We start from the raw sequence: 111,770 nt of genomic DNA on the forward strand, positions 1-111,770 counted from the left end.
CCGCCCGGAGACCCCGCGGCGCGGGACCCCCGGCCGCACCCGCCGCCGCCAGGGGGCGCCCCGGCCGGCCCGCCCGCCGCCGCCGCTGCGCGCCCCGGGCGGGGCCGCGGCCCCAGGCCCGGCCCCGGTCTGCAGCGCCGCGGCCGGGCTGCCGGCGAGGCTGGCGCCCAGGGGGGCGACAAACGCGGGGCGGCGGCCCACCCCTCCGACCGGGCCTCCTCCCTGCCGCCCGGACGCGCCGCGTGGCCCCTGGGTGGACGGACCTGGGTCCCCGTCCCGCGCCAACACCGAGCCACCCGCTCGTGGCGCGGGCGGGCGTGAAGCGGCGAGGAGGGGCACGAAAACGGGCAGAGAAGGCCGGCCCTTGCTCGGGGAAGGCGGGAGCCGCACGTGGGAGCTCCCGCCATCAGGCAGGCGCTGCGGCGGTGCCCCGGTTGTTGGAAACCGGCTGGTGTAGGAGCGGCTCCGGCCTCCTCTGTGCTCACCACACAACGCCTGGTTCCCAAAAGTGGTTTTCTTCCAGATCCCACGGTTAGCGCCAAACTCTGTCCAAATCCCGCTGACAGGCCAGCCTGCGGAGCTGGTGCCCGCCGGGGTGGCAGTGTCGGCCTAACGCTAAGATACAAATTGACGGCGGAGAATAAAACTTATCTGGCAGCATTTACTCATTCATACAGTCAGACCGAGCTGTGCCAGCTGGAAGAGCGCCGCTTCTATTTGCTTCTGCAAAGCCGTTTGGGAAGTCCTAACTTTTTGTAACCAGGTTTTATGTGGACGGACATTAAGAAGGTTTGGTAGTTGTTGGCCTCAGAGATGGGCTGTAGCCACAGGCTGTTGTGGAACTCACTGAGAATCCGACCATCAGCATAGACCCAAGCTGGGTTTCCTGGCGTACCTTTCCCTTTCCTCCTCCCAGTTTTTACGACAAATTGTCCTCCTGCCAGAAGATTCCTTCAGACTGTGTGAATGAAGTATTATTGGGGGGGGGGGGGGAAGTGTTTTATTTCAACTTATGTCAGCTGTTAAACATTTTTATCCAAGCATGTGCGCATGCAATATGCACAAGTATTAGATAATGCTGAGGTTGTAACTCCTTTGGCTGCTAAACTCTCAGTTGCACAACAGGCAAGAAATGGAGAATTGAGGTCATGCATATGCCTTGCATGGTTAAAAACCTGTCTACAAAGCAGGAAATTCTCTCGCTGAACTTTAGTTTTGTCACAGAGGCACAACACACCCACTCACAGACATAAGAAAATAAGAATCAAGGTAGTTCAGGGCAGTGATGGGAAGGCATGGGCATTTTTAAACCTGATCTGACCTTTCAAACCTTTCTCCTTGGTACTGACTTTAGTGGGGGTACTTGCCAAGATAAGGTATAAAAGAACCGTCTTGCACTTTCTCCTTTTTGCTGTTATAAGCCGCATTTCTGTCCCTGGACCTCAGATGAGTCAGTGGTACTGAGTGTAACTGAAAGCTTTTTTTAAAGGAGGGGTCTGACCCGCTGCATCCATTAGGGACTAGGCAGAGCTATAGGTGACCTTTTGTTTTGCCCTAAAGAAGGCTTGCAGTTACAAGTAACTTTCTGATTTCTGGGGGACAACAGGATGGTCGTTACGCTGTTTTAAGTGTTACTGTGTCTGTAAACCTGGATTTACGTACAATTTTTTATGACCTTCCGTAATTATGATAACTAGGGTGCAAACTTCTAAAAAGCATTTTAGCCTGAGATATTTATACCAATTCAGCCTTAAACATGGGTACATTTAGAGATGGATAATGATAAATTGCATCACTATAGTGAAAGTGTTCCTATAGAACAATAAACTACGTGGATATAAGCATTTTTACATTATAACTATGTCCACACTGTGGGGTTGTATTGAATGAGGTCTCAGGTACTATAACTTCCATGTGTGAAGGTGGTCTTAGGATTTTAAAGTTTTGCCTTTGCTTTTTGTTTAGGAACTTCTTGGATGACTGGAAATTGCAACTGAAATAATTTTCAGTTCTTAATTCACAGGTTACTGAATCTTTTACGATTTCATTCTATCAATTGTTGCACTAAATTGGTACCGGTAACAAAAAGGTTTACATTTTCTTCCTTGCTATGAATGCTTAGCAACTGTATGGTAACAATCCTACTAACTTTCCAGCTGTCCTAAGTCTTCCAAAGCCAGCAAGACCAAAGCATGCACTGGGTTTACCATGTTTTAAGTTATTTTTCCTTTAGTTCTGCTCTTCATGCATGATTTATATAAACCAAACACATTTACGAGTGCCCGACTTAAGAAATGTAGAAATTCCGTCAGTATATCACTTGCTCTTGGGTGTAAGGCCACAGCATGGGCATCATGGGACAGTGGTGTCCACCTAATACATGCCTGTCCCTGGATCTGTAGGAGGAGGGAGAATGATCACATAGGTTGTGCCTCAGGAGCTCTCCTTTCAGAGGATCTCCCTTGAGTATAGCGTTCCCCTAAGGACTATATTCTGTGGCTGTGATGTAGCGCGGTGGGCTCCCCTCCAGCTTTAGGACTCAGCACACCAGGCTTGCATCACTCTGCCAGCACCCTGTTAATACAAGCAATTATGGAAAAGCAGTCCCTGCAAAAGCATGAAATCAAAACTGCAGCTTATTCTGTACCCAGGGCAAGCTACCACTCTACTCCAGCCCTCGCCGACCTGGGCTGAAGTGGCGGCCAGGGTCTAAGCACGTGTAAAGAGCATTGTGGTGGGACTGTTCCACCGGCACACACCACGACTCGCCTGTGTGTTGTCAACTGGGGAGACATCCAGAGTCCCTGTCGAGCCAAGCTGGGGCTCCAGCAGCTACTGGCTTCTTCAGCTCTGCTCTTATTTGGCATCTACTATCGGAATAGTGCCTAGATAGTTAATCTCTTTGCCTCATCCTTCCTAAAGCCTTCTATGAGAGATGAGTAGCAAGACAGAAGAAAATAAGGTGGGGGCCAAAGGAGTCTCATATTAAATGGATAAGTAAGTCACAATACTAGTCACAGTCGTGAGTAATCACATTTGTTGAATGAACGACTCTATGAAAATCCAACATGGTCTGTATTTGAGCAGAATTATATGTTTCAGATTGGTTCATCACTGTAATCTTTGACTAAGTAAGCCAGATCACGTACTGGGTGAACTTCTCTTCATGTGCTCCTCAAGAGAAACGGCACTGCATGGGATCTCTTTCAATATGCAGGCAGGTTTGTCTAATCTTAGTATTGCTGAAAAAAAGTTGGGACTGTATAGTCATATAACAAAATCATAAAGTAACATCCTTGAAATTATTGGTTCTACTCATCAACTGGACAGAGAGGTGTTCAATATAAGTACTTCAAATAAGATGAATGCAAACTTAGTAAATGGTAGGTTAGTATTATGCAGTTCCAGATTTCTCAATCTTAAATTTGACTGCATAAAGAATATCGTATCGATTCAGATCCAGGTTTCAAGCAGGCAGATGCAGGATATTTAAATCTATTGTAAAATGCCATACATCACTCCAGTAGTGACAATATGCATATGTAGCAAAAGATAGCAAATTCACCCATCGTTCATTCAAAAACATTCTTCAGTCATCATTCATTCTAAATGTTGGTTAGCAATGAGATATTCAGCATATTTTAGTGTCAGAAAATTACAGTAATGTCAATACTTTGTATCCTGTGCACTGCAACTGTAAGAAAGAAAATGCAGTACCAATCTTCTCAGAATTTAAGCTGGTTTCAGAGGCACTATTAGGAAATGAACAGTGGTTTCACAACATCATTTTATCATTTTGTAATCAGGTTAGAGGCCAATCATACATGGTCATTGCTGCAAAGTAGATGAGGTCAGAGTTCCTCCCCACTAGTATAAGGTTATCAGCTTAAATACCTTTAATAGCCTTTTCTGAGAGGGAAAAAATAGGATATGATTAAAGTAAACTTTAAAGGAACACATCTCTTAATTTCTGGAGTTGCGTGGAAATTAAACACGCAATATCCGTTAAAAGCAGCAAGAACTGTATGTCTAAATCCTATTAAACTGTGAAAAAAAATGAAGAAGATGGAATGCCTTTCTGTGGAATAACTCTGATGATATAAGAAACATCTCAGTGCTCCCCGAGGGCTTTGCTGAAGGATGGGCCCTGCTGTATTGGGCGGTATTTAACCTTAGCAATAGGCAAAGCAGACTCTGGCCATGACTTACTGCCCTCTGTGATAGCAACAGACCCAAAGATTGTGCCTGTGTTTGCAACTGTGGAATGCCTGGGTTAAGACTATAAAGAAACTACAAAAAAATGTGACTGTATCAAAAATTCACTGACCACAGGGACTGATTCTTTACCTTTATTTGTGACTCGTGTGGAAGCAAACAAGTGTTGAACATGTCTAGCAGCTGCAGAATAAGGAACCTCCTATCCTTGTGATTACAGAACTTCTTTAAAAGCATGTTGAAATACAACTGAGCTAGAATGAAAGAAAAATGAAATGTGTTGTGAAAAATCATCAGCATATCTCTTCCCCCCCTTTTTTTTTTGACTGAGGTATGTTATTTATAAGTGAGCACGTTATTAAAAACTGAGCATAGCACTACAGCCAGTAAAAGACAATAGACCAAATGTTACTGTTACACACAGCTGGAGTGGATTGATAAAACCAGCACATTGTCTTTGCTCACATAGTTTAAAGTCTAAATAAAGATATATGATCAAAAGAGTAAATTGGCTCAGCAAGGTGGTGGAGAAAGGGCAAAAGGTGAAAAAAAGCTGTACTGGCAAGTTATAAAATGCATAATCGGATAAATAAGGTGTTTTTGCTGGGTGCCATAAGCTTTAAAGAAGTCATCTACAGTTTGTTTGCGTTACAGAAATGAAGGATTTTCAAAACAGCATTTGGAAAGAAAAAGAATGATACTATTCCCTAAAAATCTACTCAGTGCATTAAAATGAGTCAATGCTCACATATATGTTATAATTCTCCTTTTTTGCATGCTCCAGTCAACTGAGAAAAAGGTAGAGGTTATTGATATTATGTCATTTGACTGAACAGCTCACTAGCAATTTATCATTTACACAAATAAGTGCATTTTTCACATTTATCTTTTCAACCATGTGTTTTTTACAAAAAATTAGAGTTGAGAACCTAGCATACCATTAAAACTCCAAGGAAGTTCTCTATGAAGAAATCCAATGATTTTTTTTTTTCTCTCACTTCAGCCAAACCCTGAGGGAACAAGTGGCAACTTTGGAGGAAAAATAAAAAGAACAAACAAGCAAGCAAGCAAGTGGCTAAACATACTCTACAGAAAAAACTTGCCCAATTACCTGAAAATATAGGTAAAACTGGGTAAAATTTTTGCTTTTGCAAGGTTCCAAGTATATTATTTGGCTAAACATTAGTTATTCCAATATAAAGTTAGGCATGAATTTAAAGTGGCAATGCTCTAGTAAAATAATTCCGTGTGCTCTACTTGTTCCAGAATAACAATAGTCACATGTGGAATTATTTGGTAATGGATAGAGCTGAATAGATATTTTGGAATATCTGAATAGATATTTTGGAGTGTCTTTGTGTAAAGCAGTTCTTGGTGGTTTAAAGACAGGAAGAAATAGGACAGGATAAGGAAAGAAATCTGTGATAAAGCAGGGAGCAAGTGAAAAGAAATAAAAAATTTGCAAATTGTGGGGAACTTTAAAGGAGCAGCTGGGGGAGCTACCCTGAGCCTGGGCCGACACTGTCCCTAGGAAATTGTTCTACCCTTGTAAAGCATAGAGACCAAGTGTTTGATAAGATTTTATGTTCCCAATACAGCTATTTTTAAAGTTCTATGAATAAGAACTGCAACCTGCCTGGCTAGGGAACTCTGTTTAGTATGGCTGTTAGTGTATAAATCATCTTTTAAAAAGAAAGCAGCTTCCTTTTTGCTGCTCTGTGGCAAAATCCACATCAACAACCCCACTGAATATCATCAATAATCCCTTGTATCTTGTATCTTGAATCAAAACTATACTTTCAGTGATGTGTTAAGAAAACCAAATTATTGCAAAAATCAAACACAGTGTAAAAATACAATAAACATTCCCATGGAAGGAAAGTAACCTTTTTCTGATTTATCAGAATTCATTTCCATTGAATTCTCAATGCCCACTTAGTAGACATTAGCTGGTGTCATGAAAAATTGTTCTAGTTCCTGCTGACCTGATTGGGAGCAGAATCAGAGCCTGGATTCGTGGATTTTGATGAACAGAGCGCGATTCAGAGGTGAAAACTAAATGAACTGCTCCTCTGTATCCTAAGAACATGAAAACACAGTGCAACCCTATTACTCAGTGAGGATCTGTTCACTGGAAAATCACCGAGGGAATAATGAGGGGGGAAGAACAAGAGGAGGAGGAAAAGGTGAGAAGAAAAGAGAAAGAGGGCAAGAGAGAGTAAAAAGGAAAAGGGAATTTGCTTTTGATGTCACAGTTCTATCAACTCATGCATTTTTCATAGGTACCAACTAGTGCTAAAATAATGCTGTGCTGACAATCTGAGCATGAAAAAAATCAGCCAAGTTCCCAAACATCATGATACTGGCTTAAAAATAATGAGATTTACAAAAATTCAAAACTCAGAGCTTTTCTTTCCCTTGGAACTTGTAAGCCTTTCGGGTTCTCATATTCAAGCTTTTCGCTCAAAGTTGAGATTTAGAAATGTAATTATTTTTAAGGAGACCTGGGGTTCCCATTTAATCACATCTGCTGAAGAGCTAGAGCTTAAAACAAAGCTAAGTGTTGCAAAATCTCACTATAATCATAAGAGCTGGCAACACTAAATGTCATAACCATGGCATACTGTACAGTTTTGATGCAAAACGAACTAAAAATTACCAGATGTTAGGTACAAGTGCATTAACTCAAGTTGCATTTGTGCCCTTTGCTAGAAAGTAATTAAAAACTGAAAGTGAAGCCAGCTGGCAAATGAAAATAAACTGGTAGGACTCAGGAGTTAACCTGTTTTGTAGCTCAAGCTTTGTATTTTGTAAACTTAACTAGAAGAAGCCAGCATTAACATTTCTCAGTGCTTTTGATTAAAACCTGATCACTTTTTAAACAAAGTAATTCATGGATTGGATGTAAACATTCTTTTAGGTTTTAGTCACACAGGCTACAGCAGTGCCGATCCTTGCCTTTACTTGCAGAGGTAAAGAAAACAACCTATGCACAGGTGCAGGGAACAGCACGGGACCTTTATTTGCAGGAACAGCATTTTAAGTTGTAAACTTAAACTACTTAGATATCAGCCTTCAGCTGTTATTCACCTCAATAGTTCCGCGGAGTTTCTACAATTATTCTGTAGATTTTTCATGTAAGTGCTAGAGCTTGTGATGATGAACTACAACGGCTGTGGACTTTCTGTGTTTTTACGTCTTCAAGCTGGCTAGCACCCTTAAGAACACAATTAAATTAACACCCCAGTTTTAATTACCAATGGCACTGTAAATGAATTAGTGTTAAAAAAAAAAAGTGGTGAAAAATTAATAAACTCGTAAAACCACGTAGTGACGTCTTCCGCGAACTGGAAAAAAACGAGGCAGTTAAGGGGCCCACGTACAACTCTTACGCTCATCTCGATTCTATACAATCTCACTTTCGGCAAAATACACCCGTATGCCCCTGTACGCTCTGATAGCGGTACACTCCTGCGCTTTGGGGCTGTGAGAGAGACACACGTCTCGGGCACCGCTCTGTCAAACGCCGAAACCGCTGCGGGTCAGCCGAAGGGAACAGCCCTGCAGCAGACGCGCCTGCCCTCGCTCGCAGGGCAGGTACTGAGGACAGTGGATCCCTCCGGGACCCTGCGGCTGGCCGTCTCCCGGGGGCCGGTGGTCTCCCGGGGGCTCGGCGGCTGCTCGGCGCCGGTTTCGGAAGCGCTGGTAATGCCGGTGGCAGGAGGCGCGGGCGGGCAGCGCCGCCCGCCGCAGGCTCGGCCGCCCCGCCGTGCCGTGCCGTGCCCCGCCGAGCCGCCCGCAGCCCAGCCCGGCCCGGCCCGGCCCGGCCGGCAGCGCCGCTCGGCAAGAGCCGCCTTCCCCTCCGTGGTCGGCCTGGGCCCACCCCCCCCCGCACCGGAGATCTCCGGCTGATAATTCAAAAATGGAGGATGCGCCCTCTCAGCCATTAATTAATAATGTAGCTCGCTGTCTTCCTGTGTGACACACGCTGGAAGGCACCGAGCGGCCAATAAAGATGTAGGGGAGAGCAGGGGAAGGCTCCTCCCCGCAGCTCTTCCTGATTGAGGGCTTGAAGAAGTAGATCAAAAACTTCCCAGGAGCCGGGGGGGGGGCAGAGGAAAGGGGAGAAACGCGGCGAGGGGGACCGCGCTTCGCACCGGCCGAGCAGCAAGGGCAGCCTGCGGCCGCACCAGGTGGGCAGGAGGGGAGGGAACCCCCCGGAGCGGCAGGCCGGAGGGCGGGCAGCCCCCCGCGCCGCGGCCGCGCTGTCCCGCGGCCGCGGAGCCCGGCGGCGGCCGGGCCGGGGCGCGGCGCGGGGCGGGAAGGGCGAGGACCCCCACTCGGCAGCGTCCCGGCAGGCGGGGGAGGAGGGAGATGAGTGGTCGGCGCTGCCCCTCCTGGGTGTTTGCTTCGCGGGGAGGAGGAGGAGGCGGGGGCGGCGGGGGAGTGGAAGTCGGTGTCCGGCCCGGCGTGTGCGGGTCAGAGGCGGGGGAAGGGGGTGACCCGGGGGCAGGGGAGCCGGCGGAGACAAAGCGCGGCGGCGGCGGCGGCCGGGGTATCCCCGAGCCGAGCACGTTGCGCGGCTGGGGCGGGGGGCGCCGCCTCCGCCCGCCGCTCGGCGTCATGGCCCCATTGTGAGGCAGAGAGGCGGAGGCGGGAGGAAGAATCCGCCGCTCGTTCCGCGCGCAGTCCCAGGCAGGCAGCGGCGCGTCAGGAACACAAAAGGCCGCCGCGCCGCCGCCGGCGCTTTCTCCCGCTCCTTCTCCGGCTCCCCCGGGGGGAGGGACACGCCGGGCCCGCTCCCTCCTCCCCGGGCCGGGGGGGCGCCGATGCCTGCACTCCCTCCCTCCATATTTTTAATTTTTTAAAATTTTTTTTCCCTCCCCCTCGAAGCGGGTCCCGGGGCAGGAAGAGCGCGGGGAGCGGGGCGATGCCGCTGCTGCACCGAAAGCCCTTCGTGAGGGAGAAGCCCCCCGCCGACCTTCGGCCGGACGAGCGCGTTTTCTACTGCAGGGTCACTAACGAGATCTTCAGGGACTACGAGTAAGAGACAACCCCCGTGCCCGGGTCCGTGTCCGTCCGTCCTGCCCCCCCCCCCCCCCCCCCCGCACTCCGGCGGCGGCGGGCAGGGAGCGGTTTAACCCCCGAACGGCTGACACCTGGGCGGGCGGGGAGGGAGGGGATTCCCCGGCAGCGCCGCGGGGAGCCCTGCCGGGGGGGCTGGGGGGGGGGGGCGCGGCTGGCGGCGAGCCCGTGCCCTCCCGGATGGGGGTGGGGGGAGAGGGCGGATCTCTCGCCCGGGGCAGGGGAATCCCTGCCCCTCCTCGGCGGGGGTATCCCGCGGCCCCCTCCCCTCGCGGGGAAGGAGGGGAGACGGCTCTTTCCTCGCCCCCCCCCCCCCCCGCCCCGCTCATTCCGCGGTGTCGCGGTCGCCCCTGCCCCTACCCCTGCCCCCGCCGGGGAAGTGAAAGTTGCGCGTGTGGGAGGCGGCGGGTGGTAACGAGCGTCTGCCGGGCCCGGGCTCTCCCCCTCCCCTCCGCCCCCGCCGGCAGCCGCGTGTCGGCGGCGGACGGCGCTAGGCCGCCCCGCGGAAGGGGCCGCGCCGGGCCCGGGTTCAGCCGGCGCCGCGGGGCAGCGGGGCCGCCCGCCCGGCATGTGCCGGCCGCCCTATTGTTGTGGTGGCGGGCGGGCGGGGGGCGCCGCCCGCGGAGCCCGTTGGGCTCGGCTCCCCGGCCGGCTCCCGCCGCGGTTAACCCCTCGTTGCCGGCCCTCCGCCGGGCCGCGGTGCCGGAGCCGCCGCGCCGCCCAGGGCCGCGCTCGCCCCGCCTCCGCGGGGAGCCGCCGGCTGACCCGGTTGGAAATGGCCGGCGGGCCCTGCCGCCCGGCCGGGCCGGGGCGGGGAGCGCGGCCCGGCCGCGGGGGTCGCTGCACCTGTCCGGCGGGGCGGGGGTCCCGCTGCCGGAGCCCTGCCTTCCCGGCCGCCGGCCGGCACCGCCGGGGGTTAAACCCGGCCTGGAGCCGAGCGGGCACACCTGTCCCCTCAGGATCTGTCTTTCTCGTGAGGTCTTCCTCCCTCTTCCCGTCCCTTCTTTTTTTTTTTTTTTTTTGTTTGTTTTTCCTTTTTTTCCTTCTCCGTGTGTAAAAAGACCAATGGACGTTGTGAAATTGTCGTTAACCGTTGAAAGCCTATTGCACGGGTAGTCCCGAACTTGCTGCCGCTTACTTTATCGCTTGTAAGAACAATGGACAGAAAGTATTTAGCGAGACGTTTTTCAAAAGCTGATAGCGTATGTGTTTTCACCCCCCAGTCCGATCCAGCACCATCCCCGCCTACAAAAAGGGCCCCCGCATCCAAACTCTCTTTTTATTTTTTTTTTAAAGACGTGCAGACTGATGAGATTAAATCTGAAATAGTTTTCATTTGTAGCCTATGAAATTAGAGCACACCTAAATCTTTTTCATGTTTAGACTTGTTTTTCTTACTCAAATACGCTTCACCTAATAAAATTTTAAAGAAGTTGCATTGGGTAACTTTTGAGGGTAATGCCTTAGTGCTTCCTGGATGATATACTCTGTGGGGGGACAGGGGGTGTTGAATTTTTTGTTGGAAGTTTTGTAAGGAGTGTTTTCTTTATAGGGCGTTATAAGAACCTAATGAGCAAGAGCTGACAGCCTCATGTTCCTGTACGAATTAAGTCCCCCTCCCCCAGCTTCCAATATTTTGAAAGCTGCTTTTCTGGTTACAATTATTATTATCACCTAATTAGATGACTGTCATATATTTGTTGACACTGCACTGAAATATGTTTCACGTACGTGTAGTTTTGCTAAAATTTCAGCATGAAAAGTATCCTTTTAAAACGTCTTTCTGCTCTCAAAAGGGTTTGGTGAATATTTTAAGTACTCTGACAGGCTTATTTACACTGCAAGGATGTTGTCACTAAGAAAAAGTATGAAAGACCAAATTCCACATTTAACCAAAGTTCACAAATTAAGGGATAAATTTAGACTTGTGTTCACACAGGCAATCCCTAGAAATGTCAGCGGGTGGTTAGCTCAGAGGTCAGGGCTTAGCATATGATATTTGGGACAACTTTGCAGAAAACTCTGCTATGCCTGGTTTTTGTGTATGTGGGGTGGGATTTTGTTTCTCTTCTGGCTTTTTTGTTAGGTTGGGTAAAATTGGTGCTTTGGATTGAAAAGTTTAGTATTTTTTACTTAGCAAGGTGTCCTAGCACAGATGAGTAAGTTTGGATTAATGTTAGCTGTTTGTGGCATAATCTACCAGAGAACACAGGCTCATCTTTCAGCAAGTTTTAAAGATGCTGATCCTTGTCTCTGCTGGTTGCAAAGTGGTGCTTCAAATAGCTGATGTCTTCCGAAAACATCTCCCATTTCTTTGCCTAAGCAAGGGCAATTAGATTAATGGGGATAGGGAGGGCCCACTTTTTAAAAATAGTGTTAGCTTTTTGTTGCATGAAAGAAAACCATTGTCTAAATCATTCTCTGAATCTACTTTTGCAGTAGCAACATGAATTTTTCAGGGGAGAATTCAAAAATTATGGAGTCTGACTAGATCAAGCGGGCTGTATAGATACATAATGGTAACCTGAATTCACCCCCTTCCTCAACTATAGGAATGCTTTTAATTACTACAAATGGTTAAGACTTAAGTTCTTTTCTTGTTTGTTTACTTGTTGTTGGGTTTTTTTTGTTGTTGTGTTTTGGGTTTTTGGTTTTTTTTGTTTTTTTTTTTTAACAGAGCACAAACTTAGTGTTGAAAAGCTTCTTTCATGCCCATGGCAGCTTTAGTAGAGATGAATACAAATCATACATTAGTATTACTCTTCTCTATGTAAGAAAGCATTATGCTAATGTGAGGAGAATTTGGCAAGACTAGTATTTTGTAAAGTGACTTTCCCGTTAAGAATGTATTTCCTTTTTAATCTGAAATACCATTGCATAATTTTGTAACCCTTTAAAAGGGGGTGCAGTGAGGTGGCACTGTTTGATTGTATTTATCAGGAGTAACAGGAACTGGCGGAACTGATGTTCTTCATGCTTGGTTGTACTCCTGGTTAGGGGGACAGACTCTGGGACAGACCAACAAAAGAGTCCCTGGAGCCACAGTAGTAGCTGGAAAAGCAAGTATGGGTGGGCACAAGATGCATGGGATGGATGAGAAACACATTAAACCGGTGGGATGTTACCACCAGTCTTTGATACCTTATCTGTGAAAGTTAACAGTGGATATAGATGTGTGGTGAAAGCTACTGTTAAAGTATGGGAAGTTTTGCTTGTGAAGACAGCCTGAAAAAGAAAATGATGAGTAGTATAGATACAGTGGCGGGAATGTTCCTCATTCTAAAACACTGGGGGGAAAGAGTAGTTTTGCATCTTCAGAACTTACTGAAACTTCTTTATAGATTGAGCTGTGGAATTCTTGGTTACAGTCAAAAAGAGATCTGTTCAAAAGGCTTTTTAAAGTGTCCTTAGTTAAATTAGGTTGATCTTTCTGTTCTGTTAAAGAGAAACTTGTAACCTGAAATATATTCCTTAATGCATAATTAAACTATAAATATTAAGGAATAGATGTCTCTTTCTCAGTTGTGGTTTTGTTTGTTTGTTTGTTTCTTTTGTGCATTACTTTGTAATATGTATTATTGACCACTTCTGGAGACAAGGCAGAGTACAAGAATGCTTTTGTGATCCAGAATGGCAGAGTTGGTCTTCGGCGATTGCCCTCCAACCGTAGACTTAACTAGATTATATACTAGAGGCTGACAGGGGCTTTGGGATTAAAAATAATGATTATTACAAATTAGCCATCCCAAAGATATTTTTTTTCCTGCCTTTTCCCTCTCTCTTAAATTTCACTTAACATGACTTTCTCATATTTTACATTCTCTGATATATAATTCTGTTAAAAAAACCAAAACCAAAACAAAACACCCCCCCCCAACTTGTTTTTAATATATGCTAAGAAAATGAATGAAAGTAAATGGTTAGAAACAAACATGTTCTTGAAACACACTAAAAATGCAGTAGATCTTGGACTCAATGGAAATACTTGGTTAGTTCAAGCAAAAGGCATCTGTTATTTCTAGGCTGGATTTTTATATCCATTGCAAGTGCAGTCAGCACAGAGATTGCAAGTAATTTATTTCTAGCTTCTGTTAATGAACTGCCTCCTATCAAATACCTACCAAGTAGTGGTATTAAACTGCTTCTTAATGATTTGTTGATAATTTTGCTGTTTACCTTGCCTTGCGTGGAAAACTAACTATATAATGTAAATGAAAAAAGGCATCCAGCTGAGAAGTCAGCATTAATTACTACTACAAAGACAACTTGAGTTTTTAGTCTCTGCTCCTCGAGTAGTTGAGCTGATGTGGACATCTTCACCAGGGTGCTGCAGTCCTGTTTGACTTGTCGCAGGCAGAAGTGACCATGCAAGTGAGCTTTGTGGATGTGTTTTGTATGAACTTCCTTCTCTGTGTTGTCAAGTTACAGAGATCTTGAACCGGTGAGGAAGCCCCGAAGACTGTAATACCCTAGATAAAGATGTACATAAGGCTTCAGATGCAACCTAGCAGCAGATGCACTTGCTATTGTGAATTTAAGTTGAATGTAGAATATGATCGTGTGCTATTACTCTTGCTTAAGGAGAAAGGGTATCGCTCCTTCCGCTGCTGTTCTCTTGGTTTGGTAGCTGTTGTGTCTGCTCTTTGTAAGTCTTTTTGTGATAACTGATGTGCACCAGAGAGAGACAGGGACAGAAAGAGTACTACAAATAAGACCTACTCCTATACTGTTGGGAATTTCTTTTCTCCTCTCCTTCAAACCAAGTTAAAGTGAGATCATTAAAACATTGCAATAAAACTGTGTTAACAGACTAAGCCACAGATGGTTTTGATGTGCTGTAGGTAATGACTAGCTAAAGACAAATAATGCTTTCAAAATCGAATGTAATTTTTTTCACACAATTTTTGTCTTCCCTGTAAGTTCACGGGGGAAAAAATCCACACAAAACAAAAGAGGAAATGAGGGAGAATGAAACTAGATACACAAACTACTCTCGTATGCAAATGGAAAAATGTTTTCCTCAAATATGTTTCAGTTAAAGTAATCTTAGAATTTTGCACTTGTAATAATCATGGATTAAAAATATTTAGAGGGGGGTTTGTTGGGGTTTTTTTTTCAGTTGTGGTTGTTTTTTCCCTGTAAGTTCAATGCTGTTGCTTTAAATAGCATGACTGCCCCGTATACCCTCACAAAGAATAACAGCAGCTCTTAAAGGGACACTGTCAGCTTCAACCTCGGTCTCTCCCTCCCTCTCTGCTCTCTCCCCCCCCCCCCCCCCCCCTTTCTTTTTCCCCTTTTACTTTCATACTTTTTGAAAATATGTTCTGGTACCTTTTTTAATAACTCTTAGGGTGGTTTTCTCTTTCATGGCTAAAGGTAATTATCAAGAACCTCTTTGGTGAGACATAAAAATATATGTAGAGACACACAGCTGCATGAAGATTTGAGTAAATGTTTCTTTATCCATTGAAGTCAGTAAGACTACTAAAAATTATTGTGAATCTAATACAGAAGTATTGAAATGTAGGGCAGGAAGAGACCTGAAGAGATCATGTTTTATCACCTTAAAAAAAAAAAAAAAAAAAAAGAAAAAAGAAAAAAGGCAGGCAGATTTTTGTCTAACCTGTTCTTTAAAATGTTTAAGTAACTAATCTATACCCTATAAAGATACTGATACACCGTGGTTGACAGCAAAAAAAGAATATTCTGTCCTATGCACAAAGAATGACTGACAGCCATCCATTCTTCATATATTGAAGAATAATTTCTCTCATTCTCTCTCCTTTGTTCTTCACCTTTTCTTGTTTAGAGTAAGCAAACCCAAATTATTGCTTATTACTTACAAGTGTTAGACCCATGTACTGTCAAATATATTAAGTAGATGCAGGTGATATAAAAAAATCTGAGATTTTGTAGCTATTAAATATTATTTGGATAATATATCTCTTCCTCTTCTGTCCTTTTCCCCTTCTTGCAGCTGATGTTCTTACTAAAGCATCTTTCTCTCACTCAGAGGAATCCTGTGCTCATACAGAAAGGATTATCTGAGCCAGCACCCTCCATTGTCCTCAATCTGGAATTTCCATTTTCATTTACAAAATGTTATGGTTCATCTGTCCATCTGCAGTGAACATCGTCTTCTGCATCAGTCCGTCTGATGCATGTTTGCCGGCTTGAGTTTGCAGGGAGCCTGCAAGAAAAACTCGGAAGTGTGAACTGTCCAATTCTCTAACCCCATTATTAGAAATGATTTGAACAGTTCTAGCCTTTTAAAAATAGGAACACTCCTCAGTGTAATTTTTTTTTTTTTTTTTCCCAGGAGTGAAACTCCAGTATAGGTATCTTGTGTAGCATGCAGTGTTCTGAAAGTACTGTCTGCCTTGAAATAGCTATGTTGAACTGATACAAGGGAAAACAATATTTGTTGTGTTGTGTGTTGCATACTTATCAATACTGGTCCGTTAAGATTTTTGAAGGAAAGCAAATAAAAACCATTGTCTGAACTGGGGCATATTGAAAGATTGCTCTTCTGTCCAATCACTGATCCATAGTGTATGATAAGTTTTAACATGGTTTTGTGAATAGCTCTATCATCTAATCTAGAAAGTGTTTTAACAAACTGCTGTTTTTCTGATACCTGTCAAAAATTGACAGATACTGACTAATGAAAACTCTTCATTCTTGATTCCAATATAATAACTAGTATATAAGCAATAACAACAATTAATTTTAGCATTAATTGGAAATACAGGGAAGGAGGAGAATTGATTTTTGCTAATGGAACAATGGAGGAGAAGAATCTGTAGGAAAAAATAGTTTAATGCTTTTTCTAAGAGCAATGCAAACAGTGGAGGAATAAAAACTATTTAGAGAACCACTTGACATTAATTTTTTACCTCTCCCATCTTTTAATTTGTGAGCTAGGGCACTCAAAATCTGAAACTTGTTCAAGTTTCAACATGGTTCTGTGATCTTAAGGTTATTTTATGTTTGTACAGTTTTAGACCCTCCTCTTGCAAATATTTGTGGAAATGTGGGAGATGTGAGGAGGATATGACACCTGTTAAAACTCAGTGTAATTATTCTTATGCATAAGGCTTCTTATACGTGAATATTTGTTTGCAGCACTTCTAGGTCTTGATGCTGTTACCATAGTCTGTAGCGAGAGGAGACTTTGGTTTTACAACAGCAATTTACCATGCCATGGCTAAAAAGTGGTAAATAACCCTTGATTATCCACAACCTATACAGGAGTGGAGCTGCCTTTGCATTTCAGGCTTGTAAAAGATATCTGCTGCTGTATTAAGTGTGAGCAAATTGAAAATGTTAGTCAGAACTCAACTGTTTTCTTTCTCTCTCTCTCTCTCTCTCCCCCCATTGCCCTGCCTTTCTTTTCAGTGATTTTTTTGAACGCACCATTCTGTGCAACAGCCTTGTGTGGAGCTGTGCTGTGACAGGTAAACCAGGACTCACATATCAGGAAGCACTGGAATCAGAGAAGAAAGCCAGACATAATCTTCAAAGTTTTCCAGAGGCCCTCATCATTCCAGTTCTCTACTTGGCCACCCTTACCCATCGCTCCCGACTTCATGAGATCTGTGATGAAATCTTTGCTTATGTCAAGGATCGGTATTTTGTTGGTGAAACAGTGGAAGTAGTTAGAAATAATGGTGCAAGGTAAGTATATTTAAAAATAAATATGTATTTCTTTTTGTTTGGTGTGGGTGGTTTTTGTGTGTGCTTTTTTTAAACCAGAAATCAGGATAATGAAACTCCATCAAACACCTGTGAAGTGAGATGTGATGCATAAGCTAGTGATACTGTTACTGCTCCTCCCTACTTTAATTAAGAGTAGGATTGTATTGCTGGACTTGGTATCTCTTTCCTTAGCTTAGAAGCAGCTGTGGAGGCAGGACAGCTCTCTCAGGTCTTGAGACTGCAGTTTTTTGGTCTGTGTGGTGGATTTGCAAAGGAATGTCAGTCCCCTGGTGTGAGAAAGGTGGGTTGTTTGTAGAATGAGATTTAATGAGAAACTAGGGGAAGCTGTGAATTAAAAATCATATGAAAGTTTTGATAAATCATGCAGAACATAGTTCATCATGTGGTGTTTTGTATACTCAGAATGGCTGAACTACTGAAAGCTTAAAGAATCGATGGAAGTTGGTTTTTTGCTCTTTAGGTAGTGGCGAAAATTGTGACTGCATTCTCAGAAGTTGGGAATTAATTGTAAAATGTTTGTAATGTGTGATTATCTGGAATTTAGTGTGATGGGTTTTTTCCCCCCACTTGGAGTTAGTGTTATGCTTGGTCTTATGCTGATGTATGTATTGCAAGCGTTTTTATTGTTATCTTAGACTGATTGAAAACTTGGAAGAATTTTGAGCATCAGATGCTTTCTTTCTCATATCATTGGTACATATGTTCTGTAGTATAAGTAAGTTGTTTTACAACACGTAGCTAGCTTGAGTCTTTCTTTAAAGCAGCTTCTGCGAGAGTGCTAGAAAAGGTCCATGTTTTGTCTAAATAAGTTTGTATTTTCACCTAACCGAGGTTTAAAATGGAAAGGACTTAGACATGCTCAACTTAGAAATACCTGCAGAATGTGTGTTAAAGCCTTTGTGGGTTCAGCTGTTGCTAGGTTTTTTTGTTCATTTGTGGGGTGGTTTTGTTTTGCTTTTTTCAGGAGGAAGGTGCCAGCTTACACTGCAGAGTAGATGGGGCTTCTGTGGGTAGCCTGAGGTCTTGGCACGTAATCTGGTGTGTACTGGGTGATAGGAGTGCCCTGGTTCAAAATGGTCATTGAAGGACATAGTTATTCTGTATGAGGTTTTTTTTTTTTTTTAGTAGCTGATCCAGATCTTATTAAAGGCAAATTTTGTACTACACCAGGAAGAAAAATCTGTTGATGCACTGCAGGAGATAAGTTGTAAGGAAATTTGTATGGGTACGTATGTAAGGTCAGTGCTTAATAGAAAATCTTTCCATGTCTTCCCTGCTCTGTTCCTTTCAACCAGTGAAGTCCCAGTCTGCAAAGCCAGGACAGGAACAACTTCAGTAGAGTTGCTCCTTTCTGTACAGAAAACCTATATCCAAAGTTTGTTTCTATCTTTCTCATCTTTATACTTGTCTAATGACTAGAGTCAAGTTACCACTAGTATTACAGTCATTTTGCTTAGATAATAAGTTTTTTCTTCTTTTTTTTTTTTTTTACTAGAAACCTAAACATTATGAACTGTCAGTGTAGTTCAGGTGTTGGTTTTCATTTGTTCAATGAAATGCCTTTGTTTTCAAACTTTGAAGATACTGTCAGTTTCCAAACTAATAGCACAAAGAATGCTTTAGAAGAACAACCTTTCTTCCCCAAGAACAACCCTCCTGTCTTTCTATTACTTTTCTAAGCTCTTTTCTAAAATATTTATGCGTGTGCATCTTAGCTTTTCGAAGCTTAAATGAGAAGTAGGCTTATATGTGATAAAATACAAGTCTGTCTTCTTTCTTTGTCTTTTGAAATTGAGTCCTTTTCACTTTTCTTTTTAGACCATCATAAATCACTTTTTAAGTTTGCCTTAACAAAATGGTTTCTACTTACCCTGTAAGCTAAATTCTGTTCAGATAAAGTTGTGATATGATTCTATCTCATGAAGATAGTGCTATCATTTTTTACCAGTCTTTAATTCAATTTTCTTGGTTATTCAAAGTTGTGTTGAGATACATATCTAACAATTTCATGTTTATGTTCCACTTTCACAGATCAACGTATTAATAGTATATAAGCTAAATTTCTTAAGCCTTTGGGGTGGGCTAGATACCATTCAAAATACCAAAGATTCAGATAAATTTTTTTTCCATCGAAAATTAATCTGCTAGAGACTATATGTTTTAAACTACATAAGTATAAATTTGTGTCTGGTAAAATGAAGCATGAAAAATTCGCCTTAGCTGATTCCCACTGATGTTCTGGACAAATGTATAGCAGAGAGCTAGTTCAGACCTTTAATACTAAATCCAGGAAATGGTGCAAATAACATGGTAATGCAGAGGGATTTTTATGCTTAGAGATACATAATTAAAGAATACAAAGTGGGAGGAGGTGAGACATAGTTATTCTTCTGCCCAATTAACAGTTGACTTTGACCTGTATTTTGAAGTACTACATTGGGGATTAAGTATACCAACTCATGTTACTTGTAAATAACATGGCTGTTTGGGAGTGATTTGCGTGTGTTTGTCATGTGCAGCTATGTTTTTGTGATCCTTTCTAGCAAAAATGATCACAGTCCATCTATAGTGTAATAGCATCCTATGAGACCAACAGAATTTGGCAGATCATGAAAACCCAGTTGTGTCATGGTGTTATAAACTCTTTCACTGCATTTATGTATGGAGTTTTTAGCATGTGTAATGTCAGCAGGATTGTTTGTTATCTGAGCTCTGTGCATCATTAAATGCGAAGCCTACAACATAATGCATGTGTAACCAGGGGTTGCTCAAGCAATATAAGTACTGATATTTTATAACTCCTAACTTTGCACATGTAATATTCTTGTAGGTTAGATTGTTTTGATGCAGCTTTCTAGATTTTGAACAAAATAAATGGGAGGGAACACAAACACTAGAAGGGTTAGCATTTTGGCTTAATGTAAATGTTTTTTTTCTTGAACATATGAAGTAGTCTACAGTACTATAAGCAAGGACAGGTGATCTAGAAAGAGTAAGAGGACAAGTGCTTTGTTTAGAGGTTAGGCAAAAGAAGATTTTTTTTTTTTTTTTTTTTTTTTTTTTTTTTTTTTTTTTAGACCGATGGTTCTTGTATCCAACCCGTGTGTTCTTGTTGTTGCAGAATCTGATGCCCCATTGCTTTTTCTGGTCTTACGTCCCTATCAGGCTCTTCTGGTTTCCAGCCTTTTGTAGTGCTGCTCAATTTTGAATTTGGCTGCTTCCGCCTTTTTGCTGAAGTCTGGTAGGAGGAACTCAGAGAGTTTGGGAGATATTCTGTCTTCCTGTTGTTTTGGTATGTCTGGTGTCTTAACAGCCCTTATCAACCAGAAAGACATTGTGAAGAAAGCCCCCCAATGCTATGATGTGGCTTGTTCAGGCAGTCTCTGAAAATGATGCGTGCAATTTGGTAATCTAGTAGAAGCCACAAGGAGATAATTCTGCTTGCTCTTTAACTTTAAGATGATGTATTGATTAAAAATTGCCAGCTTTTTTGGCTTGTATGTGTCCAGCTTTTCTGGCCAAACTGGGGCTGTCTTTTCTCCAAAGTGGCAGCTGTGCTATGCTTTAAAACATGAGGTGCTTGGATTCCCAGTTAAAGAACTGTAGGAGTTGTGTAACAATGTTTTCCTAGTACTGCCTTCATAAAAGACAAAATTATTATTTGAAATGTCGGTCAGAAACATCATATAATATAGACAGAAAACTTAATCTCAAATTAAGTGCTGAGTTGGCAAGGAATTGAAAACAGCTGACACTACTAGTACTGTTATTTAGAATGTAAAATTGCTCTTTATGGAAAGTAATTTATTGAAAAAGGCATGGAAATTATTTGAGATTTTGGGGGGGGGGGGGGGGGGCGGAAATTACAGCAGTATTTCATGTTAACCATCATCAGTTAAGATATAAAATAAGCAGCTAACGTTTTAGATCACACTTCATTGAAGCAGAGGAAAAATGTTGACCGCGTCACTGGAATTGCTTCCTATGTTTGTGCTTCAGAACTGAAAGTTTAAGACCCATAATGTACTAGTTGGCCTTTTGTTTTTCTGTAAGGACTGGCATCTCCTGCAGTAACCTGTCCATTTGTTGGTGTCTTAGTACTGTGTTGTATTATTGGTACTTGAAACTTGTGAAATTGATTTTCAACATCTTGGCATCTAAACTCAGTTAACTGAAAGTTGGGACTATGTGGTGTGGAAGGCCTACCTGAAGTAACCTCAGTGAACACCTCAGACACACCAAATAAAACCTGCAACAGCCTTACTCACTCAGCTGTAGGACCTGTTCTTTTCTGCTTGAGGTCAGCAGTGTGCTTATTTTTTTTGATTATTTTAATTTGTTGGAGGAAAAACTAGATTTAAAGCATGTGTAAACAACCAATTGTGGTTTAATCAGTGTTCTAAGTCTGGGTGCTATCACAAGAAATAATGGCTGTCTTTATTGGGGTATACAAATGAGCAGTGTGATAATTAGTTAATTAATCTATAAGCTTGCAGTCTGACTTGAGCAGTGAAGAGATCTGAGATTTTAGGTTGGACGACTCTACTAGCTCTTCAGCTCCCCCTCTTCCGCCCTTAAAAATAGCTTATGTGATGATACCTTCCCTTCCCCGTGGAGGCTGGGGGACAACCAATTACTGTCCATCAATTAGTATGGAACTTAAAAAGTCAACCACCCGCAGACTAAAATAGGTTGCTTAAAGATAGTGTATAAGAAAGAAGAAATCGCGGAACGTGGCAGATATAAAAAAGGAATATCTTTTTTCATTGAATTTGACCACTAGATGACACCACTGCAAAAGAATACTTGCCTAATGTCTGTGAGCAAAGAGCACCAGAATGCTTTAAGAAAATGTAGTGTTCTTAAAATAAATCTACTTACAGAAGTAGTAGACAAAGTTCTCTGTTAGGAAGATTGCTGCATCTGGTCATACATTACATACAGGTTAACATCCTTTCTCTGCTCTGAATGATCTGATGTTGACCATTGCCAAGCTGTAGGAAATTTAGATAATCACAGAGCAACCTTGTCTGTAAGTGAAACTTCTTTTTTTAACTCATCAATTGTTTGGCTGGTGTCCCAGTGCTTTAGGACTGTCCATAGTGGATTAACCACTGCATTAGGCCAATTAAAAGATTTGCATACTGTTTTCATCTCTAAGTCTTAACTGGGGCACAGGAAGCATGTTGCTGGTCATGACTATGCCTAGCTGATACGGAGTTAGGATGGTAGAAGATAATCCTTGTAAAAGATGAGGTTATAGCTAATTTTCCAACTTTTTCAGTCCAACTGGCAACAAGGTATTACTTGCTTATATATATATATATATTTGTGTTCTGAGCACGAGGATAAGTTAATATAAGACCGCTACGTAGTAAAAGGCAAAGTGTCTTCCATGTTTAGATTCTAACAAGTTACAGTGAATTTAAATTATTTTCTAGTCCACCAACAAATTTTCTCCTTTGACATGTAGACTTCAAAGCTGACTGGATGTAGAGGCACAGGAGCTAATGTCTACAGAATCAGAAAGTTACAATGTGTTTTTGTAGTGGTAGGGCTTAAGCATAAGTTCCTACATACAAAGTTTCCTACTTTATTTTGAAAGGTGAATTTGAATTCCAGTAGCAAAGTTAGTGTCGTGCTTATGAAACAGCATAGCTGACAGTGCTGGAGAGCAGCTTACCTGTTCATAGAGCAAGTACAGTTTGCATTATTCCAGCAGTACTGTTTAAAGATCAGTCAACTCCTAGCCCTGGAAAAATCATGTTTAAGGAATTCACTTTCCACTGCCCTTAAGTCCTTTGGGATATAAATATATTTGTATTTGTTGACTAATAAATATATTTGTATTTGACTAATGGAAGCTATGAGATGATGATATCTGGGAGAGAACCTGCAACTCCTTTCTTATAGATTGTTGAACAGCTGTTACAACTATTTTTGCGTGCTGCCAGTCTCTGTTAGCTCTCATTTCTGTGCACACTCTCTACTTTTATAGTTATAAATTTAAAGACATGGGGTTTGATTTGTTTGTTTTATGACTTCTGGGTTTTTGTTTTTTTTAATCAGTATGTCATGGTTTAACCCCAGCCAGCAACTAAGCACCATGCAGCGGCTCACTCATTCCCTGCCACCCAGTGGGATGGGGGAGAGAATCAGGGGAAAAAAAGTAAAACTCGTGGGTTGAGATAAGAGCAGTTTAACAGGACAGAAAAGAAGAAAATAATAATGATAATAATAACAATAATAAAATTACAATAATAACAATAAAAGAATTTGAATATACAAACCAAGTGACGCACAATGCAATTGCTCACCAGTTGTCGACTGATGTCCAGTTAGTTCCTGAGCGGTAATCTGCCCCACCCCAGTCAAGTCCCCCCAGTTTGTTATATACTGGGCATGACATCACATGGTATGGAATATCCCTTTGGCCAGTTTGGGTCAGCTGTCCTGGCTGTGTCCCCTCCCAACTCCTTGTGCCCCTCCAGCCTTCATGCTGGCTGGGCATGAGAAGCTGAAAAATCCTTGACTTAGTCTAAACACTACTTAGCAACAATTGAAAACATCAGTGTGTTATCAACATTATTCTCATACTGAACCCAAAACATAACACTATACCAGCTACTAGAAAGAAAGTTAACTCTATCCCAGCTGAAACCAGGACACAGTACAATACTATGAACTGAAGGCTGGGCAGTCAAAAGGATGCATATACTGGTGTTACTATTAGTGCTGTCCTAATTCCACAGGAGACAGCTGATGCAGCCACTGTGTATATAGGGTTCTCTTGTCCTAAGCAAAAACATGCTTCTTACTAGTTTCTTTGAAGCATACAATCTTACCTATAACTTGACAGACAAATGAAGATGCTAAAATTCAAAACCAGCACCTCTTACTGTACTTCAGGAAGCCATTATGTGCATAAAACTTGTCTCTTTGTTGTGTGCTTTTGTTTTGTGTGTGCGTTAAACTGTACCAGTTAGCTTAGTAAAAGATGTCACTTATTCCTTCAGATCTTGTCTTCCTTTTATCTCTCTAATTACTTTCAAGTGTATGAGAACTGTTAGGACAAGGATATGAGTTACTGCACGTATCTGACATTTACTACTTAAAAACTTACTAAAAGCTGACAAAACAGAATGAGGCTATAGCTTTTTGGTGGTGCTTGGTACTTGCTACTATAGCTTCTTGTATTACTCTTGGGCTTTTCTGTATTCAACTAACTTTACATACTGTTAGAAAAGGTGTGCTTTTTAAATTTTGGCATTTGAAAAACTTTTCTTTCATTTGGGTGTCTCTTTTAAAAAGTAAATTTCCTTTTGCTTCTGACTCACTGATGGTTGTTTTCTTTATGTTAAAAGTTGGCCTCAAAGTTTTGCAATATTCCCCCACTGCCCCATTTGAAACAGGCTTCTGCATCCAAGGGGTGGTTTTTGTCTGCTTATTGTAAAGCATACAGAGGCACGTTTGCAACTCACCTGGGCCTTCAAGGGATCTTGTTTTTTGGCTTGAAATGAGGACACAGCAGTGTGCCAGACTATTATTTCTATCACAGTAGTTAGTGCCAGCTAGATTAAAAGCTGTTGTGCAGAATGCTCAATTGACGGGCAGAGAGAAGTGGTCTCTCCTCTCACAGCTTGTAACTCTAGCCTTGGTTGGATGTAAAGGCCTACTTGGCATTTGGAAAGGACTCCTTTGAGTAAGTGAAAGTGCCAGTAATTGTAGGGTCAAGGTTTCTGCTTGACATCCTGTGACGGCTGGTTTTGGCCCATTACATAGTGGAGTGCAGCTTCTCTTTCTCTTCAAATTGTGGTGTTCTACTGCTTCAGCTGAGGTGGATGGAGATACCTACTTGTCCCACAGCTCGTAATAGCTTGTGTACGTGCCTTTGAGTTGTTGAGCTGAATGAAAGAGAAATTTGGCAAGTAAGTTATATTTACCCTTTGTTCTGGGTTTTCCTGAATCACTCTTATCTTGGACTACTGGTGAGTCTGAAGCCTGTACCATGTCTTACCCGACTACCTTGTTAAGTGTGTGGTTTCCCTGGAACAGACTTTCCTACTATCCCAGTGTTGACTTGCCTAGATGTCACTTTTAAGTTAGCAAGGATAAACTACAAAAATCACAGAGCTACTCAAGAAATTACAGTGTCTCAGGGCCTCTAAATGCGGGAGGTCTTACTCCTTCTTTCTCCTCTGCTTTTGTCTGTGGCCGATATTTGCCTCTTGTACATGCTCTAGTTCTCATCAGATCCTTCAAGCAGCTCATCTGACGCAAATGTACCCAGCTCTTCCTGTTGGGTTAGTTTTTTGGGGGGTGGGCTTGTCAGGTAGTTGAATTCAATTTAATGGCAATCAATAAATGATACTGACTGCCAGAGCTACAAAAAGCAAGCACCGCACCAGGTATGTGGCTGGAAGGAGGAATGGCAAGGGAAGATTTCCCACTTTGGTGGTCTTAAACTGTTAAGTCCTCTCTGCATCTTGAGGAGCAGCAGCCTGAGGCTGCAGGTGCAGTTTGCTTTGGTACACCTTTAGCCTGCCGCTTCCTTACCGTTCTTCTGGGAGTGACAAGGTTCAGTCCGACCTTACAGTTTTCTGCTAGTTGTGTTAGGCTGCTCTTCAAAGTACAACCCAGATTTGTTCTCCTTGACTGATGGAGTTGGGTTTCTGGAGAAACTGTGTCCTGTGCCACAGTCTCCACTCAGTGTCTCTTGTTCTTAGGCTGCTGGAGTCAGTTATGTTCTTTCACCTGTGCAGCTGACCAGCCCTACCGAAAATTCATGGAAATCAATGGAAGATCTGTTTTTTTTCATTTGAGAGAGAAGGGGATGTGCAGTGGTGTTTTGAAAAATTACATTGGTGATACCTCCTCTTGTCTTCGTGTTTAAAACTTTTGGGTTCCTGTGGTGGTGGTCTCTGTCTTCAAAAAAAACCCCCCATATTTAATCATATAGGCCAAGCACTTCTTGGAATCTTTCCTATAACATAAGAGACCTCAAAGAGCTTGGTTTCCGAGTGTAGCAAAAAACAAAGCTGTGAGCATAAAGGCGATCCTTGGGACAGGTCAGGGGACTGGTACCCTGTTGTTGATAGCAGTCTGTAGTGCAGAAAGAGGTATGCAAAACTGTTTGAGTATACGGTAATCCTTTTGCAGGTTTACTGTTCTAGCTTTTGGCTGTCAGTGTCTGAGCTAAAGTTGCTGGGACTATTGTGCAAATGTTCACTATGGCTCTATTCTCAAGTTATCCTTTTCTGAATACCTTTGGCATTCACTTAGTGTGGCTGTAAGCTTTTTTACAGTATTGTTATTTGATGAAAGTGCTTCCTGACTGAGGGGGATATTAGGGTACGTATTATTTATTTAATGCTGCTGTCTTTTTAGATTGAGGTGCCCCAGTTCTTATTTTATGGGAAATAGTGAGTGAGCACTTTGACATAAGCTCTTTAAAGATTTTTAAGGTATCCCTTTTAGAAAGCGTTTCAAGAGGTATGCTTTGAGTGTCTTGTTTCAGCTTTCTGCTGTGCTGTTTTATGTGCCTTATGATATAAAACAAGAGTTGTAATAAGTGATCTCATGGAATGATTAGGTTACTAAGAGCAGACCTTTGTTTGCACTAGAAGCAGAGAGTCTTTGCCTCTCTTAGCCCAGGGAATTGGCTTCTACTAGCTGTGACTTGACTGTAGTGAGGCTAAAAAAAGTCTTCATTCATAGATTATTATTTCTTTATGCCAGAAGGAACAGTTGCATCACTTTCTTTAATCTCTGTCTATCAGTAACCATTAAATTTCATTGGATTATGCTTTTATTGAGCCAGGTAATGTGTGTTTCACTTGATTCCTTCCCCAAAGATTTCTGGTAATGATTTGAATGAAGGCATAGAGGATGGAGAATCACTTGCTTTCTGTGATAGCTTATTCTATTAGTGATTCTCTCTGTTTAATAATAAAAAGATTAAAAAAAAAAGGTAGCTGTATTGGGGATTTTGCTACTTACTGAATCAAGTGTATAGAATATATAATCTCCATCCTTACAGAAGGAGATGTGATACCCTGTAAATTACAGGGCTGTCTGATAGATAAGTAGGTAAATTAAGTGTTGGTAAAATACACGGTGACTAAATATTCAAGTCTTTTTGTCCAGGAGGATTGATTCGTGTGTGTCTGTTGTAGCGTCTTTGTCCTTTCATGGCATTGGGTAGAGGAGGTTGCGATTTAGCTTTCATGTGGCTGTTTTACTGTGATTGCAAATTTAGTGTATATATGCTCCCTCTAGTGGTCTTCAAATAGTAAACAAATTAGAAAAAGTGTCAGTAGCCTTAAGCATTGGTGCTTTTGATTATTTTCCATTAGAGATTAGTTTAAAAGTGTTTTTAAATTGAATTTATAAAATGTATTTCCTAGAGAGTTAATCTGAAACAAAAATAATTCTACTAAGAAGTCTTTTTTAGCTGGTGATCTTTGTTGGATTTAAAAAAACAGCCTAATAATACACATTCTGCCATGCAGCCAGCTCCATATCATTTAGTATGAAGGGCAGGCTGTGATGTTCCGAATACTGGAAAACCAAGATACTGTAATGACAGGCTTTTCTCTTAGGACTCGGCTGGAGTTTGGTGCTGGGCCAGACCTTAATAAGGCTTGTTGTACTTGGACTTATTTTGTGAACAGCCACTGGGCTCTGTCTCCATTACATACTTGGGTGCTCTTGGTTCTTTACACAGAGTCTGTTTAGATTTGCACAGTTAATTAGCTTGGGCTCCACTCACCATGAAAACATGTCTTCCAGCCCCAGACCAGCCAGCTTTGGAAACGGGGCTGGCTGCATTGGAATGGCAGCGTGCCTGCGGTCAGGGAGTCAAGCAGACTTAGGCTGCCTCTGCATGCAGGCAGTTCTGGTGACCCTGTGGATAATTAATCATTGGTCATATTGTTGTCTTTAGGAATATATAAGGATGTTACTAGTTTTTTGGTTTCTCTCTCTCTCTCTCTCTCTCTCTCAACAACATACCTGTTGGAGCATCCTGGAGCTCTCTCCCTGTTGGATAGAGGCTTGGGGAGGACAGCTACGGGCACTAACTGCGTTACTGGTCCTAGCTAAATTCACAAGTGAATATAACATAGGATATTTTAATGTTTTCAACTTTTCTCCCTCTGCCCCCCTCTTCCCCCTCCCCAATGTGTGCAGATTTTGGATAGTACTGTCTGCTTGCAGAAAGAGGTGTTTAAGAAATGTTTTGACTTTTTTCTTTTTGCCAGTGTTCAGTTCAGATAGAAGAACACTTAGAATTTGTCTGTCATAGATTTGTTGGGTTTTTTGTTTGTTTGTTTTTAACTTAGGCATGATGCCACAGTAATTCAAGCCCTGTGCTTCATGTATTCTCTATTTTATTCATTTCAAGTGATAGTTTTTGTTGCTCAGAGAAGAGAATTATTATGTGTTCTTTCTCCTCCCACCCTTTGAGCTTTTAGTGGTAGTATGAGACAGCATCCATTGCCTGCAACAGTTAATTTTCATGAAGCAGACAAGGCTCTAGGAGGTTAAACTAAAAAATATGAACCATGGAACTCCAGAAAGGGGTGAAAGTTAGTGGTTAAGAACCAGCTATAATACAGTTACACAGCATGAAGTGTCGATTAATTATACTTTTTAATATGTAGTTAATTCTGCCTTTTATAACTAGCATTCAGGATGGCAAAGGGATAGACTTGTTTTGTCAATTGTGTGCATGCCAGATGGAGCCTTAATATGTGTCAGCAGATAAATGGGCCATTATTAAGATTAGATGCATAATGATCATTTCAGCCTTGTTTATTTAGGTCATCGACAGTGGTAGATGATGATCTCTTTTATAAGCAAAAATACTTTGGGATCTGAAAATCTTTTGCTTTTCTTAGACTGCTATCAAAATAAATGTAAAAGGTTTGGTGTCTGGTTTTAAAGTAACACATTAAGTTAACTATTTAGTTTACTTAAGTGAGAACTGAAACAAAAAAATTTACAACCACAAATAATTCTACCAGTGGCTTGATTTGTTGTCCTGAGTAGTGAAGCTGATAGCTGTGTAAGCAGATGAATTTGTTCATTTATTAGATGGAACTCATGAAATTAATAGCTTGCCTAGTATTTCAGTGCATGGCATTTAGGTATTTACTTATTTAGTAGACAATACAATGTTAAGTTATATATGTATTCTTAAAATAACATCTGCTACAACTTTAGACTCCTTGCACTACTAAAAAACTTTGATGGTAATAAATATCTGTGTTTTGTTTCAGGTTGCAGTGTAAGATTTTGGAAGTCATAGCTCCAGCCCATCACAATGGAATGGCGAATGGCCATGCCAGCAGCGCTGATGCAGACACAATTGTCATCAGCGACAGTGATGACTCAGAAACGCACAATAGCTCTGCACAAAATGGGTAAATGATACTTTTACAGTATAAAGCATTTGGGCTGGGTGGAAATGAGACTAAAGCAGACGTGGCAGGGTCTGACCGAAACACATTACTTGATCTGTATGGATTGTGAGCGTTCAGCCAGCTGAAGGTGACAAGCTGAATATTCACAGGTGCCAGTTATGTTACATGTAATCCACCAGAGAACTGTGCATTATGAGGAATGAAGTACCTACAGAAAAATCATTGTTAATCTGTTTGGAATAACAGTGTTTCTGTTGAGGGATGGTGGAAGAGCAATGTATGCCTGTCACCAGTCCTCTCTGTGTTGCAGAACGTGTGCTGCTATAGCTTGGAAAATGCAGTTATGTTCTGCATTTCTAGAGTCTGGTACTACTTAGGATGATGTATTACTTCACTTCCATCATGGGGCTCAGAGTTGAGATTGCCTTTATAATAAGAGGACATGCTCTTACTGGAACTTTCTGAAAAGTGTTTCCGGAGACTTAATGTGTTTGCGTCCAAAATATGAAAATGTACAAAGCTTTCTTCATTATGCATGTGTCCATATAAATATATACCATTGTATTTAATGGATTTGATTATGATTTTAGGTGCAGTGAAACAGTGTGTGTCTTGTCTTAAGGAACTGCCTCTAGGCTGGAGTAGCTTAGTAACATTGAACAAGAGAACTTCCTGGCTATAATTCTGGTGTTTAATTTGGAGTATCCCTTTACCGACCAGTAATTGAGCTTATATATGCAGCTTATCCTAGCAGTATAATGAGAAGACAGATTTCTGTGCTTCACAAGCACGATGTTGATGAAAGAAGAGGGTTTGAAGTGGGTCTCTATCTTGTATCTAGCAATATACAGGCTTTACGTGAACTGTCATTGACTTTGAGATGTCATGTGGATGTAGAAGTTATTAATTGCTGCATGAGGACTTCCATGTCCTGACATGCCTTGAATAACTAGGGTGGTGCTCCTCACTTGGCTAAGAAAATAACATGGGATAAATAATTTTTAAAATTCTCTGCTGTCTCTTGAAGGCAGTGACCAAGTTGTTCATGAAGAGGTCCTACATCTTTGAGAAAATACATGCATTTTCTGTGTTACACAAGGCATATGGCATTTGAAAGGAGGTTATTATTGGAATTACGCAAGCGTGCACAGAGCTGACTGTAGGATTGATCCCTTTATATTGCTGTCACTTCCACGCACGCAGAGCTGGTAGTAAGACTGAGTCTTACACTCCCAGTCAGTGGTTCTCCCCAGCAGATTACTTATTTTGACAATGCAGAGAAGGGAAGGAAAATAATTTATTTCTCTTAGAAAGAGAAATCTTATGAGAATATACAAATTTTTGAATCACTGTTCTGTGGCATACCTCACAAACATTTATGCTACAAGCTTAAATTGCAAACCTCTTACAGAGGAGGTAAATTGCAGTTTACTTCCAGTAAATGCTTACTGGAAGTTTTAAGTGAGCCTTTTTATAACAAATGCAAGAGTGTAATAATGCTTCAGTTAGTTTCTGGGTATATGGAAACTCAGAAAGTATTATTTCCTGTACCTGTAAAACCTATCTGAAAGTAGAGCATTGTTTGTCAGTTTTTGTATATTGGCATCTAAGATTCTTTATACCCTTACTCATAACAATAAGAAATCCCACTGACATAATTTTGCAGACCTAATCCTTCAGGGACTATGTTTTGCTGTTTATGGAGAAACTTGGATGTGGGAAGTATGGATGTTATTTGCCTTGGGACCAATGTCAAGTTGATATGCGCAGAACCACAGTTCTGCCTCCGTCTGCGCACAAATCTCCAGGTTTTGAGACCCAGCCTCCGTGCAGAGCTGCAGTACCGTTAAACAATGGTACAGCAGATGCTTGGTGTGTTTGTGAGAGAGGGGGAGGGGAGCACAGCACAGATTGATGGGCCATCTGCAAATATTTTTCCTAAAGAATCTGTAAGGCTAGAGAATCTTAACTGAAAATAGATGTCATTAGAGATCCCAACCTTTCTCTGACCCTGCTTCTGTCTGTGTGGGGCAGAAATAGCCACATGTTCTGTACGAGTGTTCCTGCTGACCTTTTTTATTGTGTTCTGCAGTAAAAGCTGAGGTTGTACAGGGAGAAAGAGGCCAGGACGCCCTCGCTCCTGCACTCCCTCAGAAAAACAGGCTGCCTTGTAAGGCCTGGGTTACAAAGGTAGCAATCTTCTGAGATCTTAAACTGTTGATACTATGCCCTGGGACCCTCTAGTACTGTAGGATAGTGATCATCACAGAATAGCAGCGTTCATACCTTAAACTGCTAGACTTAGGGGTAAGGTTGAACTCTTGCATTCACTTTAGCACTCAGCAGCAGTCCGGAGATTGAGGGGCTTGTGCTGCCAAATACTTACAATACTAGCTGCAGCTTAATTCATGGCATTCCTCCTGCCAGGGCTATGAATAATGTGAACCATCAACCGTATCAGAAATACTAGAAGAAAAATCCCTTCTTGGCTTGCGGGCTGGTTCGTGGCAGTAATTTGGGTATTTATTCAATTTGAAGTGAAGTATCATCTTTTTTTGGGGAAGCGTTATTTGTTTCTGCAAATTTTGGGATGCAACCAGACGTAACAAAGTTTTTTGAAAGAATGCCAGTGGAAGCTTACATCCAGATTTTTTGCCATCTTCAACCTAGTTTTCTGCCTCTACTTGGAGAAGCAATTATGAACAGGATATGTCAAAAGGTGCAGCCATAGCTTGTCATTACAGCTATACAATGTCTTCAGTAGAACAAATCTTTCCTCATTTTTCTTATCTTTCCTCTTTTCTTTCTTCCTCTCTCATCCTTCCATCCCTTGAATCTAATAATAATGATGGTAGGTCTTAGTCCTCTTTGTATTGTAAGGAAAGACCAAAGTACTGGGTCAAAGGCAGCTTAAGACCTTCATCAAAATGTTCAAAGTCAGGATTTTGTTGCAAAGTGCTGTTGTCTTGTCTCTAGAGCAGTATAACTCCTTGTTGAAGTTTTGGTCAGATTCCAGAAAATATTTGCAGTTCCAAATGGGCAATTGTAATTGCTCAGTATAGAGTATCTTGTCAGTGGCAACCTTCAAAGGTGTGCAGAGCCCAGCTTTTCTATCACGATGAATATACTGACGGGTTACCTCTGTGTAAGGCTTGCACTGGAGCATAAGGAGACCATAAATGATTGTGTTATTTGGCTAGCATTCTTCAAGGCGCGTTTTTCTGTTCCCACACTTAATCAAACAGAAGCAGAAAAGCCACTGTCTCTTTTTGGAAAAGCAGGACAGCATTCATTTTAGATACACTCCTGATGCTCTAACCCTCAGTATTTTCTGTGCAATTTTTCTAGCTCAACGGTACTGCAAGATACAGGTAGCTTCAGAAGGACTCAGACCCGATAGTATAGATAGTCATGTCCTGGACAAGGTAACTCAGAAGGACAAGATCTCAGAAGTTTCTTGGTAAAGCTACCTTAAGACCATGCTGTCTGAATATAGTCCAGCAGAACTGTAAGCAGAAATTTATATCCAGGTCATGTGGTCACTGTGCCAAAGTAACTGAAGGGCTGGTGAGATTATTATCTGTCAGTGGTTCAGAATAACCTCATTCAAAAAATGCAAGACTCTGCCAGGTGTTAGGCATGTTTACTTGAGTGCAGTAGAAACTAGTATAATATGGGTAAGTCAGTTCCAGATTTCTCCTAGTAAGTTACAAGATATTCTGTATTCTTTTCTCGGGATCTGGTGGTCTCTCAGAGCTGTCCTGTGAAGACTTGCTGTAGGGGATCTCTGCTACAAAATGGGTCTAACCTTTGCTAACTCTTACGTGTTTTATAGAATGGTTTATAAAGTAAAATATAACAAAAAAAATTATTATGACTTTTATGCCGAAGCCACTAGATAATCTGTATAATTTTTAAAGCTTTCTACATGTACTGAATGACCTTTTTCTTCCTCTTTTGCACTAAACAAAATTTTTACTTTAAATTTGGTTTTATGGAGGAATAAGTTAACTTCTTAGGATAATCACTGGAAACTGAGAGACTAAGCAGAAAAAACTTAGTGTGTTTGGAAATTAGGTTGGGGCTATTCTGTGTGATCCACTAAAGGTAAGAGAAGGACTTACTCAAACTAAAAAGTAAAGGTTAACAATACAAGAGTTAACCATTTGATTATTCTTTGGGCCCTGCTTTTGATTACAGACAGTATTGGAGCTTTGAATCTATTAAAAATGTATAAATAAGCTAATACACTTTTGGTATGACATTGGCACTCTGCCTTTTGTTTTGTATCTGAACACTAATGTGTTTGGGTCCTGTAGCTTGTTAGACTAAAGGGCTGGAAATGCAGGGGTGTATGGTGAGGGAACAAGTTTATGTTTGATACTATGCAGAAATTCCTAGCAACAGCCTTCATTACTTTAGCTTTCCTATCTGGAGACTGAAGATGGTGATGGAAGACCAAGTCACCGTATGACCAAAATACTAACCCTCTTTTAACAAACTTAAAATTATAGACAGAGATGTTAAAATCTTGCCAGTGGGTATACTGAATTGCTTTGTTTATACAGTTTATCTCTGTTTTGCTAATATGACTATCTGGGTGGGTTTTTTTGTTTTTTTTTTTTTTTTATTTTCGTAAATTGGGGATGGTCTGAGTGACTCAACTTGAGACTTTTAACTTGGATAGCATCATGCAAGGCAGACCATGTATATCATAATGCTTACCTGTAGGTCAAGCAGACACGTTGCTGTTTCCAAGTCTAAATCCTCTCTTCTGCCCTTTCATTTGTTTTTAACTGTGTTGATCATTTAATCATTGTAAACTATTTTTCTCCGAAAATTTGCAAATTATTCTCATCTAAAATGACACCAAGTGTGGATAAGTACTGTTTCTTTTACACTTCATTTGTATGAATTAATGTATTTATTATTAGGCATCTGAATGTTGCATTTCTTTGGACTTCTGTTTCAGAGTTGGGGGGGGGGGGAAGAATTGGAGCAAATTTCATACTCAAAAACCTTGCAAAGGACAGTTCACTACATATTGTGTGTGCTCTTCATAGGGGTAAAGAATAGCAAGTGGTATATTGATTTATTTTGTTTTGTCAAAGACTCCACCTTCAAGCATTTTGTAAATGCCAGAAGGACTGACAATGATGATGAAATGCGTAGCTGTAAATCTCCTAGTTCATCCATGTAACTTCTTCACCTTCCCTTACTGATGAAATAAGATGATGGTTGGATTTTTCCTGATAAAGCAGTATGACTTCTGATGACAAATTACCACCCTGGGAGAATTTAGTTCTGTTGTTCAATAGCAAAATGCAACATTATTTAAAGCAAATCTCAGTAGTTTAACTCTGTTCATGAAGTCTGTCTATAAATACACCACACTATTTAAAGTATGTTGTCTATGGCAAAACCCCTGCCTTTGTTTTTAAAGGAATTTTGTTTTGGTAGCACACCAGACCTGGGTGGTTATTCTCCTAGGAAGAGGTGTAAGAGAAGTTATGTTATGTTAAAAATGAAGAAATATTTTCCATGGGGGGAAAAAAAATCTAGTTCTCTGTAGCTGATAGCTGTAAAAGGGAAGTACACTTTGGGGGGAAAAAAAATGTAACTTGATAAGCATTTCTTTTAAAGCGTAGATGCATTGCCTTATGATTCCTGTTATTTTCAGAACATTGTTGGTGAGTGTGTTTTTTCTAAATTGATATTTCAGAAAAATATTCTACCTATTTTTTATTCATTTTGAGACGTGATCTGTAGCTCTTTGGGTACTACTTTTATTCATTTTATACAACCCTGTCTTTTGGGCTCCTTCCTCGTCGTCTTTTTTCTCCTTTTTCCTGCCTTTCTGTTGCCATCATGAGTACCGAGAGTATTAAGGAGATGATTTTCTGAGGGGTAGCGATGTATCATTACTTGTTTCCCTCTTTGTTCTTCCTGTCCTTCTCATCTTCCATCTCCCTGCTAAGAAAACCAACATTCCTGATCCCTTTTCCTGTTCCTTGCAGGAACTGGCTTTGATGCAGATCTAAATCTAGTGGCAGGAAAGTTGGCAGAAGTGAATAGGTCCTCTTTGGTACCAGTGGAAGTTACAGCCTGTATTAAATATGGCTGGGTATTTTCAAGAGGTCCATTGTGTATGCATATAAATATATTAAATGTGTACAATACAAGACTGATGTTTTGTGATTGTAGTTAACATCTTAATTTTTAAAATTTTTTTTTAGGGAGAAGAAAGCCATAATTGATCCTTCTTTGTTCAAATACAAAGTCCAACCTATTAAAAAAGACCTATATGAAACTGTTATTGTTAAAGCATCTCAACTAAGGTAAAAATTAGTATATGAAAGTTAAAATTGTACTTTATAACTGAGTTGTGTAAGTCACTGTAAGATGTTTTTGATAGAAAATGGCATTTTAAAATAGTGTGTTAGAACTACTAGTTAGAGGCACTGTAACAAAATACTGTTTCACAGGCTTTCTGTACCAAGGGTTCCAAGCTTCACTAGTATTAACACAGATACCCACTCCTTACAAGTCTCTGCTTTCGCTGGCACACAGATGAGACCTGCTGTTGCTTCTGATACCTGTGCCTACTGCTGTGACTGATGGAGTAGGTGAAACCTATTCTGTAATATTGATGAACTATTGGCATTGTGAGCTCTCTCTCTCTGTGGTAGCATTACTGGTTCGAAATGTTGGAGCAGACACTGGCAATCAGACTGCCTTACTGCTTTAAAATAGAAAGCCGCAAAGAGTTTTTGCTTCTTAAAGAACATAATTTTGTCTAGAATTTAGTTAAAACATTTTTCTTAGAGTAGATGGTGCATCAAAACTTTATAAACTGTATACTTTGAAAAAAAAACTTCTGTAATTTCAAGTCATTTAGTTCCAGCATGGATCGAGGTTAGTTTTTTCATTAAACTGTTCCTGTGTAGTTGGTTTTCTCCTTGCCATGAAGTAGTGCGGGTTCCCTGGGATGCAAGGAAGCTTTTAGAGTGCACACTGTCCTATAGCGAGGAGTGCCACAGCCTGATCAAGCAGTGTGTGAATTCACTCCTCTCGCTTGTTGGCTTGACACTCCTGTGCCTTACCTCCCTGTCTGAGAGATGGGAATGCTGCTTTCCTGCTGTCCATGTTTGTTTGTTTTCACCCTCATCTGAAACAATGGGACTTTAGCTTTATTTGGGGATTTTAAAAGCTACTGTGATAGAAAGGAATGTTGGGGGGATCTAGCAGGCATGAATAGGCTGTGGAGTTTGCCTGTATGTGTGTATAAAAGGGGACATGCCAGGATCTTCAGGACAAAAGTACAGATGCATAAAACAACTGTTTAAGTATTACTTGGGTTTTGTTTTGTTCATAAGGAAATTCTTAATTGAATTGGGGTTGCGAAGAATGGCTGTTAGTTACAATAGTAAGGGTGTAATTTATAATTAAGAAAATGAGAAAAAAGGTCAATCATATTATCTGTTACGTGTTCTTGCACATATTGTCAGCTGTACTTAAACAGTAATTATAGGTGTTAGTTGCTAATGCTACCTTTCTTTCCTAATACAGCCGGAGGAAACATCTCTTTTCTCGTGATAGACTTAAACTTTTTCTGAAACAACACTGTGAACCACATGATGGAGTCATTAAAACTAAGGTAAATAAGAAGGAATAATTTGTGGGATAAAATATTGACCTAGTCTTTTTCTTGCTCGTCTCTACTAGCTGCTCAGAGCTGCTTTTTTAAACTACATCAAGCTTAGCTTTTTGTAGGTGTAATATATTGAGTTGCTATTTGGCTTTTCCAAAATAAAATGATGAATACTGCAACTTTTTCTGTAAAAACAGGTTTTTGTTAACCTTTGCTTGTAAACAAGGTGGTATTTTTTCTGTAGATGAAGCAGAGTTTAATTCTCTAATTTATTCTTTAGCTACCAGTTTAGAAAAGTCCCCAAAATAAAAATGGGAGCTTTTACCCAGAAAAATGTTATTTATTAAAATGTAATATATTTTTGCTTAGTCAAACACATGAGTTGTTTTCATTCTTCAAGGTATGCAGCTGGTATTTCTGAGTCAAACAAAAATTAACTATTTCTGGTTTGGTACAGTAACCTAATACTTTTCTGTTGTAATGCTTTTAGCTGGAAACTATCTTATTGTAGGTTGGATTCAGTCTCTATAGTTCTTCAGTGAGACAGAAGTACCAAAGAGTTCAGGTGGCTGGAATAGGCTTTTGATGAGCCCTTACGCTGAAGATGCATACCTTTGTTCATCTTACATGCAGATATATGGTGGTATTTAGTACAAGTTCAGACTAAAGTTCACATCTTAGTCTGTGCAGGATGGCTGTGCAGAGAATTTCTGTTTCCTGGTGCTCAAGGAATTGAGCAGCTTTTCCCACACTTACCAAGTAGGCAGCAATTTCCCTTGCCTTGCATGTTGTACCACAGGAGATCCTGGACTCTTTCACTGTGTATTGCAGCCTTGATCCTGAAATCCTTCTTCTCTTCATCTTGTTTTTAGAAAGGAACATGTTAGTTTATTATGTTTTGTATTTTGTGTGTGTGTTTAAGAGAAATCCTCATACAGCTGTGTAACTGCTCTTTCTGCACAGGAAAGCTCTGAGAGATGAGAGCATCAATGAGAATCTTGCCTCTGAATGTTGTGGAAAATAACAAAGGCAACTAATTTCTATATAAGTTTGTAACTTTAAAGTCTGTCTCTCTTAAAGAAATGGAAAGAGAAGAAAATAGAGCTGAAAGGGATAAACCACCCCCTTCCTTGGGCTTGTTAGTGATCATGTTGTCTTTGATGTGATACAGTGCGCTGGGTCTAGTGATCTATTAGCAGTGCTTTCTGGTGCCTCAGGAAGGTTGTAATACTCTGTATATGTGTGCATTTGTCATCTTCTCTTTGGGCTTTTTGTGGAGTGGCTCCTTGTTCCCTTGCTGATTGCCTTGTGTTTCAGCAGTTACGTGAACATGTCCTGTTTGGAGTGTCTCCTTTGTATCCTCATCTGTATCAGTTGATAAGGGCAGAATTCCTGAAGTCACCAGGTTGAGAAAGCCGAATTGAAAAGAAACTTTGACAATTCAGATTGAGAAAAGTCATAAATTTTATTCTCATCCAGAAATATTTAAGTAGATAGAGAATTATGTCATTCTTGAGTAAATTAATTTTCCGGCTTTCTTTGTCAAAAGTAATTCTCAATACATTTCAGTAACTTGCTAGGAAGACTGTGTCCAGCTGTGTTTGCTAAAAGGCATCTAAAGAAATAAAAGCTTACGAAATGAGACCAAATTCTATCTTCAGATGTGTGCTGCTTACGTTACTATCCACTTGGTGGATTAACTCTACACTTACACTATTTCAGAGGTTTATTTCTTATTCTGAGCTAACCAGTTGTCAATCTAGTAACTTTTATTGTCTTTTTTTTGTGATTTAATGATTCATTAATTAGCTTGTATTTATGAAAAGGTAAGAATTTCACAATGAATACCTGTTTTCATCTTAAGGCAACATCAATTGCAAAATACAATCTAGCAGAACAAAATTTCTCCTACTTCTTTCCTGATGACCCACCCACGTTTATCTTCAGTCCTGCAAGCAGACGGCGAGGGAGACCTCCAAAGAGGGCATCTACTAGTCTTGTAAGTAATAGCATTTTTAACTCCAGATGAAGACACATCAGCATAGTCTTTAAGTTCTTCCATTTTCCGTGAACTTTCAGAACGGTTGGAATGCAAGGTTGATGATGTGCTTGCTTTTTTACTTTTAGGATGAATTGGGATATATTACATAATTGATATTAAAGTAGACTGTTTTATAGTTAAGCTGGTAAAAGGGACCATGCTCAATGTTATCTTCTGATTTTTATCTATCATATTTCTGTGATCCCACCAAGAAACTAGCATTTCAGTGTGTTATGAAGGCACATAGAGTACTTGTCCCTTCTGGGAATGATTAATAAATAATTTGCTAAAAAACTTTAATTTGTACTCTTAGATACAATTATGTCACTTGCCCTCAGATACAGTTATGTCACTTGCTTGTATTTAAACACAGCGAAGCTTAGTGCTCTAAACTACTTTATTAAAAAGAAAGCTGGAATAAAAAGTTCTGGGTTTTCTCCCTGTCCTGTCTGCCATCACCCCGCCCCAACTATTACACCGGATCTCTGAGGACTTAGTATGTTTGTGGGAAACTCTTACAGCCTGTTTTTATTCTTGTTTTAGAGAACTGTTGAAAAATTTGGAATATCTGTTGCTAGTCATTTCACTGTAGATATTATGTTCTTTTTTTTTCTGCCTCCCCTCCGAATTCTCTATCAGGAGGACGATATTACTGCTAAACAAAATACCCAAGGAAACAAAAGTAAAGTAGCAAAGGAAAAGACAAGGTTCCAGAAGCAAAAAGAAGATATGCAGGCCATGGGTAAGTTGAGGTTTAGTCCTGTGACTAGTAGAACCAGTTTTTGCAGCTCTGAGAGCAGGCCATAATTAGAGTATTTTTGGGGTTGTTCCTTTCAAAGGGAAAGTGTACTAAGAGTGCAGTGCCACAGCACTATTGCGAACTGCTCCTTTTGGTGGTTAGAATGGTTGTTTCCTGAAATTTTTTTTTTTTTTTTTACACTAAACTGGGGAAATGTAGGAAACTTGCAGTCGGGTTGTGTTGACTTCTATCTCAGATAAATGAAGAGCAAAATAAATTTTTGCAGAAATTTGATTTGTGAAGTCATGTGTAAGTTTTACCAGCTGAAGGTATATCAGTACATGAACATTTGACACAAATCAATCTGTTGTACGAGGAAAATCTGTAAATGGAGAAACTATCTCAAAATTTAGAAGAATTGTAATGCTTTCTAAACCTGTAATAATCTTTAAGGAAATCTTCAGTCTTTCTGAAGATGTTTGTGCACTGATATTTAAGGTATGTCTAAATGTTCTGCAAGATTACTTATAGTATGTTTACAAACTTTTCTAACTGAAAGAGCACAAATCACTTAATTCAATCAGTCCAAAATAAGAATCTTTTATTTTTGGCTTGGTTTTGACCTGTTTCTGATCTATTTAAACTTGATTTCAAATTAAGTAAGGGGACCCACATGCCTTTTGTGTGGGTTGAATTGGGTTAATTGGTGTGTCTTTTTGAGGAGACAAAGCTCAGACAAGGAGATGTTCTTCTGGATTGTAAGCACTGATGTCCTTCCTAAGGAAAGGCTTTCATCTGTGGAAATATTTCAGTGAACTTCTAGTTTCTACCTCTTGTTGCCATTATCACAGAATGTTTTAGGATGGCAGAGATGTCTGGAAATTATCTAGTCCAACATCTGCTTAAATAACTGCAAAGTTGTCTTGAGGCTGCTCTGGGCCTTTTCTTCATAGGAGGTGGGGACAATAGGGCTTCATGAAACTTGTGTCCACTTTTTTGCACAACTAGCATCTATTTGTTTATGTGCTGGAAATGACAGCCCAGAACAAGGTAATAGCTTATCAACATCAAAGCTACTTCCTTTCTTGTGTGGTGTTAACTAGAGCTTCTAGAAGGCTAGTTAAGACACATGCTAGCTCAAGTTTATCTTTGTGTTATCCTATTGCACCCCAAAACCCAATGCCCTTGAAACATACAGTTTCAAACAATGAAAGAGCAATCAGCCTTGAAATAAGTTGTATAACATGGAGAACCAAATATATTCTTTATATTTTCTGCCACGACACTAGAAAGCTGTCACAGCATGTTGATACTCGGACTTTGTAAATGCTTTCTCTTCTTTGTTGAGGATGTAAAATAATGATGAATGCATCAAATAAATAATAATTTAAAAAATATATTGTGGTATCACACTTGTTCTGTGTGTTCATTTTTGCCCCAATGTTGGCCCATGATTATAAATGTTTGTTGTTTTTTGTTTTTTTGGTTTTTGTTTTTTTTTAAAAAAGATGCAGTTTAATTTGAAACTGGCAACATGTTATACCGGTTGTTTGAAAAGTATGATCCCATCCATACAATAAGCCTGAAAGTACACTTCCAAATATACTATATTAATGTAATTTAATATTAATCTACACATTTAACATGTAAATAATGTTTAATTGGAATGGCAATTACTGACATTCATAAAGTCTCCTATAAAGAGCTGCTATGGTACTTTACTAATGATGTGAAAAGGCAGCAAAATGCTAAGAACATTGAAAAATCAACCTTCTCACTATGTAGAAGACTATGGGGGATCAGCTTCACTGCTTTTGTTTGCTGGGTGAGAGACATGGCTGGTATGTGTAGTAGCTATCTGTAAAAGCAATCTAGCCCATTTTCAGAATTTTGTAGGAAAATGTAATCAAAATCCTTTTTTCAGTGCTAGCCTCTTGGTAATAGAAGTAAGGATCTTTTTTCATTTTCTTCACTTGTGATTCTAGCTTGCTTGTTTATTCAGTTAAAATGGTAAGCCCCCGACCTGCTTTTGTTAGCCTATGTGTGGGTTGACAGACACTGTCTGTCCACAGAAAGTGGAAATTTGTATCTTGCTGTTCTTCTGCAGACAACTACAAAGAAATCTGGATCTCCTCAGGCAATAACATTTATTACCTATTAAAGTTCAGCTTAAACTGTGTAACAGAAGTAAAACTTGCACAAAAACCACTGAAGTACTAAGTAGGTTTCAAATGTATTGACTTTTCAGTAATTCAATAATAATTAAATATTTAAAGATCACTTACTTAAAGTTTTTACTATCACAATTATTTCATGGTTATATGCCACACCTAGTTGTGACATGCTTTTATTAAGCAGTCATTACTAAATATGTTGCTGTAATTTATATGTGGTCGGAATCAGTTCTCATCTTCATATGTAACTTGATAGAAACCAATGAACAAGTACGAAACTTCTGTATACTCATAAAAACAGAGAAATTTGACTTTATTACAGTGATGACAACTTTGTAAAATATGTATAATACTTAGGCTTAAAATTCTGATTCTTTAAAGAACTTTCAAGTGGTTGAATTTCTGGTTGGCATAGAAACAATTCAGTCTTCATAACAATATCTTTTTCATGTGGTAATTATAAAAAGATCAGTCTGTTTAGCACTTAAATAAAATAAACATTTTATAAAAGAAATAACTTTGGTTTATTTTTTTTCCTTTCATAGCTTTTGAAAAAGCTAAATTAAAACGAGAGAAGGCAAATGCTATGGAAGCTAAGAAAAAGGAGAAAGAAGATAAGGAAAAAAAGAGAGAAGAATTAAAGAAGATTGTGGAAGAAGAAAGGATGAAGAAGAAAGAAGAGAAAGAGAGACTCAAAATAGAAAAGGAAAAAGTAATGCATTTGCAGTATATGTGTTTCATATAGGAACAGTATAATGGCTTTCTAGTTTTAGTTGTTTCTTAGTTTCTATCTACTTAAAGTTATTTTCCATTAACTGTTTTCAGTTCATAGAAATGCACTCTAGAAGAATAGGCGTTATAAGATACGATTATGTATTTGTATTTCAGGATGATGTTCTCTATATTATAATTTTAGTTCACAAAAAGTTCACTTTGAACTTACTTCTGAAGTAATTTGGTGTTTGGGTTGGGTTTTTTTTGCCAATAATGCATGACAGTATTTGATTTGATGGTTGTCTTCTACTTAAAGACACTGTACTGCATCAGATTCACAGCATATTAAATGGTTGTGGGTTTCCTTGTGTTTTCTCTTTGAATGGAAATTGCTAAATAACTTTTTGTCACTTAGAATATGAAGAAATTATTTATTCCACTATATTTTACCACAGCCACGTCCACTATCTATTTTGATGGTCTTTTTTTGTGGCAACTTTCATAAATACTCTTTATTTTTAGCTGTTTTTTGCTCAGCCACTTCCATTTAAAAACCAAACAAAAAACCCAACAAAACCCCATGTCTAATCCAACAAAGTATCACCACAGTTTACTCTAAACATTTTTGCCAATATCTTCTTATACAAAATAAAAATTATTAGATTATTTCATTCTAATTAAATATGTTTTAGTTTTATTTTTCAGTGTGATTGAAATAGCAAGCGGTGCAGTTCCAGAAACTATAATAGGGTGATCTGACCATATTTTATATACAATTGTGACAATCTTTTTCAGGAAAGAGAGAAGCTGCGTGAAGAAAAAAGAAAATATGTGGAATACCTGAAACAGTGGAGTAAGCCTAGAGAAGATATGGAGTGTGATGATCTTAAGGTATGATTGAATTTGGAATAGCTCAAGCTCGTACTTTACAGGGTCCTCACACTAGATTCTCTAATGCAGAGGCAGATCTAGATTTGATCTGAATGCTCGGGGTTGTGAATCACCTGCAGTCATGTAATGTTTCCCAATGGCGATGCTAATAGGATCGTCTGCATTTTCACCCTCCAGAAAAACTTCTGGACTGAGAAGTCCAGTCTGAACAGGCTGTTCTCAGTCTTAACATGGTACAGATGTATTTTTAAAGCGCTGACCTTACTGAGTGGAGGCTATTGAGTATGCCTGACTTTTCTGTTAAATATACAAGATAAGCTTACCTAGAGTAAACCTGAGTTACTTAAAAGATTTGAGTAATGAAGAAATCAAATTTTTGTCTGCAAAAGGTAGAAAGGACATTAGCTTGTTACTCCCTGTGGCATTCTTTTGATTAAAACTCTAGCAGTATCCTTGCTTAATGAGCATCTTTCTGGATGATCTTGGAAACCTATAGAAAGTAACAAGAATTTACCTTCCAAAGAACTTAATGCTCTAGAGTATTGTACATAACATTCTTTAGTGTTATATATTTATGTATACTTTATAATGATTAATTTTGGCAGGGGATAGTAAAGGGAGGCAAAACTGTCAGAAACACAAGAAAGGGAGTTTATTTGAGGCACACAGGGAAACATGACAAGTGCAAAGAGGACAAGTGGGAATAGAGGAGAGTGTTAAATGAAGTGGTAGCACTGGTTGGGAGGAATATGAGAATTTAATATATTTGCAAGGAGAGCTGTACAGGCTGTTAAAGATGAGTGAAAACTCTTAGCTGTATATAGAAAGGGAGAAGAAACTGAAGAAAGGGAAGAGCATTGTTGAAACGAGAGGAAGCTGTGCAAAACAGTGCTGCTATGTTTCAACTGGAAAAGAAAAAGGGCGGGGTGGAAAAGTATTATCATCACTACAGTGAAAATTGACAAGAATGTGAATAAAGATGAGTTTAGGTGAGGACTTCATTTCAAAAAATTGCCTTCACAGGAAATGTATGAAACACGTTACTGTGTTCTTCTCAAAGCATAGTATTTGGCATTCTTGTCGTTAATGTTTGTGAACTATCACCTTTGTGGAAAGGAGCCATCTTTCTGGAAATTGTTTGACTCTGTTAAGAAACATTAAGTGAAGACAAATCTTGAAGAGTTACATCAAGCTACTAATTTGAAAGTCAAACTCAGTGTTAGACACTGTCATCTGTGGTGTCTCTGTTAAGTGGCCTTGTTACATGGTTACATCAGCTCCCTTTAAAATGTCTTCGGCTATCATAACTGCCTTACCAACACAAAAACCAGAACACTCAGTCATTAGACATGATCTTGCATATCCTAGTATTAGATGGGTGTGTTTTTATGTGAATGTGTTGGGTTTTTGTTTGCTTGTCTTTGCAAGCAATAATGAGTAACTTTTTTAAGAATATGTTTATTTTTGCTTGTCTGGACAGTTCCAGCAAACTTAAAACTCTTGTGAAACAATACAGGTTTAAAGGAAAACTCTTGGCAGCCAGGGTTCTTAACTTGTAGTGGGTTTGAGTTCCTTTAAACAAAGATACAAAGTCATTCAACTTCATGAACATGAATAAACTTTGATCTCAAAAGATTTACGTCCAAGTTGCATGCTCTTTGTTTTTTAAAGTTAGTACCACAGATGTTACCGTGATAATTGATTATGTGTCTTGCAGAACTATTTTCAGTAAAATGTAAAGAATCCGAACACATACACCCCTTAGAATCATAGACTGTTTGGTTTTAATCATTTGTGTACTCTGCAGAAAGTAGATACAATATTAAGTTGTCCCATTTGAATTGCAGGAACTTCCCATTCCAATGCCAGTGAAGACTAGACTTCCTCCTGAGATCTTTGGTGATGCTCTGATGGTTTTGGAGTTTTTATATGCTTTTGGGGAACTTTTTGATCTTCAAGATGAATTTCCTGAAGGAGTGACTTTAGGCAAGTTGTCGTTTACGTGGCAAGGTGCCCTAATTTTGTGGTGTCCCTTCTCCAATCAAACAACCAAACATCTTAAGTGCACCCAAGTACCAGTGCTACAAAATTTTCTGTGCAGCTTTAATATGTCAGTGCTTACACATGCATATCAATCCAGTTTTCTCTTCACAGTCAACTTCTGCAGTGTTTATAAAATCAAAATTAATTTCAATGTAGAAGCTTGTTAATCTACTTATTAAAATGTCTACTTGTACTTTATTCTTGCAGTTATATATTAAGAAAATAATGTTTTGTCAGCACTCTTTCTGACACCATCACCTTAGGAATATTTGCAGTAAATTATGGAAAAGTAACTTGATTATCATACCTGAAGGAAAAAAAAAATGTTTTCATTCTTCAGTACATAATCATTTTCCAACTTTGCGGCAAAAGTGACGCTTCTTAAACTTTATTCACAGAAGTTTTAGAGGAAGCTCTTGTAGGAAATGACACTGAAGGCCCACTATGTGAATTGCTGTTTTTCTTCCTGACTGCCATCTTTCAGGCAATGGCCGAAGAGGAAGAGGAAGTGGCCAAAGATCAAATAGCTGATGCTGAGACCAAAGGTCAGATCCTTAATTTTACTGCTGAAAAACTGAAATTCCACTGGAATTAACTTTAAACTGCATGATTTATGGCATTCCTTTGTTTAACCATGTCTTATTATGCATTGATATTGTATGTAAATGGACTTGGTTTTTCTCTTTTATCTGAATTGAAAGCTTTAAACTGGGAATAGAGGGTGGGGTCTGGGGGTGAATAGAGAAAAAGCAAGCTCATTGTTGCTAGGATTGTATCCAGCAATGCATAATAAGCTTTTAACAGCACTGCTTATGTTTTGAAGGTGAGGGAAACTTGTCTTCACCTTCCTTCTCTTCCTTCAGCACTGTTAGATATTTCTCCTGAGGGTCAGGAAACAAGGCATTTTCCTAAATCTTCTCAAAGGTTTTTACCTACAGCTATAAAAAAATAAATCTGGACCTGACTAGATTAAAAACTAAAACTCCCCAGCACAACTATAATGGAGAATTCAATATTCATTGTCCTTCAAGACTTGGAAGTATGCATCCACAGCTCCTAGATACTACCATGTCGCTGTGTTTTTCCAGTAAAGGATCTCACAGTCACTCTGCCTTTGGCCTTCACTTTAAGGCTAAAGTTGCCCACGTTTTCAGAGGCGTTTGGTATACACTAACCACTGATCAGAAGGAAGTGCAGGCTTGGTTCCAAATTTATGTGGTCCTGTGTTTCAGGACTGCCAAATTTGCTGACTAGTTAAAGGAGAAGCTTTGACCTTTCCTGCTAGTCTTTATTTCATTAGAGGTAGACAGGAACATAAGAGCACTCCGTTTGAGGTCACATGAATCCTGTGGTTCCCCGATAAGACAGATGCATGAGGTACAGGAAGATTCCTTTAATTCCTCCCTTCAAGACTATGGATATTCTCATGCTTAAGATTTATGTCCAATCTATAAACTGTCTTTACATAAAACATGGGCACTATCTTCAGCAATAGAGTCTGCTCTTGCTAGTTGAATAAAGTTACAGATCTGATATGGTGTTAACAAATTTAGACTGTACTTTAATTACTGTTGCATTTAGCAATTAAACTGTGTCTTTTAACTACTGAGAGCATTGCTTGGGCAATATAAGCAAGGATTCCATTATCAGGTAATCATAGAATAGTTGATTAGATTCTTTATTATTCATAGGACTGATCAGAAAAAAATGAAACTTTCATATTTTAGTGTGACTATATGGGGCTGGCAATTGCAAAAATCTGCTATTTTGCTTCTAGTTTAGCAGAGCTGTGGGTGGGGCACTTTGTCTATTATCTCTTACTTGCCTTTGAACTTTAATTTCTTGTCACTCTTGTCTAGACATCTTCTTTCCCCTAAAAGAATTACATGTTCTCGGCTTTGTAATTCTGCCTAACTAAACTAATAGTAGTCAGCATGTTTGCTCACTTAAATTCTGTACAGGCAGTGTTTCTGCAACAGAAAATACCTTGGGTGTGGGGTTTTGGTGTGTACAGTACTTTCTCAAATGGTGTTACACAGATACGGCGAGAGGGGAGGTGCAGAGGTTAATTTTGCAATGTCTGGGTGACAGTTTTCAAACAACATCAGTCATCATACAAGACTTGTGGATTTGCTTTTTATGTAGTCTTAGTTTGGATTTGTGGCTCTTTATTGACTTGGTGACTTTGTAACTGCTTAATGATTTGGACTTGAATGAAGTGAAATTGTTGAAACAGCATACAAGGCTGAAAGAATTCTGCTAACCCTCTGGAGAAATACCTGTTAAGTGCTAAGGAAACTTTTGTCTAAGAAACAGGAATTTTGCTGTTTCTCGCTTTCACTGCCCTGCTTTCCTGGTCAGTTTGCTAATGTGTGATGCTCCTTATTAAGTGCAGATGCTTGTTTTGGTGAAATATGGTTTCTTTATAACGCCTTAGTGGTTGTATTTGTGCAGAACAGTAAGGCTGTATTTACGTTACAGATTAAAAGTATACAGTGACTGGTGATAACCAATATTAAAATGTCTGATTGGTTTGGATGGTCTTTCCTGAAAACAAAATGATGATAGGAAATAACAGTTCATTCGAGAGAACACAATACAGGTGTTCTTGCATAGTTATTGTTTTTGCTTTCAAGTGCATTTATGGATTGGGTTTTGCTGCCTTTTATGTTGCCATTGTGCATGTTTTGTGCATTGGGGTTGCTTTAACAGCTTATATACAGGGAGAACAGCGTATAGCATGTGGTGCATGTCCTTAGTTTTTAGTTGGATTTTTAGTTGCATTTAAAGATATATAAATTTTAATTTGGATGTTGAATTGAGTTTTGAATATATTGATGCTTTTGTAAATATTGGCCCTCTTTTTGCTTTGTCTGCAACTTTTAAAAAACGGCTTGCTTTCCTCCCCTCCACAGTACAAGTTTTAATTTGCATTAGAATAAAGTGTTTATTTCCTTAAAGATTTAACAGAGGCTTTGGATGAAGATGCAGACCCCACAAAATCTGCACTGTCTGCAGTTGCAACTTTGGCAGCTGCATGGCCCCAGTTACATCAGGGTATGTGTGGGTTTCACTTCTTGTTTTGTTACTGTTCTTATTTTGCTCTGTATTTTAAAGCATATTTTTTATATTTATATACATTTAAATGGCTATATAAAATAACTGTTCATTCTTCTCAACTGTAGGCTGCAATTTGAAAAACTTGGATCTTGATAGCTGCACTCTTTCTGAGATTCTCAGACTTCACATTCTAGCGTCAGGCGCTGATGTAACATCAGCCAATGCAAAATACCGTTACCAGAAACGAGGAGGGTTTGATGCTACTGATGATGCTTGCATGGAGCTGAGATTAAGTAATCCTGGTCTCTTGAAGAAACTTTCAAGTACCTCAGTGTATGATTTGTTGCCAGGTAATAAAAGACAATAAATGTTAGAGATTATTAGGTTGCTTATCAAGTGATGGGTTTTGTAACTGCTTCAGATCAAAAATGGTCCAAATTTACTGTATCGTAGAATAATTTAGGTTGGGAAGGACCTCTGGAGGTCACCTAGACCAACACCCACCCACTGTGCTCCAGCCCCAACAGCAGGTGCCACCAGATCAGAGATTGCAGAGCTAGGCAGTCTCATTACTTCTGAGTAGCTTTTTTTAAATCTCATTAAACAAATGTTAGTTTTACTTGCAGAAAAGGGATCTCTCTGAGAGAAGCATTTGAGTGTTTGATTCAGCCCCTGCTATTTATTCCTGTTCTGGCTTGGATCTTTTGTTTATTATTTGGAGATGGAAAAAAAATTACCATCTACTGTTCCTTTATCTCCGTTTTGAAGATAATACTGCATTTTAGTTCTTCTTTCGTTGCTAAAAGTTAATAAATTCAAAATAAAGGCTTGCATCTCTGAGCAAACCAGATATTTCAGGAAATGCCTCTTTGCAAGTACAGCTGGTGCACTACAAATGTTTGACTGTTCACTTTTTCTTGAGTAAGAACCAATCTTCAGTCTGGAGTGAGTAAGAGTAAGGCTTATTTATCAGTTGTATAGTGAAATATAAAAATTGGTCTGAATTTTATTAGGAGAAAAGATGAAGATCCTTCATGCCCTCTGTGGGAAACTTCTGACTCTCGTCTCCACTCGAGACTTCATTGAGGACTCTGTTGATGTGTTACGACAGGCAAAACAGGAGTTCAGAGAATTAAAGGCAGAACAGCATCGCAAAGAACGAGAGGCGGCAGCAGCAAGGTAAAACTAGGATATGGAAAGCTAAATTTTGTTGCTACAAATTAGATTAATTCCTCAATTGCAAAAGGCATATGAGAAAACAATAGTAGTGTTTGTTTTTTATACTGGTTTCTTGAGACTCCAGACGGGAACGAAACTTTACTGTGCTAAGCATTGTCCTTTCCCGTGTTGCTGTTATTTTTAGATGATGTTGTAGTATAAAAGAAAAAAAGACGTGGCCAGATCAGATACTAGATTAATTGCAACTGGTTTTCTATATTCTTCTCACTATTAGGATACGTAAGAGGAAAGAAGAAAGGTTAAAAGAACAAGAGTTAAAAATGAAAGAGAAACAAGAAAAGCTGAAGGAAGAGGAGCAAAGAAATCCTGCTGTAGAAGTATCTGTTGGGTATGATACATGGTATTACTGTGATACATACAATACAGCACTTTTCAATTATGTGGCCAGACATTAGCTATATAGTTTTCATTGACTCGATCATATATAAAGGTATATTTTAATTTAAGTGTATAGCCCTTAATGTTGATTTTATTTTTCTTCCTAGTGTTCCAGAATTGCTTTATGAAAGTGATTATATTTTTTAAATCAACTTTTATTATACTCATAATTCTATTGAAAGCTTGACAGTGTTACCTACTGACAAGACAAACTTGCAAAATCTAATTTGTAATTTTTGCATTACCTTTTGTCTTGCATTGATTTCCTATCTATGAATATCTTCATAATAGACCATTCTAGTTTGTTTTCTAATTTGAGGAATTGGTCTGATCTGAGCTAGATAATACTGACCTCACATAACAGTTTGAATCAAATTTAATAGCATTTTTTTAAAAAATGCTGTGCTATCCCAGGTGATTTCCATAAAACCAAGGTTTTTTGTTCTATTAATAAAACTGTATGGTTTCAGGTGGTAAGATTCATGCACATGCAGCTGTATAGGATTCCAGAAAAAAAAGCAAAGTGTATATACAACACTGTATCTTTACCTGCTTGAGGAAGGGAGTTAGTTAAATAAATCTGCTTGCAAAAGGTGAGCATGGGCCAAAGACAGATTTGTGCTGGTTTTGATACTATAATTAAAAAAAAAAAGTTATTCTGTAATGGTTGCATGTAGTTCTGTAGGTTTTCAATTATATTTGCTAGATGAGGGGAAAAATGTGTAATAAGCATTTTGTAAAAGGGTATACATTTTGATGACAAAACACTTTTTTAGTCATGAAAAAAATAATTCAAGTCAGTAGAACTACACTAAGATATCTCCAAAAAGGATCTGATTATAATAAAGGTCTTCAAATGAAAGAGTGAATACCAAAGAGCAAGTTTTAGTCTTTAATATGGAACTTTCCATTTGCAGTTCAGTGGGTTTCTTCTCAGATTTAACGTATTCTGACTTAAAGTTTACTTTTAAAAAGCATTATAAGTCTTTGACTAGATTAAGTACTTTTGAGAGGAAAATACTGTTTGAAGATGCCATATTCTATCATGTATTTTTTTTCATTCCATTCAGCTTTTAATACAGGGTTGGTCAGTTAGTCACCTTTTGTTTATTTTATTGTGTCAGGGAGGAGGAACGCGAAGACCTTGATACTAGTACGGAGAGCAAAGAAATTGAGCGTAAAGAGCAAGACATGGACACAGTGACAGAGGATGAAGAAGAGCTGGGACCAAACAAAAAACGAGGAAGAGGTAATGCTATAATATATTAGTTCATTTGTGTACATGTATGCACCCATGCATGCACCCGGGAAGTTCTTGGGTTTTATAGTAAGTTTTTATAAAGTATCAATATTTCCTGTAAATTTTTAAAGGAAAAGGAAAAAACCCTACCCAAACATGATCATAATGAGCTATTTATTGCATTGAGCTGGCCTGATGTAGTTCTAGCGGTCAGCTGTATGTTCTTTCACACTTCTGTTTCTCCTTGTCTTGCATACTTGCTCTCTAGATTCCCCTCTTGTCTAAAAAAACCCAGGCTGTTGCCTGACAAACCATCGCAGTTATGAGTAGCGTACTCAGAAAGAAAGAGTTGTAGGCATCTCATCTAATAGGGTATGGTGTGGTTTTGATTCTTTTTATTAGGAAACTGCAAAAACAACAGGTATTTTAAAAGAAAATGTTATATTGAGTGGTTGGGTTTAGTTTGCCTTTGTTAATGAAGCAGCATGCCTTCTACACAAGAATGCAACCAGACTTATCCCCAGATTTAATTTCCTCAGCAGTGTGCTAGTAGGAGCTGTGGTGCAATAAACGGCACAGCCTGCTGTTTGTGACTAAACAAAGATACCACCCCACGAGGATGAATTGTTGATGGATTTGGGCTGCTACCTCATCTGTGTCTTTCTCCCGTGAAGGCTTTGTGCTAGCGTCTGTGCCAATGAAAGTCCCGGATCGTTGTGGACTTAAGGTTGAAAACTTGTACGGTTCCTAACAGTACCTGGGATAGAAATTCTAAGTAATTCAGTAATACAGGTTTGCATGTTTACTACAGCTTTATGATGGCAAAACAATGACATCTTAAAACAGAATTTCAAGTTTCTCAAATGCCCATTTTTCAGACATTGTGCCTGGAAGGCAAAAAAGTGTTATTTCATTCCTACAATTGGAGAAACTGAAGTTCACACTGGAAATTGGTAGAAATTGAGTGCTGACAGCATCTTTCACCATTGCATGTGTTAATTAGAAGATGTACTTTTCTAGATGACTATTAGGACCTGATACTTTGGTAAACTAAGATATGAACTGGAGTATTTTCAGCTGGTGCAAGTTGAGGGGAAAAAATAGTAGTGTGTATATATATGTATTTTAAAAAAAAATTGGATAAAGTAATGTCACTGAGTTTGCAGTAAGCTTTTATATAGGGATTCTGGTTTTTCTTGATGTCTTTGGGGGTTTTTTGATCATTTCAAGTATGATAAATGAAGTTCAAAACATATTTTGTATTCAATAATGAAATTGCTAGAATTTTACCTTATCATGATAAGGTACTTTTATAACACTTAAGTTCTTAAAATTTTGGGGTTTTTTTTTTTATGGTGTTAAAAATGACAATGTCAGTAAATGAGACTTGGTCTAGTTTCTGCAAAGTGAAAGTACACTAAAGATGGCTTCTTCTTTATAGAGGGAAGGGGGTTAATCACTTGAATTTTTCTTTAATAAAACTAGTATTGTTTCTTGACTGAGCTGATGATCTTTGAAAGTTGTAAGTTTAGATAATCAGAGACAGAACCAAAACCTGCCCTTTACTTGAGTTTTTGGTTAAAGAAAGAATTTCTAAGTGTGTTGCTATCATTCTTCTTCCTTTAACTTTTAGGAAGGAGAGGGCAAAACGGATATAAAGAATTTACAAGACAAGAAGAGACCACTTGCGAAAAGAGTGAACCTCTTACTGCTGAAGACGAAGAAGCTTTAAAACAGGAGCAACAAAAGAAAGAAAAGGAACTGTTAGAAAAGATTCAGAATGCAACAGCCTGCACAAATATCACCCCGTTAGGTCGTGACCGTCTGTATCGACGCTACTGGATTTTCCCCTCTGTTCCTGGATTGTTTATAGAAGAGGACTATTCTGGTCTCACAGAAGACATGTTGTTGCCTCGAACCTCCTCCTTTCAGGATAGTGTACAGTCTTGCACAAATGAACCTCAGGTATTCAGTAAAACTGGAGAGTCTTTGAAATCCTCTGAATCTACCTCCAATATTGACCAAGATTCACACACCAGTGTTGTTGTAGAGGTGCCAAGGCCAGTATATAAACCAAACCGTTGGTGCTTTTACAATTCTCGGGAACAACTGGACCAACTCCTAGAGGCTCTCAATTCCCGAGGACATAGGGAGAGTGCCTTAAAAGAAACTCTTTTACAAGAGAAAAGTAGAATATATGAACAACTAAGCAGTTTTCCTGTGGAAAAATTCCATATTCCAGGTAAATAAAAGGTTCCTGATCTTAATTTGCTTCCAGAGCTGTAATTTCTGTATAATATTCTAGAAACCACTAATTCTCATTTAATTGTAATTCCTAAGAAATAAAAATTAGTCTTAAGCATTATTTCACTCTATGGAAAACAGATTTGCTTTTTTCCATTTTTTTTTTTCCTTTTTCTTTTTTCTTTTTTTTCCTGATGGATCTCTGTGGTGGTTTTCTGGTGTTCTGTGCTTTAAAAAAAAGCAATAATTTTTCTGTTATCTCGCTGCTTAGTAAAACAGGACTGTTTGTTTAAAAAACATCTTTAGGTAGTAATTTAAGCTTTGGGAAAAGATTAACTGGGGAATAAAGATTAATATCTGCTAAAGGTAAATCATAGTATTGATCATCTGATGTCCTCATTTCTAGTATGATGAAAGGAGAACAAGATATGACACTGGAGACACAAACATCGCAAAGGGAGGCAATTACTATTACCTTGATTTGTTGAGTAGAACATGTTATTTCATAACATTATAATGCATGGAATTATTCAGAAGCATTTACTGGCATATTGTGAACAAGGGAATGATAGCATGTTGCAGGGTCATACTAAAACCTTTGGGAGGAAAAAAGTAATGTAGCTGTGTTGGTTATGTGGGTTAACATCAGTGCAGTGGATTGTGTGATACTATTATTTTCTATTTTTTTCCCTTCTTTGGCAGAGGGTTGTTACAGGAGGAGGAGACATCTGCAGAGCAGTATTGTTTTTATGGGTTTCAAAATGTAGGAGTGACTTAAAACCATCCTAGACCTAGGATTTAGGGCTTTTTTTTTTTTCCCCTTTTCTCCTAGCCAAGTATTTTGTCATTGGCAAGGCATTAGCTCCACTGATAAAATTCTGCGTACACAAGCTTGCAGCTGGCTTGTTTGTGGCATATTGGTGGGTAGAGGATGTTACCAAAATGAAACTCCATAGGGTGATCTTTAAGAAATTGGATTTTGTTTTGAATTATGCCAAATTACTGAGGATTTTGGTGTATCTGTATTGGGGCAAAGGAGAATTATTTAGAGCAGAGCTGAGTTCTGTTTTACTGGAGTGTGTATGGCAGGACATGCCGCGAACATGTCAAATACTGCTAAATCTGTAACTGATCTACCATTTCTTCTGGTGGAAACTAGCACAGGACAGAGTTTCTGCATAGTAATTAAGCTTTATTTTGAGGCCTTATGGCTATGTTTGTGGTTTTTGGTGAGAAAATCTCTATCATTTTCTGATATATTTGTGTTTGTGGGTGTGGTCGTTATTTTCCTAGTTGCTGCACCTTCATCTGTATTTTGTGTGTTGCTTTGTGCCCTGAAGCAACTTGATTTCCACAATCATAGATTTTTCTTCTCTTTCTACGTTAGAATTGTAGAATAACATTGATTTTAAAAAAAAAAAAAAAAGGGGGGCAGCTTTGAACTTCACTTTAATAGAGATAAAAAAACTCAAATGCAGTGGTCCAATACCAATGCCACCTCCCCTGTGTGATAAGGAGTGATAAGAGGCCACATGTAGCTGCACTTTGGAGGGAGGTTTACTGCAGTGGAGTTTTTAGCTGCTGCCCTATTGCCTTCACTCAAATGACTTGCAGGACAAGTGAGAACTAGTCTGTGATTCTCTTGTGCTGTAGACTGCCCTCCTCTATTTTCTAATTCTCACTCAAAAGAACATGGAAATAAAATTGATATGTGCTATTACTTGATTTTATACCAGTATCCATTAACTTTTCCTCATCAATTATTTGCAAGCCAATTGCTGCTGTTTCAGTTCTGCTCAAGAAAAAACAGTTCATTTTTTCTTTTTCTTTTAAACCAAAAAGGATGTTTCCCACATCCAGACATCAGAGTATGCTAGTATACATTTTGAGAATATTTGCATAGTTACTTTCAGTTACAGGGAATTGTTTCTGCGGTTGAGAGTGTCTTAGAAATTTATCCTGTACTTCCTTAACAACAGCTTTATGGTAGTTTTTGATTAAATAAAGATCTCTAAGCTCTCGTATATACCTCTTCATCACTGCACTCATAGGATTTAAGGTAAATCCCGTGAACAGAAATGTTTGCCACCTATGCAGATTTGCAAGCACTAATTTAGGATCTGGGCATAGTTTCAGCTCTTTCCTGTGGCTTTTGAGCTTTTGCATGAATTTTCAGTTCTCTTATGAAGAGGTTTTTGCTTGACAGCCCATCATCAGCTCTTCCTTCCTTTTTCATAAATTATTTTGCTGTTTTTTTTCCTTTTTTCCCCCACCTTTAATTAGAAGACACAGTCAGTCTAGTCTGTGCCTGTGTTAGCTTCTCTTTATCTGTTTGTTTTGTTTTAAAGTTAGAATGTAAAAGGGATTATATCTTGTTCTGCTAGTTTTTGTGATTGTTGGTTGCACATGTGTGTTTTAAACATTGCCATGATAAAGACCCATGCAGGAAAGAAAACTGAGGAGTTCTGTAAAGTAAGGGCCATCAAATATGAAAAATACTAGAAATGTAACTTGTCTTTTTCTTGGTGTGTTTTTTTCTTCCTTGCACTTACAGCAGAGAGTTGTTGATTATCTTTTAAGACAAAAGAACGACTTTTAAATTGACAAGAATTTCTCATCCTGTGTGTTGGGATGAGCAGATGCTAATGTACAGGTCTTCCCTTAAAAGTATACTCTGCTTGCTTGGATCAGATGCCTTAGTTGGCACGGAGATACTGGTGTTTGCAACTGTCGCTACAGGAAAGGAGTTTTGAACCTGTGTGTTTAGTTTGTTCTGCCCTGTACTACTATTCTTCCCCTCACCAGCGGCTACTTTAAGGAACAAAGTCCACTGACTTGAAGCTACTTGGTATTCTTGCAGACAAACCTCAAAGTGACATCAGACCTCCTTCAGGACGGGGAAGGATGCAGAATGCCCATGATGGATCTCATGTATCTGCAGAGAAGCAGCTTGAACTGAGACTTAGAGACTTTCTTTTGGACATTGAAGACAGGATTTACCAAGGAACATTGGGGGCTATTAAGGTATTTGTGACTTGTAGAATACCTAGGAGCATGGTGGTGCTGTCGAGTCTGTAACTTAACCGAGAATTCTTGCATGCTATGGGTTTTACTGAAAGCATAATTAAACTAAGTGTAGACAGTAATTGGCACTAAAAGTTTGTGGCCTTTGATTCTTTAGAAAATTCAAATTTGTATGTTTGCTTCAGGTTACAGACAGACAGTCTTGGAGAGCAGCCTTAGAACATGGGCGGTATGAGTTTCTGAATGATGAAAACAAAGAAAATGGTATAATTAAAACTGTGAATGAAGAATCTGAAGAAATGGAAACTGATGATCAAGACAAGTTTATTGTGAAAGACAGGTAAGAGCTATAGTTTAAATAATGGCTTTTTCCTGTGAGTATTATAGCAGTGCTCTGTTTTTTTAAATCTTCAAATTGTTTTTACCCTCCAATTCTTTGGAATGGTATTTTTTAAGATTTGTAAAATGTGAGATTTTTGCATTGGTTTATATTTTCTAAATGACACTGTTCTATTACCATATAAGACTAAGACACAGATTTTTACAACTTCTACTATTCAGATATTACACTGCTCAAAGTGAACATTAATTATCAAATAAGGAATATGTGAATTCATTTTAAAATCATTTAAAATGCAGAGAAAAATCAATCTGGCAATTTGTTTTGTTTTCCAGAATAAAAAAAAGAAAAAAAAAAAAAAAAAAAAAAGGAGGGGGGGACACACATCAAACCAAAACCACTTAGTGGAAAGAGTAGGAGTGTTTAAAAGGAAAAACGGTAATAGTAACAAATTGCTGGTTGAACTGGTCAGTGTACCTTTTCATGAGTCACAGTAAGAACCATCAGTTAATCCAGGGCCATGGTCTGGATTAACCTTTAGCACTGCAGCAAAATGGATATAATCTTACAACTTTATGAATGATGATCCTTCTACAGAGCAAGCTGCAACATAAAAGAGAGGAAACCTCAAATCTTATAGTGTTGGAACTCTAAGAGTGTTTTGTTATTTTTTGTTTGTTTTTTAGACGTTTGCGACAGATGTGGAACTCTCTATCCTGTTTGTTGTAAATCAAAGTATAGAAACTGTGAAGATTTCTAAATATTTAATTCTCAGAAGTTACATACTTTTCAGAAATAAAGATCTACTTTAATTTACTTAATACATTTAAAATTGTATGTCTTGATAGGATGTGACTGTTGAAATATTGCAGGAAAAAAGATTAATTGGAGCGATCATTGTACTATCATACTGTTTGCTTATGTATTCTGTGAGGTTTTCTGCAATTAGACGCTTATGAAAGCTGTATTTCTCGGTGGACTCTTGAATGCTGGGTTGGATGTAGGAATTTAAAGTTCTTTAAGGTTTCTTTCCTTTTTATTTCAGTTTGCTGAATTAGTGTTTTCATATAAGACTGCCCTTCGGATCAGAGTTCTCTAGTTGCATGCAAAATGGATAGGGTCATCCTTCTTTATATTAATGACACAATTTACAGACATTTGCTTCCTGAAAACCACAACTTAGGAATATTCCATTGTTTTAATTAAGAAGCTAAATTTTCTCTGTCTCCAGTTACCTTGGGCTCTTGCTCTATTGCCAGCTGTCAATTCAACTGCAGAAGCTTGTTGCTTCATTTTTTTTCCATTTGATACTGACTCTGTCAAAGTTTCTGAATAAAGTCTACTCTAATGAAGTCTTGCATATTAAAACAGAGACTATGGGATTCTGAAATCATGTGATAGATTGCTTTTGATGCTGGGCTTTTTATCCACCTCAGAGCGAGTGACATCTCATTAAGACCTTGGAGTTTGACTAGTGAAATGTAAATAACGATGCAGCGCTTTTCTGTTTGCTTTCAGGCTCTCAAAATGTGTGTGACTGCAAAACATAATGAACAGCTTTTAAGTGTGAAAAAAGAACAGGGACAACCAAAAGCATTGCTCATTCACCAGAATAAAGCAGAATCTAGACAGTCTTAATTAGTTTTGTTGTTTTGTTTTTTTTTTTTAATAAACCCCAAGTAGAACTTGAATTTTGTTTTCATTAGTGTGAGTTGCTCTCCTACACTATACTTAATGTATGTCGTTCAGGAAGATTAACTACGCTTTGAAACGATTACTTAGTCTTTGGTCAAAGGCGGCTGTTTTATTGGAAACCTGCCCTTCCTTGCCTGCCCTCCCCCCACCCCTTACATGAAGAGTTAGTGTTTTAGAAAAATCTTCCAAGGATGAGAACAAGCTAACAATTTTTGATTTAACATTCTAAAATTACTTTCTGGTTTTATTTTGTTTATTTTCTTTTAAAAAATGTTACTAATTGTGGGGATATATGTAGTTGAACTTGTGCAGATGGAAGTATTCTAAAAGGCTACACACCTCACTACCGGAAGTATTTTCACTGAAGAATTATTGGGACTATACTCTTCACAGAAATCTCTCATAAACTATCTGATGGATGTTGCATCAAAACCTCTGGAAATCTTAATAATTGTATTGAAATTTGTCATCCACACTTCTTGAAATTTAGATAACTGTTTCCTAAAGATGATTTATTTAGATTAACTAGACTAATTAAGCAAACTCGAGAACTGGGATAACTAATCATACCTGTGCAGTATCTGTTCACGTCCATAGTCCATGCATTTAAATGAAGTGAAAAGAAAAATCTGTTGTGGATATAGACCTGTACAAATATCTATGGTGTTAAATTCAAAGTATGTTGAAAAAAAAGATAATTTAGTACACTTCTATTCTAGACTTGTTGGGTTAAAAACTGAAGCTCCAAGTGCTGCATCAACAAGTACAAGTACTCCTCAGCCAGTTAATAATGTGGTCCACTACTTGGCATCTGCACTGCTTCAGATAGAACAAGGAATTGAGCGCAGGTTTCTCAAAGCACCTCTTGGTAAGCTTTCAGAATTGAAACTGTATGCCTCTAATTTTGTGTAAGATTGTGTAACAAACAAACACACCCCCCCCAAATGCAAACCCCCCCACCCCCCACCCCAAACCCATTTGCTTCTTTTGTAAGACCAGATGCTTTAGAGGGACATGTTGGGGAGAAGAAAAAATAACTAATTTACTGCTATGTACCACTGTAAAATTAAAAAAGTTAAATTGTCAGTTTACAAAGCCATAGATCATGAGGAAATTTTAATATTATTATTCTGCATGTCCTGAATTACTGTATTAATTAAGTAACAGCATATTTTACTCTTAAATACATGCCTATTTAATCTGGATCATTTTGGTGATCTTGTTAATGTGGCCCTACAATTATACTGATACATTGGGAGACAAATTGTACCCTAAGGCAGAAATGAGTGAGCTTTCTGGGGGAATACTCTGTAATTCAGCATTATTGTTGAGGCCAATGTATCCTGCAACTATACAATGAGTTTCTTCTGTGCGTTTTTTAGGTTGTAAAAATGTATGCTGCTTTTTATACTGTTTCTGTGAAAACAATATAGGCCTGCTTTATCTCGATCACCTTGTTCAGCAATAATAGAATATTTACAGTAAAACGTAGTAAGGATTTACATTGCAAACTTTCAGATCCTCAGGTTTTGCATTTATGCTGTAAAACTTGGAAATAAAAGGTGTTAAGAAAAATTTAAACCAAAACACAATTATAGCTTGACTTTAACACATAGTCCTTCCTTGAATTCCTCTGATATGCTCTAGGGGTGAGAGAAGAGGGGATGCAACTTTGTTTTCCAGTGATCCCTCAGGTCTGGATTCCTTAGGATCCTTTTGCAATTCAGAACTGGGGTTTTGTCTTGGAGAAGTGTGTAAAGGTGGCTCATCCTTCCTGAGGCAGCTGTCTTGGCCAGGCTTGCCTTCCAGACGCCGCACTGAGGATGAGCCATGCTCTGTGCTCAGCTGGACTGCTTTACTTCTCACCTGCAAGAGTGCAGTGTGTTCTACCAGTGTAGCACATACCAGGGGTCCTCCAGAGCATGCATGGCTATACATCTTATTAAATTGATACTCTCCTCTGATAATGACTGCATACAAAATCCTTAGGCTCTGGCAGATTTTGCTGCAGTAGTTTAAAATGAAAATGCAGGGTTTGGTGTATTAAAACTACATGTTAGCACCTTGTGGCACAGTTGACCTAAAACTGTTTTTGCATCTCAGCTGCTCCTGCATGGAGTCTGGTGTCTGGATATCAGTTGCTGCTGAAGATGAGTTTAAGCTAGATTTGTGCCAGAGACTCTGACACGCAGGCATGGGTTCCCTTTCACAAGCTTTCATTATCACTGTGATGACCTCTAGAAGAGGGAAATGCAGCAAATGATTGAGATGAAAGGAGAGACCATAGGAGTAATTTAAACCACAGCTGTTTAAAAGCTTTACTTGGCTAAGTGTTTGGTCAACTCAAGTATGTCTGCCCTTTCCAAGCCAGGCATGATACAGCTTATTTCCTGTTATATGACTAGATTTACAACATGTGCATGGGACAGTTAATTGACACTACATCTACCGTTTGTCATATTTACTCTGCATGTGCAGGTTGTAAATACATTGTGCAGTATACGCCTCCATTTCCAAACTGTCTCTGAGAGTATTTTGGCAACAGCATCTCACTGACAGCTGTAAGTTTACCACAGTGTGCCCTTAAGAGGAAGAACATGGCTATTAGCAGGTTATGGTCATAGATTGGGCATCCTGAGTTAGAGGAAAAAGACTAAAAGAAGAAAACTGTCCCTGAAGTATTTGAGAGAAAGTTTTTTAGCAATCCTCCTACGTCTTTTTTTCAGTGGTCCCAACTCTGCCATAATCTAATGATGGTTCATGTTTTTGCCTGACCTTTTAGTGGGGTTTCTTGCTTGTTTTTAATTTGGGAATCCTGTTTTCCTTTGGATGCTTTATACTGTGTGACAGAGAAAGTATATAGGGAAAGCAATCTTATGTGATTTGCATGTCTTAAATCTCATATGTTGGTTTACCATACTGTGTATGTGCATCTCTTCTGCTCTGAAGAATGGTACTGCTGTAAGATTACTGTAATGTATAGAATAACCTACATAGCTGAGGGAGCAGGAAGGGTCCCAGGTCTCCTCTGCTCTGGCTTACTGCCGTAACCACTAACCAACAGTATCAAGTTCCGTCTTCCTTGCTTTACCTTTGGTGCCAAGTGTCTCCTGTTTTCAGTTGCGTAATGGGCTGCTTTTAGCAGGAGATGAGGCTGAATGAAGGCAATATTTTAGTTTTGTCACTAGAGAGCCCTTGGAGGAGCCGCAGCTTTGAGTGGCTCTGTAGTAAAGAAAGCTTAAAACACACACCTATTAGCTGATGATTTTCTGACTGCTAGGCAGTTAGTTATATGAAAGGTGCTCTGACTTGGGAACTTCTGGACGTGACGAGAAAGCGCAATTGCAAAGTGTCAAGGAAACCTGTGTGTTTGAGAGGCACCCGGCAAAGTTAGGCACTTCAGAGGTCAAGTAGCAGTTCTGGATGCGGCCCTTTCTAGATATCTCTCTTTAGTGTTTCAGACGTTTTAAAAAACACGAGTGTAAAATTTGCATAATCTTATATTCAGGTTAAGCTCCCCAATTGGAAACAGTGTCTTTGCATGCTACCACAGCAAGTTCTTTTTTTTAGTTTGCAACTTGTGTATGTATAACAGGCAAAGAAAAGTTCTCTACTTAGCTTGACAAGGAGTTGTTAGGAGTGTTACTAAACCTTTTAATAAAAAGTGGATACTGCTTCTTGCTCAGGGACTGCCTTGTGCTCAGAACTCTGATGCCCTCTTTCATTGACCCCTCTGCAAAGTGGCCAACAGTACTCTGAAGATAGAAATTAGCTTTTAGTTTGCAACCACTGGGTTTTGGTTTGTGGGTTTTTTTTGGTTTTTTTGCTGGTTCTTATATAGATCACTGTGTCTGAACACTTTTTCTAACAGGAGGGTTTTTTTATAGTTGTTCCAACTATTTAATGGAGCTGTGCCCTAGACAAAATGCCTGCATATCTGTTTCTAATGTTAAATTTGACAAACCCAACTTTTTAGGCTGATTTAATTACCACTGAAGTAAAAAGATTGGAAGTCAAGCAAGCGCTAGGAGTTCTGTTTTGGTAGCAGTACGTGGGAACGCTTTTGGTAAAAAGAGTGCCCCTGCATTTCTGCTTTAAACCAAACTGAACGTGCTTTGTCTTTGTCATTATTTCAGTTGTTGCCTTCACTGCAGTGTTTCTTTTCCCGCTCTGCTCCCCCTTCGCTGTGCTCTGTTCCTATTAGGGAATGGAGCCATACTTAACAATTTTTAGTTTTCACTCTATTTACAGCTTCTAGTACTAAAGACAGCACAGTGAAATCACTGCAGTCACTGGCAAGTTTATCCCGGTGGCCTCCAGGGTGCAGAGCAGACAAAGGGACCCAGCATAGCAATAAAAGGACCAGCTGTTCCTCTCTGCTCCGTTTTTGTTCTGAGGCTCTATCAGGCTGCCAAGAGCCTTGCTGGTGATTCTGATAAGTTTAGAGTTGAGGTGCATACCAAATATTCAAGTGGAAGAGCAAGAAAAGACTGACACAGAAGATGGCAGTGCAAAAGGGATCTAGAAACCCCAGAAACAGCACCCTCTGCCTTGCAGAGCTGCTAGGATGGCTGCTAATCTGTTGTCCGGTGATTAAATGTAACTTGACTTGAATTGTATAAATTTCTTAATTATGAATTGTGCTTTACAAATCTGTTCATTACACATTAGCTATGAAAATGTAGTTTTTCTTCCTTCAGTCCAGCCCAAGGTAGTGTTTGGGGAGAATCACAAAAAGGGGGGTGCAGCTTGCCATACATGCTTTTCCTGCAAAAATTCTGAGTTAAAATGTAAAATAGCCTTTTTTTTTTTTTTTTTTAAATAGCTCTTTGATGGAAACTCTGAAGTGCTACATCTCAGATTTAAAAAAAAAATGTTTGAAGGGGAAGAAATGCAAGCAGTTTTTATTGCGGATTTTGCTGCTGCTTTGGTATAAATTACTTTTCCTTACATTTCAAAATACTTTGTATTGGAGAAGTAGCTCTCATCATTCCTATTACATAGATGTGAAAATTGAGGTATAAAATGAAGAAGTGATTTGGTTGCCCTGGAGTTCACTGAGGCAGCCACGAAAAAAACCTGCCTTCTGCACTAGTGCAGGACTCCAGTCATTAAGCATCCTTCAGATTTCCATACGAAAGGTTGGATTCTAATTCATGGGAGCACCTTTGTGACTGATACTGGGAACATTTACCTCCTTTTTAACTTGTGCCATGAAATTCTTTTGGGACAAAAAAACCTCAGCTTTTTTGCTCCTTTTTTCTTGTCTTTATTCCATTCCTTTCTTTCTAGATTTTGATTATTTTTGTTTCTTCTACTCCCAAAGTTGTTTCCTTTTCTATTTATAGTTGTCCTCCTCATAATAGTATCAGACATCTTCCAGCAGTGAACTGGGATAGGACTAGTATATACGCATGCTTTGTTCTTATGCTTTCATTACTTCCCTGCGGAGTTTCATGGGCAGAGGCAGCAAAGGTGGAAGTGGGGTTTTTTTATGATGAAGAGTTTTTGTTTACTCTTCAGAGAAGGCAGTGAAAGGAGATGCCTTGCATTTGGAGCAGATGAGGCTTTCTATGGTTCTTACTTCCTGGGAGAGTAATTTCATCATTTTAATACTCAAGAACACTGCTGCACAAAAATATTTTAAGTATGTCATTTCACATGGACAGATGAGCTAGTTGTCTTGGTCCTTGAGGACTGTGCTCATAAACTGGCTGTATTTTTGAGATGTTAGGAGGTTCATGGTAGCATACACCAGACAAGTTGTTTGCTTAGAGAGAAACCTGTGGTCAGTAAGCTGCTCCTGTAGCCATTTGTACTGGAGATGGACAGAAAGGTAAGGGAGAGTAGGTTTAAGAGCTTTCAGTTTAAGCCTTCTGTTTGGAGTCAAAGTAAATCCTGGGATGTGCAATTCCTCCACGCACATTATTCTGTTACCCTTCCCTGCCTACTTTTTGACACGTGCACATGTTGGGAACTACTGTTCTAGTTACATTTTTAGACTACACAAGTATGGATTATAAAAATTAATTAAAAAATAAACCGCCACGCTTCAAAAAGGTATTTGAAATAACTTTATGAATTTAATGTTAGGTAATACAGAAGATGATAAAAGGAACCACTGGGGGGATAAAAAGAGGAAGAGAGTGGAAGACAAGACTAGTCAGAGAGATGGTAAATTTTAAATGTTACTTGTATTGCTAAGAATTAGAAAGTATTGAATATTTTACCAAGGGTTTGGTGGTTTGTTTGTTTGTTTTTTTTTTTTTTACTTTAATAATTTTGTAGCCAGTTCCTTACATTGAAGGAATTGTGGTATTGAAGCCAAAGGTTTAAACATGGGTAGTAAAACAAATACAGCTCAAAGATTAAAAAAAAAAAAAAAAAAAAAAAAAATTAAGTTTTCTGCAACCACAGATAAAGAACTGTATTTTCTTTTTAGCACTTTGAGACAGAAATTTGCATGTTCACATAATACTCCTTCCCCTTCCTTTTAATGTCCCTGTTTGTTGTTTTGGGGTTTTTCTGGTTTTTGGGTTTTTTTGGTTTTTTTGAAACTTCACAGCATTGTGCAACTGCATATCCTTTCTAGAAATACTAAAATGGAAAACTCTTCCCTGAACTCAATTAGCTATTGATAGATGAGTGCATAGATCTGTCAAGCAACTTCATTTGCATTGTAGCAAGGCTTGGAGGGCTTAGCTGACAGAGGGGTATCCCACTGCGCGACGTAGAGCTGCTCAGACACAAAGGAAGAGGCCGTTTCTGCCTCCAAGTTAACAATATAAATGAGAAAGATGATGGATGGAAGAAAAAAGTGTTATTCTTATTTTACAAATTAGGATCTGAAACAGCAGGGGTCGTTTGGCATGTTCCTTTCAGCAGCAGGACATGCTGAAGCAGGTCATGGTCAGTAATTTCTATGTCTATATTGCAACTGCAGTTTTGCAGTGCAAATATTTGTTGTGTTGTGTGATGAACTATATTGGTGAGCCAATCCAAGCTAAAAATAACCACCCCCCCAAAAAAATAATGCTCAAGCTGCCATTGTCAGCAAAAGAAATGCTTGCCAAACTATATATACGCTTAAGATAAAGTGTCTTTGCTGGAGTTATAGTAGAAATCCGCAGCAGAACTGAAGTGGGTCTCATGTTAGAGTCTAGTGTCTGGCAAGCGGTTTTAATTTTCTTCTTACTGAATTTAAAAAAAAATACACTGAGATATACTGTAGTGCTGTGAAAAGGACCTTGTCCACTATCCTTAGTAAGACTGAGCTTGAGACAGGAAACCTAAGGATGGAGTAATAGGAAATTTTAGGAAATACAGATTTGTATTTGCTGTTTGGGAGTGGCTCTATTTTATTTATGAAGCTGTGTTGCCTGTTTATCCTCTGCCTTCTCCCATCACTTCTCTTCTGCTGCTTGCTGCTAATGCAAATGTATGCAAGATTAGGCAAATCCTGGCAGCCAGTTGATGAGAAGGCAGAAAGGCCTTGCCAGGAGAGCAATTAGTCTCATTTTTGTTCTTTCATTTTATTTGTTATTAGATATTTTCTCTTCTTATTCCTGAGGAGATGTCATTTGGCAGACAGGTGGATCGTAGGCCATTCCTATGCCCACTGTGACTAGTGCGGCAGGCAAGGTGGCATTTTATACCAGAGTGCATCATTAATCAGCTAGAGATCACACAGTAATAACTGGACTGTCACTTTTAAAAGGGAAATCTGTGGACGTTTCTATAATCAAAATAGTGCTACATTGTCTCTTCCTCCCCTTAAACCTTCTGGTTTTAAAATGCAAGAAATAGCTTTCAACATTCATAAAGAAATTCCCTTTCTGCTCAGCAGCAGCAGTGCAGGCTGTCATTTATACCTTCTTGTTTCTCTAGCTCCTCAAACAGCCCATTTGCTTCTGTAATTCCCAGCTGTTCAGTCCTGTTCGGTACCGCCCCCCTCACTATTCTGCATGTGTATTTGTGTGGCCACTTCAGTGGCCTGGATTGCAAACCAAACCTGTTTGAAAATACAATATAATTTCCCAACCCTGCCCCCCTCCCTTATTTCTAACTTAATTAGGATCCTAGGTCTTATTTGGTTTTCCACTAGGAGTGTACCACACACAAATTCATGTGTGTTACATTGCTTATAAAAATATCAGGAGAACAGTTATATTTCAACCAGACCAGTCACCCAGTCTGGTTAACCACATAGATGTGCTTGTTCTTGTGAAGGCAGAGTGCAGGGCAGGAATAAAGGCATGGAGGTGTGGGGAGAGGGCTGAAAGATTGTCTGCTAGACTATACTGGGGCAAGTGCAGGTGAGAAGAGCCCTTTAAGCTGTTTTTTACCATTGAAGTCTCTGTTTAATGCCACGTACTTTCTTTAAATGTAAATATTTTGGGATTTCAAAGTGTACATACAAGGAAAAGCAAATTGGTAGTGTGTGTGGGGTTGGGGCTTTTTTTTTTTTTTCTATCTTAACTAATCTTCATTGATACTTTATAAATTGAATCAAATTGTTAGGTTTCCAGGTTGACATCCGAGTAAGACTTTTATGTCTTACTCATGTCCTATATATGTGCAACTTCTAAGTTGAGTTGGTATTGAAGAGTAAAATCTTATGGCTTCCGCAGCTTGGAAACTAAGGAGGAAATATTCAACTATTGAAGAGATAAGACAAAGGTTATAATATTATCCCAGTTTACTACTGCTATCTGTTTGAAAGTCAGAGCCTTACCGCATATCTAGAATAACCTGGATGCTTGAAAAAGAAGTTTGATCATTCTGCCTTTTTTTTTTTCTTTTTTTTTTATCCCCTTCTTCTTCAATGGAAGATGCCAGTGATGGTGGACGGTCCTATAAAACAGTTTTGGATCGCTGGAGAGAGTCACTTCTTTCTTCTACCAGCTTGTCCCAAGTCTTCCTTCATCTGTCTACATTGGATCGAAGTGTCATCTGGTCAAAGTCCATCCTCAATGCTCGCTGTAAAGTGTGTCGAAAGAAAGGTGATGCAGAAAGCATGGTGCTGTGTGATGGCTGTGATCGAGGCTATCATACTTACTGTATCAGGCCCAAGCTGAAGGTATCTGAGGAAAAAGAAGTCCTTCCTTTTCACACAAAACTTGAGTAGTTCTTATGACTTAATTGCATATAACTAGTGCTTTTTTTTTTTTTTTTTTCCTCTTCTCTTCTGTTTCTAGGTCATTCCTGAAGGAGACTGGTTTTGTCCAGAGTGCCGACCAAAACAGCGCTCTAGACGCCTCTCCTCCAGACAGAGACCTTCTGTGGAAAGTGATGAAGAGACTACTGAACGACTAGGAGAAGGGGAAGAAGAGGCAAACTATGATGAAATGGGACAAAGTGAGGAAGAGCATTACGAAGAAGAGCAAGATGAGGAGGATGAATCTCAAGAGGAAGAAGAGATAAGGTAAATAGACACCTGTTAAAGTGGTTTCCTGCTGCAATATCATCTTAATTATTAGGTGGAGTAATTCTTCACATAAGCACATATCTTGAAAATCCAGTCTGAAAAAGATGTTTATTTAAAAAAAAAGGCAGTTTGTTATGAATTTGGTGCTTACTGTTGGGTTTAATATTAACAAAAGTTAGGTCCACTGGACTTAGACTCACTTTTCAGGATGAAAATTCTAGCCTTGGATGTATGGGTGAGAGACGGCCATCAGAGTTGCAGTTCTGTACACCTACCATTTGAATATAAGGTGGAGAGAGTTTCAAACAATAAAAACCACCCCTCCCCCCAAAAAAAACCCCTACAACAAACCACCAAGAAACCCTCCCACCAAAACCAACCAAACAAAAAAGACCCCAAACAACTCAGTAATCCAATGTGATAATTTCAGTGAAGTGATGAATTTGATACACATGCCAGGAGCATAAAAGTTGAAGGAAACTTTCCTGATCTCAGAGTATTTTTCTTCTTTTTGGTACAGTCTTTTGAATTGACTGAAGCAAGATTATTTGCAGCTCTGACAGTTGGGATTCAATAGTTGGAGAGAACTTGCATCTCCTTGAGAAGTAAATTTATCTCTGGGATCTTCCTTCTCGAGTATTAGCTATAAACCCTGACTAGAGCATAACTTTTATACTTAGTGCAGTTTATGTAGCTGATAATATTGTTCAAAAATCCTAGTAGTTAACAGTTGCTGTGAGAAGTAAGTGATTTTAAGAAATTGATAGCTGGTGCTCCAGTTAATGCATTCGTATTGCACAAGCTGCAAGGATGATCAGAATTCTAAGCATTTCTTTAAAGCATGTCCTCCACATAATATTTAATTAAGAGACTTCCGAACAGTATTTAAGATAATGGTAATTGGATGACTGCATCGGCTTGAAAGCAAGCTGCTTACCAGTCCAACCTTGAATGCTGGGTTTTTTAAATGCTGAATTAGAAGACTGAGAGGAAAAGAAAGGAACGGAATTTTAGGATGAATAAACATAATTGTTCACTTTTTGTAGCCCATCAAAGCAAGGAAGACCCCAGGTCAAGTTTCCATTAAAAATGAGAGCAGCCAAACTCAACAATCCGTTCTCAAGTCAGAACAGCCAGCGTCAGGCAAGATACGCTTCTCGGAGTCAGCAAAACACACCTAAGCAAACTGAATCTTCATCTAAAGTTACCAGAAGGGGTTTAAGAAAGGTAAAATCGGCCCCTCCATCAGTGACAAAGCCTTCTTTAAGACTTAATAGCCGGACCACTCGTCAGAGCCAAAGTTCGTTAGAAGCAGATGTATTTGTGGAATTACTCGGTCCTCGAAGAAGACGAAGAGGAAGAAAGAGTGCTGATAACACACTGGAAAATAGCCCCTCCAATTCTCTTGGATTTAGAATTGTTGATACCGCAGACTCGAACGAACGACTTAGGAAGTACCCAGTTTCCTCTTCAAAGCTTTCTCTTCCTGTTAATGAACCCAAGAGAAGAGGCAGGAAACGACAATCCACAGGTTAGAGAAATGTGTTTGTCCAGAATGAAAACAATATTCTGTTCTGTGCTATAATATTTGCGTGGTAGAGCAAGGAGACTAGAAGTGGTGGTTGAAGGCATTTTTACCACTTCCAACAAGACAGTTCCCTTCTTTTGCAGTGACAGAAGCGAACCATAAAAAAAATTTCGGTCATCTAAAGAACAAATACTTAATTTGCCAAGGAGATTTCTCATATCTATTTGACATTTTATAATTGCACACAATATGGAGCAATTGCTATTAAGTGGATAGAAAATGTGAAAGTGATATTTATGCCTTAACCCATGCAAATGCAAATGTTTACTTATAGCTTTTATGGTCTTGTTTTATTAAAGAGTTAAAACAGTGAAGAACACAGATGTAGGCAAGGTAGTGAAATTGGGAATATACACTTACAACAAGAAACTGCTACAAGAATTAAAATGTTGTCTATCTGGTATAGGGCTAACAGTGTCCTTGCTTGTTAAGCTAATACCAAGTGTTTGATGGGAGGGAAATACTTGGAAAGCTACAATAACCTTTTAAAAACAAAAAGGACCCATTGTGAGACTGAAGAGTGTAAAACAGCTTGCACTCCAGTGTGGCAGCCTTGTATTCTGTAACATTTCTGCCCTTCACCATTGGGAGTTTCTGGGCTTATCCTCTAACCACCCTGCTGACTACTCTTGAAAGCAGATAAAACCACTCTGAATAGAGGTTTTGTGGAAGTAAAAGTTATGAGCAAGCGGCTTATTCTGTTTTTCTCTAATAGGGCTTTTCTTTAAGTGTTTAACAAATTGTTTTAAAATTGAAAAAATCTTTTCCAAAATTAATGCGATGAAGGAGAATGGAGGAGGAACCCAGCTAAGTCCTGGTACTTTGCATTTTGTACAGCAAGAGAGACAGTTAGTGGTTAATAACAAGGCTGTAGTATAGTTAATACCTGAAGCCAAACTACATGAGTTGTGCCCTGAAACAACAGTTTTAGTACCTAAGAATAATGGTGTTTCACTTTTTTATTATTTTTTTTATTTTACTTGTCAGGTTTTTATTTTTATCTGGTGGGGGGGTGTTTTGTTTTGTTGTTTGTTTTTTTCAGAATCATCTCCTCAAACCTCATTGAACAGGAGAAGTTCAGGACGTCAAGGGGGAGTCCATGAACTCTCAGCTTTTGAACAACTTGTAGTGGAACTGGTACGACATGACGACAGCTGGCCTTTCATGAAACTGGTTTCCAAAATCCAGGTAACCCATAGAACTGTAGAGGGAATGATAATGATTGAGAATCCTGTTTGCTGCCAGTAAAACTTGAGATTTTATAGAACTGCCCAAACGGGAAGACAGCTAAGCAATGGGATTCAGAAGAACTCTCGCGTTTTAGCTCAACTATTTGATGCCAGAAAAAACTTTTCCAATTGACATGTTATTGGGAAAATTTTAACCATGCTTGCCATCAGGCATTTAATAATGTGAAATGCTTTGATTTGAGAAAACAAACAAACAAACAAACAAAACCAAACCAAAACAAAACCAAATAGAGCACAGGACTGCTAAAGGTAAGCTTATGGTTATTAATTAATTAGTTGAATTAATCTTCAATTTATGCAAAGGTGTTTTGAGAATAGACCTGCAATAAAATAACAAGGTAGGAACAGCTTCACTCTGATGTTAACTGTAATGCAGTAAAAAGATGATTTCTTACCTTAGTTCTTAATTTAATTTCCCTCTTGTTTAGATTTTAAAATACTTGATGGTAAAGTAGGTACCCAAAGTAAGCGCTGCTTTAGAGGTTTATATTACAATAAAAGTTCCCAGAGCACGTCTGCTTTTCTGCAGGCTGCACTGGCTTGTCAGTTGTAAGGCACTGCTGAACTATCGTACCCTAACAAAGTGCCTGTCCTCTCCAAGCCCTCTGGAGCAACTCTGCACAGGCATTCTTGCAGGAATTAGAGCTTGGTGTTTAAGTGCTCTATTAAAGTTAACGGTGATAGCTGTTAAATGAAGACTTGAAACTCTGAATTCAGTGACAGATAGCTGGAAGGATTAATGTATCTGGACAGAAAGAATTATGTACAAATGTGAATGAAAGATGAAAGCGCAGAAGAGGAGAGGAATTTTGAATGAAACGGAGACTAGCTCTGCCTACTAGAGTACAGAAATTACACTGGAAAGTGCAATAATCAGGTGAATGCAAGGAAGCTTCTTTAGGAGGGATGGAGAATACAACTTAATTTTGATCCTGAAAAGAATCTGCTAGAATTCAGTGCATTCCAGTTTGCCTGAGTCAATCACTAAGGGATAGTCTCTGTATACTTAGGAAAGAAAAATCCATACCCGAGTGACCCATATTTTCTTCATTGTGATAGAAATTTTGGTTTAAACTTTTTGCTGCCTTTAAGACAATGTAAAGAATACATTGAATGATCAGTGCATAGCAAGCCAGAAAGAGAAAATTACCTTTCTTTTTAGTACTTATGTAAACAGCACTCCTAATGGAAAAGGAATTAAAAGTGTGTCAATCTAATTCTGTATCTCTACTAATTCTTTCTCTAGGTTCATTTCCAGGTTGCACTTGATATAGTAACAGGCCATAACCAAGAACTTGGTTTTAAAACATACATAATGGTGCATGTGGGTTTGTTGTTTTTTAAAAAAAAAAGGGGGGGGGGGGTCAAATTTCGATCAAATATCTTTTTCTTTCGCCCCCCCCGCCCCACTTTGTGAGTGAGACAGAGTCACCCTAAGCTTGGTGCTTACCTTGAATTCAAAATTTGTGATCCGAATGATCAGTGCCCTTAAGGGTTAGGCAATCCTTTTCCTCCCCTTACTTTTATCACATAAACACTGTGGCTGTTTATCTCTGGTACTTGCACACTGTGTCCTGAAACTAGAAAGGTTCACTACCTTCTCTTAAAAACAACTAAATGGAATCTCAGGATTTCATTTCTCATGCAAGACTGCAAGACAGTGAATAGTGGTGGAGTAAAAATGGTCATTACTCATGATTAAGGTTCTTTTAATATTGTAATATGTTACAGGAAAATGAAAAGTTTTAAGATCTTGGAAATAATTTTTGTGCTTGACAGATGGGAATAGCTGGAACACCATAATGCTTATCTGCTCATGCAATTTTCTTACAGGATATTTAGGATTAGATTTATTCATTGAATTGCTGGCTAATGTTTGTTGTGGTCTGCTATAAAAAATGGAGAAGCAGTACCTGAAAACTAATATTCAGTTCAGGAAATGGAGGTGGTTACTTGGGACTTCTCAGTTTTATTTAAAAACAAAACCAAAATGCTTTCTGCTAATGCATGATTTGCTTAATTTTTTACATAGGTAGAATTTTAAGCTTCCATTTGTTTGCTTATGAATCTTTTTTTTTCTTCTTTAAGGTACCAGACTACTATGATATCATCAAAAAACCTATTGCCTTAAATATAATCCGTGAAAAAGTGAATAAATGTGAATATAAGTTAGCATGTAAGTATTCTTTTTTGAAAGAGGTAATGAACCCTGTTCTCTCTCTTTAAAATCTTGTCCTAAAATAGAGCTTTGTCAGAGGATTAGAAAGCTGAAATTGTGTTTGGTGTGGGGTTTTGTAGTGTTCTGTTTTGTGGGTTTTTTTTTAAAAGAGCATTTACTAATATTTTTTTAAATAAGATTTGTTGAACATAGTTCTTTTACCGCCAAAATACATGATGTACAGATAGATAAGAAATGAGCAGCTGAGAAACTGCTGGTAATTTCTCAAGCCTTTGGTGTCAGTGAGTGACACTGATGAAATATTTAGAAAAGGTAGTATTGTTACTGCTTGATTTGTATTTCCTTTATTGATAATCAGAGAAATTTAAGAATGTTTACATGGCACTTCACTAATATAATGATAGAAACTTGACATGTCTGTAAAGACATGTTTGTGTTGCAACTCTGTAGGATCACTGTACTAATTCAGTGGTGTCATACTGCTTTATCATACTGCTGTCTGATGACTTGAGACACTAATTTTTTTACATTTTATTTACTAGCGGAATTCATTGAAGACATTGAGCTGATGTTTTCGAACTGCTTTGAATACAACCCTCGTAACACAAGTGAAGCAAAAGCTGGAACTAGACTTCAAGCTTTCTTCCACATTCAGGCTCAAAAGCTTGGACTTCCGATCACATCTGGTAATGTGGACCATGCTGCTCCCGCGGCAAAGAAGTCACGAATCTAACCTCTGCCTTTCAAAGGATTTTTTTGAGGGAATCTGTTATGTTCATTAAAATGAAATGTTAAATCACGCAGTCGTCATACCTGTATAAAGCAATAACAACTGTTTAACCACCTTGAAGTGTGGCCTGCACTATATTCTCAATGTAATATTAAGCACTCAGGAGAACGTAGGAAAGATTACCTTTGCTACAGTTTTATTCAGTGTCTAATAATTTTGATAGATGTACTGGATACAGTACTGGTTTACAGAGGTTTTGTACATTTTTAATACATTCATGTGTCCAAATATCTTCCAGAAGTACCTTGTTTTTTCCTGCACCAAATGACCTTGTTTCATCCTCTAGATTTTGTAGGAGCTGTGGTATTGAGGGCTTTATCAACTCAGATAAAATCTTCTGCTGTAGCACAGTTGAAGAAACTGTGTGTATGTTTAAACTTGTTTGAGCGTATCTTCTCAACACTACACATGAATGAGTACAACTGCATATCTTTTAAGTACTGTACCAGTGCTGGCTGAAGGTATTCAGTCTGAGTTTATTAAGTAGATATTTATTTAGCATTCAAAGTAATTTGTGAATTTGTTTTGTATTTATAAAATTTGTACTTGGGGATTAAAAACAAAACAAAAAAAAAGAGTTCCATAACTTTTTTAATTTCTCCCCCCTCCCCCTTTTTTTTTGTTTTGTTTATTCCCCTCTAACTTGATGATCAATCAATAAATACCTTCCCATGTCCCTGGCAGTTCTTCTAGCAATGAGTAAATTTACAGGACTGTACTATAAGTTTCTACGTACAACTTTGGAAGTGTACAAATAAAATGACACATTTTTCAAAGTATTTTGAGTTTCTGGCACTTCCTTTTGAGTTGTACTGCTACACCATCTTCCCCATAAACTTGCTAGGACAAGTTGCTGGAGAGAACACAGCAGAATTTGGTTTCAATGCGAGTACCCCAACCAGCATTTTTGGCAGCTGCAGCCAGTGTAGTACGTGGTCTCTGAGTGATGCAAATGTTCATCAGTATGTAGGGAGTAACATAAGAAGTATGTGTGTAAGTTGTATTATTCTTTAATTAGGATCTTTATTCTAACAGTGTCAAACCTCATAGCTTTGTTTAGCTGACCAGCAACTTCTTTAAACCCCCTTTACTATCCTCGATAGTTTTACCTTCAGTATTTATTAATTTAAATGTATTAAACTCAGTTTGAGTCAATAGCTTTAAAACCTTTTTAAAATCAGTTTTGCCCACCCGGATGTATGCAATACTCTGAGAAGACAGCATGGGGCAGAAGTTTGGGGGTAGGGGTGAAGAGGGCAGGAGAAACTGAAACATGCGGCTTGCTGCTGCAGCAACTTTTCTCCCCGTGTTTGTGCTAGCTTATGTTGTAGCATTCAGACCTGTATATGGTACAGACCTGAACAATTACTTGCTATGTACTTGTGGGTTTTCTTTGCTGCTGTAGTGCTTACCTTGCCTTAGAGGTGGCAAGAATGGGCATTCTCTTGAGCCTAAGGAACAGGTGGTAATAGATAGGAGAGTGATCAGATTGAAGTGTTTGATTTTAAAAAAAAAAAAAAAAAAAAAAAAAAAAAGAATGAGAACAGTGGGAGATATTGTTAGAAATGTCTGTTAATACTTCAGAGTTCCTATGCAAGCTTTTCCTTGTTCAGAGCTGACATCTCTCCTGTCCAGATCAAAGACACACTTCTTGTTCCCACCACAGAATGCTAAATTCCATAAGGAATGTGAGCAGCAGCAGACTTCTTTGCAGGGTGTAGGTTGTACGTGATATCCCTGCATCTGTCTACTCCCAAGAGGATGTGAACATCCTGACTAGCAGGTTGTACAAACAGTTGTGCAAGTTCTTGTTCACATGAATAGTCCCCATTGACTTAAATGTGAATACTTTTGGGGGGGGGGGGGGGCACAAGTGAACTGAACAAGTCCATCTGTGGCAGATGCAATTTAAATTTTTACTGTCCCCAACCTACTCCCAGCTGTCCATTCCTATCGTTCTTTCTCCAAGGTTATTTCCTTCAAGAGCTTTCCCTCAGCAACACAACTATCATTTTGAGTTTGGGTAGAGCAGGCGGGAACAGTTTAACCCAGATCTCTGCTTGTGACAGTGGTGTTCGTATGCTTCTGCTATGAGCTAAGTTATCAATTGTCATTAAGTTTGCAAGGCTAAGGCCTTTCTTAGACACGCTGGAGGTGAAACACAAAAAAGTGCCCGCTTCTCCTTTGAGCAGCTGTACTTAAAATATTCACATATGCTGCATGTGCAGTGCAGATCTGACTGTCTTTGGCTCTACTGGTGCTCACAGGGCATGAGCCAAGCCCTCTATTCCTGGCGGTAGCTGCCCGAGTTGGTACTTTCATTGCAGTTTTTTCAAACTTCAGCTATGCTTTTTCTGAGTTACGTTAAGATGACTTTTTATGGCTGTTTTTTTCTCCCCATGCATACCCCTTTGGAAAAAGGGGAATTGCTTCCTATCTCCCTCCTTGTCTTAGGGGCTGAGATATTCATGCTCCTTGTCCACCTTTCCCCCCGAAACAAACCCACATCTTACCATGATCAGCTGTCCTGTGTGCTGTTACCACCAGGGTAAGGGATGTGCAGTATCTGCAGGGAGCTCCAAGCCAAAGTTTCACAAAGGTGCAGAAATGGGATAGGGTCAACGGCTTCATCTCGGATTCGGAGGCCCTGACTAATCAGGCTGTACCAGACTCCTCAGGAAGACAGGCAGTAGGCTTCTTTGAGTGCCAAATCCAGTGTCTGTCCTCCAAGCAGCGTTTTGACAAGATCCAATAATGAAAGTCTTTCCCTTCCTGATAACTCCAACATATCTTAGCCCTGGCAGGTAGCCAGAGACTGCTACACCAGCTGTTTTTCCTGCTGTGCAAATTCTGACCCTTTCATTCATGTCAGGCCTAGGAATTACTGAGTAACCACCCTTAGGCAATTTCTTCTGATGCTTTTTGTATGTGACTCTCATAACCATGGGGCCAGTTCCTTTGGAGGAATTGGGCTCCAACCCAAAGGACTCTTTCTTACAGGAAATCTCAACGTTTCCTCAATGACAACTTGCTCACCCCCTGGCCACCACAGACTGCCAAAGATGCAGAAGACAAATCCCTACAGTGGCTGCTGTTGGTGGAAGCTGTCCTTCCTACCCAAGCAGGATGAGGTCAGAAGGAGAAGGCCTGTTCAAATGCTGGATGTAGCCTTGTGTGGTGGTTGCAGTCAAGCTGATACTGGCTGTTCGTGCTTAGGTGTCAGCTGGCAGCACCAGTGTAGCGAAGTTGTTGTGCCAGGTCCCTTCACCTGTATTAGGAGGCAGGTGATCACCTTGACTGGCATATCCAGTGTCAGAGTCACCTGCTGGAAGTTTAACTTCTGAACACCTTTAATGATGCTGGAAAGCTTGAGTTGCTTTGGTCTGGCAGACCGTGTGACAGATGTGAGCCAGCACCCTTTTTTGTGAACGGTTTGGGCTGGGGCCAACACCCCTACGCCCAGTGTTGGATGGCTCTTGTGTGGAGGGTGAAATTTTAAGTATTGTAGGAGACAGCACATAAATGTTAGTATTAGCAGTAAAGGGAGATGACCTTAGCATAATCTTAGCAAATATGTGCATTAGAGACCAGCAAGCAGCAGCCGAAAATCAGCCTGAACTTACATGTATAATTATTCGGAGGCAGAGCTGGTCGGACCCTGAACAGCCCAACTTGCTGCCCCACAACCAAGCCATCTCCGAAACTATCACAGTCCAGAAGTGGAGATTCTGCTACGGATGTCCGCAGGGAGCAAATCTCTAGGGACACTAGATCACACTAGAGTCCTGCCCAACATCATCTTGCTGCTGGACTGGTAATCTAGTACTTTAGGATTTAGGAGATTACACATGTGGTTTACGATTTTTGAATCATTGATGTAACCGCTGAATTAACCCTTACCCTGCAACAATCTTGTATCTTCTAAACTTTATCTGCTTGTATTCAAATAAGTAATATCTAACAGTGGTCACGTTGCCTAGTGTGGATCACCATCATAACTGATTGCAACAATTCCAGCTAACACTTCTTGAGGCTACCAAGGACTATTTCTAGCCTGCAAAAGCCTTCTCACTCTAAAAAAAATTGCCAGTGTCCAGATGACTGCAGGTAGTTTTCTGCACAGCATTTGGCTCGCCTGCTGTAACTCCAGGAGATCTCTCCCCTGCGCTGTTAAACTGCCGCCTTGATCTTCACAGCAGTGACTTCTTGGGCTAGTTCTGCAGAGGTGCTCCTTGTGCTTTACCCATCTTGCTGTAAGGGGATATTCTGAGATTTCTCAGCCTGCTACCATCGGACCAAGTGATGTCTTCTTTCTCCTGCCCTTCATCAGCAACCTACTCCCCTTAATTTGGTGCTTCCTTAAACAGCGCTCTGTTAAAACTTTGCCTTTAAGTGCTCCATTGTACGTATGTCCAGGATCAGGCCTGTAGAACAACCCCTCTTGGAGAATCTCCAGTTACCACCAATAAGAAAGTTTCCCGTTTTGGGGCACTCAGGTTTGAAGATGTTGGATTAAGTCCAATGCAAAAGGTAAAATGACTTGTGCTGCAGATCAAAAGAATTATGAAGATGGATAAGGAAAGCCATCACCTTGTTTCACATCTGTTTCCTAATAGGGATGCTGAAGTAGCACCATCCCTAAAAAGTGTCAATGTATGTGTGTACACTTGGGCAAAGTTTTGTATTTTTAACTGCTGTAAGCCGCTGACTATTAAAATAATGGTTCTCATTCACGAATGTTGTACTTTTATGTCTTTAAAAGGTTCATCTCCAGTATCTGGTAAAACTGTGATTTACTAGGCCACGAGTGGTGCTGGGAGCAAAGCCCAGCTTCCTCCTGCCTCCCCCCGCTCCCAGCAGCATCCACTTGCCTGAGCTTCGGTGACAACATGTGGCTGGGTCCACGTTTAAACTTGATTTTATTTTTTAAGTAATCAAACAAATCTGATCTGCTGTTGGTGAAACGCTCCACCCTCGGCCACGTACCCGCAGCTGCATTCTGGCAAACAGATACTTTTCCCAACCAGTGCTTTTTAATATTTGGACTGCATTAAAATGCTAAACATCAATATGAACTACACCTGAAATGTTTCCAGTGGTAGAAGGCTGCAGGCTGCATATGTCTTCCAAAAAGTGCACTGAGGCCAACTTTGGGTTTGTTTCTCTACTGTAATATATCAATTTCCTGGATTTGTAGGGCTTCTTTTCTGGAAAAGTGCTGAAACTAATTTTAAATTACTCTTTTTTTAGGTGCAACTCCATCTTTAAAATTTTTTAGGTATGAAAGAAGGGAAAAACAAATGTTCTCTGGGCCTGCAAGCAGAGGAGCGTATCAGACGCTGCCTTGCGAGAGGCTGTGGGTATGGCAGGAGGCTGGCGGGGCGGGAGGCGCTCGGCCCCACGCGAGATCCCCTCACCCTTTGCCAGAGCGGGGAGAAGGCAGCAAGCACCGGCGCTCTGCCTGCGCCCTCCCCGCTGCTCGCAGAGTACATCCAGCTGTTCAGGTCACTCGCTTTTGATGATAGAAATGTTTGATTGGGCCAAGTTTCCTACAAGGATGTTACGTGACAGCATACTCTCCAAAGCGCTGGCCGCTGCCCACAGAAGATCAGCTTTCACTTATTCTTCTCTACAGTCGTTCGCCTTTCCTTTCTTAGGTTTGCTTCAAAGAACCACAAAAGAAAGGGTCTTTATTCGAGTCATGGAGCGCCGCTGCGCTAGCATTGTGTCGCAGCGCAGAGTTACTCTGGCACTGTGTACAGCCTGGTTTAACAGTGCCATGTGGAAGAACTGAAAATGGCACGCTTGTGCCATAATTTCCCTTGTAACAAAGTTGTCTCGTAGAGGATATTCCTGCTCTGCTAGCGTAATACGCAGTCCAACTTGAGTTTTGTCAGTTTGCTATTCTTAGCTTACCAACTTACTTCGGCTTTATATAGCTATTTCCTAGATTAACAGTCCTATAAGAATGTATATAATAATCGATGTGCTTTCCAATTTTCCTTCTCCGAGCGCCTTACAGATTAAATTAGTTTGGAGAGGAAAGGACTTTGAAGAGACAGGCTGTGCTGTGGCTTGGCTGCTGTGAATCATGTGTTCGAAATGGCAGAAATGTGAGCCAGGATGCTGAAACGTTTGGGTTTTGGATGGCAGTTCTACATTTGATTCTGGGCAGCGTGGGGATTTGCCTGTGGGATCAGGGCTTCATAGTTGCCTTTCGCGAGCATTCCTGTGCAGATCCCACCATCAGTCACATGCTGGGCTCTGCAGTCCTGGCACCACTCGAGAAGACTGCTGTCACTGGAGGACACTTTCACACTGACCGACAGGTTCCGCGATCCAGCAACGGTTATAAATAAATATTCCTGTGCCCCAGTCATCCTAAAGCCCATCCTCAACCACCAGAAAGTGATCTCAACTCGTGTATTTAGCATGTTAGGATTAGCTAATGTTTTATTTTTAGATTGCTATCTGACAAAGAAAAACTTAGCAGTTTTCAGAGGCAAGATCAACTTTTTAAGCAACATACTTTGTGAGGTGGCTTTGCAATGCTTGAGTAGGTTTAGTCTGTGCATCTTTTGTTTCCATCGTTGTCCATTTTTGCTTCAAAGAGGTTTCTTAGAACTGGTCCTCGGGTTCAACCTTCATCAAACAGAATTTCCTTCCATTCTGATGCAATGCTGCAAACTGAGTCCTAGGTCTGTCTAGAGCAATTTTAATAGTATTAAAACTTCAGAACCAAAAGTGTCTGTCCTCCTTTTTGTCTGGCCTTTGCAAGTTCCAATCTAAACAGGCTGTATGAATTAATCTCCCCTGTCTTGGCACTTTTGTGGTGGCCTCCTCCATCTCCTGGAGAGGATTTGATCCTTTCCTGGTGATTATTTTTTGTATTGCAAAGATGTCTCCTTAAACCAGACCTAAAATATCATAGAAGTGCTGATCATGATTAGAAACCGTCCATTTCCAAGGACCTTATTCCAGCGCGGTGATATAACCCCAGTAGAAGGGGAAGCACGGAGCGATGAACGTTATTAGCAGAATCAGCCCAAGGCTGCAAGAGTTGGGATTAGTGCCCCAAATCTGTGTGCAATCTGTGTACAGTGCTGCTCTGCACTTGTCCAGCCACAGGAAAACAAGGATTCCTTGTCCCACCAGGAACCCTGGCTGTCTCAGGGGAGTCCACGTTTTGGGGGGCTCGTCTGTAAAGAAGAGCGTAAAAAAGTTGAATCGTATTCCTTACGTGCCAGCTAGCCCCAGCATCTTGAAGGTCTGCATGCATCTGTCCAGAAGGGAAAGAGCTTTCTGAAATCATTGCCGCCTTTTCCTGGAGGTGCACCAGTTTAAATTGTGCCATCTGCTGAGACGTCTGACCGCATCCCAACTTTTGGCAGCCATCCTCCTGCAAACCAGGCTGAAGCCATTCAAGAAATTACCCCTTCCAGCTGTCCTGCTCCTCTGCTGAGAGGAGTCCCTGTTCTGTGGCTGAACAAGTTTTCAGAAACCTAAACAAGATGAAACCGCTGTTGGGAAAGTTGTAGATGTGGACTTTATCTTGGTGACACTAGTGTTGTCCTTACTCCTTCTGTGTGTAAGTTTTATTATATTTATGTACTAAATTTTACATGCTGCGAGCAAGCGAAGGACCAACCGTTGAGCCACAGCACAGAGTAAGATAACAGACCACATTTTTATCTCCATTCTGATTTTAAAAAGAAACAAAAAATTTCTGCTTCTGTGCTGTGGCAAGTCTATTGACATCCTAGTGTAAGAGGCAGCAGAACTGGACTTCCTAAGCTTGGAGGGAGAAACTTGGAGACTGCCAATATAAGGACTATCACTCAATTTATAAGAAATGGGAGAAAGAGCAAAAATTGTTGAATGCTGCTGAGGCATGTGCATAGCAAAAGGACACTGCAGCAGTAAGAGACGCATGGCTTGAGCAAGGTGTACAACAGTGCTGAACACCCACTGTAATAACAGACAACTTTCTTCTGGTGGCAAAGGCAGGGAATTTTTGCCATAAACTTGAAGAGGTTAGCAAGGGGTGAAATTGCTATTGAAGAAGCACCTCCTGGGACCATTGCATTCATTAACATCCCCCACTAACCTTAGGCATCCCAGTTTTATAGCTCTGCTAGAAACTCCTGACTGAAACCAGCAAAACTATTAAAGGCACCTCCTCTACGTTACTCATATGCGTGTCCTGGAATAGTGCCGGGAAGGAGTGTGAGGCTGTTGGGTTCATCTGCAGCTGTGAGTGGATGCCGTGGGCTGGGGGAATGGTGCTTAAATAGGACGCAGGCATGACTTCCCAGGCACTACCCTCCTCTGTGCAGCAGCTCCTTTGCTGCGGACACAGACAGCAAGAATAACGTATTTCAAACTAAAAGCAGTGTACTTCAGCTGAAAACAAGCTGGCAGTACCAGAAAACGTTTTGCTTTTTCTACATACTGGTTTCACAGCTGGCATGCTTTTAGTGCAAGAGATCTTCACTTTTAGGGGACTCTGCCATTAGCTCATTTCATAGGAAAAAGTTACATATACAAAACAAGAACACAAAGGGAATGGGTTATCCAGAAGAGGTTTTACCAGGTGACCGTACATCTAGCAAATTACACCATTGCTTTTTGGCTGCTTGAAGAACATTTCTGGACTTTTATCAGAAAAATTAAATAATAAAATCTATACCTTGTTTAATGTTACAGCCTATTTTTCCAAAGCACTCTGGCAGTTCTTCCCCTAATCCACTTACTTACCCAGCGTATAGGTCAGCTATATACACCTGGTTTTCTAAAGGTCACTTTGGCTCCCTTCTTGCCGTTTCACTGTAGTAAGCATTATTCTGTGATGCACAGCAACTACTGTGCTCCCAGAAAATCACGCTCCTTTTTACATTTCCTCTCTTTAGATAGGATTTACCATATTGCATCCATGTCTGCTATATAGCTGGAGTTCTGCCTCACTGTATGTACAGATATATGTGTGTCTCGGACACACTGGTAGTTGGAGATAACAGCCAACATCAAACTCCTCAAACTCAGTGTTGTCAGAGGATGCTTATTGAGAAGGAAAGTCTGACTTTGCTGTTTGCTTGAAACAGAGGTTTCAAGAAAATAATTGTTCTGCCTGACCTACATTTCCTTCCTTAGGAGGAAGGATGGTCTAGGGTTTAAAGGAGGGACGGGGATCCAAGCCTCCATGCTCTGTGCCTGGGCTCACCACAGCCTTCCTGGGTGACCCCGGGCAACCCATCGAACACGATAAATAATACTCATCAGACAGGGATACTTCATTAGCAGTTTTAATAAAAAGCCTTGAGACCTTGGAATAAAGATGCTACAGGTAGAAGTAAAAAAAAAAAAAAAAAGACCGTCTTTACCATGGAAGTGAAAGTTGTCTGAAAAAAAAAGTGAATAAACTGAATAATTGATAATGGTCAGTGGCTGATCTTGTAAATCCATCCTTACCTGAGGTTATGCTGTAAGTTTATCTCAGCTGTGAACAAGAGGCAGCAAGAAGAGAGACTTGGGAAGAAACTGCTCATGGGGAAAATGCCTTTTGCAGGGCTTACAGGAATTTATGAAGGCTAGCAGGGTAAATAGTAGTTACTTTTTCTAGTGCTATAAATGTGCAAACCTTTGTGAACGTCGAATATGTGCTAATTACGTAAAAGTAATTTTTATCTTCTGTTTTTATTAAGGCTGAGCAAAGTTTCCCTGTATTTTTAGACCCCAGGGGAGTTTTTTGTTGCGTGTAGCCATTTTTCTGCCATTAGTTTCCACATTTCTCTCATAGGAGGAATTTTTATTTCCTTTTTTGCTGTGTTTAAATACCATCCCTAAAACGACGTCATCACAAGACATTTTAATTAAATCTCTCTTCCGTTGTCCATCGCCCAACGACAGGCCGGCGGTTGCCCGGCGTTGTGATTCACGGGCACGCGTGACTTACCAGCACGGCGCCGAGCGCCGCGGCGGGGGCGGCGGGAATTCCACCCTGCCCCAACAGCCCACGTGCCGCTCGCGGCTCCTCGAGCATCCGCGCCGGCCGCCCGTGCCGCCTCACGCCGCCGCCGCTTCCGCCCGCCTCCTCCGCCTGCTCGCCTGGCGCGGGGCCGTGAGGTGACCTCGGCCAGGGAACGCGGCGGCCGAAGAGCTTCCCAAGGGAGAAAAAAAAGGGGGGGGGGGGGGTGCTTTTCTTCAGCCACGTCGCTGCACAGTCAGAAAAGCAGCTCCACTCGGCAGGGAGAGGGGCTGCCTGAACCAACCCCGCTATCGCAGCGCTCGGGCCGGCATCGCGCCTCGAGGGAATCTCAGCCCACCTCTTACAGCCGCGTCTCGCTGCTGCAGCGAGAGGGTCGGCGGGGAGGACCCCTGCAGCCCCGGCTGGCGGCTGGGGAAGGCGCTGGGGCGGGCGGGCAGCCCCCCCCCGCCGGGGGCGGCAGCTGGCGGGCAGCACCCGGGGGGCCGCGCTGGGGCTGCCGAGCATGGCGGGAGCGGGGCGGCCGCCCGGACCGTGACTCAGCCGGAGGAATGTCCTGGCACGGGAGGCCGGGGCGCCCGGCGAGGGTGACGCAACGGGCACGGCTCGCTCCCGTCTCCGCGGCGGGCGGAGGCCGGCAGGCATGGCCAGGCTCCTTCGGGAACGGCGGCCAGCACCCAGCTCGTCCTCGGCCCTGCCCGGGCCGTTAAGAAGCTGACCGATAGCTTGGAGCCCCGGAGGGATCTGGGGACCAGAGCGGTGCAAGAGGCTGCTTAAGCCGGCAGAAGTGGCCCCGCCAGGGAGGGTGGAGCCGCAGCTTCCCTGAGGGGGGATCCGCCTCCGGGTCCGACCGCAGGGCCTGCCCCTCGCTGCGCGCCCAGGATTAGCGCCCGTGGGGGGCACCGCGAGTCTTGCTAACTTGCAGCAAAACCGCGCCAGGATCCACCGCTTATAGTCAAATATATTCACCGTATAGTTTTTTAGAAGAAATGCATCTGCGGCGTAAGGAAAGACATAAAAACGCAGTGCTTGCCTTTCACTGGGTTTTTCTCTAATGCTCGCTTACTTTACAAGAAGTTAAGATTTTATCCGGCATTCTTTGCACTCCCACTGAAAATACAGAACCGTTGGAGCGAAACTGGATGTTTTCCAGAGGTACGCAAGAGAGCAAAGGGGGAAAGGAAGCGCCCTGAGCAACAGATCTCATCAAATGCAGTTTCCTATGGATTTCTCTCTCTTGAAAGATCAGTTTTTTCTAACTGGACAGTATTAAGACTTTCAATGTACACCTACGCAAGTTCCTGTGCTTTCCCTTTGTAGTCCTCCTCCTGAATGTAATCTGGCTACACCATAACAGATCTGATGTCTCCTAGCAGAAACCAACAAGTGCCTGAGTTGAACTGGTAGGCATACAGCCCCACTTTCTTCTATCTCGAATTATTTTATGAAACTTAATTACTTAATTAAGGATCTTAATTACTTTTGCGACCTCTATCCTTCTGCCAGATTTAACTCAAATAAGCTAACAAGTTAAAAAGTCACTGGGACAAGGACTAGCCCAAGTGACAGAGGAGATGCCCGAGGAGGCCACGCAGAGGCCCTGCTTCCATGGGAAATGAGGCTGAAATGATAACGTTGAGTTTAGTGACGTTGACAGAGAAGCACAGAGGAGGTACAGCATACAGAAGGAAAGGACTATGATTTCAGAGAGCTTCAATGCATAAGGCAACTTAGTTCATTATAACCACTTCGCACTAATGAGCATCCAGGAGTTGAAGCTGAACAAACAGTGCCTTCTGCTTCACGGTGAGTCATTGCTTCCATCCACAGAGGGTGAGGGGAGGCTTGGAGGGCTTCCTCAGATGCATGTGCTCCGCATAGGGTATCGTTCACAAAGCTTTTAGTGCTGCTGCTGCTGGACTCTCTGAATCATAGGGCTATTTTGGTGGTGCTTGGTGGGATGCAGGTCTTGTGGCACAAGGCTAGTGAAACTCGATGCCTCCTGAGTGCAGCAAGATGCCATGGTGGGGAACCAGCTTTGTCTGAGTGTGCTCCAGTAATAAGATTTGCTTGGTCATTATTGCTCTTGGCTGGATACTGGCCATTTCTGTGGCCTCCAAGGTCACCACTGGGCTCTATCGCAAGTTGCTTCCCTGATCGCTGCAGCCACCGGGAGTCCATCGTTCATTTTCTTGAAAATGAGAAGCCCCTTTCTCTTTACCTGTGACCTGTTTTTCACCCCTGAGAAATGCTCTCTGTTTCTGGTAAACGCATTTCTTTCTCAGAGATTTCTATAAAGTCATGAAATACTCCTTCTTCAGCCCTTGCTTCTTCTGTACTCTGACAACTGCCAGGCGCCAATCAGTGATGTGCAGCGGTAGCCCTGTGTGCCTCAGGTATGCACCTTGGGAGGTGAAGAGAATAACAAGCACTTCTGATTCATTATTCAGTTTCCATGGTAGTAAAGACGGAGGGTGAGTCATGCACAGTCTTGGAGTTGTCATCCCTGGAGCATCTACCCAGCCATGCAACTCTGGAGCTGGTAACTCTTTCTCAACTTTTCGTTTTACAAGCCTGGGATATGCAGTGCAGAGGCCCCGTGTGGGTGGCTGAGGATGCACTGCAAGGGCACAGGATTAGGGCACTGACACACAGCGGTTTCATAGTATTGTACAAGTGTTGAAGAAGCCTGCTGAGCCCGTGGCAGCGACCGTGGTCACTGGCACTGGAGGACGTACTGCACACGCGCACGGCTGCATCTGCTTGCAAAGACAAAGGAACCCCCATGCTGCTAATTTGCCACAGCGGCCTCCCGACATTGTGCATGGCTGCAAGGACGCAGACCTCCGTTTGGGACACTGAAGCAGGCACAGCGTGCCATGACATGCTGCAGTGTCAGGAAGGCAGTTTTGGGAGACATTAAACCATCCTGACAAAGAGGATCTGAAACCACTTAACGTCCACCCCAGTCCATGAAGCTGTGCAACAGCAGCAGATGCCCAGAAATGGGGCTGTCAAGACACTCCCGGGAACTTACATTGGTTTAAGCCAAGCATAAAACTGTGTCTTGAGAGTTATCCGGTTTAGGATTTGTGCTATTAATTCCCATAACAATTTTCACCTATCCTAACTTGTTTGATCAAAAAGCAGCACATACTGTATTTGAAAACTGAATTGGGTAATGGCTGACTCTTCAAATGCAAATACGCAATAAAGGTACTCTTTCCTGGCTCCCACACTGCTGGCACTGAACAAGCGATAAGAGTGAACAAGTGGCCATCAGCTGGAAAAACGGCGAGTCTAATACTCTTGATGTTTTCAGCTCAGTGGCAGTGGGGAGTCCTGAACAGGTGGCTGTAAGGAGCTGAAGGGTAATATAGCTCCAGGTTAGCGATTTCAAGGCTGATGGGCCAATATTGATGCATGCCATTCAGTCTTGAATTCTGCATACAGAGAGGGCGGGATGTAACTCAAATAGGAGATTGGAAACATAGTGGCTCATCCGGTCAAGGTGGCCAAGAGCATAGAGTAATGGAGAAAGGGAAAAAAAACCCACATCCCTCATGCCATGCAGTGTGAAATGTGTATATATGTATGTATGCATGTATGTATATACACGCATGCTGACAAATGCTGGTTTGCTGGTTTCAACCAAGGTACTATTAGCAATTCAGGTGTTTCGGGGAGAGGCAGCTGACCGGCCACGACTGCAGCTGCGTGCTCGCTCATACAGCTGTTTTGAGATCCTGCATGTTTAGGATCTCTTGGTTTTCAGGCACACCGGTTCGGGGAGCAGAAAGCCGTGCAGTACCGACAACCCTCTTGTCCACTTGGATGGGCCAGAGGCAGAACGCTCCATTGTTTGGTGTGCTGTGCCTGAATCCCTGTCCAGCCCAGTATGGACAAGTGAAACACCCTCGGGAGGGTTATCCTTCCTCGCTTTCCTGTAAGTCACCTTCCTATCTTTTAACGCTGCTCCTTCCGCCTTGCGTGCAGTGTTCCACCCCGCCGCCTGAGCAGCTCTTTCAAAACCACAGGTGCCGTCTCTGCGCCAGGCCCCCCCGGGCCTTTCCCCACAGAGACAAGGCAGCCGCGGCAGCAGCACGGCTCCCGTTCCGCGGGGGGACAAGGAGCCGTGGCGCACGGCAACCGCAGCACATCCCCCGCGCCGCCTTGCCGGGGGGTGCAGGCGGACAGACGGCGCTCGGCCCTGAAGCGTCAAGATTCGGCCGACGCCACGGCCGTGACTCTGGAGCAGTGCAGAGCACCCCGGCAAAGGCAGCGGCGCCGGGCAGGAGGTGCGGGGCAGGGCCGGGAGCCGCCGCGCTCGGGGCAGCCCCGCCTGGCTCCAGAAGGAGCCCTGCCGCCATCGCGCCCCGGCCGGCTGCTCCTGCTCCGCGCCGGGCCGAGGGGCTGTATCGCCCCCTCGACGGCCGGCGACCCGCCGGGGTAGGCCTGGGGCCGGCCTAGCGGGGGGACGCCGGGGGCTGCGGGACCGAGGCGGCCGCCCGGGCGCTTCCAGCCGCCCCCGCGGGGCAGCGGCGGCGCCTCCCCGCGCCGCGCGACCGGCCGGGCGCCGCCGGGCCGGGCCCCGCCGCGGGGGCGAGGGGGCGGCAAGGCGGCCGGGCCCCGCCGCCCGCAGGCCCGGCGCGGCCCTGCCCCGCGGGGGGCCGGCCCGGCGCGGCGCGGCCCGGCCCGGCGGCACGTGGTGGCGGCGCGGCCCATGTGACCGGCCCTCCCCGGCCGCCGCGGCTCATCCCCCGCCCGGCCCGAGTCCCCGCCCGCCTCGCCCCCAGCGCAGCGCTCCGCTCCGCTCTCCTGCGTGCAGCAGCCCCGCACCGCAGGCAGCCGCCGCCGCCGCCCCGGGACCCGGCGCCATGGTAAGGGCGGCGCGGCGCGGCCGAGCGGGGAGGGCGGCGGGAGTGGCCCGCGGCGGGCAGCGGCAGCGCGGCGCGACGCGGCGCGGGGCCGGGCTGAGCAGGCCCGGCGCGGCGCGGCCCGGCGCGGCGGCCTCCGGCGGCCATTTTAGTCTAATTTTAGCCGGGTGCGGGGGGAAGGGGCGGTGGGAGCGGCCGCGGGGCAGGAGCGGGCGGCGGGGCGGGCCGCGGCGGGGCCGGGGGCCGGGGGCCGGCGGTCGGCGCCGGCCGGGCGGCGCAGCGCTCCCTGCGGCATCGCCCGGCCGTGCGAGCGCCGGTCGGTGCGCGGCTGCGAGGGGCGGGGGGCCGGGCGCCGGCGGGCGCGGGGAGAGGGGCTGCCGCGGCCCGCCCGGGGCCCGGCGCCGGGCCCGGGCCCGAGCCCGAGGGGGTGTTCCCGGCCGGCGGAGGAGCGGGGCGGCCGGGGGCGACCGTCGGGAAGCGCTGGGGCGAGGGTGGCCGAGAGCGGGGCTGGAGGGCGCGGGGCGGCGGGACGGCCGGTCCCCTGGGACGAACGCCGTCCCCGCGAACAAAGCAGGGAGCGGGGGCCGGCGGGCTCCCCCGGGGACAAAGCCGGCGGCTCCCAGCGAGCCGCGCACCTGCCTCCCCCGGAGAGCCTGCGCTGGCGGCGCCCGCCTCTTCGGGTGGAATTGTTGGGCCGAGAGCAAGGGCGCTGCGGATGGGTTTGGCTCGCCGGCTCGCGGAGGGGCTTGCGAAATTATTTTCTCTGTGCCGCGAGCACCCCGTTTGCCCTGCCGGTGTTCCGTTTTCGTGCTGGGTTTAGGCTCGGGTTTTGAAGGGCTTGCGAGCCTTACGGGGAGCTGTATGCATTGTAACTGGTATTTTTGTATGAAGGAAGAGCAGCCGAGCAGTACTTGTGCAGCAGCACGAAGTAGAATTCAGGAGTTTTTGAAGCGCGGTGTTGAAGCTGACACAATGCAGAAAACATTTCTGCTGCTTGTAGAGCCTTACATCACCCAGCAAAATGAGAGTCATGACGGTGCTGGATGTGAGCTGCTGCTGTAGCGTTTGTTCCGCTAAAAAAAAACCAAACAAAAAAACGCACCCTCCATCCCAACCCAAACCTACAAACTCCTCTCCGATGTCCAGTGTGTCTTCCCCCGGCTCTCCTCCTCCTCCTCCCAAATAGGCCAAATGCATGATAAGGTAATGGAAGACTGCTTGAGTAGTACAGTTGTGTGCCTAGTTGTATAAAACTGCTGTCCAGAATGACAGCAGAAGGTACCGAGATCTGCAACAAGGGAGTACAGAATTTACACCTCCTTTATATCTTCTGCTCCACAGAAGATAATGTGTTCAGGTTGAGTATAGTATTTTTATTCTTACAGGGGCAGGCAGACTTCTTTATCTACTGCTGCGGGCTATCATCTTTTCTAGCCAGTGTTAATTTTTGCTGTTTAAATTATTCCTTTGATCTCATTTTACAGGCTTCTGGAGTAACAGTGAATGATGAAGTCATAAAGGTTTTCAATGACATGAAAGTAAGGAAATCTTCAACCCCCGAAGAAATTAAAAAAAGAAAGAAAGCCGTTCTTTTCTGCTTAAGTGATGACAAAAAACAAATAATTGTAGAGGAGTCAAAGCAGATACTGGTTGGTGACATTGGAGATACCGTGGAGGACCCCTATACAGCCTTCGTGAAGTTGCTACCTTTGAACGATTGCCGATACGCTTTGTATGATGCCACGTATGAGACAAAGGAATCTAAGAAAGAAGACCTGGTATTTATATTCTGGTGTGTAAAAGCAAAGCTTGCTGTTAAAATTGAATGTTCTGGAGTTAACGCTGGGTGGCTGAATAACTGTTTTGTTGTGGTTTTCTTCTTTCCTTTAAAGGGCTCCTGAAAGTGCACCTCTAAAAAGCAAGATGATCTACGCAAGCTCTAAAGATGCCATTAAAAAGAAATTTACAGGTACGGACCTAAAAATGTTTTGCTCATTAATTATAATGCCGTTTCGATGTCGAGGTTCTCACAAGTACGTTGTTGTCCGTCTGTCTTTCAGGTATTAAACATGAGTGGCAAGTAAATGGTTTGGATGATATTAAGGACCGTTCAACACTTGGAGAGAAATTGGGAGGCAACGTGGTAGTTTCACTTGAAGGAAAACCCTTATAAAAAGACAGACAAGTGCCATCTGGATCTAAGGAGCTTCCATTTCTGCAGCTCGTTCAATTGGAATAGTATTAGTCTCCCTGTCCCCTTCCCTCCTCAAAAAAATAAGTCCCTTCCCTAATGCCCCTGAAGGAGATGTCATTGTTAAGCAGTCTACCAGTGATTGCCATTAGACTGTTTAATCCTGGTAGTTTTATGTAGGATCCAAGGAATGCTTTCACGTCATACTCTTAGCCAAAACTGACGTTGCAGGCATTCCTTGCAACGTGTACAATGAATGTGATAGTTAATGTGAATAGTCTAGCAGACAGCAAAGGGTAAGCTCATTGAATGCCTTGAAAGTATTGTCCACTGGTCGGATGGTAGACTCTATACAGTATTACTTACAGTTGCACTTGATTGCAGTTCCATGAGGCTCTTGTGCATTCATACACCTCACCTGCCTTGACAAGCCTATTTTTGTGACATGGCAGCACACAACACTATGCATTTAAAGCACTTTTTTGTAATATGTTTGACCCGCCCCCCCCAAAGGAATGCCAATTAAGTTGCTGTAACTGTGTCATCAAATTATTGTAGTACCTCAGTTTCATTCCTGTTACATGCATATCTTTATAAATGAAGTAGCTGTTACGATGCCTTTTGTTTTCCATTGAATGTACACTACTGAACAGGAGTAGAAGTTATCTTGTTTACCATGTGAGTCTTGAAACACTAAAGTTTTGTAAAACATCAGTCATGGTGGCAATTTCTGTATTAAAAAGAGCCTTAAATGGAACATTGTTTTTCGAGATCAAAAACTGGCCACGTTGCAATAAAACTTGTGGCTTATTACAGAACGTTGCCTTGTTTTCATTGGAAAATAGAGTTTTTAAGTATGTTTAAGCATATTTCAAATAACTTCTGTGGAAAGTATTGTAAAGATAAACAATCATTAATCTCATCTTAAATAATGCAAGTTTTTCATTCCTAATCATGATTTAGGCACTGCTTTACAATACTTTGTGGCTCTGTTCTGATCATTCGATAAAGGACCTGATCCTAGTTTACTGTTAAAAGTAAAGAAGCTACCACTACTAGAGACCATTAGTTCCATGAAACACTTGTGTCAGAAACGTAAAAATACGAAGTAATTAAGTATGCAGTGTGTTTTGTACCTGAATGTTCTTAAAGTTCTACATGTCAGAGTAAAACCTTGCACGAAATCTTAGAGCTTGCCATCTTTTTCAGTAAGATGATGTGTAATGACAGTTATATGCAGAATATGAAGCCGGTAAATAACTTTTGTTTCTTCAGTGTTGCAGTTAGGATGGACTTGGTACAAGAAATAGGCTAAATGAACTGTTCTACTTGTTAGCTTCTATGTAAATAGAACTGGAAAGTGTTTGCCACTACCGAGGCTTGCACTGGGGACATGTTCTGGCTGGGAGCCAAATAATGCTCTCCTTATAGAGAATTTGATCTGCTCTGTGTGAGCAATCCTCCGTTAGCCAGAGCTATTTATGGCAAACACATGCTTTTGTATCTTGTCATCGTTATCCACAAATGGCAAAACTGGACATGATTCTTCTGGTATGCATAAAGGAGCGCTGTTAGGCAGCCACTTGCAGCTGAACTGTACATGCTGCTAGAAGGAATGCTCTTTATCATTACCTTATTTTAAAAAGTTGGTAGAGTAGAACTGTGGATCTGTTAAATACGGGCCCTTTATGTTCAGTCCATAGCCCTTTTTCAACAAGGAAGCAGATAATATTCAAAATATTTTGGTTTTGTTTTTTTTTTTTAATAGTTTAAATAACCTAGTGGTACTGTGTTTAGGCTCTCTTGTCCTGTAGAACTTTAAGACTTTGTTTCAGGCTTCTGGCTATCCCTATGACTTGCACACCTCATTGTGTTAGCTGTTCTATGTAGACTAAACTTTACTAGAATTTAACTAAAAGGCATGATGACCACTGACTTACTAAGTGTATTAATGAGTCTTGGTTTTGTTCTGCAAAACTCTCCTTTCAGGTACCTTTTAAAGTTGAGAAGTAACTGATGGTATGCATGTTGTCTAGATAAAAAAAAAAAAAAAAATCTTTTTATTCCTCAAAATACTCTATTTCTGATTATTCACGTTGTGTGCAAAGCCCAGTTTAATGTAAAGATCTACTTTGTGCTTTATGTTTGACTTGAGTTCAGTACAGTATAATGAAATGATCTTTTAACTGATTTTTCACAAGGTATAAATGGTTTCTTTAGAAAAAGCCAAAACTGAAAATGTTAAATTTTAATAAATCCATTTGAATTTCATTTTAGACAGTAAACTTTTTTAAGCAGTACTGTGTTTAAATTTATTGTTTGTCTCTGCTGCAAACAGTCTGGAAAGATGTCTGTGGCTTCTAAGTTGAATATTAAAGGTTAGTTTTGTGGTTTTTTTTTAAACTAGCTTAGGTGTATATTCACTCAGTCCAAGTAGATATAAAATTGAAGCACAAACTGTATTTATGTAAGATTCCTACCAAAACAAGTTTTGGATCCAGAAGGATCAGCCTGCCTTCAGTTTGTTCTTGAAATGACTGACTGACTGACTGACTGATGTGAGGTCCAATTCAGATGGCTTGCTTTTAAAAAAAAAAACAAAACAAAACAATAAAGTGCTACAGAACTGTTACTGTTTGAATTATAAAACAAATGAGAGACAGCTGGCATCTGTTCCAAAATGGTTTGTCAGCTGTTGTTTTCTGTCATTATGCAAAATGGTGAGGGCCTCATTGTGATCGAGAAGTGGAGGAAAATCCTCTCAAGTTGAATATCTTCTGTGTATCTCCGTGTAGATGTGACTTTTGGGTATCTTGGCTTCAGTTATTTTATTGATAAAGAAATGTTAAATAAAATTTTCATGAGAGTAGCTTGTGCAGAAATGGCATTTTTCTTCTAAAAAAAAAAAAACCAACTTCAAAACCAGCAGTTGCTTTGTTTGATTTGGTAAATTCTGGAAGAGGTATAGACATGTGGGTTTGATTTCTCCAAAAAGGGAAATTGGTCCAAGACCAGGGTGAGTAGGTGAGGTTTATGCTTGTGGCGATTTCAGAAATGCAAAGCTTAAATTTATATGGACTTGAGTGTAAGAATCACTCCTAGTCAGATCATTAAATGGATTTTGAGTACGTTCAGTTAAACCCGAAGTGTTTCCCTGAGTTGAAGAGTCTTTTTCTGCTGTACCATTCCCTCAGAATGAGTGATGGAATACAGCAATTGCCACAATTTGATAATAAGCTTTACTCTCTTATGCCAATTCCAGTATAAACCAAATTTTCATGTCTGCCTATTTTTTTATAAACTTCTGTAAGTTCCCCTTAGTTTGTGGTGGCAAGTTAATGATTGTAGAGTGAAAACACGGCACTAATGGTGGATGAAAGATCATCAATGTAGCACCTGTCTATAAGTATTGAATTTCTTTGAAATATTTCTGATTTTGAAAACCTGGTATAAATAAAATTAATTTAAATGTCTTCAGATGTTGAGTTTGTTTGTGTGCTAGGCAGCACCTACGCTAATCGCTTTGCTGCTGTCTTTGGATTGGGAGCAGCCCAGACACTCTGAAAGGAGAGATCATGGAGTAAGTTCGTGGAATATGTGCATTTTTGTAATGGGTTTCACCTACAGCCTGTTCAGTTCAATACCTAGCTGTAGGAAGAGCCAGCACCAGTGGCTCTGGAGGTAGGCTTAAAAATGTTTTTAGTGGGTTGGTGCCGGATAACCTTTTTCTTGTGTTGGGTCCCAGCTCCTATGTTCAGAAAATTGGGTGGTTTGTTTTTTTTTAAAAAGGTAGCAAACAGTATCTTTACACTGACAAATCATTTTTAATACTTGGAAGAAAGTGAGCTGATGCAGTGTGAAAAAGGTGACTCTCCAAAGAATTATCAAAAGATCATCCTTTTGGTATCAGTGGTATCTCTCAATGTAAAATTTCTTGGATCTAGGAATAGCTTAACCGGAAGAGAGTTAATTTTGTGAACAAAGCTGTCAAGAAACAGCTTCATTGGATTCTCTGGAGAAGACAGGCTTTTACACTGTGGATTAACAATCTTTTTAGTGTTTACCTAACATAAGCTTTCTGTGTGGCTATAGGGGACATATATGAGAATATGCATTAAAAATGAGTGAAAGATCTCTTTCTGAAATTAAGTATTCTAATACAAATTACTGCTTAGTTAAAAACCGTTCTATTCTTACTATATTCATATCTGGTGCTTGACACCCTATTGAATTTGGGCATTTCCCTGCGTCACCTCCCGTGCTGTTAAATCTACAATAACCCCCATACATCTTACTATTCCTTGTGTTGCTTATCTATGCAATCTACTAATAACACCTCAAAAAAAAGTACTAAAGTGAAAAATTAAAGCCTTTCATAGGAAATTCGAACAGGTAACATAATTTATGCTGTTTATTTGATGATTTGATATAATTGTCTTTTTATGTTGTAAGGCTTACAGCAAAAATGTGTGCTATTGGGAGCCACTGAAAGTAATTTTGACATCATCTTTTTAATATCTCATTGTAGATTAATATTTCTGTTGTCAGCTTTACTTCATAGTTACTTAGAAAAATAATGATTGGAAAAGAAGCTTGAAGGTGCCACTGACTATTTCAAAAAGTTTCTAAATGTCAATTCAGATTATAAAAAAAAAAAAAAAAATACAAACTTCAATTTCCTGCTGCTAGCTTAATTTTTATTCTTGTGTGAACAGGCTTAGGAATGTGTGTGTAGCTGTAATCATGCCTCTCCTCTTCCACCTCTTTATTTTTAAAAACAGCTGTGTCACTGCAAATCCCTACCATCTGCCCGCCATCTTCTGTAAAGCTTTACGGACAATCTCCACTTGTACCTTTTAGTATCTGTTTTTCCCCCTCTCTTTTTTGTGATTGTAGGGGTTTGATTTAGAAAAATTGAATGCTGTAATATTATGCTCCTCAAAAGCTTTTCTATTATGCAGAAAGTTAAAAGCATCAGTTACTCTCTGGTGAGCACAGCTGCAGGGTATACATTGGGTTGAAAAAAGAGATGTGATTTTGAGAACCAGTTTAGAGAGCCTTATTTGTGTCTGCTTCCTCTTAGGGGCAGCACTGCTTTCATCTGTGACCTTCTATTAAGGCTAATGTGAGAGCTAAGCTTTTCTTCCATTTTGGCTGTTTCAACAGAAAATTGAATGTGCATGTAGCAAACAAGGTGCAGGGAAGCAGAGGAAGGTTTAGAAGAAGCAGTTTTTCATAGAGACCTGTACATCTGGGGCGGGGGGAAAGGGTTACAGCAGAGAATTTGATTCCTTTTAATTTCATCATGAGCTTGCAGCTGTAAAGGCTGAGCTTATATTATCTTTTGCTCTGCCTGAGCATACTGATTCCGCAGTCTCAATGCTTTTAAGCAATGAAATGTGAACGTACAGCTCTGTATCGGTGAAATTTGTTTTACTCCTACAAACATGAAGCTATGCTATAATGGGGCTCTTGGTTAGCAATATCATACAGGTGATGCACCTAAGCTCCATTTGAACAACCCTTTAAAAATGTGTATTTTTTTGATTACACCAAATACAGTAATTAAGCCATTACATTGGGAGTGAGGATGAACGGGTGTAGTTCTTAATTAGGTGACTGCAAGTGACAAATATAATTTATGTTCATATTTTAGAGTCTTAGCCCTGTTATTTAAGCGTGACTTAGAAATGAAATATTTCCTGGTCCATAGAATTCATTGCCTGCATAAATTCTTTTAAGAAGCAGTAGCATAATTTTAGCTCTTCGTTGACTACACTGATGCAGAACCTGTCACCTGAAGGTTTTTATTCTTCTGCGTTGGTGACTTCCCTTTGTAGTGCTGCATTATTTCTCTGCATCCACACTTCAAAATCAGTTCCCAGAACTCTCCTTCCAAGTAACCAGAATTCCTAAACAATATTTATTCTGCGTGACTAAAGTAGAAAGGCATCTTGTAGAACACCCATAGGAAACAAATGCATGGCATTAGCCTACGTGGCCACTGAACATGTTTGGCCGTGCATGCCCTCTCTGACTGTTGGGTTATTCTGATGAGAACGTCAGCCCGTTCAGGTTTGTGTGCAACAGCCCAGCTCAGAAAATTTGTGGAAACAGAAAAGAATGTCTTAATTTTTCTCAGATAAAGACTTTACAAGCTGGCTGAATGCCTTGTTCACTGGTAAGGCTGAGTGAAACAGCGATCAGGGTAACAGTGATAACCACTTTCTTTTTAAAATTTTTTTTACCTCTTCTGACAAAAACACATGACTTTGGTTCTAGCCAGTTTTATAGATTTACTTTGACAGGTGCAATGGTTGGAAGTATTTTCAGGACAAGCTATATTTAGATATATAACCTTTCGATAATTCTGGTAGTTGCTTTGGTCTCATTATTATTTTAATTCAGTCACTTCAACTCCAATTTTAACTGCCTGGAGTTCAGCATTGCCAATATAATGCTCACAGCACATCATAAACAACATTTAAAAGTCATCATTGTCAAAATCAGTAATGATTTCAATCAGTTTTATTTCTATAGCCTGGTCTCAGTTTTGCAAGGAGGATGACAACTCTCTTAAAAGTCAAGTGGTCTTCCAGTGCGCTCCTGACTGAACACCTGATCTTTGTGACAGGGTTGAAGAAGCGTTAGAGCATTCACATCAGAGCAGTTTGCTTTGCTTTCTTGCATAGCTGGATAAATTTCCTAACCTGGGATATGTTGAGGTTACTGTGGTATCAATATCTAAAGCATTTCACCTCCTTTTTAATTCTTAATAGAATGGACAGACTGCAATTATAGCATTTTCGTATGGTAATACAGTCAACCATCTCAGCTATGAATTTTATTTTTTCCTGATTACCAGAAGGGAGAAAAGAATGCTTCTCATAGCACTGTGCAGCATAAGGCCAAAATACAGCACCGGCATTACCTGTGGGCATCATAATTGTTTCTAGCTATTGTGGCTGTTGTAGCAGGTACAAAACGCGAGCTTGTCAAACTTTAGTTGTGCACATGTCTTGGTAGACTCCAGGAAAGAGCTGTGGTGAGAGTCTGAGGATCTGGCACTCTAGCTCTGTCCCGGCAACATCTCTGTAACATCACGAGGCTATGCCTACTCTAGAATTTCTCTTTCCAGAATCGTACATTGCTGTGCTACCTTACTTTGGAAGTCAGAGTGACTGTTAGCTCAAGACATCTTCAGGAACACTAGGTAGGACTGCTGTTGCTCTAAATGTGAAATACAAAGTCGAGGTATTTCCTGTAATAGCTTTGTGCACGCTGGATTGAAGAAGCACATGACTCTGTGTATATCTGCACTTATCCTGTGCACAAAGTAATAATGATACATAAAAATACATTTAACACCAAGAGTAAATCAGAATCTTACTTTAATGTAACAGCTGTATTCTTTGGAGAATAGTGAGGATAAGATTTTTCCAAAAGTTTACTAACAAATATCCAAGAAATGGAATAACATATTTTCATGTTTGTGCTTTAAATATTGTCTAGATATTTAAGGAACCTGGAGTTTCCTGCTTTTACCTCTTCTTTGTTTTTTTTAGAAATGGTGTTAATAACCAGTCTTTCTGCTGTAATACCAAACTGTGGGAAGATGAGAAGAGTGATTTCTCTTTGCACCAGCATCTTAACATTGTTTGCAAATACAGATCCTCTCAGTTTCTTCTTGAAATAGTGTTTGGATCACATCAGTGGTTAACGGACAAGAACATAGGATTTTTGTAAGTCCCATTTTACAGTGTTAATATGAACATGCACATATTTTTGAGCTATGAGATGAAAACTTTTAATGACCAAAGGGCTTATTTGGGGGGGGGGGGGGCGGACACGACTTTTTAAAGCTTCTATTTTTGTCTGCTAACAAGTTTTTTATGCTGTAATTTGCCCATGAAGTTCTGTTCTTTCTCTTTTGTTAGTTACTTGGTTTTGGTGTTCTCACTTTTCCCACATTGCATCGTGTTTCAGTCTAATATGGACTGGATTAAATTGTTATCAAAGGAAGGAGGTATTATGTATATAAAATATACAGTTACTGTAGGATAGAGTAAACTCTTTGCTTGACCCAGTTTTATGGAGATATTTCTTTGTACAGGGATGGGATCACAGTTAAGGAAAAGGGACGAATGGGTTTGCTGAGAGTATTTAGGAGCACTCAGTGGGAATGAGATTATTATTGCAGTGCTTAATCCTGAAACAATCATAGACCATCTCATCAACCTTGCACCAGCATTTGAGAGAGATTAATATTCTAGCTACTTCATGATATTAGTCTGAGATCATTTTCCATTGTTATAAACTTGGAGCTCTCCAGATAAATATAGAATATTTATACCTGTGATGAATGTTTGGATGTTTTCACGTGTGTTATGTTTTTAAAAAGATGATTCATAACTAGTGGAAATGTAGTTCTTCAGTGTCTTTTAAGAGGCCAAAAATTAAAGTGAAGGTTATAGAAGCAACCAGTTCACTTAATCTGTTTTGGGGAATTGCTATAATGTTATCAGGCTTGCTTTTCCATCTGCTGGGCACAGTGTGAAAGAGTGCATAGAAAGGTTATTGTGGTGTCATAGCATTTGTTATCACTGATGTTAAATGCATTTAATGGTAGTGAAGTTACAAGTCATGCTGTATGCAAAAGGAATAAAAAATATTCTCAGATGAGAATTTGTCATTTTCATAGACAGTAACATTTTGTTCCTTTTGAACAGGTGTAAGAGTCCTGCAGTGTCTTTGTTTCCTTAAAGAGGAAAATGACAAAATTGAGCATTTCCCCTCCCTTTGATTTGCTTTCTCTGTCCCTTCTCCTCCAAAGCATTTTCCCCCCTTTTGGCCTATAGGCAGAAATTGCTCACCCACTTCCTCCAATCTTCCCATTTATCTCAGTTACCTCAGTTTCACCTCCTCTCATCACCATCCTTTTTGCTCCCTGCTAGCTCCGATTCTCCTCTGGTCCTGTTCCCTCATATCAGCAGTGTGCTTTATTCTTTATCATAAACAAGAAAAAAACCCAACCCCTTTTTGATCCATTTACTGGTTTCTCTTCTCAAAAATACGTGGCCTTACACTTACGAAAAAATTGTTCGAAGAGTAAACTTGGCTACAGTTTACTAAAGTGGCAAAGAGTTTGAAATAATCTCTTGAGATGTTCGAACAGTTCCATTCTGCTCATGCAGTTTTACTGTGAAATCCGGACTCCACCATTTAGATGGGGAATTGCCATATTGGGTTATTTTACGCTTTCCTCAGTGCCAGAAGCCTAACTGTCCTTTTTTGCAATCATTAAAGCATCTGGTTTCAGCTGTTAACTTCCACAAAAGTGGTAAGTACTTACAGTGTGGGGAGATGCTATGGATGCATGAATTTATGGTATATTGAAAACTGAAGCTGTAGAAATAGTGTGAAATACACTGTGTATAAACACAGAAAGCTGAAATGTAATTGCATGGCTCATTGGTTAAGTCTTCATAGTCAAATCAAGAAAATCTCTGTATTATAAAATGTATAAAAAACTGCCACAAGGATTACAGGCCTTATTACCAACTTTACATGTTCAGAAAATAAAAAAAAAGGCAAGAAGTAGCCTTTTGTATAATCCAAAGTTATATTAATATCATATCTTTTAAGAGTTTTAATCTGCTTCCTTTTCTGAAACCTTGTGTTATGCTTAATTCACCTCCTCAAGCTTTTCTCTGTAGTCTCAAGCACTAGAAACTGACAGCATTGCAGTGAGGATTTACTTCCTTTTCCTGATCTTAAAAAGAAAAGAAAAAAAGTCTGTGATGAAGAGATATATGAAGTAGGGCCATCTGAGGGTGCTGTTCGACAACATAGCGAAGACAATTTAATGACACGTATGGGATGAGAAGGGGATTCCTGCAGAAGCTGGGCTGAATGCTCCCCCTCTTTTCTGCTGGTGCTTAACCCTGCTTCACCAGGCAGTGAATTTAGGAATCTACACTTCCCACTTATTTTGGGAAAGGTTATTTTTTTGCTTGTTTAGGAGGGCACGATGCCTGAAATGTTTCAGATGTTTCTGAGAGTTGCCTCAGTCTTGGTAGATCAGTATATGGTATGCAGGGTGTCTGTGGAGGAGCTAAACTTACTTTGTGTTCGTGACAGCCGCCATGCTCCTGTGTGTTGCTCTGTGCATTTCCAGGTGATGACGGGCTATTGTATTACATACATCTTGTACAGTAAGTCCAGCTCTTCCAGGAAGAATTGGACATTCTCTGTCCGTATATTACACAGCAGATACGTACACTCACAATGTATTTAACATAGATCAGAAGCATCGGATGTTTGGGTCTCTGGTAGGTAGTGAATGATTCTGCCATAGTCATATGTGTCTCTGCTGGCAAATCTCAGGCAAAAATCTGGAAAGCCCGATGATCACTTGCATCTCATCTTCTTGTCATGTACATACTTTAAACTGCATATTCTTCAGTACTCTGACTCCTGTACATATATCCAGCAGCAGTGAAATTTGGTCCATCAAATCTCAGCTGCTGATAATGCCACACAAGACGTGTAATGGCATTTAAATGTTTAACTTCAGGTGAAACTTGGAGTTACACTACATCAGACATGTGCATGCCTGACTCCAGCTCTTGCTTCCTCTCTTCGCTCCTTTTAAGTGTTCTGGCCACCCTTCCCCCATGAAGATCCGTGATATGAATTAACTGAATTCCTCAGATTCTGAAGTCCTTACTACAAGCTTTTCAGAGACTGGGAGTCCTGCCATGCCATAGTATTCCTAAGGGTGTAGGCAAGCATGCTCCACGTACAGCATGTCACAGAGCTTTGAATATCCAAGGGCCTGGAGAGTTTAGGTTTTGCTTTGTTCGTTTAGTTAGTGAGACAAACTTTGTTTGCTCAACTTCAGCTTTCTGTTAGCATTCCAGGTGAATTTTATCTAGCGGTGTTCTGAGTGGAAAAGTAAATTACGAGTTTACTAGAGACTAGTTAGAAAACAAGAGTAACCGGCAGAACAGCTCACCTGATGTGTATTTGGAATTCAACTGGTGCATGCATGTTCTAAGTATATATGAAGTTGGGGTTTTTTTTGTCAGGATTGACGTAATCCAGGCATAATCAGGTGTAGCTCCATTAAAATCAGTGGAAGTTAGAAATGCTTATTACAAATTCATTAGTGTCTGGAATCATTAGAACAGTATGGTGTGATGTTAATGGCAGCAGGGGAATGCTCTGGGTGTACAGTAGATGAAGACAAGTATTTTACTAGCATTATGCTTACAGGTCAGGACTCCATGCTGTGCACGTGAAAGTTTGCACGTTATTTTTCTATCAAATCCAGCTGACGGAGCGGAGAACCTGATGCCACCCAATGGGGCTTTCATTCCAACCACTTGCTATTGCCAGCCATTAAGCCATATAGCCCCTGCCCCTGCGTTTTTTTCCCCAAGTTTAGCAAGTTCACCTTAAAATTAGTTAATTTTTTTCTTTCTACTACTACAATGGAGATGATGTTCCAGAATCCTGCTTTGATGTTTTGAAGCCTTATTTTAATTCCAGCCTAAATATATTCTTGAGCTTTTTATTTTGTACCTGTATTGTTCTTTATTTTGAATAGCCTTGCCTTTCCCTTTTTTAATCCCCTGATGTTACATTCTCTTCTTTTAGTTGTTCACACCAAGATATTTTCGCTAAGATAGCCTTCTTCATCCCCTTAATGGCCCTAGCAGCACCTCTTTGTACCTGGTCCAGTTTGAATCTATCTTTCCTGAACGTGTTTGACCAGGCCTTACCACTACATGTTATGAAGATATTAATGCATTGTTTTCCCTGCATCGCAGGATCCTATGCCTTCTTCCATTAGAAGACTGATATATATCATGTGACTGATACATCTGCTTCTTTCTCCTCCTCTGCTCTTTCCTCATGCTTATAGAAATTCCTTTTGCCCCCTAAGATAATCACTTTGCATTATTCACTACAAAATTCCACCCTATTTCTGTTACTGCAGTTCTGAAGGCCATGAAGGTCTTCCTGCATGATACTCCAGTCCTCTTCTGTATCAGTAGCACCTTCCAGTTTTGTGTTGGCAGCAAATTTCATTAGTTCATTTACTTCCTATTTTTTTGTGCCAAGGTCATTAATGAGAAGATTAAATAAGATTGTTCCCAGAGTGAATCTAGGAAACTCCATTAATAATTCCCCTTTCTCCTGACAGAAGACCCCTCTTCAGTCAGTTTCTTATATGCTTTACAGTTCATATGTTAGTCTTGATTTTCATCTTAATTAATGTTGTACAAGATACATTCAGGAGTCCAGCAAGATTAGGTCTAGTGTCTATCTCTGTAAAGAACAGGCAATCATTTTATCAAATAAATACATCAAACAAGTCTAGAATAATTTATCAATGATAAGTGGGTATTTTTATCCCACTTCCATATCCATCTTTATCTTTTATTACATTTCCCTTCCAAATGTGTCATAAAATCCTGATCATTATTCAGCTCAGACATACATGCTTTGGCAGCTGCCCAGTTCACTTATTGCCTTTCTTGAATATATCTAAAAATTAATATTAAGAGATTGGTATCTGACTTTTATTGTTAATGAATTAAGCCCCAAGTATTTGGTACTTCATTAAAAATAAAAATGCTAAGTACTAGAACAAATGAAGTCATTTTCTAATATTCTATTAAAAATTATAAAAGTGTCTCAGAAATGTACAAAAGAAGGGAAATATGAAAACAAAAGCTATAAACTTTATTGTGGGTGGCATTCACAAATTCTATAAGCGTCATTTAGCCAACTTTCAACTATGGGGTGTGCTGTTATCTTACTGTGGAGCCCTACATCATAGCCTTGTTGCCTGATACGAATCAATAGCTGGCAGCACTTCAGACTAAGCTGTGACGTTGCACATCCTTAAAATAAATTTCAGCACTGATGTGTTTTAGATTCAGAACCAGATGTGAACTGCAGGTGGCTCAAAGAGGAGGGGGTTAGAAGAATTGCTAGAATGCTAGGAGGGGACTTGAGCTGAAAGTGTGTAGATTTAACAAAGAGCCTTACTGAACCTGATTGAACCTTACTTGCTCTTGTTATTTGCTTTAGCTTGTCACAGAGATTATGCATGTCACACACAATCACATCTCAAGAAGCCAAAACATTTTATGATTCATGTGGAAGTCAGAGCCACATGTACCTTAAGGCATTGGTTCAGAATTGTTGCAGAGGGAAGAGCATCACCTAATGAATCACCAGTACGACACTTTTTGCTGTCCTTTCCCATAAGCTTGTCCCACAGGTACCAACTTGGTGTAACTCAGTTCTGTTGTGCTTGCTTGGTACGGTATTGTACCAGTACACCACACTGGGGTGTTTTATGGAGCACAAATTAACGTATATTCTAAGATAAAGTAGTCATTATTAAGCAAAAGTCTTAGCTGTTGGTGGCTCAGAGCTGGTTTTGTGACAGTATGACTGGGATTACATGAAGTCCAGAGCTAAGAAAGGTCAGCCCCAACTGGAGGGGGAATCCATTGCCAGGATGTATTACTGGAACCCCTCGGTCTTCAGTGCTACGGTTGGGTGATTATATGGAGCTGTAAAATAAGCAATACAGCAAAGAAAAGCTTTTTCTATGAGATGTGAAAGGCAAAATTTAACCTAAAACTTTCATTTTGTGCATTTGCAATTGGGCTTTACACTGGTGCCTACCTTTGTTGTAAAGCACTGATTCTCTGGGTGGGGAGGTTTCAAAGTGTGATTCCAAGAATAGCATTGCTGTAAAGGGTGGGAAATGAGCTGCATTGCAGGTTTGGTAAATCTGAAGGTTTTGTTCAGCCACTTAGTCATAGCTGCCCCCTCAAGTGAGAAATAACAAAAGGAATTTTTTTGAGAAGGTGGGACTAGAGCAAAATATAATGATCTGAAACTGTATGGGTCCTTTGTGCTTTGTAAAAGAAGCGGAGGTAAAAGATTTCCCATTGTAGAGTATTATCAAATGACTAGAGCCAATAAATTGTACATAATGATCTTGACTTCATATAATCAGCAAAGCTCCATTGACTTTAATGGAAAAACATTGATTTGCACTAGCAGAAGAGCTGAGTGGAAGGAGGTGCATTCCTGACTGTCTTGCTCATGTGGGTAATCTCCCTGAAATAATTCTCAAAAATAAAGATTATTAAGGATCTGTGTTTCTTTTGTAGCTGCAGGTCCTTATACTTTCAGTGTCAAAGCTGCCTTTAACAGCCCTAGTGCACAAAGTGCAAGGAACCGACTCCAGAGGAAGGTCTGAATTTATTGCCGTTTTTTCCCTGGCCTGGATGAGGATGCCTCACCAGTCCTGAGGCCCAGCTCCCTGCTTCGGTCCTGGTATGTATTGCTTTGTGAACTTGTAGAGTGTCTGCCACAGGGGCAGAGAGCTTACAGGAAGGCCTGGGAACTCAGCAGCAGTGAACAGGACACTCAACCCCCTGCCTTTTGCATGCAGTCAAACACTGCCCTGATTGATAGAAGAATTTTTGGTGCCCATGCTATTCCATGTATCAGCAGGATTTGGCCCTACATATCACAGTTGCTGTGATAATTGTGGACAGATCTGAACACAGCAGTTAGGATAACACAGCTGACCTTCCCAAACCCAAACTAATCTTCCGGATTTGTCTTTGTACCTTGGGAAGGAGAGAGCTTGATTCCAATGGGAGGACTGGAAGCATTTCCTAGGCTGGTTCCCATTGCTCAGTTCGCATCTGCAGAGCCACCCATGTGGCCCAGCATTCCCTTTGGCCACGTGTAAAATTATCAGTGAGACTGGTTCACCTGTTCACCAACAGATCCACCCACTCAGATGCAAAAATCCATGGAGTCAAAAGGCACAAGTGTGGAAAAAGAAAACAACAAAGTCAAAGCACCAGTGCTTTCCTTTCTTCCCTCCACCATACATTGACCAGCTGGGACAAAAAGCATCCGTAACACTGCTTGGTTCTTCTCTGAAGAGCTGATCCTGTAAGAGTGCTCAGGTCTTCTCTGAAGAGCTGATCCTGGACCCGCTCATGAACATTACAGTATCTCTCTTTCTGACCACATGCAGTACAGGTCAGTGTCTCAAATACTGAATGCTTCAGTTCCCCACATTGCAGCACAAGGCTTGTTTGCTCTCAAATGCAGACTTACGGTTCTAATTTCTGCCTGCAAAGATATAACCTCTCATAGTATCATATTATCTTTGCCTTGACTGTGGGACTGTTGCAACTCAATAAAGTGCTAATGGAGATCCAAATGCTATTCCATTAGCCTTCATTCCAGATTATAGCATGGCCTGATCAACATCATAAAGTTGTGGTGGCTAGAGGCTGATGGACAGGTGCTTTTGTTATCTGCAGCCATGCATGCTTTGTGCAGATCTCTCTTGTGATGCAAGCTATGCCAGCTGAATTTGCGCTGAGACAGGCTCAGTGCGTTTCCCCAATGACACGTCCTGTCCATCAGCGAAAACCACCCCACTACTTTAAAACACCATAGCAGGGGCCACGTGAATTTTTCCTGGTGTGCCCACTGGGTTTTCACAGCAGGGTGCTTTATTGTAATGTACCTGTGGGCTCATCTTTGTTGAAGTGCAGGTTGAAATAATCCATTATTAATGCCACAAGAGGTTTCCTGAATGGTTTAAGCCAATCTAAAACTGCACTGCTGCTGAAAGGTGGGGTGCTACCCTTCGTACTCTCCCTATGTTCCTATCGTGCTGGCTCAAGTGAGCCAGCTGGAAAACTGATCCTGCAAGAAAAGCAGGTAAATTGCCCCTGGGGCTGCACTGAGGGAGTGCTGGGACAGCAGAGGTAGTAGGGGCACAGGGGGAGGCATGAGTTCCCCTCCAACAGCAGCATGACCTTTGATGGGCTTAATCCAAACTGCGCTCTATGGTTGTTTCACGTTCAGCATCTCCAGATCCAGAGAGATGGTGTGATAAACCAGCCAGAACTGGCCTGTCTGGAAGCATGGGCTGCAGCTCAAGTGCTGGCGGCCACACCACGGGAATCAGTTATTCTGTGTAGCTATTACAACCACGCTGCACACATCCTGGCTGTTTTGCAGTGAGCACCATCAGTCAAGTTAAGCTGTCTCAGGAGATGTTAACTCAAAAGCAGACAGCTGAAAGTGAAACTGCAGGGAAGCCTAACAGTGAGTGCTCTGTGTGGCTGCATCTTAACCCATGCCTCTTATTGCAACTGGCTATCCAGCACAATTTAAAATTAACAAGCATCTGCATCTCCATAGCTATTAAGTCAGGCAAAGAGAACCACGAGGGTGATAGGCTTGGCCAGCCAATGTCTACGTGACCCGATTTATTTTTTTTCTGACTACCCCTCAAGTCAGTCAGTCCTAGGGCCTCTGGCTCTGAAGATACTATATAGAAAGGAACACATTTGAATATAGCATATAATTTTTTTTTTTTTTTTTTTTTTTTTTCTGGATGACTGGGCAAGCAGGCATTTAAGACTGTGAATGAAACATAGGATGTGTCTTAGGGTGGCTGTTCCCATGCAGCTGTGCTGTAATGAGTGTCACAACGGATTCACCTGGAAAGGGAAGCAGCTTTGGTTTTGAGTCAGACATGATCACGTTTGAAGAGCTGCCCCTGGCCACTAAATAATGCCTCAGCTGATTGCTGTTTTAATGCTGGTTGATGGCATCTATCAAACTCAGCTTTTTCTCTGGTAAACATACATCAGAAATAATCTGGTGTGGTTTTTTTTTTTCATGGCTTATCTTTGATAATTTTGAATGAGACCCCTTTGGTCAGAAAGTCTTTAGCATGCTGGTCGGGTAAGGCTCACCTGATATGTGTAGGAAGACAAAGGACACCTGGTTATTGTTGGCAAGCTTGTGAATGTTGCCTCAAGCAGACCAGGTTAGTGGTCATCACATTCTTTCATGCTGCAAGTGATGCTCTAATACCAATGGCATTCATAGGACGTGCTAGGAGACATCCAAGGTTTTCAGGGGAGAACTCAGGAGAGTATGGCTACCTGCCGGACATGAAGGAGGGCAACAATGAAATTCAAGTGAGCAAGAAACCAGCGAGGAGCACATTAGGAGAAGAGAAGACTGAATGTAAGACTGAGAGTAAGAAGAGACAAAAATGGAATGAGCTGGGACTGATTACAGAGCGGACTGGAAGGCTTGGGATTGAGGGGAGAGCTGTCATTTTGCGATGAGCTGGATTGAACAGACAGTTACCCTCAGGCAAGACCAAAGGAAATCGGGGCATGGAATGGGGTGGTCTAACAAAGAGAAAGGAAGAGACAGATTAGAAGGGGAATGAGAGATTAGGAAGGAAAAATGCTAAATACTAAAAAAGAGGGAAAAACAATTGAAAAGCAAACAAAAAAGTATTAGGAGAAAAGGAAATAAGATAGCAGGGAGCAAAAGACAAAGAATAATGACTAATAGTCCCCAACAATAGGTATCTACTGAATTAGGCAGAAAGTGTCATTCAGTCTGTTCTGGCAAAATAAGCAGCATTGTGCAGTCCTTCCCGATACCCATTATTGTACCAGTGACAAGAGATGACAAGAGCTGCTTTGTCTGCCCTGACTGGTGCTGCCCTGCTGGGGCAGAGCTGGCCTTTGAGGAATGACGTGTACGAGGTCAATGTTAGCAAATCTGCTTTTTATCCTTCTTGGTCACAATTTCATCAACAAGGCCTTATTTATACTGAGGTTTTTTTCTGAATCTATTCTACTATTCCCTAGCCCTGACAAGAATCATCAGTGCTAGCCCTGATGAAAGCACTACTGTAAATGGCCGTCTGGTATTTTTACCTCAGACTAGTCAACATCTGACGTGAAAAGTGTAATAAAACTGCTTCGGAGAAGTCTCCCATAATGCTCCTACCATTGCAGTTACTGACTGATAGAGTTAAGACTCTACTGTGAGGCTGATATCTCAAGGCATTCCTATTGCCCTCCACAACCCAGGCATTAAACCAGGCAGCTCTAAAATTAAAAACCTGAGGAGTAATGTGGGAAAAGAAACTCCCTGGTTTCAGCTGTGATGTCAACAAAAAGGTTTTTCTATTTCTGTTATAATAGTAACTTCTGTTACAATAATTTAAAGAATTTTGTGCCAGTACTTGGTGCAAGTAAAATCAGTCTGGAGCAAAGGTGAGGCCAGAAATTCTGGCTTTCTCTTAAAGAAAGACATACTAAGAATTGGGAAGAGTGATAAAAAAGGATTCTCTCAGAATATTCTCTGAAGTGCTCCATGTTTCAGCTGGTTTATAAAGCAAAAGGGACTGGAGTTTAGGAAAAGAGATGAGTTCAATGGCTTTAAATCCAGAGTAGGCAGCCGAAACGCTGATCAGTCTGTGATTTTATTTATAAACATTTCTGTGCATCCCTGTGTGCCAGGGGAGGACAGAGCTTCTTTATAGGCTCTTTCCTAGACAAGCCTATAGGAGCTTTGGGAGATGGAGTCTCCTTGTGCACACATTTCCAGTGAAGTATTTCTGTAGAGCAATGATTGCCTGCAGTCTGTTATAGAAATACGACAATTAGGTTAATAACAGTATGCAATTCAAAGAAGAAAAAAACCTTCAAAAGGTTCAGAGCTCAGAATAAATGATTTTTACCTCTGTTTACTGGGTAATGTATTCTTCCCCTTACAGCTTCTTGGCATTAGTTCATGGCACCGGTGAAAAATGAGGCTTTAGATTGTTCAACTTTCTACACCAGTGTAGCTGTATACAGGCATTAAGTCATTCATGGCAGACAAAGACAGAATGTGTCTATAATGCCATGTAAATGAATTTTTAAAATGCAAAAAAGAAAAAATCAGATTCTTTCCTAGGGAAGAAGTGTGCTGAATTGCATTACAATGTATATGCATACATATAGTCAGCATCTGGCACAAGGAGGCCAGGATTTTTAAAACTGCAGAGTGAGCCTTTTCAGGGTCCCTGCAGTCTGAATAGAAACCCACACATCCTTATTATTTGCATATGGCCCCATTACGCTTTGGAATTCACAGAAGTCTACTCCATACTGAGAAACAGATTCTTTTTTTTCTGATGGAAATTATTGTTCTTCAGAGTGGCTAGAAGTTACTAGGCACACACTGTACTAAGCTATATTTCGCTTTCTTCACTAGAATATTACACATTTTTTTCCCTCTCTGTTCTTTTAATCCTGCTCACATCCTCTTTGTGTTCCTAAAGGAATATGATCAGTTTGATAGTCGTTTTTTGCTGTAACGTGATCTATCTCCATAACAGGTAAAAAGCCTCTGTTGCTAACTGAGCTTTTTAGACTGGTTTTGTAATAGGATTTTGAAGCCTTTTTCTCCTTCAGCCTTAGTCTTTTGAAAACATTACACTTCAAAGCTCTAGTTTTCCACAGAAATAAAAGGTAAATATTGATTCATCTTTTTAAAATGTAATTATCTGCTCTGCCACAAAAAAAAGCCTTGCAATATAGCTTTAATGATATGGTTCCTTAATACAGTTTCAGTTAGCAGCTGTAGAGAAAAATTTAAATGAAGTATGTAAGGGAGTAAAATATTTTCACCTCAAAGATGAAACGAAAGGAGGAATCAATCTGGCACTGAGATACAGGAAAGCTGGTCCTGATGACCACAGTTTGTCTGCAAGATGTTGTATTTGAGCTCTACATAAACAATACATGAGGTTGTTTGAAGGAAACTGAGAGTACTTAGGTTTAGAAAGGGAAGTCGAGAGACTTCTCAAAAGAGAAAAGTGCATGAAGAATAGCTCCTCACACTTTTAAAAAAGCTATATCAGCTAATGAAATATCAGAACTACAGCACTTGCATACCTCAAACAGTTGCTTTCACTGAATTACTCCATGATTAGTCATACAGTACAGGTAGTACTATATGACATGACGCCATGGAGTGGAAAGCCTTTAGGTCTCTGCAGCGATTCCCTGATAAAAGCCAAATATTTCTTAAATTGTGTGGCTTCTAGGTTTCCAGGGATATTACACTCAAACACAAAGGAAGTGTTACTGGTTGGGTAAACCTCGGCCGAAAAGCATTCCTAAAAATGTGTGTATAGCACCATCTAATGACATTATTACGGGAGTGCAGCAGTTTTCCCCTAATTGGCGCCCGATCGGTCCCTCTTTCTACTTATGGCTCTGTAAACTCCGAATAATGATGATCCTTGCCTCAAATGTTCAGCAGCTAAAAATGAGACAAAATAAAACACGGTAGCAGAAAAGAAAAAATGAGGGGAAAAAAGGAGGAAAAATGAGACAAAAAATAAGTAGCTGAGTGAGTCAGAGCGTGTCCTGGAACAAAAGTGAGATGTTGTTGGTAAAGGGAATAATTTCTCAAGATGTCATCTGAGAGCCCCAGACGTTCCTTTCTTCTGGCTTCAAACTCCTGCATCCTCCTCTGGGCCAGCCATACAGCTTATCAGAGTGAACGCAACTCACCCGTCAAAACGGTTTTCCCTTCCCGCGTAATTTTTCTGCTGGTGAGACAGGTTGACTGGAGTCAGGGCCTGCTGAAGACCAGCGCTGGTATAAAGTAGACAGCAAGGTGTGTGGAG

The 111,770-nt window shown here is 40.7% G+C and overlaps 2 protein-coding genes across 7 annotated transcripts; both read left to right on the plus strand.

Annotated features, from left to right (window-relative positions):
• The first annotated feature begins 8,172 nt into the window (after positions 1-8,172).
• Positions 8,173-74,930, plus strand: BAZ1A (bromodomain adjacent to zinc finger domain 1A). 5 transcript variants are annotated; one of them, XM_030040488.2, is made up of 28 exons: positions 8,173-8,408; positions 9,109-9,258; positions 16,699-16,977; positions 29,301-29,444; positions 35,681-35,782; positions 37,014-37,101; positions 38,960-39,094; positions 39,776-39,878; positions 42,595-42,761; positions 43,559-43,654; positions 45,502-45,640; positions 46,096-46,242; positions 48,659-48,754; positions 48,883-49,107; positions 49,771-49,936; positions 50,211-50,324; positions 51,499-51,623; positions 53,248-53,856; positions 56,719-56,882; positions 57,068-57,222; positions 59,637-59,785; positions 65,011-65,091; positions 67,749-67,996; positions 68,115-68,341; positions 69,391-69,875; positions 70,975-71,120; positions 73,271-73,358; positions 73,904-74,930. In XM_030040488.2, exons 2-28 carry the CDS (start codon positions 9,146-9,148, stop codon positions 74,092-74,094), a joined length of 4,782 nt encoding a protein of 1,593 aa, XP_029896348.1. In that variant the 5' UTR covers positions 8,173-8,408; positions 9,109-9,145; the 3' UTR covers positions 74,095-74,930. The 5 variants fall into 5 exon arrangements, with proteins under 5 accessions (XP_029896348.1, XP_040984816.1, XP_029896329.1 ...); XM_041128882.1 differs by lacking the exon at positions 8,173-8,408 and having other exon boundaries at positions 8,730-9,258; XM_030040469.1 differs by lacking the exons at positions 8,173-8,408; positions 65,011-65,091.
• A 13,946-nt stretch (positions 74,931-88,876) lies between these two features.
• On the plus strand, positions 88,877-94,674 carry CFL2 (cofilin 2). 2 transcript variants are annotated; one of them, XM_030001361.1, is made up of 4 exons: positions 88,877-89,013; positions 90,495-90,802; positions 90,903-90,979; positions 91,071-94,674. In XM_030001361.1, the coding sequence occupies exons 1-4, from the start codon at positions 89,011-89,013 to the stop codon at positions 91,181-91,183; spliced, it is 501 nt and encodes a 166-aa protein (XP_029857221.1). In that variant the 5' UTR covers positions 88,877-89,010; the 3' UTR covers positions 91,184-94,674. The 2 variants fall into 2 exon arrangements, with proteins under 2 accessions (XP_029857221.1, XP_029857232.1); XM_030001372.1 differs by lacking the exon at positions 88,877-89,013 and adding an exon at positions 90,209-90,367.
• Positions 94,675-111,770: the final 17,096 nt, after the last annotated feature.

This window comes from Aquila chrysaetos, chromosome 2 (genome assembly GCF_900496995.4).
Source record: "Aquila chrysaetos chrysaetos chromosome 2, bAquChr1.4, whole genome shotgun sequence".
Classification (NCBI taxonomy): Eukaryota; Metazoa; Chordata; class Aves; order Accipitriformes; family Accipitridae; genus Aquila; species Aquila chrysaetos.

Bases quoted from the DNA above. Each gene is read 5' to 3' on its own strand.
- BAZ1A (XM_030040488.2), top strand. From the start codon at position 9,146: ATGCCGCTGCTGCACCGAAAGCCCTTCGTGAGGGAGAAGCCCCCCGCC. The intron at 35,783-37,013 runs GTAAAAATTAGT...TTCCTAATACAG, and splicing joins GTTAAAGCATCTCAACTAAG to CCGGAGGAAACATCTCTTTT. The intron at 50,325-51,498 runs GTATGATACATG...TTATTGTGTCAG, and splicing joins GCTGTAGAAGTATCTGTTGG to GGAGGAGGAACGCGAAGACC.
- CFL2 (XM_030001361.1), top strand. The intron at 90,803-90,902 runs GTGTGTAAAAGC...TTTCCTTTAAAG, and splicing joins GACCTGGTATTTATATTCTG to GGCTCCTGAAAGTGCACCTC. The intron at 90,980-91,070 runs GTACGGACCTAA...TCTGTCTTTCAG, and splicing joins CATTAAAAAGAAATTTACAG to GTATTAAACATGAGTGGCAA.